The following is a 144,179-nucleotide window of genomic DNA, read 5'->3' on the forward strand; positions in this document are numbered from 1 at the left end:
AAGGTGCTGTGAAGCTTTCAGTCTACCTAGTCTTGTCAGTACTGTTTGAATACTGTATGTGCAGAGTATTTGAGAAACATGCATTTTCTCCATCCCACAGTTCCAGTAAATATCAAAATTTATGGCACTACCTTTTCATACGGAATGTATTTTATTTTGTACAATGAATTCTGCTGAATAATTTGAACTTCTTGGCATTAACATTGTGTAATGAAAAAGACAGTTGGCCTGGAAAATTGAAATAAAAAAGCTTCCTTCCTTCACCCTCCTTGCCATCTAGGTCATGGCCATTTATGTGTGAAAAACTGTAGCTATTATTTAAGGAGCAAATTTATTCTCTCAGCTTCTTATTTGTTTTTAACCTTTGGAAACCGAGCTGTAAATTAAAACAAAGAAATTACTCAGCATTTGTCAGCAGGTGGTTTTCAACAGGATTTTTTGGACATGGGTTTTATGTGGACATCATGCTGTTAAAGAAATCTCCACCAGGATGATAAAATCCACTTGATGGAAGTGCAGCAGGGACCTGTCTTTGTATAATTTACATTGGATTCTTTAATGTAATAACTTTATGGGACTCCCAGGAGTGTTACCCAGGCTAATGCAAGAACTTGTACAAGTGCTCACTTCCCAAAACACTGTCACTGCCGAACTCCAAAGCCCTTTCCAAAGTCCTTGGTCAGTCATCACCAGGGACAACTCACGAGCACTCTGTTTCCCTTGCACGGCATCACAGGAGACCTGCAGACACTCCAGCAGCAAAAGTACAGATATTGAAGCAGTAACACCAGCTTCAGTACCCAGACTGGTCCAGGGACCAGTGGAAAAATTGTGACGGGAAGAGCAGCCATGGGAGCTTTTCTTTCCATCTGTACTGTGTATACATGTATGTGCCACTCGAGGACAAGGGAAAGGAAAATCTATACTTCCACAAGGAATAAGAAGAACATAATTAATAAATACTGATGAAAGGACAATAAAAAACAAAAAAAAAAATCCACATCATAGAGAAAAATGGTTTCTTAATAATGGAATAAACCTAGACTTGCCCTCTGCCCCACCCTAAAATAACCTCCGCAGACTAATGTCTCAGTTTCCTAAGAAACAATGTCTTTGATTCAGTTACATCATTCTAATTATAAATATATCCTTAGGATATGAAACTTTCTTTCTCATTCAGATACAATGTTGAAGAATAATTTCTCACACTCAAAGGCTGTCTCCCAGGGTGCTGCTTCTAAGACCAACATTCTTCAGTGTTTAAAAAGAATAGACTGTAGGCAAATAAATACTGTGGCAATTACTGTATTCTTCAACAATACTCCCTTAATTAATGCTTTTGTTTTAAATTATTATAAACCATTTGATAACAACCTTCTCATATAATCCTGAATGGTACTTTGCATATTATAGGAAACAAGAGTTTTTCTATTGTGTGATATTTCACCTTTTTTGACCCACTTCAGAAATTTTATACATATATTGCACACATTCAGGGAAATTATTATTTACTATTGTTCACCTACACTGATAATCAAATTACTCAGAGAACAGTTTGGTTAGTGCTCCTTATCTCTGCACTATAAAATGGTGTCTGATACACACCCTTTGCTGTACACGTGTTTGCTGTTTAATGATGTTTTATAGCACCTTGTCATGTCTGCTAGTCACTGATCATAGGGACACTTGCCAAAACCACCCTATCTGCCTGAGCTTATTTGCAAAGTTTCAGGCTTGGTTCTATGAAAATACAGTGTGCACATTAGAATAAACTATTTTGTAATCAAGGGCCAAACAAACTTTCTTTTTCACAGTAAGGACTGTGTGAAGTAGGTTGCTTGATCACTATGAAAAGATCACTACAGTTTTTGCATTTTCAAGAAAAAAAATAGAAGTTGCAGAGTGAAGATAATGAAGAAATCTTGCTTTTAAAAGTTATTCTGGTGAACACGTACTTAATGATCAATTTTATAATTTATGCATGTTCTAGCTTTTTAATGTGATAAAAAATGTTCAAATTAATGCCAACCTTCTCAGAGAAATATACTGGTATCTCCATTTTTTGTCATTTGCAAGGGCTGACCAGAGCATCAGTTTCTGTGGTATTCAAATTTCAGCAGTTATCTGTTAATGTGTTTCAGGGAGGAAATCTTGGGAAAATGACCAATTTACACATAGAAAGCCAAGATGAATGGCTCCAGGTCACTCTTTGATTTGTCTGGAGATGCTAGAGGAAACGGCTACAAATATTAGTTATTGTTTTTAGCAGAAACATGGTGTCTATACTAGAAATGTTACTTTAAGAGCTCCACTGAAGGAAAAAGAACAAGCTACTAAAAAAACCCACAAATCTATAAAGGAAATGTTAAAATTAGCTGTGAGGATGTAGTTTAGACATTAGTAATAATTCAGTTTTGAAATAAAACTGGAAAAGGTCAAAAATACACTAATGGCATTTTAGGTATCACATAGGGAATAAGCAGAGGACAAACCAGCACTTTGCTATGCTAATGTGCAAACCACACATTTTTAATGCTTTTTGCAACTTTGGTTCAATCATTTCGAAGTGCTACACAGGAACTCTCCAGTCTTGGTCTTGATGCACAGCACCACTCTGGAATTCCTACTCTGGAATACCAGCATACACTTACCTGCCTCTTGCTGTATTGACTGAACTGTGTTCTACCCAGCACAGAATATATATGCATATAAAAAAATACATATTTTTACCAGTTCTTTTTTCAGGTAAGAAAAGCTTAAATCTGTCATGGGGAAATAATATGAATGGGAGGTAGTGAAGTCAGTGGAGAAGTGTTCCATTCACCTGTGGTGTCAAAAGTGAGGTCTTGCAGCACAGGCCACTAACACAACCTATGTAAATTCAGGGTCTCTGGAGCAGTTGATGTGCTACTCCAATTACCAAAGCATTTAACCTTGACACAGCACCAATAACCACATGAACTCTTAAAAATAGTGTTTATCTTTAAAATATATATAAGTCAGGATTTAAAAGTATCCAATGAAAAGACGCAAGCCTCTATTTCCTTAGAATATGCCTTTGTTTATGTTTCTGACCATTTTTGTTTTGTAAACTTCATAATTGTTTGGATTTTTTTGGAATTAAAAAAAAAATATTCCTTTTTATTTGTCTACCATCAAAAGTTGCTCAAGAATTTGGTAGATATCTTTTAGCAAACCCGACTCCCCTAACAATTTCCACTGAATCCCTCTGAATTTATAACTAATTATGTGGGAAATATTTTAGTCTTACTGCATTACTTTGTGATGGATTTGTTTTCCCTCTTTTTTCCTTCTAAGATTGTTTGCAATTTGGATGTGTGAAGCTAATGAAAAGAAATATTGAATATAAAAGAAATCTTTTAGTATATCTGTAACTGCTGAACTGGACCTATTCTTTCCTGGTTATTTGCTACATTTTGTAGGATTAGCTACAAACCTTGAGTAAAAGATGAAACATCTGAAAGGAGGTGGAAAAAATGTGGTAATTTGATCATGTGTTTTCTAATAGACTCTAAAAAAACATTCACATTATCACAGAATCAATTAAATTGGAAAAGAATTTGAGATGATCAAGCCTATTCCAATGTCTAACCATCCTTTCTGTGAAGAAATACCTCCTGATGTCCAATTTCAACCTCTCCTGGTGCAGCTTCAACTTATGTCCTCTCATCCTCTCGCTGCTTGAATGGCAGAAGAGATTGATGCCCATCCAGCCACAGTCTCCTAACAGGGAGTGATAAGGTCCCCCCTGAGCCTCCTTTTCTCCAGGATAAACACCCCCAGCTCCCTCAGCTGCTCCTCACAGCACTTGTGCCCCAGACCCTGCCCCAGCTCCATTGCCCTTCTCTGCACTCTCTCCAGCCCCTCAGTGCCTTTCCTGCAGTGAGGGCCCAGAGCTGGACCCAGCACTGGAGGTGTGGCCTCAGCAGGGCCCAGCACAGGGGGACAATCCCTGCCCTGGCCCTGCTGGCCACAGCATTGCTGATCCAGGCCAGGATGCCATTGGCCTTCTTGGCCACCTGGGCACAGCCTGGCTCATGTTCAGCTGCTCTCACCAGCACCCCCAGGTCCTTTCCAGCCACTCTGCCCCAGCCTGTGGCACTGCCTGGGGCTATTGTGACCCAAGGGCAGGACCTGGCACTTGGCCTTGTTGAACCTCACACCATTGGCCTCAGTCATGATCCAGCCTGTCCTGATCCCTCTGCAGAGACTTCCTGCCCTCCAGGAGATCAACACTTCTGCCCAACTTGGTATAGACTCTGGATTTAGTAAGGATATAGTCAATCTCCTCATCCAAATCTTTAAGATATTGATCAGGATAATAAACATATTGAACAGAACTGTGCCTAACAGTGAGACTTGTGGAAGCCCAAGAGTGACTGGCCCCAGCTGGATGCAGCACCATTCACCACCACTCTCTGGGCCCATCCAGCCAGTTCCTAACCCAGCAAAGAGTGCTCCTGTCCAAGCCATGGGCTGCCAGCTTTTCCAGGGGAATGCTGTGGGAGACAGTGTCAAAAGCTCTACTGAACTCCAGGTAGACAACATCAACAGCCTTTCCCTCATCCATCAGGTGTGTCACCAGGCCATCAAAGGAGATCAGGCAGGGTCTGCCTTTCCTAAACCTGTTATCCTTCTGATCCCTACAGGCTGTCCTGTAAATGCTGTGTGATCGCACTCAAGAATATCTGTTCCATAACCTTCCCTGGGACCAAGGTCAGGCTGACAAACCTGTAGTTTCACATATCTTCCTTCCAGCATGGAGGGAAGATATGTGAAACTATCTTCCTGTGCATGGGAATCACAATGGCCAACCTCCAGTCATCTGTGGACCTCCCCAGGTAGCTAGGACTGACAATCAGTGATGAAGAATCTCTTGGCAAACTCTTCTGACAGTTGCCTCAGTACCCTTGGGTGAATCCCATCTGGTCCCATTGTCTGAGGGGCACAGCAGGTCACTGACTACTTCCTCCTGGATTGCAAGGGTCTGTTCTGCTCCCCATCCCTGTCAAGCAGCTCAGGGGGCCGGTTGTCCTGATGATCACTGGTCTTACAGTTGAAGACTGAAGCAAAGAAGGCATTAAAGATATCAACCTTTTCCTCATCTTCCCCCATTGAGCTCAACAAAGAATGGAGTTTTTCCTTTGTCTTCCTTTTGTTATTAATGTTTTTATAATGCATTCCTTACCAGCTTGCAAAAATCTTATTCATTTTCAAAGAAAATTTGTCCTGGAAGAAACCAACAGGCCAGCCCTCAAAAACTGGAATAAAATCTGAAAGTTCTTTGCATGAAGGACTGGTGGGATGGTCATGAAAGACAGGCCATGTGCAAAGAGAGGACATGCCCCCTTTGAGGGTTGGTGGCACATGACTGAAATGATGCCATTAGGCCATGTGCAAAGGTGTGCATGTTCTGTAGATTTTATTTGGTCACTAGTGCTATTTCCCCAGGTCTCAGTACTGGGGCCAGTTCTGCTTGACCAATGACCTTGATAAGTGGTTGGGGGCACTCAGTCAGTTTGCAGGTGACACCAATTTGGGTGGGATTGCTGGAGGGCAGGAAGTCTCTGCAGAGGGATCTGGGCAGGCTGGATCATGGGCTGAGGCCAATGGTGTGAGGTTCAACAAGGCCAAGTGCCAGGTCCTGCCCTTGGGTCACAACAGCCCCAGGCAGTGCCACAGGCTGGGCCAGAGTGGCTGGAAAGGACCTGGGGGTGCTGGTGAGAGCAGCTGAACATGAGCCAGGCTGTGCCCAGGTGGCCAAGAAGGCCAATGGCATCCTGGCCTGGATCAGCAATGCTGTGGCCAGCAGGGCCAGGGCAGGGATTGTCCCCCTGTGCTGGGCCCTGCTGAGGCCACACCTCCAGTGCTGGGTCCAGCTCTGGGCCCTCACTGCAGGAAAGGCACTGAGGGGCTGGAGAGAGTCCAGAGAAGGGCAATGGAGCTGGGGCAGGGTCTGGGGCACAAGTGCTGTGAGGAGCAGCTGAGGGAGCTGGGGGTGTTTATCCTGGAGAAAAGGAGGCTCAGGGGAGACCTTATCACTCTCTACCACTGCCTGAAAGGAGGCTGTGGCCAGGTCGGGGTCAGCTTCTCCCAGGGAACCAGTGGGAGGATAAGAGGACATAAGTTCAAGCTTATCCAGGGGAGATTTAGCTTAGAAACCAGGGAGAATTTTTTCACAGAATAGATGGTTAAGCATTGGGATGGGCTACCCAGGGAGATGGTAGAATCACTATCCCTGGTGGTGCTCAAGAAATGACTGGACACGGCACTTTGTGCTGTGGCTTGCTTGATACCGTATTGTCAAAGGGTGAACTTGATAATTTGGAGGGCTTTTCCAAACTTAATGATTCTATGATTCCATGAACTATGTTGTAGCAGCATTTTATGAAGCATATGTTACTCTCTAATATTTGTTGGCTGGGTTCTATAGGCAATTTTCCAAATACTGGGAATTCATGACACATAGGAGCCAGGACACAGACTTAATTTTGGTACATGCTCCAAATTAACAGCAAAAAACAATTCAGTAGTTTCTGAGATTCCTAAGATTTTCAAAACCTTACTCACCAGAACTCTTTTTTTTCATGGCTAACAGGGTCATTGGAAATTTTACCTGAACCCTAAAGGTTTTGAGATGCAACAGCTTCTATTCTGGCACAGTGTAAAATGGCTGAGGCTGGAGTAGTAGTCTTCTGTCACTGGGATTTTATGAGCTGGCATCCAAAAACGTGACCTATTAATGGCTATTAGTTTGGACCATGAGAAAAGAAAAATGACAAAGATTTCTTGGTCTGTTCTCCAAAATGATAGAAAGAAATTTACATTTCTCAGACTATGTCTACTGACACAGAATTGCTGAATTTCAAACACTTTTAAGGGAAAACTGAGGATATCTGTCACAGACATCTTTTCACTAAAAATCCTTTCTTTAGGATTTTTCCTTCTGAGAAGCTGAGAGGCCCCAGAGACAGAATGTATACAATGCTGATCTGCTGCTGTGGAATACAACAGGTCCACCTGTGATTGGCCCATCTTGGCTGTTTATAATTAATGGCCAATCAAGGACCGAGCTATCTTGGACAGAGTCCGAGAGAGCTGCCTTTGTTATCACTCTTTTCTTTTCTATTCTTAGCTTACCTAGCTTCGGAGGAAATCTTTTCCTTTCCCATTTCTTTTTAGTATAGTTATAATGTAATATATATATATATCATAAAATAATAAATCAACCCTTCTGAACATGGAGTCAACATTCTCATATCTTCCCTCATCCAAGAACCCCTGTGAAAACGGTCACAGATATCCTCTGTTTTTCATCTTAATGATTCTGATCGAGTGAAAATATGTTGTAATGGAAAATAATGTGAAGAAACTTTCACTAGAGAAAGACATTCTATTCCTTTACCCCAGGAAGAATAACAATACCCTAAACATGAATAAATCTTAAGGACCATAGGTAATACTGAACTAGATAGGTGAAGCTTTGCAATAAATATTAACTTCCAATATCAAATCAAGCTGAACCATAACCAAGAAGTGTGATTTTACTACCACTGAAAGTGAAAGAGTAGGTGAAGGGGATGGACAAAGTGTGCCAAGACAACTGGCTTGCTAGATCTGTAAGTCAATCTACTTTGAATACTTCTGCTCCCTATCCCACGTCTTTGAAAATCCCCAGGAGATGCAACATTCACTGAGCCCTTGAGGAATGTCTCCCCTTTCTGAGAATGCTCAGAAACTGAGAAAAGAAGTGCAGAAGGGTAAGAGCAAGCAGGGAAAAGCAGTAAGTAGCTCTATTACCCCATTGTGCTAGAGTCAGAATCAAAATCTGTCTTTTAAGGTCTTTCACTCAATTTTTTTTAAACTGAATGAACAAAATCCAGTATCTCTGAAGTGTCAACCCTCAGTCTTTCTAACTAAAGCATGATTTCACTGATGATAGCTCATTTTATCTCCCACTTTTTAAAGCAGAATCCAATTGCGCTGTCTAAATTGTGGTATCAGCCATTTGTTACTAAAACTTCATCAGCACTTTAATCTGTATGACTCTTTATTGTTACAAGGCTCAAACCACACCCATTGCATGAAATTATATTATCTCTGAACTGTGAAGTGCTAAGTCCTGCTTCTGATAAACACAATGAATTATAATACAATTCTGTGAAAATCACACATCGCATTACAGTTCTTGCTGTGAGGAAGTGATTCTGGTTTTCATTAATTCCACTGAAAAGTAATTTAGACCAACCAACCAAAACTAGAAATGGATTTTTTTCCCCCCTGATTTTCATTGAAAAGCTCCCATGGCCAAGGTCCAGCAAACTCTTAATGATCAGATACATACAGAGTAGTAAATTTGGTAAGCACTCCCCCATGACTAGACAGGATGTTGCTGTTAAGAGAAACTGTGATTCAGCATCAAAGCAGTCCTCAATGAGAGAACAGTTATTACATATTTTGTAATGTTTTCTAAAAGTTAATGGTGATATAAAAGGTATAATCTTTGTCTTCTAGGAAGTTTTGATACAAACATTTACTAGGTCTAAGGACATTAATGAGACTCATGTATAATTATGCAAGACCATAAGCTATTTGGGTTACAGGAATAAATTGTACAGAGGAATCTCTGGACCGGAAGAATGGTTAGATGAACAAATAAATGTGTCTTTCAACTTTTATTTAGTGTCATGGAAACAACTCTGTGCCAGGAAGTCATATGATCTTCTAAAAAGCTTTCAAACATGGATATAAGCACAAAGTCCATGAAACTAATGACAATGTATTTCTGACAGCTTGACCACATCAAGCTTTCCTGGATGTTATGCTGTGCAAGAATGCTTGTTTCTACAATGCCTTTCTATTGACAGGCAGATGAATCTGGTTTTAGGTGCTGAGATGAGTTAATATTATTCTTATATCAATAACAAGTAAACAAACTACACAGGAGACTTGTTAGACTCTTAATTTCTTTTTTAATCAATAAAGCACATGGAATACTTTTACAGGAAAAAGAAAATGCTGTGCAGAATGTTGTGGTTTTCTTAAAAAGTATGTAAATCCCCGTTTATTCCTGTTAAGTGGTATAGTTAAGAGCAGTAGATTCTGATTATCCTATCTGCTTTTATTTTTGAATGGGTCATCATCTATACAACAGGCAATTGAAGAAATTAACCAATTAGGTTATGCAGAATTCATTAGATGAATATGACCCTAACTCCAGCCTTTTGGTGTCAGGTGAGATGAAAACCCTTGGATTCAGTTTAGGGTGGATTCCCCTGACTCAAGCTCTGAAGAAGAGGAACACTATGCTCAAAATGATTCAGCACAGGATATGTACTAAAGGGCTCAGGTAAGGGGTCAGGCTGTGTGGGTTGTGTCTGTAGTAATGGCTCATAGTAATGACTTAGAGTGAAACCAGACAAGCAAAGGAACTGCCCACAGAGCACAAGCAGCTGCTCAAGACTGCTCCAATGGAGATGCTGGTTCCTAAGGCTTCTAAAAGCATGTATGGGATCAGCAACCTCTAGAACAACCTGATATTGAGGCAGGAGTGCAGAGAATCCCTGCCCTATAGAAAAGCAAATTGTCCATTTCCATTAATTTACCTACTTCAGTGCTGAAGTTAGGAACTGAGCTGGGTGGGCCAGAATCCTTTAGTTGCCTAATTTCTATTTACACACCCAATTTATTATTAATTTTTACACAAATTTGCTTCAATAAAAAATATTTATCTTCACAGTTATTAGAATCACATTACAACCCTATTGTGTCTCTTTTTAGGAATAAAGCTGGTTACATGCTGTAAAATTAGGTTCTGGTACCTTTAGTGCCTGCCAAATTTAAGTGAGATGTTCCTGATGCTTGCAATATTGCTTTCAGTAGGTTTTTCTGTTGTATATCATGAAAAGCAGTAAAATACTGCTCTTCCAGTGCTGTGTGGAAAGGCTAGTATGGATAAAAATAACAAGTTTACTAATGGCTAAGAATCGTGTAAGAATAATGTGCTATAGTGCTATCCCCTTGACATACTTGTATGTATGTATGTATACTTATCTTTTAAATAGATATTATAATTTTAAGCATGATAACAGGACAAATGTGCAAAAAAGAGAAAGCATCATGAAAGAGGAAAGCAGTGTGGTTATACAAAGCTTATTACTGTTTTTACAGTGCAAGGAAAGTCTAAAATGAAACACTGATCTTAAACATACACTACATTGATAAATACTATTGATTTATTGTTGCATAGTCTTCTTCTAGGGAAATAGACTGTTCTTTTGACTTACATATTTTTCACTTAGGCTGATGCTTTAAAATAATATATGAAATGTCATGGGAAAAATGAAAAGCTCTGGTTAACAGCTTATCATAACTAAATAGTGAAAGACTTAAAAGTATGCTGCCTAAAAATTACGTGTGTCTTACACAACTTGTGAGTAATTTTATGAAGCCAGGAAAAATGACCTCATTGTTAACAAACTGAATGAATAATAATAAATACAAGTATTTCCTCATCTACCATAGATTTCCTACATGTGCATAGGTGAGTCACAATTCCTTGAAAATTCTGTTCCTTTACAAACTTATTAGAGATTAACAACACTGCTATGCCTTTTCAGAGATACTGTGAGAAAAAAAAAATTACAATTCCAACATGTTCAAATGCTGTGGTGACAAGTGCTATTTAATTCTTTCAAACAAATGGGCAAAATAATACATTTTTCTAAAGTAAAACCTACATCTTACATGGAACTGAAATCACTGCTGTATTAATTTATCTTCACAGTTCAACAAATAGATTTTTGGTTTCTTTCACAATGAATGAAGCAGGGTTTCTATCTAAAATTCCTCTATGTCACTTTTTTGCTTCCATTCATGTGTTCTGTGCTCAGAGCCCCTGCAGGCAGAGGGCCCTTCCAGCTGTCCAGATGAGCACAGCAGCCACGTCCCACTGCCTCAGCAGATCTCCCAGGCTCTGCAAAGCACAACCACCCACAGTGTTCCCACAGAGGGCTCTGCCCTCTCCTCTGACTCATTCTGCTACCTTCAGCAGACTGCTGCTCTGGAATAACCACCTTTCCCACAGACACCAGGAGAAACTGCCAACACTTTCAAACTCAATCCCACTTGTTGCATTCACATAAGCCAGCCTTTCTCAATAGCCACTTTCTCTAACTTAGGAACTAAATAAAAGGTACTGAAAAGGGACAGCACCTTCCAAGCAATGAAACACCTTCTGGCACACTTTGAGAGTTTTACTTGTCAGCATGTTCACCCCAATCTATATTCTCTTCTTGAAAAATAAGTGTTTATAAAAATTTTTACTCTTTTTTAAGCTATTACTATAAAGACAGTGATAAACAAAAACCTTTTGGAAAACTGATTTTTTTTTTCCTCAGTGCTATTTGTCCCAAGAGGAGGAACAAATTTTCCTGGCTTCCTTAGCAAGGCAAAGCTTTTCTGCCAACAAGTATGTCTTACAGATCTTAGAACACCTCCTCAGCACTTTCTGATCTACTGGCAATCAATACTGAGTCATGCTGAGGCAGCATTACACTTTGCCAGCATGCATCCTTTTTCTCCTGTAAATTTCATGTGGCTCCAAGAAACACAGGAAGCGCTCAAGGTCATGGCACAGCCATGAGCCTAAAGGAGAGATCCTCACGGGAGGAAGACAAGTGCATGAAAGAAAGGAAGAAACTGAATGATCTAAATAGAAAGAAAAAATTTCTTAAAGAAACCTTTTGCTATCTACATTTCAGTGTATTCTCATATAAACTTTTAATCTTTGACACAAAATAAACATAATTTTTTAAGTGCTTATTTAGTATGCAAATTCTTCATCACGTCTTAAATTCCTAAGTAATAAAGATGAGCTGTGACCTATAATACTAGAAGAAGCTTGCCAGTGCTGAATTTCCTGTCTGTGCTCTTTTGATAATTTTCATTTTGTACACTTTAAATTCATTGGATTAAATAGCTACACAAGAAATTTACAGTGACAGTTTATGAAGCACCCTGCTGGCTACTCCAAGATATACAGCAAGAGTCAAACTTTCAGGGTGCCGCTAAACATTTTCTGCATAAATATGGACATTTCAATTTGCAGATAAAATTATGCCCCTGCTTATTTGAGTACAGTGTGCAATCAGATGGGCTTGAATGATTTGCATGTTTTTAGGCCTGCCAAAAATATATTTCAAGTTTAAACAGTTATGTGGTTTAATGGATCAACCCTTTATGGTCCTTAACCATAAGAGTCTCTTTCTTGGAGTATCCTTCATTCAGCTGGACATGCTAAAATGAGCAGAAAGGGAAATCCATGGTATTTCAGTAATTTTCACCCAATATTCTGGAGGTGTTTCTGTCTTCTGAGCTGCCATTGCATCAGCAATCACAGAGTTTTTGGTGCAGTCTCAAAGTTTACATGTTCTGCCTTGTGAATTGAGAATCTGCTTCCACAGAACTGACATTAGGAGGGAATTTTGAAAATTATGCGTTTTCCTTTTGAAAATCATAAGGTGATAAAAAAGACTGGGATTGCTACATACAAGCTGACCTGTTGTGTAATTTGGAATGAAAAATGATTCAACATACATAGGTATATAAAAATATGATTACAAACTTTCCGTATTCAAAAATGTTAGAATCTTTGAATTCAGTTATTCTCCAGAAATGAGCAATGCTTAAAGGTATATTCTTGAAGATCACAAAATGCTGCAAGGTTGTTAATTCTTTTTTTTGCATAATTTCTTTGCATGTGTGCTTGATTTTCTTCTTGTTTTTCCGCTACTTGGGTTTTTTTTCATGCACCAGCATTTGGAAAGCATTGTAACCACTGCATATAAGTTCATAATTTTACAGTAATATTTTGATGGCAGACCTGAGCAAAATTTTCTCTTTTTTATTTTCTTTTTTTTATTTCTCCATTTTCTTCTTTAATGGCCTTTTGAAAAATCCAGCCTGCAAAAAAGAAAAAAAGTTACTAAGAACTTCTCAAACCATATAAACCATACTGGTTACATTCATGTGTGGTCTTACTACTATTTTAATATTTGCACTGCTATGCAAAGTTAATGAATATTTTATCATGTCACTGTTTTTCCTGGAATAGAAAAACTAAGTACCGTTAATATATAGTAGAGTGCTGAATCATTGCTTTGCTCACATATTGTCAAGGATTAAAGTGCTTAATCATAATCAGATAATCAGTTGAATAAATAATATTTTATTTTATAATGTAAAAATTTTCAAGAGATTATGCATGTTGAAATTTTTAAGCTGTAACCTTCTAACTTAGCTATGAGCAAAATATTTAGCCTGGAGAAGAGTGCCCACTTGTGGCAAGACTTACACCACAGGGCCTAGCATCTCTTGCACAACAGAAAAAAACCTAGTTGACAAAGGTCACAGCCAAAACTGATAGAAAAATTCCTTAATAAACCCTTACTCATACTAAAATATGTTCTTATTTTTCTTTCCCTAACATAATGGTAATATATGTTTCAATCAGGAAGCACTGCTCACTCCACATTAGAAAAATACAGTGTTATTTTGTAATTTTTTCAAGATTACACACTACTACTTTATCTACAGCTAGATTAGATTATTGTCTGTGAGGTTCTAGTTATGAGAAAGAAATGATGGAGAATTTGAGCATGTTTGTTCAGGCTCCTGAAGACAAGGAGGTGCAGCTTACCTTCCACAGAGCAAATATAAGCAGTGCAAGAATCAAGAGTCCGGCGAAGATACTCAGGAGGATAACCCATAAGGGGACTGTACCCGGTGGGTGTTCTTTGGAAATCTTGATCATGGTCTGCAAAGTGTTCAGAACATAAGTAATAAATAATGTGTCCTTCCAAAATATCAAAACAGCAGCGATTAATCCGTATGCAGTGATTTCCCAGGGCAGCACTTCATTTTACCAACAGGAATTAGTAGGAGGGAATTAAGAAAATAACTTCCAGCATGAAAGGCTGGAGATTATTTACACAATACTTTGCACTTTTATAAGTGCATTCATTTATGAGAGTGGCACTGCTACAAGTCAGTGATCATTGTCCTGAGAGACACAGGACTGAAATCATGAGGAGTGGAAAAATAAGCTAAGGAGTTTCTTCAGTACATTCTTCCTCACTCAGTGCCAGCCTCCCTGAAAGATGGAGGTAAGCATAAGTGTAAAAGTCTGTGTAGAAACTAACTTGATTTTAAACATGGCATATCTGGTGTAAACCCAACAGAAACAAGTAATATTCACTTTTTAATAAATGTGACCATGCAGGAGTTTGAATTGATTAAAGAATTTATTAGACACCAACTTTATAGTTAAAAAGAACATTGAAGAACTGAACACTAAGCATGAAATGATGTCCCTAAAAAAGTTAAATCTGAAATTCCTTGTCTCTCATTATCTGCAAGCCTCTCAGCTGTGTTTTTTCTCCTGGACTGAATTTTAATCTGTCACTTAAAAGAAATTTCTAGATACAAAACCAGCTAACAATGGACCACTGATTTTTGCATTTTCAAAAATATTTTGTGCAAGATGTATTTCATATTGAATATTACTTTTCTAAATTTTGGAGTATTAACAATAAAAAAATCATAATAGGATTTCTGCTTTAAAAAATGGACACTGTAGTAAATAAGCTCCTCCATATACAAGTTATCACAAAAGACCAATGTTTAAGCACTAAAAATGCTTGGAATTGAGAGTAGTAAAAGGATGAATACCTCCATCAAAACTTTAGACATTTCTCTTTATATCTGATGCCACTATTATCATGTTATATATTTCCTTATCTACGAAATTCATAACAAACTTCTGAAAAATAAAAGATCCTGTTTCAAATATATATCCTGGGTAACAAAGTAGAAGGAAAGAATAAATAAGGAAATAGTAAAGAAAATACCAAGTATGATCAGTTTGAATTGACTCAGAACAATTTTCAAATACTATTGATTCCTGAAAAGAATTTTAATTATATTTTTAATTTACATAGCTGCAGGAAGTATTTACATTAAAGCAAGCAGAAAAAATTCAGATAGTACTTATCCTTGCCTAACTACGTTGGAGAGTACTGGGCTTTTGTGTTATTTTCTGACTAATTCTGACATTTCTACTGTAATACAAAATCACTTCTGCTTACAGTAGGATAATGCATTACTAAAAGTAATGAACAGTTCATTAGTAATGGATGAAAATGAGTGATTCCACAAAAAGTTCTATGAAGAACAAAAACATCAATGATCACATTCTTACCTCCAGTTTTTGATGGTCATTTCTCAAAATCAGTGATGAGTTCTCACTCCTAAGTAATGCTTTCACAACAAGGGTTAAGCTGTGAATACTGGCCTGAAAGAAGAGAGTAGTTGCTATGGTTTACAGTTAGGTATTTTTAGTAGAGAGCTTTGTAGCAATGAGAGGGGTGAAGGAAAAAATGCTTTGGGGGATGCTGAAAAACATAAAAGTCAGTGAAACTGCTCATGTATGTCACCTGCAGCACACATTATTGCTTGCAAGACAGCAATACTGTTTTGAAAGGGTAGATAGCAGAGATTTCAAAAGAATATTAATTAATTCTGGAATACTAATGTCTCTCTTCTGATTTTTTTTAATCAAAAAAATTCTTTCTACAGTTGAGGAATCTTCACAGATTAAGACTTACTTAAAAAATGTGTGCTCCTTCTCATATCTGCTGGATTAGACTTTGTGGATGCATAAGTAGCTATTAGAAAAGGACCATCAATACAGAATAAGTAAGGGGTGCCCTCTCACCATGATTTTAAATTCCTGCTAAATTATAACTTCTTACTTTAGGGATAAGAAAGTGCATGTGACCCAGTTTTAAGGAAATTGTAAAATAGCAGAAGAAACTACTTCAAATACTAGAGGAGAAACTTAAGAAATTGAAAGACACAATTTTAATAGACATTAGAAACATTGGCTTAAGTTTCTCAAACCCAAAAGTTTTCTGAATACAAACAGGATTTACTTACTTTTATGATGGTAGGTTTCCATACTCTCAATGAAACATTCACTTGATATACATCAGATGGGACCAGGGCACAATTAATAGAGGCACAGCTGTATGTATCACAGTCCTGTTTAAAAGGGACCAGCATGAGGAAATAGGAAGTGACTTTTCACATCATTAAAATGAAACCATGTAAACTACTATATATACAGATCACTTGCTATGACACCAGTAATAAACTGGTATTAATTACTGTAGCTTTTTACGTAAAAATGACACTGCATTATATAAAACATGTTGAGATATTCGTGCTGTGCTAGAATAGACTCAGTTTTTGTAGGATGGCAAGCCCTGAGGAATCTCTGTTGCTGCAGCTATGGAGCAAAAGTCATCACAGAACTCCTAAGGGAGGCACAGCTTGTAAAAGCAAGTGTTTTTCTCTCAACACAGCTATGGCTCTTCTGAAGTGTTTTTCAAATCTTGGGACATCTGAATCTCTCAAGCAGGGAAATAGGTGTGTGTGAAAATTTGAGTAGCTTTACTTCCTAGCCGGAAGGAATTACAGCAGGATTATGTTGTAAAAAGTTGGAAACCGTCACTTAGCCTAGACTTTTTTCATCTCTGTGAAGGACAATGATGAGCATGGCAAGATACTCTTCCCATGGTTTCATTTGCACCAGAAATTCCACTTGCACCTCTGTGCTGAGGACACCTTTCCCCTGACCTGCTAACATAACTACAGCATCAAAATCCCTTTGTAGCCCTTTCATCTAAATGTGAAGGGCTAGTCCTTTCCAAATGGAATCATCAATTATAGCTGCATGGAAAATCTCCCAGGTCCACTGGATGTCTAAAGAAGCTGAAAGGGACATAAGAAGCATTTAAAATATTCCTATTTAATATTCCTATTTATTAATTACAATGGAAAAACAGACAGTAATGATTTATTCAGCTGTAAAATGTGCTACTGTTATTTACATATTTTTTAAATTAAACCCCAAATTATCTAAATTTAGTTCCACATTGAGTTTTGCTCTAGTCGACATAGAAAAGGTTTTCTAAGTTATTAAAACAAAGTCAGTTTCCAAATGATACCGTTTCAGAGCAGTTTTTACACATCTTTTCAGAAATACTCAGCTCCAAGATCTGGATTAATGTCTGCAGTGAATATATATATGAATAGGCTTACCATAATTGTATCCCTTGTAGGTTCTTTTATTTTTGACAGCACAAATGGTTTCCCAGTGCCAATCTTTAAGGGATCTACAGGGTAACTACTTTGGCAGATGGCATTCTGTAAGCAGAAATACAAATAATATTCCTATTGTCTGGATATGCAATCTATTACAAAAAATGATCTGGAAACAAGTCAACATTGATAATATTTAATATTTAATAACATTTATAATGTTTACTAGCCACTAAAATAAAATAGCATATTGCAAGAGTGCTGAATAGGAAATTCAGATGTCTATGTATTGAAGTATTATTATTCAAACAGCACATGAAATATTTATGAGATAATTTAACCTAAACTCTATGCAGCTACTTAAACATCTGTACAAGCAAACAAGAGCTTCCTGCAAGATGACCATTATGTGAACCAGCAAGAGTTGGCTATTAAATGAGCTAAACAGCTTTTGCATGGGAAACCACAGAGGTTCTGCCCTAGAAAGCAGACAGGCAGGTTAAGTGCAGGATGCAGAATCCTCACTGGCAATATCCAAGGAGGGGGAGTGGATGCTGGAGCACTGAGGGATCTCTGTGACTGCTTCACAGGTAGCTAGAAAGCCTTTGATGTCTTCAGTGTGGGGGAATTGTTTTTTTTTTCACTCAGGTCATTTTCTTTCACACTGCTAGCATGAAAAATATACAAATCCTCTGCAAATGCACTTTGTCACTCTACTATCAATAGGTGTAGCTAGTAGGACATGAAATTTGTCTTAGAAAAAACAAGATTTACTGAGTTTATGTGCAAATGTATCATATTGGGTGATTGACTAGGGATGACAATAATGGGGAAGGAAATCAAGAACAGACACAACTTCTTTTGTATTCCAAATAAATATGGGTTTTTTTCTCATTTGATATTTGTTTTGTTTTAAAGTGAATCTCATTGATATATTTTGGTTTATTTTTCAGTTGGGCAACACCAGAAAACTAAGTGAAATTATTAGCAGGGAGGTTCACGTATATATGTCTCTGAGTGGAAGAAAAAAAAAAGTATTAGGTCACTACTTAGTGAGGGCTGGGTTTTTCAACCATGTAGTTATTGATACAGCTCTAGCTGTAATATCTACAGCTCTAGCATAATGGAATTTGTTGGAATTGTGATCTCTGCCAGTTGCACTGGAGGACTGAAATGGAAAAACTCAAATGAGGGCTGCAGTGAAGAGCATTTGAAACATATGACCTACCATCCCCCTCAAGAAGTCTCAGTGCCCCAGAGAAGGAAGAAGCCAGAGGACTGCTAGTGCTGGAGAGCAGACATGCATGAAAGGTAATTTCAGTTCCCAAATGAAGAGAAGTGACAGAAGGTTGGGCTCTAGATGGACACAGCAGGATTCAAGCATTTGCAATAAGCACTTCTGACAGTGAAGAGAATATGAGGCCGACATCTGAGTCTGGACATCTCAGCACTTGCAATATAACAAACTAGCCTTGTAACAGTGCAGTTATTGTTCAACTCCATTTTAAATCTGCTTGTTTCCTTTTATGAACGTCTGTCCCTCTGTCTTATGCACCTCTGCACATACTTTCAAAACAACAGTATCTTGTTATTTAGACTAAAAGCAATGCGTAATCCCAAATGTCTGCAATTTGCAGTTTCTTAAACATAAATTTCAAATTTAAATTGATCATAAAAATAGAAGTTCCTATCTTACCTGGGAATGAGACAATGCAGTAAGGTAGAGAAGAGTGTTTTTGGCAGCTGTTACATTGGGAAATAAGATCTGCAGTGTGAGGTTTGGCATTGGAAATTGTTCACCTTTTTCAATCTATAAAAAAAGAAAAATGTTTTGACTAGTACTTTCCTCATTTTGTTGGAATTTGATTGTGAGTTTTTTCCTTTCTTGTGTTTTTATTTTCTTCTGTTCATTTTTACATTTCCACAGTTAGTTATGCAAAAAGTGCTTTATAGGTGAGAGAACTCACTGTATCAGTGCTGGCTCCTGCTGGTTCCTCCTCAGGTGTGCATAGGTAATTGCTCTTTTGCTCACCTGTTCCTCTCTCCTGTTCTCTCTGAGAGGATACATCTGTAAGCAGCAGCTCTTTCTGGAAAGACCTGCTATGGTTGAGGACTGGGTAACCACCTAGGTGGAATTGCTGGCAGGGGAATTGGTGATATCATCTCTGAAGTGGAAAAACTTAATAAATGCTCAAGAACCTTTTAAAATTTTTCCCTCCTGGCTACTTATTTGTGATTAGCTGCTTGCAAAGAGGAGTTTTACTTTACAAGATCATAAATGTTATGCTCTGCAATCCAGCAGCTTTTTGACTCAGAAAACATAGATTGGCAAATTAGATGAATAATGCCTTAGATGTCCACAGTAGACAAAGAGAAAAGGTAGCTGGGAAAAAACACTGTAGGGGCTTAAAAGAATAGGAAAAAACCCCTTTGTCATTGCTATTTAGTGAGAACAGGAATTTTATCATACCTCATTTTTTACAGACAGAAGTTGATTTAGAGACTTTTATGCTTCTATATGGGACCCTTGATCAGTTTGGGATTTGACAGTAGGAAACAGGATGCTTTCAAGATAACAAAATTCAGTTTTGCTGCAGCTTTAGGTCGGACTTTTTGTCACAGAATCATAGCATTGTGGACTGGTTTAGGTTGGAAGAGACCTTAAAGATCATCCAAAGTTCCAAGCTCCTGCCATGGGAAGGGACACCTTCCTTCCACTAGAAGATGTTGCTCAAATCCAGCCTTGAACACTTCTAGGGGTGGGGCATCCACAACTTCTCCAGTGCCTCACCCCATAATATCCAATCTAAACCTATCTCCCATTCAGTTAAAAGCCATTCCCTGTTGTCTTATAATTACCTGTCCTTGTCAAAACTGCTTCTCCTGCTCTCTTGAAGCCTCCCATTAGGTACTGGAAGGCCCCAGTGAGGTCTCCACAGAGGCTTCTCTTCTACAAGTTGAATAGCCCTGACTGTTCCAGACTGTCCTCACAGGAGTGGTGCTCCAGCCCCTGTGATCATCTTTAAGGGCCTCCTCTGGACCCACTTCAGAAGGTCCATGTCCTTCCTTACTTTGGGAGTTCTAGAGCTGGATGTAGTAGTCCATCAGGGATCTCACAAGAGTGGAATCCATTGGATATCTTTCCCATGTGATTTTACTTTGCAGTATCCATTCAACCAGGAAGACCACATTCTCGGAGCATGGCATTTACCTATTATAAACCTGACAGGATTTTGGAAATGGCTGCTCTAACTTGCAGCAGGGGTAGTCCAAGTTCTCATTTACCTGGGTATGCTCTCTTTTTCCAGCTGAGGATATAGGGTCTAAAACCCACCAGAACTACTCTGCAGGAGACAGACCATCTGAGACCTTCTAATTCACTGTTTTCCAAAGGAAGGGAGGGAAAAAAAGGGTTTTAAGCACAAAATATGCATGTAGAGGGTTTAATGTATTGTATACCTGCTATTTAAGTAATTCAAACCAAATGGAAAAAAAAATTAAGACAGTACCTATGTCATACATTTTTAATTGTTTCTTACCCTATAATGTAGAGTAACTTCATCGCCGATCTGCTCTGTTGTGTTAATAGCAGTAGGGACAGTATCATTTGCTGCAATTATAACATGGTGCTCTTTGAAAACACTGTGGGTTAAAAAAACACACAAAAAAGTAAGCATACAAACTTCATAAAAAGCCCTAGGGGTCAATAATATAGGTATTTTTATTATTTAATGAATTTTAGGACTGGTCTTGCAATTTAGAGTGCACTGCTGCATCCTCTGAAATTCAACTGCTCTGCCCCCTAATAGGTACCACTTTTTAGCATGTACATTTAGAATGCTTTGTTCAGATGTAACTACCAAAAAAGAAAATACTATTCCCAAAATTAATACATTAGGGTCTGATTTTGCTGTCCTTATTTTAGGTGTGCAGTCCCTTATCTTGGGCATTGACATGTGAAACAGGCAGGATCCTGTAAAAGACAGAATCAAGCAAAACGAGAACAAAGCCAGCATATTCTAAATTCAGCCTTATTCCCTATAGGACAAACAAAGTCTGGAAATACATGCAAAATAAATTTGGCTTAATTATTTACATCTGCACACCACAAAATGTCGCTACCCAATAATATACAGAATGCTATTCAGGGATGGAATCTAACTGAATTCTGTCTGTTTCTGAAAACAAAATGTACTACAAGACCTGCATTAAAGTACACATCTGAACTTAGAAAACCCAAACACTCAAGAATCTAAAATGAAGGCTAACTTTTGAAGATGGAAATCAAACACCACACCATGCAATATTATAGTGACACCAATCCATGGCCATCAGGAACCTGGAAGTATTTGCTTTCTTATGTCATGCTTTTTTATGTTTCCTTCATTCCTGAAATGCCTTAGAATGAATTTAGCAAAGTACAGGAACCAGCAAAACCTGCTGTTGTACTTGCAAACTGTGGACCAAATTTAAATGGATAAAATGGAATTTCATCAAATTAGGGACAGTAACTGCTCCACTATTTCATGACTTATCTTTTCAGAGAAGCCTGTGCTTCTGCTTTATGAACTTTGAAGCTGTTGCCTGTAGATACTGGGCACATCAAAATCAAAACAACATTATGTTCTTTGAATACCTGCAATTTACAATGCCAGGAAGTAAAGCTCAGAGAAGTGTCAATACCTTACAAATATTAATCCTACTTCATATTTTACTGGAATTGTAACATGTCCTCTGTTGTCACTCAGGGTCTCAGGTGGTTCTTCACTGTCACTGAAACAAAACAACATACATCACTCAGATCAGACTGCTGGGTGCAATAGGATCTTAGAAAATGAATTACCTACAGCTCTGGGTATGAAAGCATACTACTCATTTCCAGTTAAATACTGTCTTCAAAAAATAAATTAAAAATACCTTTTCCAAGTCCTGCACCAGCCCCAGTTCACAGACACATCTTTGTTAAAATTACAGATGGCAGGTGACTGAATGAAAACAGATCAATTGAAAGCCACACCATCCCTGGGTTTTGTAGGGACAGCAAACACTGAGGGCAAGTGCATTCCTTTACCCTATCAGGGATAACTTCTGCAATGCTCTTACTCTTTGAAGGCCAAGCTTTTTGTTAACTGTGATTCATGCTAAAGTGTGCAGTAATTCTCTAGGAGAATAAACCTTTGCTGAAGGTGAAATAACCGGAAATTATGACTCACTTATAACTCTAAGGCTGTCGAGAGTGTCAACTATTTATTTAGTCCACTTAATCCACTTCTGGACTGAATACATCCATAAGGGTGCCAGCTCTACAGAAAATTTAAATTTAACTGTACCTTTACAGAAAATTTAATTGTTTGTGAGTTCAGAAGCCACTCGTGTTCTACTATTGAACACAAAACTGTGGAGCTTTCAAAAAAAAAAAAAATCAGAAGGCAGAGACCACAACTGACCTTATTGCATATACATGAATAGTAGCATTTTCCAGGAGATAGGATGCGTTGAATTGGAAGGATATTTTGAAGGAGATCTGTGTAGAGAAATACATTACACATTTTGAAAGGAAAAAAAAAGCCCACCCTAACAGATGGTGATATAATGAAAAATGTACCAACTTTTGATTTTATTTAGGGAATCCTTATTAATATTTTAGCAGCTTTCTATGAATCTGAATGAATCTACTATTTGGAATTTGCCCCAGCCAAGAAGGAAATCCAATAGTTTTCACTTGTTAAACAGAAGCCTCAAATTTTCACAAGCCTCAAGAAAAAAAATTATGTAGTGTATTAGAAACACATGGTGAAATAATTCTTAACTGAAAGCAAGTGGACTTACAAGCAATTCATCAAAATCTCTTTTTTCCTTCTAATGAGAAGGAAAAAAAGCTTCAAAGCCTGGCTATTGCAGTGGAGATAAGCTGCCTGTAGAAGGCTGCTAGATTATCACTTAATATACAGTAGAACCCCTAGAATACCAAAATAAATGTTTACAATGTAAATAAAGGAGAGACCACTAGGTATCAAAAAAATCTCATTGTTATTATAATCAGGACAAATCTATCACAACTTGGAATTACAAAAAACTTAGGAACACTGTCCTAAATGTTCTTTCTCATATCTGACACTTAAGTGTAATTTTATAAGAAGCGAAAGTTTTCTTATTTGTTACTGTATGGAATTTTCAGCTCAAATTTTTATCTTTCCTTTTATGTGTACAAATCTTTATTTGTATTTACAAAGTGATCCACAGGAAGTTGTCCTATATATAATATTTAAAACAAAAAGCAGCTTTAGAAAAGAATATAAAAGGGGATGAAAGGAATATATTAGGGATGCATCAGTGAAATCAGTGAAACAGAGGTTAATTGATTTCTGAATGCAAAAAAAAAGTGTAAAATTTCTAAATTTAGGGCTTTACAGCTACAGACAAACAAGCAAAACATGAAAGGAAAATATGAAAAATCCAGTAAAGCTGTGAATGGAACACTCTGGGCAGAGGCATTGGACAATACAATTATTTAGCTTCAAGAAGGTAACAGCTGACTTTATCCCTACAAGTCCAAGTCCAAGCTGGAGTGTTTGTGTGGGAGGCAGTGTAAGACGACATCGGTACTCCTGGAGCATGACAGAGGGGCAAACAAGAAACTGCCAGGGAAGGTTGTCTTATTTGCATGAGAACTGATATTTCCCAATTCAAGATCAAGACCTAAGCATGGCTTTTTGAAGCCTTAGTTTAACTAAAGTTCCCTCTCCATCCCAACAAGAGATACAGATATCACTGGAACTGCTCAAGATGGAATTTGATTTTATGCTGACTACTTGCTGGAAAGGCCTCATTCTCCACTGAGCAGAGGTGAGGTCTTGATGCCTGATTTTGGCGGACCTGGGATGGCATCTGATTCTGTCTTCAATCAAGGGACTACATTTTATATACAAAATAACTAAACTTATAGGCTCCAGGCTGTGGAAAGCCTTGAGACAGACACTTCTCTCCAGGTGAGCCACTTGTGTGACACTTGCATTCTGACAGTGTCAAGGATGGCAACATGCATCCTTTACATCCTCTTGTACCACACTGCCCAGCTACTGAAAATCTGATGGTTTCCCATTTGCCTTTGTGCAGCTGATGTCAAGGATAGCTTGGGAAACATGCATGGAGAGTTTCTGGGATGAACACAAGAGAAAAGAACTTCAGAGGTGATATGCACTGCCCTGCCTTTAGAATAACATGGGGCAAGGAGAACTTGCATGCAGGGGACTTTTTACCTCTTCTTCAGGTTTTAGAAATGGATATCCCACTTTACAGGTGATGTTATGATTAGATTCACAGCTATCTTTCTGTATATCCTGAAGGAAAAAAGACAGTGAAAGCATGGCTTTGTACAAACTCCTTTAAAATTTTGACTGAGTATCACAGACCTGTTGAACATATATACCACTACCACTTTTTACTGTCATTATATTGTGAGAATCAAAGCCTTAGTCAAACTTGAGCAAAAATATGAAGCCACAAATTCTGCAAGACAATTTTCACCTATGGACACTTATACAAATTACTTGCCATTATGTCTTTCCAATGACAGTGTTTGGAACAGTCACAATTATATGCCTACTGGACATCATGTAAATTAGTCATTGGGTCTAGCAATCAACATATCTGTATTTACGCAGTTTTCAAATTTTGTAAATATGTTCTTAATGCAGTAATAAAAGTTACATTCATACTCCCATCAATTATTGCCATAGGATCAGCAACAGTGCTATGGATCCCTGACTTCTCCTAATGTGTAGTATCAGGACTGCTGATAGAAAAGAAACTGCCCTAAATGCTTCCATCTGAACTGAGGTATATTTGTACCATATCTGCTAAGGCAGGAAGGAAAACAGCCACTTTTGGAAATGCTGTCTGAGGTAGGGTAGACACAGGCACTGATATATCCTGTCCTACCATGACAGTGGTTTTTCTACACATGAGCAAAAGGAGAATTTTAGAGGCTCAGGAGTTCTACCGGTAAACAACAAGGCATTTCTGGCTCTACAGATCTACCTCTGATGTTTGTCTAAGAGGCAGGCACTTTTCCTAAGTGCCATTGTGAAATTTACATCTGTATTTTAGGAACAGGGCTAGGCAAGAGTCCACTCATGTTTTTTTGACTCATGTCAAAAAAAATACACTCCTTGGGAGGCATAAACAAGAAGAACAGCCCTGGGAAATCTCTTTCAAACAACTGAAATGATGCCAGAGCAGACAAATTAAGGTATAATAAAAAGGCTTCCTCATAACTCTCTAGCATTATATGTTATGATAACTGTGATAATGTAAAAAGAAATCCTACCTCAATGCCAGCAAAAATAATATTTGGAGAGTACTGAACCAAAACTCTGGTATTATAGGCGCTATCTTTTTTGTTCTTCACAGAGAGCTGGATGGTGAACTTATCATTGCGTGACTTTACAATGAATGGAGAAGAGCTGCAAAATAAAGTAAGAATGTTGAACATCTTAACCATTGAATCTGTTTTTAACATAAAGAGAAACTTCTTTCAGTCTCCAGACTATCTTGTTTCTTAATTAGAAAGGAAGCCCTGGGCAGAATTTATAATTCATATAGAAACTTTGTACAGATACCAAGAAATGCATTAAACCCAGTGCAGTTACCTGTCTCCAGCTATGCTTGCTTTTACAATCAGAACAAGATCTGAAATGCATCTATTTTTGGCTCCACAATCTTTTGTGAAAGGAATCTGCAAAAATAATATGTTTATTTTTAATTTTATTACATCTATTATCAAATACTTGTATTTTAGTGCACTATCTAACTTTATGTAAGACCTTCTGTTAAATGATCAAAGAAGTCTTCCCTTATATTAACCAGTTAAACATGCTAAAATCTTGTAAAATGCATGGGTGAAATATAAGCTTTCTCATCACTCCCTTCTAAATGATGCCCCTGGTTTCTGAAAGGAGGCATTAATAGAAATATGAATGATGGCAAGCACCACCAAAGTAAACAGATAACACTCTGCTCCACCTACCTAAAACCCGACAATAAAATTCTTGGTTAACTCTCTTCTATCTTCAGTCAGCTATGGACAGCTTTGAAACCCCAGCATGGTTCACAAGCACATAGAATCAAACTTTTCATTCCAAAATACTCATTTGGAGGGAACATTGCCTGGACAGGCTCAATGACCTCCCCCCTCCCCAGCCAATTTGTGGGCAATAGTTTCAGCTCTTGTGTGGGCTATGATTTTAACCTTAAATACATTGGTTATTGATACAGAATCTTTCTGACTTACATATTCTGCTATTGAATTTGGCAAGTTGCTGTCAAGAACAGGTCCACTCTCCGGATCAGAAAAATTGAATTCCAGCAAAACCTTTACAGAGTCCTGAAAATCAGGCTTATCCTAGAACATAAAGAAAACAAAACTGCTGTTATGGAAATTCACTTCAGTATCTAAGGAAGTTAAAAAGACCCAAAAATGCTGAGGTAAAAAATTTTCCTGTTACAATGCTGGCAGTCTTCTAGAGAAGCATCTGAATGCTTGCAGTTAATGATGAAACATTCAATGTGCCAGGCATTCCTTATAAATATTTACTAAGGTTTTCGTGTATCTTATCACAAATTTCAAATAGCCTGAGCATATCCCACAGACTCTCATTGAAGAATATCTCAACTATTGACTCACAGACTTTTCTCTTCTAGTTGTGCTCAAAGGATCAGTAAGATAAGCATCAGCAGCATCACCTTTTGTGAAGTCAAACTTAGGCCTGCTGTTTGGTGAAGAAAATTCTGAGTATCATTTACCATTAGTTTTGCAGTAAGACACAACTGTGAAGTCAAAACATTTTAAATGTGGTTACAGTATGCAGCTCCATTCACTCCACACACTGGCTACAATTTCAGCAGATTCATACTCACAGTTGCTAATTATGCTTCTGTTTTGCAGTGAATAAATATTCTCTATTCCAAATCTTAAAGTTTATTTACTGTATTTTATTAGGAGGAATTGCACCAAAATGCAAACTGAAATTCTCTCACATGCTCCTGCTGAGTTTTGAGTGCACCTGAACTGCTAACCATGACAGGTGCTTGGTTCCACCAAGAGAGGTATGCTCTTTCTTAAGACAGACACAGAGACATAGCTAAAGAGACTGCATATAAAAGTAAATTGTTAATACATGTATAAATAAATAGTTTTAAACAAATTTTATGTACACTTCTTAAGATAAATTCTGAGCACATATTTTGTTGTCCAATTTGCAATTAATGGAAGTCATACTTGGGTTGCACTACTGTCAACATGAGAAAAATACTTTAAATGATTTACTTGCCAACATGTAGAAGTTATGTTTTGTACATTCTGACCCTTTGATTGTTATATTTTTTTGCATTTTCCTCTCATGACTTTCTGTGAACAAGCTTCGAGATATCTGTCTTTGTGCATCAAGGGTAATCCAATACTGCAGACCTGCAAAGGAGTTTGAGATCAATATTATGAAGCACTTTACACATTCTTTTTTCCCCAAAATATCTTAGATGTGCTTCGAACACTGAATTTAGAAGAGCTGAATTCCATTTTTTAATTAATAAATGCATGCAAGAATAGAAGTTTTATAGCTTAAATCTTCCATAGATTAGTGCTTATCTACTTACTGGATTCAAATATATCTTCTTTTGACTTTAGTCTGGTCTTAAAACAAATTGTGGTGTCTATGCATATTGTTTTTCTTATATTTATCTGACAATTTTGTTGCTGAATATTGATGCTTTTAGGTATAAATTGCATGGAAACATTTACTTCAGCCACATCACGAGACCTTAGGAAAAAACACAAAGAAAGTGCTTGGAAATAAGAGCAGCAACTTTTTTAAACCTAAGAATGAACTCACAAAATATGCAGCATTCAACATTCAGATACAGACATAGAATCACATAGGAATCATTAAGGTTGGAAAAGACTTTAAGATCATTTGAGTCCAACTGTCAAAAATTTATAGCTAGAAAGAAAAAATTCCTTAATGTTCTTTGGAAAATAACAGAAGCATAAAATCCACAACTGAAGTGAGACTCCTGTGGCACATGTTGATGGCACCATGCTGCAGTACAGTAGCTGACACAGTGTTGGCCATGTTGTGACAATTAAGAGGCCATCTATTATTTCATGTTTTCTGTCTTGGCTGTGTGATGCTATAAAAACAACTGGCAGTTACAATTCACTTCTCCAGCACATTTTCAGTCTGCATTTGCCTTTCTCCATTTAGGCAGATTATTGCATGCCTGTTTACTGCTGTCACAGAGAGAACTCATCATACAGAAAACCAAAAAGTAAGCAACAAAAAGAGGAGGCAAAGGAATGTCCTCAGCAGCCAAAATCTATAAAGCACTAGAGCATTTTTTAAAGCTCAACTACCACTCAGGAGGGAAAGCCCCTGAAGAATTGGGCACAAGAACAACACGATGGTCTAGAAAAGTAATTAACTATATATCTTATACCTAAAACTAGTAAAAGAGGAATTATGGAGGAAACAGTTACATGATTTCTCCACAGCGCTGTACTTGTTTCAGAAAAGATACCAGGTGAAATATTTCCAGAAGCATTTAAGCAACTCTACAAAGCCAGATTCATTTTAAGAGAGATTGAACTCTCATCCTTGAGAGTATCACAAGATACTCTCAAGGGTAAGATACTTGTACAAGAACAAGACTTATCCTTGAGAGTATCACAGATGAAAATAATATTATACATAAGTTGGAGGACAGCAAACCATCTCTTACGTTGTGGGTAGACAAACAGGCTAATATTTGTCCCCAGTTTGTTTCACTTTAAATGCCCTTTGTTCTTGCAATGCATTCCTGTCTCATCCCTTGGTATGATTCAGCTCCCTTTTGGCCATGAGATGCAGCATTTCAGTGTACTAAACCATCAAAAAATTTAGTTGGCAAAGTAACTTTCTTCAGAATTTTGGTCTCAACAATGCAGTGAAAGACATCACACTATGTTTACACATGGAACATTTAGAAAGAAACTACAAGGTGAAGTTCAGAAGAAGCTGGGAACTTGAGGATGGTAGCAAGCCTTGGTAAACTTGATCACCTACCAGGTGAGTTAGGTGAAACAGCAGGACAGAGAAAGCAAGGAGCTCGGTTAGCAATTTCCTTACCAGAAACAGAAATAGTTTCAGTTATGGCTTAGAAATGAGGGATTTAATATCATACTGTTTGTTTGTCTTCTCCCTTAAAAATTATATTGCTCATTACTAGATCTGAATCATACTCATATAAAGGAAATGAATTTACTGTTAAGCAGAAGGCTTAGTTTAATTTTACAGATTTTCTGTAGGGACTCAAACCACTCACCTCTTTCCTACTAAGAAATAAAATCAGTTTTCTTAGTGACCCCTTTACATTTGAATCTGTTCTTGATATTGTTAATAAAATAATATGCAATATACTGTGAAAAAGAGAGAAATTCAGGTTTTTTCCTATTTTACCTAGTGCCACAAGTGGAATCAGTTTCTATTTTGAAGGTGGTCTAGTTCTTCCTAGTTCTTCTAGTTTTGAAGGAGGACAAGTTCTTCCTTCTAGGCTAGCAAGATTTCTATAGCATCCCTGTATTTATAACAGTATACATTAAGTTTAATGCTTATTCCTCTAGAGAGATGTGAAAAGATGAATATTTGAAGTCAGCGCCAAAATATGGGGTGAAACCAGTAACCTTAAAAAGTCCAAACAATCATGCATGCAAGTTACGCTGGTATCCAAGCAAAAGTTTTTTTCCCTGACAGTTGCTGTGACTCTCCGTACCAGAAGAGGGCAGCCCCACCAAGGCCTCCGATGGTAACATCAATCAGCCCGTCATCGTTTAAATCCATTTCTCCGTGCACGGACTGGCCAAAAAATTTCACTTTTTCCCCATCTCCACCTGATGCAATACGCTGTGAAATGCATAAAGAGGTTAATGCAGTGCACTTTGAAGGGTTTTGTAACAGTCAAGATGCATTTGACGGCAGTGAGATGGGGTTTAGGCTCTTTAAGGACGTTAAATTTTCATTACAATACCCCTAAAATAGTTACCATGGTGATGAACACACTATAAATTTTCAGATTGCAAAATATCTGCTTTTCTGGCTGTCCAGAGCATGTCAGAATGTTTCTAATAAAACCATGTGAGTATATTCTTTAACAATATTAACACAGATTCAGTTAAATCAGTATGAGTATAAAAGCATAGAGCAATTTAAAAAAAGCTGCTACAACTAGCCAAGTCACAGCCTCATTCTATGTTGGGAAGACAGGATTATAAACGCTATATACATTAGAGCAGCTGTTAACCTGCAGAGTTTTACTTCATACCTGTGAATATTTTTTACTGATTGCTTTGCCATGGCCATGGTAAATATAAACAGCGCCCCGATGGTCATCTTCCAAGGGAGAGCCTATCACAATGTCATTGTACCCGTCCAGGTTGAGGTCCTTCACTGCAGCAATCGCTGTCCCGAAGCGGGCCCCGCAAGGCTCGTTCTTAAGAACTTTGCAGGTATCCTGCTTTAATGGTGAGCAGCACGTTTGCTTTACGGGTTCAAGACTCATCTGATATTCAAACTTTGTCTGTGGAAGAACAGATTTAGAGTTTGTGAATTTGTGCCAACATCTCAGCCATGCAGACTTTTAAGAGCTCTTGTCCAAAGGACAAATGGATGAATTAAACAGAACAATTACAAACTATTCCTAGTCATTACGTGGACTGTAGAAACTGTGCTTCAACAACTATAATTCAAGTGTTCTTTCTGAGCAGAATGTGGCAATAACATTCTTGCTCCCTCTCTTTCTGCTTCTAGATGTTTATGCATATTTCTTGAAATTAGAGGTTCACAGGAAAGCACAGTATCATAACAATATTTGAATGCTATTGTAAGTAAACCACTTCATTCGTTAGGGACTGTAAAGAGTTTTTCTAAAAGCATTCTCTTAATCTGAGAAGTTAGCCAAGTTCTAATGAAACACAGATGGCAATACTGTTACTGCAGAACAAAAGATAGCATTTCTTTTACACAGACTGAATTTTGCCCCCAGTAGACACATACACTGTGGCCTAACACACATATTCTGATGAATCCAGTGTGTATACTGGAGCAAAAACACACAGACACTAGGGCACGTAAACAATCTTTCCCATGAATTCCATGTCAGAAGTAAGCAGTAGCAAGCAGTTACTGCATCTCCTTTATTTGGAAATGGGTAACAGTAAATACAGGAAAAACAAATTTCAAACCCCACATTATTGGAGGACATGGAATTACTGTTTTCTCATGAATACTATTCATCAGCACTTTGTTGTTGGCAACATGCATATTGAGACTGTAAGAATTCCTTGTCAAAAATATCCAGTCTCCTGAGGTCCTTTTCTTGAAATAGGATTTTAGGAAATCATCATTGCTAAGACATATTTTGATAATATGATGGGAGAGGAGAGGAGAGGAGAGGAGAGGAGAGGAGAGGAGAGGAGAGGAGAGGAGAGGAGAGGAGAGGAGAGGAGAGGAGAGGAGAGGAGAGGAGAGGAGAGGAGAGGAGAGGAGAGGAGAGGAGAGGAGAGGAGAGGAGAGGAGAGGAGAGGAGAGGAGAGGAGAGGAGAGGATGCACAGACAGTGAAAGAAAAGACTTAGCAAATTAATAAAGTGAAGAGTGTGTGGTATAATCCTCAATCTAGTCAGACATTTAAAAGCTGTTGGATGTATGGGGTTTAGCTCCTGGCTGCTCAGCAATTCAAAAGGATACTGGAGATCATGCTTTTAGGATGAATGAGCCTTCCCTAATCCATGAAAGTAAAAAAAAAGTGCTGGAAAAGTAGTCCTATAAATTTATATCATTACCAAACTTCATCTTATAAGATAAGTACTTATCTACATAATATACTCCATTCTCAAACTATTGTTTGAGAATGGAGTTTAAAATTAAGTTGCATTATAATCTCATTTGTCAAAACTATTTTCCCCTATTTTCAACAGGCCATCTTCCCCAGTTCAAATTACTGTGTTTCTTTAAAATAAGGATAAGAAGGCAATAAAGAGCATGCTCTATTCCTTTTCAATAAAAATCATCACCTTACCTTGTTCAGACTGTAAACATACACTTTCCCTTGCTCCTCTTTCTCAGATCCCATATACATAGGAGCTCCAACAAGAAGAAGGTCTGTAAATGAGTCCCTATCAATGTCAACTGTGGTAATTACACCCCCAAAGTATGATCCAATCTGTAGGAAAACACAAAGTATACATCAGAGACTGAGCCAACAACATTATGCTGCTTTTCCTTTTCAGAGACCTACTTCTTGCTTGCAACATATTAACCACTACACATAAATTTTCTTTACTAGCTAGATTTTTTTGGTCTCTCTTTGAAGCTTGTTTTCAGCTTTAGCATTTGTTCTCTGATTTTTTTTTTTATTAACAAGTAGGCCATTCAACTTTCAACTCTTCTGAGTTTGAAAGGATAAAAGGGTGCTTTCTACCTGTTATGGGGAGTATGACCTCTTAAGACAGCACTGGAATAAGAGTATCTTGGGGCTGCTAGTTTTCTCTTCAAAAAACAAGTAAAAAAGCTTGGACAAAAGTTCTGAGATAGCTCAGTGTAGACAGTCACTCAGGTTATTCTTTTCAGAGGAAAAAAATTACATGAAGAGATAGATACATTCACAGATCAGGAAAAAGCCATAGGATTTATTTTATTATATTCACAGATAAGCAAAATACTCTGCAGTTCCTTTACACTTAACAGGAGAAACAGCCTCTTCTAGTCCAAGATACATCTCCTCTCATAGAGGTGCTTCAAGTAGTCCAGATGTCTCAAACCTTAAAAATCGCAGAATCACTGAATGGGTCAGGCTGGAAGGGACCACAGTGAGACATCTGGTCCAACCTCCCTGCTGAAGTAGAGTCATCCCAGAGCACACAGCACAGGATTGTGTCCAGATGGTTCTTGAATATCTCCAGTGAGGGAGACTCAAAATCTCTCTGGACAATCCATTCCAGTGGTTACCCACAAAGTAAAGCATTTCTTCTTTATGCTCAGGTGGAGCTTCCTGTGCAGCACTCATTCCCCTGTCGTCTCTTGTCCTTTTGCCCGGCAGCACCGAGCAGAGCCCGGTCCTGCTCTGACCCCTCCCTGCAGACACTGACAGACATTGATGGGGTCCCCTCTCAGTTGTCTCTTCTCAAGGCTGAACAGGCCCATAACTACTTTAGTTCATTAACTCTAAAATGTTTGTTCAATTGAGTGATTGATTGGCTGATTGATTAGCTGAGTTGCAGATACCAGCTATAGATGAAAATTAGGTAACCTCAATGCTCCTGAGAGAAGGTGATTCTGCAGCCTGGGGAGATGAGAATAGGCAGGTCTCTCAATTCTCATAAGCATAATATTATCCTAATAGTACCATCCTTTATTATGCAATTATGTGGGGATTTTTCTTCATACAGCAACAGCTCTCAGCGAGCTGCTACCCAGTGTAACAAGCAGCTATTCAATACTTCAGTCTATCCAAGAAGATACCCTTGCACAGAACCCTGCTTGTCAAAACTCTTTCCTGCCAGTGACATGCTCGTCCATTTAGCAGACAGAAAAAATTGCACGTACCGAGATGGCAACAACTACTTTGACACTAGTGAAGATTTAACCCTCAAAGACAAAATTCCCAAGTATCTACTGTACAATCCAATTTGCACTGCTAATTATGCCAGAGGATCTCCCTAACTTTTCCTTCTGATCTTGCTTACAATTCCCAGTTTCATGTGCTCTTCTAATGAGTTTTCATTTGAAATACTTATTATTTCTTCTGCTATATTCCTTTTGTATGTTATTGAACTTACTTGTTCTCCATTTAATCTCTGAATCACTTGCACCTCTTTTCCTTCCATCTTATAAATGATAACTTGACCAGTGTGATTGTATCGTGGCTGTCCTGCTATGTACAGCACACCTCCAGGTGTCAGTGCTGAATTCACAGTATATCCTAGGGAGCAGAAAGAAATCAAGATACAATACACACAGAATGCATCAGAAATACTGCTGTGATTCAGAGCCTTTGTAAGGTTTATTCCACAACTAGATATTTAGCTCTATTCATGGTAGAGAGCAATAGCAGTTAATGAAAAGGCCTTTTTTTTCATTTACAGTCTCAGAGTTAGGAGCACCCCTGGGTTATTAAACCTGTTCCCAGGCTGGTGAGCCATGTTCGCTTTGCCATTCTCACACAGTGTAAGAAATAAGTCATGAATAGCTGGTTGAAAAGCTACTTTCAAAGAACAGCTGTCACTGGCCCGCTGTCAAACTCATGGAGTCTTCAAAAAGTGATTCTGGGGGCATTTTGAACCTACCTGTGTTCTGTTTAATCTTAACAACAGTTTAACAACTTTGGTGAAGGAAGACTTGAAAAATTTGCAGTGAAATTAAAACTGTGAAAGAGTTGCAAGTATTATGGGAGTTTACAATCTTAATTTGAAAACTACATTACCATATTGGAGTTGTAATAAAAGGCAACAGCTAAAGACATTTGGCAATGAAGAAAGTGTACTTTGGGAAAAACATTAAAATATTCTAGCATTGATTCTTTGTCAATGGAAGTATGACTTAAATGAGAGCAAACAGAAGCATGAGGTATAGAGGTACAGAAAGCAAGACCTAGAGGAGAGAGCACTGAAGCTTTTTGGTAGAAAAATAACCTGCCAATATGCAAAACATTATTATAAAAAAATATATGTTGGTCTTGCTGGTTTTGTCCATTGAGTGACAGAAAACAGCCTAATTTTAAGTAAATATTTGGACTTAATATTGTATAAGACTTTTTAACTATCAAGGCATATAAAAACTTGATGACAATACTAGAGGAATCTGTGAAATCTTCTTTGAACAGATTAAACATCTCTGTTGGGAAAGTCTAAATATACTTAGGTCTATGTTTGGACTTGTTTTCTAGTTGTAGGAGTTGTTACTTATGTTTTTTAAAGAACGTGAAAATCAGAGTAAATGTGCTCCCAGGCTCCTGGCATATAAAATATTCTGTAACATACTCCTTTTGAATGAGCTTTGAGAGACGTCTTGTAGCCTTTGTTGAAAAGTGTTGCAAGGTGGGCTATTTCGCTTACCTAGGTAGGCTGCGAGAGGTTCGTTTCTCTCGGAACGCCTGTCACGGAAGGTGTCATTAGTTGGCATGGAAATACCAGTGTCTTTCACCATCAGCACTGTGCCATTCCAGTCATATGCTCCAACTGCTCCAAGCATGACCCAATCCTTAAGGAGAGTAAAACAAAAAGCCTGTTCTCTACATGAATCATCTTTTCTCTATGTGAATCATCTTTAGACGTTCATGGTTCAGGATGCTCACATTTGGGTAATGCTTCCTGCATACTTACATAGTCAGTCTTGCTTTTCCTATTATGGTATGGATCCTACAATTATAGGGTCATAGAAAGGCTTGGGTAGAAATGTCCTGAAAGATCATCCAGTTCCATCCATCCATTGCCATGGCAGGGATGCCACCAACTAGACCAGTTTGTTCAGAGCCCATTCAACCTGTCTTTGAACACCTCTGGGGTGGGGCATCCACAGCTGCTCTGCACAATCTGTTCCAGTGACTTTGCTCCAAGTAAAGAATTCCTTTCTAACATCTAATCTAAACCTCTGCTCCTTTAGTTTAAAACTGTCCCCCCTTGTCCTATTGCCAGCTACCCATGTAATAAGTCATTCTCCCTCCTTTTTATAAGCACCTTTCAAATACTAGAATGCTGCTCTAAGGTGTCCCTGGAGCTTTCTCTTCTCCAAGCTAAATAACCCTCACTCTCTCAGCCTGTCTTCACAGGACAGGTGCATCAGCCCTCTGGTCATCTTTGTGGCCCTACTCTGGAACTGTCTTTCAAGTTAAAACATTGCTCCTTGTTCTGTCACTAAGGGCTCTAGTAAAAAGTTTTTACCCATACTTCTTAACATATTTTTAGGCTATTTTCCTGATAGAAAGTGCCATGGGAACACTAAGTTTAGAGTTCATATTAAGTATATATGTACTTTCTCATGCTTTTGCTGTTCATAAATGTTCTTTGCGTACATTTTACAAAGAAGGTAATCACAGGACACTCCAAAACTTCCAACAGCAAACAGGACTATACAAAGAAATCCAAAACACTTATTCCAAATTCACAGAACAACCAGCAAAAATCTACTTTGTAAAATAACTTCTATTTTCAAATAGTCAGTTTACCTGAGAATAATGAGCACTGAAACCAGCTTGAGACATTTCCATTTCAAAAGAGGAGGCCTGCTGGTCTGTTGTTGCTATTAAACAGAAAAAAATAAGTTTAAAAAATAAATTTGTTCCAATCTGAAAAAGTAACTGTTTACTGAAAAAGTTTACTGAAGAGTGTTATGAAAATAATAAAAGTAACTGAAGAGTGTTATGAAAATAATCATATGATTGTAAGGGATAGCATAATTAATGAATCTATTCAGTGACTATAGTTTACCATACAGTTTTATAATAAACACAGAAATAAAGACCCATGTTGAATGCTACTATTAAGTACGGGAATTTCCATTTTAAGATCATGTCTCAGAACTTGTCCAACAAAGTTTCTGGGCTAAAACTGACCAGATTTGAACTCAGACTGATGGCAAGTATGTTTGGAATGTTTGATTAATATGGTTAAGCCATTTTCCACTTGAGCTAAGTGAACAATAAAACATCAGCCATGTAACCCTGGCCTTGTATTCAAGCAACTCAAGTTTTGCAGGCAGCTGGAGGAACTTTAAATGAAAAACACTTGATGTTTGTATGAACCTTTGCAAAAACAACATAGGAAAATCTCTTCTGTCCAAGATTTATAAGCCTTAGTGAAGTGCTTGGGAATGATAACCCTGCGCAGACAATTACATAAAGATCTGATTCTCTTAAATGACTTTGAATAAAAAAGTTATCAGGTGATTTTGTACTAGATTCAATATCTTGACAAGTAGTCATATGCTAGTTATTAAACTTTGATGGGATGTTTTTCTTCGAGGTAAACTTGAAATATTATCAGAGAAGAAAAAGTTCTGCCTTTTCCTCTACTTAAAAGAAAGATAAGCAGCCCTTAATAGTCAAGGACTATTTTGCCACTCTAAGTGTCCAAGTAAGGGAACTATATTCTGCATGTTGATTCTTCCTTGAGAGCAAGACATGCTAACAAGCAGTAGAGGCAAGCTATGAAATCTGCTCTGATACTGCTCCAGGAAAAGTTCACAGTTTGCTACCAGCTGAGTGTTGCAGCAAGCCTTCAACTGTGGGAATGAAACAGAGCCATAGCAAGCCATGGTTGCATGAATTTCAGGCATCTGGACTATTAAATAATACTGAACTTTTCATACTCAGCAACTAAACCCCAGCAGTTGCTCTCAGTGACATGATGGCTTTCCTAATTGTTGCAATTTACAGCCAGTTGTAGGAAGGAGACATGATCTCAAGTATAAAGTGTTTGACATACAAACGAAGACTATCATGTCTCACAAGATGCAGATGCTTTGCTAAGTCTGAACAAGTCATTTTTAGGCAAAAAACTCTTAAGCTGCACATCTGCTGATAAACAATATTTTCATGCAGTAAAGGATGCTCCTTAATGAGCTGAGAAAGACAGGATTCTCACAGCCTGAGGCAGAGGACAAAGCTGGGACTGTTGGAGTGTGCAGCTCAAAATACTACTTAGATAATGGCCCTTAGCCTAACTTTCCATTCAGTTTTAAACTGCCAAGCATCTTAGAAAGGATATTTTGTGAAAAAACATTTGTGCCTGCCTATGGGTTGGATAAAACATAAAATTGCTGTTAAAAGCAATGTCCATGCCATGAGACACAGAGGGATATGAAAAAGATCATGTGTAAAAATTCACTGGCTGTCAAGCAGGGGTTTTTGTTGGGTTTGATTTTTCAAATCTCTCTCAATTTTTCTTTGAATTTTTTAAAGGACCAAAATGAAGTTTAGAAATCCAAGAAAAAAAAATCAAATGTACTACTACACTAGCAAGAAGCAATTTAGATTGAGAATTTAAACAGATTCAGATATCAAATTTCAACAACCAAGGTTCTTGTGATGCACTATGCATAGAAGCTACTATGTACAGAGCTGAATTATCTCCAATTAAACACACACAATAAAATGGCTTGTCAAAAGCTGCAGGGCACAGAATTAACCTGCTTGCTTCCACCACCAGAAAAAATGCATGCATGGACACGGTTGTGAATCCAGAAAACTGAAAGGTTTTGGGATAGGACAGGAAACTATGCCTCAAGAATCAGCATAAATTGATTTAGTCAGTATTATCTAACTCAGTATTAACCAACTGCTGGAGCAGCTTGACCTTGCTATGCTCTGACAAAAAGCTAAAATCCTATTTTCATTTGTATTCTGATTTTCCTGCAGACAGATTACATTACTTCTGGGACTTAGGTTGAGGAGGAGACATTTCATGTCTTATATTGCAGGTGTCTTGTGTACCAATCTTAGCACATCTCTGAGTTCCTAGAGAAAATCTGCAAACCAAGATGCCTTTTGGCAGTAATGAAATTAATTAGATTTTCAAAATCTCAGTCATGCTAGGTCTTACATCCTTCATCTGTTACAACATTATTTAACTTCATATTCTATATTCAATATAGCTAATAGATGTAAATAACATTTTATTCTGACAATGAAACACAAATATTTTTCTCACTTTTTTAAAAGTACAAAGGACAACTTGAAGATCAAGTTTTCAATTTCTGTTTGAACAACTATATTCTCACTAAAGTGTATAATTCTTAGTACACAGTGACTTACGAAAAGAGCACCCTATTTAATTAACTTTGAAGTACTCATTGGCCCTAAGTAGGCTAAACTTTGAGCTTTAGCGAATTAGATTCTCCTCAAATTAATTTGTTGCAAAGCTGAGGAAACCAAATTGTCCAGAAGGTAAAAAAGAACATATAAATAATATTCTAATAAACTTTTTATTGCTGAAAACATCTAGTTATAGCTGAAATCATTAATATTTGACCAAACTAAATAATACACCAGAAAAATCTAAATATGTCTGAGAAATACAACTCCAATGTAAAAAAATTGAAAATACTGTCCCAATTTTGTACATTCAAGTCAATATTTTCTTTTATTCCAGCTATAAACTACACTATTCTAGCTACTTGGAAAGTTGAAGTGTTGAAAAAAATAGTCCAAATAGATGGATGTTTTCTTTGTACTACATGAATCCCTTCAGAGTTGGCCAGTATAATTTATAACTAATAAACTCTGTCTCCTGTTACCAGTAGTACTTGAAACAAACAGTGGTTTGGGCAGTGTTGTCTCATTTGGATGGAGAATGTAAGCAGACATTGTGAGAGAATGACTTTTCTGTGCCACAATCTAAATACTGTGAACCTTCCCAAAGGAAAATCATATTTGTTAACTCTATACAGCAAGTCCATGCTAATTTGTGTAGCAAACTAATATACTATAATTAATAATTAACCAAAAAGAGACCCTAAACATTTAGGCAGAAAACCAGATGACCATGGGGTAATTGGGATATGATCTGGCAATGTTTTTTACCTAAAAGAGGACAACTTTCTAATTATTGCATTAAAACAGTTCTGGTTACTTACCTTTTTAGGCTATTGTCACCACAGGCTCTAACTCCTATGCATATAGTCACATCTGTATCTACTATTTTGATGCCTATTATAAAATATTTTTATAACCAGCACGGAAGAAATAATTGCATAATAAATTTCACACAGCAGAATGCATTTCAAAGGAAGGTAAAAACAGGTGTTCTATTTGTTTCAGTTGTAATGCAGGCATAAAGTAAAATGTTAAATAATGTCATACCTTCCAGGGCAAATATTCTCTCTCCAAGTGCTTCAACAATGGTTAAAAGAGCTAATTCATCTGAGACATTGAAAAAATGCTTTTCAGTAGGCTTACTGGCAATTGATTTTATTTCCTCTACAAATTTCTCAGTGCTTAAATTTCCTCTGCTGTAGCTGCCAAGAATCTAAAGAAAATAAAAAACCCAAAGAAACACAAAAAAAGGTCAAACATACATTTTATAACCTGTTTAAAAAGATATCATTGAGGTAAGTTGTCAGAGAATGGTGGAAAATCATATCTAACCTTAATTTGTTTTGTTAAAACCTCTCTCAAATTGATTTGAAGCCATTCTTTCTCAAGGAGAAGAGAACTCTATGATGGCTCAGTTGGTTTTTTGAAAATATCATTTGACAGGAAACAAAGCAACAATATGGTGTGATGTCTGCTATCCTCAACTGTACTTTTCACCCCTTCTTCACAAAATTGTAATAATTCATTCTCTGATTTGTTGAAGCAGGTCATAATTTAGGGAAAAGCCAACAAAACACTTCCCAGCCCAGAGTACAATTACACTGGTTTCTGCATAACCACCAGTTCTTATGATAACATGCTATACATGCAATTTATGACAAGTGGATTAGGCATAGAATAGTTCTTTATTCTGTGAGGATTTGCCCTACAAATACATATAAGAACAACACTTCTATTCAGTGCTAACAACTTCAACACAATGCAAGACTTTAGATTTGGTTTGCAGTCTTAAAAACACTGCTGTAACAATTCAGGATACCTCAGAAAAAAAGACCTCGCTTCTCTTAATTCCTAGACAAACAGACATTTTTCATATGAAAAAGGGCTCTATAGACTAAACTTGATTTGAGAGGGAGACATAAACCAAATTCCTATGGTCTAGCATCTCAGCCCACTGGAGAAATTCATATTTGGTTCTAGACAGGAATTTTATTGCTAAAACTGTTGCGGTGTCAAGGATAACTTTTTCTTTAGTTGTCTCTAATTTTATGAAGAAAACCACTGAAAATCTGTGTGCTGCTGGACTCAGCTTTGTTTTAGATCTTTCTTTTAATTAAGTATAACATCTTTCTTTGAGTTCCATGGTTTCATACCACCTTATTTTACCAAAAAATAAGATAGCAAAACAAAGAAAGATAGCAATGGAGAGGCAACAACCCAATGTCCCTTCAAAATTAACACCAGAAAATAGATTTGTGTTTAAAATACACAAACATAGTGCAGTATTAATACCAAATCCATAACTAATACTTTCATATTTCTTGATATGGGTTAACTTCTATTCTCATTCAGCTACTGTTTAGTATGCTTGGCATGAAAATGACAGCTTTAGAGTGCAAGCATACAACACAGACATAATGAACAAGTATTTTTTGATGGCTTACATTTGCTTTTTTTTAAAAATAGATATTTTTTCCGTAGAAGTTGCTTAGAATTGTATTAGTCCCTTTGCTGAGTGTTGCTTTTAACAAAAAGGATTTGATTTAAAACTGTCCCTCAAACTCTTCCTCCTTTTTCCTCACACAGACACACACATCATCACAAGGAAGACAGCCAAATTGCTTTTCTTATATGCTATAAAATCAGAAAGCAAATTTTCAATGTTTTTTTAGCTTTTTCCTCTCTGAAATAATTATATTTCTATAAAGATTCTGTGAAATGAACTTCTAAAACTGAAATTACATTTAGAAGATGAAACATGCTTTTAACATTCTGAATTTTCCCATTAAATTTCACTTACAGCAATAGCAAATCTCTGAATGTTTTCATCTTCACAATCATCAATCACTTTTTGTAATCTGTAGTTGTCATGTGATTCCCCATCAGTCACAATAACCATTACTTTTTGTACTCCTCTTCGTGCACCGTGAGCCTCAGTAAAAGCTTCTTCCCTAAAGGGACCGTAAAGTGTTTTGGAGAAAGGCAATGTCAGCATTTAGCACATGCATCGTATTTGCATAGCCAACCATAAACTACAAGATTTTATATTAACTAGGAAGCAGGAAATGGAGATTAATGCTAACCATGAACAAATACAAACAACTGCAATTGGAACTTACATGACAGTTCACAGCCAAAGTTTCACAAGCATTCATTCATCATCCACTCACTTGAGAGCAATAGCAGAAAATACAAATCTGGATAGTGAAAAATTCTTCCCCTCTACAAATAAACTTCTGGCACTTCAAAACAGCTTTTGGCATCTTAAAAAAAGACTCAGCCAACACCCTACCTTTCCAAAAACCCATGCAGAAAACCCTCACCTAATTCCACCCTATAGCAGCACTTCAAGTGGTCAAACTATTTACTCAGCTATCAGCACACCTCTGCACAGCTATGTTAATTAACCCTGTGTGTTGGGGATGTGGCAGAAATAGGTTGCAGGTAAATGGAGGCAGATTGGGGCCCAATCTGGTTGCAGATGGGCAAACAGGCTCTGAGGTTTTGGGCAGCTGTTTGCCCAGACTCTGGACCTAACAAGGCAAGGCTGGATTAGGGCTTGGGAGGAGAAGGAAGGAAGCAGGGCTTCCTCTTTTCAGAAAAATACCACAGAATTCTACAACTGGCCACATGAGTGAAAGCTGAAATTTACCACTGAAAATGGCCAAGGGGGTATGACTGTGAGAACAGAGGAAGCTTTTGATGACAGTTTCTGTATATACAAGCCTGCTGTAGTTTGTGGTACACAGGGGCTTTCTGAACTAGATGTGGTTTCTGAAAACTTGGCAATTCTCAACTGGCTTTGCTTTCATGAACTTGTTTGGACTCCTCAAGCTTCTACTCATATCTCAGGAAAGCCTTAATGTATAAGAATTCAACTGTACACCAAATCAACAAAACTTTGGTCAGATAATCCAATTGTTCATTAGAAGGATGCTGCATATTTCATTAAATGGTTGTTTGTAAAGAGTGAATGCAATCTTTTGTAGAATAAAAGCAGGCTGTTGTGATGGAAGAAACAAACCCAGAAAAGAAAAAAGATACCAGGACAATGTTGTACAGTTTGGAATTTTCTGAGAGATTTATATTTACTGTCTGTTCTATGAAAGTCAGATTTCATTTTTCTCATAAAAGAAGCATTTCTAAATATTACTATTGCTACAACAGGTCTTTAATCTCCCAATAATTGAGAAACTTTAAAGACTTAGGATAGAAAATTTTTAGGCTTTCTGACAAGTGTGGGCCCAAACATTGTAATATTCAACTTCAGAATGAAAACAAATTAACATTAAAAATTCTATTTTTTTTTTCCTCTGAAAAACTTGATTTTCTTCATCCTTTACATACACAGTTCCTATCTGCTCTATGTGGACATCAGATATTGTCAGCCCTTTGCTTAGGCCTACAATCTTGCTCCATATCTATTATATTTTCCTAATTCCCTTTGACATTCAATTGCTTTAGGTGCTGGATAGAGTGCTTATTCCTTATTGCTTATTGCTTATTGCTTTAGGTGCTTATTCACCTTCCTCACAAATGACACTTGCTTAGCCAAAATGAAGTTGGACATTAGCCACGCCACGTTTTTAACACATAAGATCAGAACCACTACCCTGCCCTGTTTGTTTCTCCCACGTGCAGGACAGCATCCTGTGTGCATACCTGGCTGTGTCTATTCCCAAGGCTGTCATGGTTTGCGTGCCGCCCCGCTGGCGTATTCTCAAGGCTGCAGCCATCACATCTTCTGTTGTTGAGTATGTATTTAGGTAAAATTCATGGACTACTGTCTGTCCATACTGAACAATTCCAACCTGAAACACAGAGTTCATGTTTGAAATCAACGGCCCTTAAAGAAAATATCCCTGCCTCTTGCAGTAGGGTAAATGTCTGTACTAACAGCCAGGAGAAGAACTGAACTCTGTGTTTCCCTCAGGATGAAACACCAATATGAGTTTGAGGACGACTAGCTAGATGACAGACTCATGAAACATTTTGAAGTTTCTAAATTGCTTTTATTTAAAACTGGAATAAAGCCAAAAGCTGTCTCTAGTCCTTGGTTTTCCTGGCTTGAGGCAATCTGGATGGGAGCTCTGCTCTCCTCTAGGCCAAGCAGACCAATGCCCAACCATCAGTCACAACTCCTCAAAAATGTTTTCCTTATGGCATACAAAGTCATGGCTCACTCACAACTCTCTTCATTCCACTCAAATATAATGTTTCTATATCCAATAGTTTATTTACTCTAAATTTAGCCTAGAAACAGGAAGACCCAATTATTCTTATCTTGATGAAGACAGCAGGGACATCCATGACATGCATGTTCTCCCAGCAGGAGGTAGCTCCAATTACCACCTGACAAGTCCCAGAGGGTAAAACATGAAGGAAATGGTGGCTTTGGGATGGGGGAGGGTAATGTAAAGCCTGTAAATGACCTCAGCAGAACAAGTCTTTGTCTGGAAGATTAACACATGGGATTGTGCAATAACCACAAAATGTTTGAGGAAACCTGCTGCAAAACCAAGAATGGAATAAAAAGATGAGCTATATTCTTAAATATTAATTAATTTCTCCCATTCATCTCTGTCAGTTTTAATATTTTGGCAGGTTCCTGACAGCTTTTACTGGGAAGAAGCCACACAATGTTCCATTAGCATATTTCAATTTTACGTTACACATGGCAATTTATAGGTGTTATTTAGGATAATGCAGTATTGCATGGCATTTATATCTCACTCATCTATTATTAAGAGCACTCTAGCATTAAGTTATTGAAGATCAATAAGACCTCTGGGATGTTTCTGGCATCATTACTTTAGAAGTGGCATAGTATGTATTTTACAATTGCTTTACAGGGTTTTTTTTTAAGGTATTTTCATAGCCTCTCAGATTCTGCAAAGCATTTGTTTGCTTGTAGCAGAAGGTTTAGAATTGGATAAATATTTCACAGTAAACATCAGTAACATGATCATTATAAAATGCTAGTTACAAATGATTATAGGACTATAATTATATTGGCATGTGATAGCAAAATCTATTCCACTGACTTTCCGTATCTTTTTGAAAACACAGTCAAATCTGTAAGAACTAATGTAGGTTCAAACTTTTTACACGTTGCTGCCTTTGAGATATTTGTCTCTTGGAGGTATGCCCTCTTCCATTTGCAGCAGAGAGAATGCAGAGGCTGCAATGTTCCTGTGAGCAGAGGGCTATTAACCCTGCCCAGTGTTTACAGAACCAGCCAGGGCACACTCTGTCTCATCACTCAGAACACTCACGTGGCACTGAATAAACTACAACCTGAAGATCAAATTTTTAACCTGTTCCCTCCAACGTAACTCTTTTGTGGCATGCATCTAAAGTGATACACCACATTATCTGAACAGGATATTGTTAGTCTTTCAAAAAGACAACTGTGAAATGGTGATGAACAAGAGATTTGCATCATGCTTGATTTTCTGGAGGAGGAGCAATGGCTTAAAAATTCCAGTGTCATGCACCAATTGTAGCCAGAGACCATAGTATGCTGGGAAGCTGATTGGTGTGGACTCATGGCTCCTTCTCTGTAGCTTTTGAGGTACCAATAATGAAATAATCTACTGATAACTGGCAGTGTGAAAAGCATCTGCCAGTCCTTCATGATTCTAGAGGCCCATGTTGGTGTTGTCATTTTCCTAAAATAAGATTACAGGCTGACATTGAGTTGTATCATTTCCTGTTTGAAAGGAAACGTCCATGATCACAGCAAGTACACATTTTGAGCATTTCCCTCTCAGGAAGTGAATGGGAAGAACATCTGAGTCTGAAAACTGCACTGTGCAGCATAGCTTGTAAATCAGGAAGGAAGGGGGGCATGTGGTTATCTTATGGGATACAACTGCCATGTGCGACCCTTCCTTAGCACTAGCTTTGAAAACAATGATCACCATCTTCTACATATTCCATGGTATCAAAGATGAACCATTCCTCATGGTAACAAAGAAGAACCATTCCTCAATAAAAGGTAACAAAAAGCCTCTGAGAAAATGCTACTAGGTTTCATGTTCCAGTCTCCTACAGGATCATAGGATGATCACCTTGCAAAATTAGAGTTATATTCTATTAGACACCAATGAAGGTCTGAACTTATGTAGCTTTTTCATCTTATGAAAAACTAAAAGTGACACATCTACATGATGCATATGTGCCTTTATGGGACTTCAGCAAGCCCCTAAGATTGATGCTTACAGGCATCATATGTTTTGATTTGCTTGTTTAATTTACATTTGGAAAATGCAATAGTGCTACACAGAAGGACATAATTCTACTCTACTCCAAAGAACCTATTATTTTTCCCACCATTACTGACCATAATCTATTGAACATTCCTGTAATTCTTAAGTTTATGTTCCCTTCCCCAGCATTCCATGGCTTTTACATTACACAAGGGAATAATTCTTTAATTGTCCCCAGTTCCTGTGAAAAGTGCTGTACAAGAGAACAGGCAAGGGATGGACTGTTCTACTTTGGAAAAAAGCAGTTCTCAGGGCTATGATTTACTGTTGTCCTATAAATGAATACAGACCCTTATTTGGAAAGCACATTCTGGCTTTCCCAATAAATTATTAAGCTAATCAATTTGGCAAAAACCAACAACTAAAAATAAAAAAATGAAAGGAAAACCATTGGTACATGAAATCACATGTCAGAGTTTTCAGCATTGGGATGTGGAGAGAAATCAGGAATATTTTTGGATGTACTGACACTTAAGATAAGAGAAAAGCAGAGATGTCTTGGGAAGCATTAATGGATAATATCTTTTTTCATAAGGAGATCTTTTTAAAGGCATCTGAACAACAAAAATAAATTAATTCTCCCACATTTTGTTTACTTCAAGACACAAGTTACTTGTAAACTCTCGTAAGACCTTTCTTCATCCTTAAGCTTTGTAATATCTCTTAAATACACTTCTTTTCTTCTGAAGACAAAACTAATCATAAGATATGACTTATTAGTGTACTGATACAGTCCCTTTGGAGACACAGTAGGGCACAGGCCAAAGATCCATAACTGCCTATGCTAAATAATATTGTTAAAATAGAAACGGTCTAAAGATTTTTGAAGGCCTTTCCAGCATAGCTTTAAAGCTAGAAGTGAACTTATTCAAGTATTCTGCTTTCTTTTTTGAGAGAAATCCACAGAAAATTACTCATATGCAAATGGTTAAAAAACCTACCCCTCCATAGTAAAAAGATAATTATCTCCAAAACAGTTAAAAATATAGCAAAAAAAGGCCAAGAGAAATATCTTGATTTTGTTCCTACTTCTACTATTTCTACATAATTCCTTCTTTTTCCACTTTTTTATCATCACTTTCCATTTACTTTTTTTATCCCAAAACTCAAGATATGCATTTTAATCATCAGAATGGAGCTATAGATTATCTGGAGAAGAGAAAGAGGAAGGGAAGGAAAAAATACCATAAACTTTGACTTTCTGCATCTGAAAATTCAGACTTTAATTTTTGAATCTGCCAAACATGGGACACTGAGCAATTTCTCTCAACTTGCTACAAGTCTAATGACCATTGTTCATTAAGGAGGTACGTGGGGAAAAAAAATCTCAAAAGCCTCTAATCAAAACACAGTTTTGAACAAGTCACACCCAATCTGCTAAGGAGGTATTCTGTAATCACCTCATTCCTTTCCTGTGCAAAACAATCTTAAGTCAGTGAAAGTCCACTGATTTCTACATACAAAGTAATAAAAAATTAAATTGGAAAAATCAATTTAAACAGATAAAAAGCAAAGTATTGTTCCTATGCTTGTCTTCTGGGCTCCCAGAGGAGAGGGAATAAATAAGTCTGCTCTGTTGTTTCTCCTGTTCCCTATTGTATAGTTATTTAAACATTTTTTCTGAGAAAGCAGACAGGGTGGGTGGGGGACAGAGTATAAACTCATTACTACCTTCAGATGCAGCAGGGTCCCTAAGCAGGGGGCTCAGAGGAGAGGAGAGAGATGAGATGTGTTCTGGGGAAGGAGGAAGATAAGAGGGACTGAGAAAATTCCACTGAGCTTTTGTCGTCCATTCCCAGTTTTTCAGCTTCTCTCCTCCTTATCCCATTCTTATCTCCCTCTCAAATGTTTCTGCTCTGTAGCAGCAAGATGCCAAAGCTGACGTCCTCAAGTGAATATGTGTACGTGTGAGAAGAGGGGTAGCTATGCCAAGCTGTGGGCACAAGGGATTTTGTAGGTGGAGATGGGAGGCTGCTGGAGTGCAGGCCAGAGAGGGACCTATTGTGCACCAGCTGAGCCACACAGATGAGGCAGAATTCCAAAACTGAACATAACAGAGGTGTGGCATTGTAAAAATTTAGGAGTTGCTGGGTAAGGAAGAGGAGTGAGGGTGCAGTGGAGTTGATAGCCCTGCTTACCACTCCCATGAAGACCTTAGGGCAGGAGACAGTGATGATTTCCATGCAGCCAATGCCCCATACAGGGAAGTTCAGATTTAAGTATTTCAAAATGATACATGTTTGAGTAATCATCTGTTTAAGGGAACAGAAAGAATTTTTTCCTTTCTGCTGAATTTGACAAAGTGTTTTTCCTTCTTCCTCACAATATCTGAAGAAGAGTGTGTTTAAACTAACAGGATATGATTGCAACATTGAGAGTTTATAAGTTATTTTATTGGCCAGTGTTCAGTATAGACAACAGAGAACCTGGGTGGTAACTTGAAAACCTCAATTAACAGGGAAAATTATGCATAACTCTCTGCAGACAGAGATATCCTTTACATCTTCTCACAGTCTCCTTTGTGAAGGCAGGACCTCAATGTTAGGAGCTAACCCAAAGTTGCAAAACTGCCTGTAGCATATAATTTATTACAGGAGGCCCTGGAAAACCCTTGATTTTGGGAGGCAGAAAATAGAGAAAGGAAAGGAAGAAACAGTTTCTTCTGTTGCTGTCAATAAAGCTTTTTGTGTTAATATGCATCCCAGACTCAACTGTTTTCCCCTTCCCAGATTTCTTTTAGAACTGATATTTACATAATCTGTTAAGCAGCGTATGGGACATATGCCAGATCCTCAGGGGGTAATTGGTCATAGCTCCATTAATTCTGATGGAACCGCATTGATTTATAGCAGCTGGGAATTTGGCCCTCTCCACTTATTATATAAATGCAGCTTCTGCCATTAATAACATGCAGCTAAACAGCCACTCGTTAATTAGGATCTCAAGGTTTAAAAGCTGCATGCCCAATGTTCCACAGTACTAAGAATGCTGCTCCAAAAAGCTTACAATCAAAAGCTGTCCAAACCACGCATGTGTGCTTCAGAAGAGCAGAAATGACCTTTGTGCAATGAAGTACAAAGGAAGACAAGAGGGGGCTGTGGAGAGGAAGGAAGTGGGAAAGGACAGTGTTCAAGCAGTCTCACTTAATGCACTTAACTTTTGTCTCTAGGTTAGAAAGTTGGTTTCTCCAGACTGCCTGAGCACTCTGGGGGGAGGGATAGTCTTTCTGACATTGCTGCTTGATGGCTGAGTACTGACTTAGTTGTGGTTTCAGCTATTTTGCTTTAGTATCCTGCTGGTCTAAGTTCTTGGAATTGAAGAGGTCCATAGATGACACTATTATACCATTTCCTGTAAATTGTTTTTTCTTCTCAAATTAACCATAAAATATCTACCATATTACCTGTGTTTGCTGAGGACCTATATCCATGTTTCTCAGGAGGCTGTTCAGAAAGCCTGTGACACTCTCCCATGGATAAATGCTGTTGGACCCATCAAGGACTATGACAATGTCCAACTGGGTTTTACACTCTGCAATACAAATTGCCACATAAGAATTGACAGTAACAAGGATCAGACTTATCTCACAGCTCCAGCTGTGACTTCTGTCATTAGTAACAAATGTATATCGTTCTGCAGTGTGGCTGAACTGACATGTTTGATGACAACTATCATTCTGCAACTTCTGCATTGTATTTCACATGGCTTGTGTTCCCTCTGTAAGGAAGGAGTTTTCTCGGAAGCAAAAATTTAAGAAAGGAAGATCACATAACTGGAGCATTTACCAGTGACCCCCTACTTTAGTCAATGTCAATCTATTCCTCTACAATTTTTTCAAAGGACCAGGTCTTTAAGATTTTTATGTATATTACTAAATTGGGTTTGTATTAGGTCTCAGTATGCCGTCATTATTTAAAAGGAGTCTTTTGCCATAAGTTAAAAACATAAGCAACTATTTTTAGCAATTGTGTTTGGATGTTACATAGCAGTGTAATGATTGTTTATACTGAGACAAATTCCAAAAGTGGGAAGAATTTAGGTTATATACAGACAATGAAAACATTTACTTAACTTGGTAATGCTGGTAGCTAAGTTAAGCAGTTCATTTTTTTCAGTATGCCTATGTGTATACATTTGTCTTGTTTGGCACTCTTTATTTTTGGACACACGGGAAAATTCCTGCAGCATGCATACCTTGCACAGACGGAGCAATGGCCCCAACGGTTTCAAAAGTGGAGCTGACATTAGAACAAACTCCAGTTGTGTAATGCAAACGTCCACATTTGTAAGCATAAAGTGGTCCACATGCCTTTAAAAAATGAAAAAGGGTGAAATGTTTTTGTTATGATATCCGAGAAAAAAACAGACTTTTAAAATTAGCAAAAAGTCCTTTCTTACCAGAAACCCTCCTTTTGGGTTAGTCACTAAGGTTGTTCCAAGAGTCATGTTTTCTTTTACTTCCACGACATTAGGAACTGAAGTAGAAGCTATAAATAGATTAAAATGTTAAGTATTTGGGAACATGAAAACAAAATGCTAAATTATATATCCCCTAGTAAGGAGCTTCCAGCTTCTAAAATAAAACCCAGACTGACACTGGTTTCATCAAATATTTTAGCACCCTTCCCCCTCCTTCTTCAACTGCAACAATCAAGAAAAATTTCTGAGACTGGCTTTTATCCCAGAAAATTTGTCTGGGTTGCTGTCTCAAATAGTTTTCTTGAACCGCAAGAAAAGGAAAAAAAGTAAAAATAACAGCACAATGAAAACAAGATACTACTATGCACAGAGTTTTGTTAAATAGGAAAAAAAAAATAATTTTTACTATGCATCGCTATGAGTAAATAGCTTTTCAACTTGTTACTGTTATGTAACTATTTGTTACTATTATGTTGCATTACTGACATTTAAATTTTCAAGGAACACAAGGAGATGAAAAGTATCACAACATGTATATTTAGTGAAGTTCATATTAGACAGGAATTTTCTTCCAGTCTACATCAGGTATCTCTTGCCTTGACCATGAAAATTATTAATATTCACCTTTGGCATATTAAGATACATCAGACTAGTTACATCTTCATCAAAAGCTTACTGATGACATTATGAAGGCTCTTGGCTTCAGAGAGCTTTGGAAAGGGTAATCCATGAAATTATGATCCAAGACCTTCCTGGCTCAATGGCCAGGCCTGCCAACCGCAGTCAATTAATGTCAGTCATAATAAAGTTTTGGTAACACAACCACATACCCATTCTAAAAGTATGAGCATGTTTTCCACAGTATAGTGAGAAGCCTTAAAATAGAATTATTTTTAATGCTACAAACACAACTTCCTTCACATTTAGCTCTGGAGCCCCAAGTGAATTTTCACTAGGAAGGCTGTGACACAGCTTTATTTCCTTTCATACCTGGTAAGTTCAGTTTTGTGCAGGGTGATGGGCTGTCCCTTCCTACAGGGCATTTGTAGACATCGCCTGTTCTTTTCTCAGGTTGGCCAACTAGTGGTGAACCAATAAGTACCCTGCAAATTAAATAAGTTACCTGAAATGTCTTCTTTCTAACAAGGCACAAAAGTGAGCAAATAAAACCTACAGAGAGAGGACAGCTGCAGCAAGCTCTACACTAGCAGTATAGGATGGAGAAAAAGAAAAGTATCTATTATACCAGTCCAGATGCAAGAGAAATAAAAAGGATATGAAAAGGAAATGTGCCTATAAACCAAATTACAGCATAGAATAACACTTTTAAAAATTCCAGAGAAAATAAAAGCAATATAGGTGGCTAGACAACAAGTCTTAGAAGTAATACAGAAGGAAAGATATGCTTTATTTAATATGTTCTAGATCTTCACAAGATCTTTGATGAAAACCTATTTTCCATGCTCGGAGACCAAATGCCAAAGGAGAGTCTCACAAGCACACAGAGGAAGAATTTAGTCTTATGTAATGTGGAGCAGCATTGTAAAAGAGATGTTCTTCCCTATCATTAATAAAGCAAAGGGTTATTAAAAGAAATTTCAAAACTGTAAAATGCAGAGAAGCTGAAGGCGCCTGACATCCCCTGGCAGATGATCAATGGTCATCAAGTTCATGCCCGTGTGTGTTCCTTTCTCAGAAAGAAAGAGCCCCATGAAGAGTGTTATGTGGTCTGAAAGGCTATTTCATTTTGTCTTTTGGGATGAGGGATTCCACAAATTATTGAGAAAAAGCTGCAGTCAGGTTCAGAGACTCTTTGCTGCTGGAAAGCTCTATCGGTGCCCTATAGGTTGCAGCAGAAAAATCCTCAAGGCTGTTTTATTTTCTGCTCTAAATACTGATATGCTGAAAGCTTGACAATTTACAGGAGCTCTGAATTTCAATTTCAGAGATTTCCAGATCTAGCACACTACTTTAAATCGCTGTCTGGCTACTGGTAGATCCCATATTTCCAGCTCATATTATTGTTTGCTTTTGAAAGGTTTCAGGACTGCTTACAACAATACAGCTTACTTAGCAAAATCCCAGCTCCTCAAATGGATTCCATTTCCTGAAGGGCTAAATTAGCTCACAGAGGTCATTATTCTTATTCTCTCATGACCCTCATACAAAAGTGTATTTAAACATCCTACAATTGCAGTCAAAAACTAGCACATTCAAAAGCAGGCTCTGTGGTTTTATTTCTCTGAGCCCTGTGTTGCAGTGGTGATCAGACTTTCAGAGTCTGGCAGACCCAGCACTTGCAGTGGTGATTGCTCACCACAGAACAGTCTGGCCTGTCTGTCACACAGCCTCACGCTGCCTGTCATTCCTGCACGCCTTCAGGAGTCCCTGCATTTACCAAGAATTGTCAAAAAAGCTCTGGGAAAACCAGAGCCAGCTGCAAAGAATAGAGAAGAGATAGAGATCTCTTCCCCAAACCTTTTACCATGTAATTGTTATTTCAGTCCTCCTGCCCAGTCGTCAGCCTCTGGGGTTTAACAAGGGAAAAGCATAGGCAGGTGTTTATCCAATGACCAAGAAGCAATGATATGAGTGAGCATGCCAAAATACAGCTTCTACTTAGAACAACAGGAAGGAAAAGAGAGGTTAAGATAAAGGCTCCAGGTCCCCAGTGCAAATATATTACCAGTTGCAAGACATAGCCCTCCAAAAGGGAAGGCAGAGGGAGTACTGTACTAATTAATATTTTGACAGGTAAATCTTCCAACCAACAGAGTTAAAAAATTCAGTTTAGACAACCCCTGACAGAAAACTTCAGAAAAAAAAACTTAATGCAGAAGTAATTTCATTTTAAATACATTAACAGAAGGAAAAGGTAAAGATTTCATTTGGTGAATGGAAAAAACAGAGCTCAGGCAAAACACAGTGCTTTCTCAGTTCCATCAATGAGGGAATCTACCCATTTTGTGAAGTAATTTATGTCTCTGAGGAGATAATTTGAGGTATACATGTGGATCTTTTTGTCCCCCAATCTTTCCAGATTTCCTAAGGGCTCTGCATAAGTTTAAGAAATATGTCTGACAGAATCTGACCCTAACTTGAAAATAAAAGTACAGCACCTGAGTCACTGAATACCTGATAATTTCAAGTGTTTGGGTAAAAAAAAAAAGAAAAGAAAAAGAGCTTACCATTTCCCTTCCTCATTTTCATACTGTTGGACTGTGTACCCAAACATGTCTTCCAGAGGCCCACTGAAGGTCAGTGCATTTTTCACATCAACATTTGAAGTGCAAACAAGGTGAAAGAAAGCTTTAAAAACAAAGTATTTAAAAAAATTAGTATATAGCAGTACAAATAAACCCAAATACTTCTAAGAAACCAACATTCAATTATGACTTAATGAAAGGTACAAGACGTTGAAAGTGGCATTTGGGGCACACGTATCTCAGCTTGTAAGAGATTTAAAACATATTTCTTCATACATAGGTACATAACTAAATTCAGAGTTGTTAGCAACTGGACTTCTGTACTCCAAACATATCTTTCAAACTCCCATCACCCATTTTAAAATCAATTCCAACTGCAGGAAGTAAAACATTACCACCTTTAAGAATAAATAACTTTTTAGTTATTGATTTAGTTTAGCTTAGTTATTCTTTTAGCTCCATTCATTTCTAAAGCAAGAATTTAATAGAAAATGTTCCCTCATTCAATTAGGGATTAATAATTAGTTCTAAAGGTTACTTAAATTGAGAAATAACTAATTTTTAACAGAAAATTTTTGAAGAAAAACCACATAGGAAAAGATTTTCAGATGTGGAAAAATTTTCAGATGTATTTAATTTTAATCTATATTAGAGAAAAAGAAGTATATGGTTTTCTCTTAATTCCTGTAAACCATTTATATTTCGAAAGGAATAAAATTAATTTTCTATGCAATCTTTTGCTGATCTCCATAGTACCTATACATGATTATTTGTACAACTCTGATAATTGTGCATTTAGGAAAAGTTGCTATACAATGGTGATCTTGGACTATGAAGAGATCAATCAAAAGAGTGAATGTTTCTTCTGACTTATTTCCCATACCCTAAGGTTCAGTGATCAACACCAAGGAATATACTGCAAAAGTTTGACTGCATAGCAAGTTTCAGAAAAATTTGAGATATAGGGTAAAAATCCAGCTTGAAGTGATACCTATAATTGCAAGGCCCATTAAGAAGCGAAACCCACTATTTGTATATAAAAATAAGGCTATTTATCTCTTCTGTATTCACTATTTCTTATAGTGCTCTCTTCCATCTTTGTCCTGTAAATCAGTTTCAAAAGTAACTACTGACTCTGCTGCTGCAGAGCTGTATATTTAATTCACAAGAGTCAAAAATTAGGTGAATTTGTAGAACATTAAAATTGCTTAAAACCACAAATATACACAAATTTAATTTAACTTTCAAGAAGCATTTCATGAGCATTTGCTGATACTTAACAGCTACATAAAAACACCCAAATACCCAATACTTGCTGCAAATTAAAACATCTAAATAATTTCCAGTTGCTAAACCACATCTGTGTTATTCACTATTGAGCTGACAAAATTCTCATGGAAGGCTTGTTACTATAAGTAAGCTCCCAAGTGGTCAATGCTAATCTGTCTCTCTCAGCATCTTATTTCCTGCTTAATGCAGTAAAATTATCACAGAAGACCATTTGTCATTTAGTAAGTATTTCCAGTTTCACTGGACAGCAAAAAAAGGAAAAGTTTAATTTGTGTTATTTTAGTTTTTCTTCCTCCAGTCAGAGTCAGGAAATATAAAGAAGTGAAAAAAAAACCTAAAACAGAGATTTGCTCTTCTGAAAATATTCACTGCAAATGATAAGATAAGAAAAAATTAATCATTGACAGCCTGATGGGAAATAATTAATTGGAAAATAATTTTGTTTCCCTTAAACATCTACGTTTAAAGAAATTCTGCTGTGCCTGTTCACATGCAATAGGCACTTTCCTTCCCTATTCTCAATCATTCCAGTATAATTAAAATGAACAAACCAAATTTTTAGGAATTCAATCAAGTTATCATTAATTCAAGTCTTCTTTTGTTAAGTTTCAGTAAAAACTGAAATTTACTACCAAAAGAGTAATACCAATTCCTATTATTACTTTTCAAACCATATAAGGGATTGCAACTGTGTCATTTACACTCACAATCTACCTCCTAGACAATGAAACAGTACTAATGAGTCACCTGCTAAAGCAACTACGTTCATTATTTAGTTCAAGAAGAAATGTAGAAGCAAAATATACCCATGTCAGCTTCTCTCTTAATGATCTCCAGAGGTCCGTTCACTTTAAGAAGGACAGAACACCCTTCTAGAGGTCTTTAGAGGTATGCTCTTCCCCTTTCTCACCTTATGATGGTGTTCAACACATATCATGATATGAAATAACAAAGGCCACAAATTCCAGGCCTTTAGAATTTGATGTCTCCTGAAGCAGCCAAAGGTTACATGGGCACCCTGTACTCTGTTCACTTCACCATGATATCCTCCACCATCATTTTATCATCTGCTGATAGATGAGGAGTTTCATCACAGTGATGTAGTATTGACAACTATGGATTTTTACTCTGTAGTCATTACAGGAATTTTTGGTCTTGAATTTTCCTGAATTGGTTCTGTAAAATTGACAAATCTCTTAATTTTAATGCATGTGTTTCTAATCCTCATAACAGCTGAAAATATGAAATGCTAGTAAGTAGACGAGTAAAAAATGCCAGCTATTTACTACCAACCACCCTAATCCTCATGCTTATGAGTAAGGTCAAATTAGAATCAACAATAATAAAGCTTTGTTTTAAAAAAATAAAGCTAGATGAACCAAAAGAAGCTAGATGGGCCAGACTGGTCAGAAATAAAACTGAGGTGGTGGCTCCACACAAACTGAGGTGGTGGCTCCAAACTGAGGTGGTGGCTCCAAACCTGTAGACCTTGTTGGCAGCCTTGTTTAGCCTTGGAGGCTAAATGTAATGAGCTTAATGGGAATCTGAATAACTCAATGGAAGACAAAACCACTGCAGCTTACAACCCACACAGAATGAACATCTGGTTCAGGAAATCCCTTTAGCTGGAGATACTTGGAAACTGGAAGAGGGACATAACATATGACTGCGTGGTTACTTTTTGTCTGTAGCTATCTGCTTACATGTACTCCTGCGGACATGATACTGGACAAAACGTGATCTTGATGGCTGTGCTCTTACTCTCTCATCTTTGCCTTCTATCTTAGCCAGAAACCAGATGCTTTGAAGTTGGCATATTTTAATATGCAAATGTATTGCATGGCCTTCTTTGTACTCTATGTGCTTTGAAACATTACAAGCATAATGTTTTTGCATTAAAGTAAGGGTCATGATAAACAGTGTAAAATTAACTTACAAATAATTAATGTATTTAAAGGTAGCTTGCTGCATTTTCCACAGATCCTGCAAAAGAAATCTTACAAGCCAAAGAGATGTTCAAATCTGCAGATGGTAAATAGAGAAGTGGAGTTTACGGTGACCTACATTACACATCTAGCTAACAATAATCTACTGATTTATGGCAACTTGGCTTTCATGCTTTACTTGATTTTTTAGTAGAGAAAACACTGTACAGAGTAGCTAATGATTCAGAACATATAAAAACATTACTGATTGTGCCCGTGAAAATTATATTATTAATAATATCTAGCTTGAACTCTTTCAAACTTCCAGTTTCTGTCTAAGATGGCATGCATTCTTTACTGTTTCTAGCTAACTTGTGTATGTATTAAGAAGAGTATTGGCAGAAGCACTGGAAAAAGGAGAACTACAGGGAAGTTGGAGAGGATTCTCATCAGAACTGTGGGAATTAAGGTGTAAAAAAAATTCATAAGGTACATAATATTTGACTTAATCACAAATAATGTAGGTAAATTGAGATTTTGAACTATTTAAAGTTGTGTTATCAGAATGACTGGGAACAGACCAAAACTGACTGACACAGCTCAGAAATGCAAAGTATAAAAGTTTCTCAAAGGTTAAAACTGAAGTTCCAGTTTCATCTTCATGTTCTGCAAGAAATGAGGCACTGCAGGAAAACCTGGGACAATGTCCCTCTCACTACTGACTTACACTGAGCGGAACATGAGCTGATACGTGTGCCATTCTTTGCTTAGCACAGCTTGTACCTATACATGAAAAGTTAACACTCAGTCACCAAGACGACAACACAAATATTATTTCTATTACAAACCTGGAGTAGTAGCTCATACTTGTCCAGTAGCCACTAATAAATTCTTTTCTGTTTTATTTAATGAGTTCTTTTAACTAAACGTTTGTGCTGTCCGGATAGTTACTCTGCCTCCAAACCATGCAAAACCAGATTTTTCTGGGACTTGTTCACAAGCATATTGCCTGGCTGGCCGCTCTAACCTTACAAACACAGAATTGGCACCCTTATTTTCCTAAAAAGATGGATATAAACATAAGCCAAACTGTAGAACAAAGCCTAACACCTGGTTCTTTACTGATGAAAAATAGATCACCACAAATCACCCCCAATAAATGGCACCATGAAGACCAACTTAGACAAGAGAAGAGAATAAATTGAATTAGGATATTTTAACTGTATGGCTTGTAGCAAATAACAACTGCATCCTCTATAAATAGAGACAACACCAAGAAATACAAATGTTTTCTTTCAAAAACAGGAAAGGATGAATTTACACTTAGCATTGGACAAGGCTAACACATTGGCTGTGCACTACTTCTCCCTGCCAGCATGTGGTTAAAAAGTTTTTTTTTTGCTTCACTTCACACTTACTGCTATAGCACTTGTTTTTATTCTTTCATCTGCATTTTGCAGGAGACTGAAACAAAGCAGCTCTAGGTGCACCAAGGAGCACACCAAAATAAGTATTAATGTTTTTCATAAGCATGCTCACTTGGAAAACATTGGGAAATTATAAAAAAAAAAGTTAAGAAAACAAGACTTTCTCCATCTTGGAATATAAGAGAGAATGCAGAAATTTAAGCTGAAGAATAAAATAAGATTAAAGTGTTTTATGGAGTTCTCATATCGTTAGATATCTTGGAAAATAAATGAAAAGAAAAATTGTCTTAATGCTTGTTCAGCATGTACTACAATCAGTGGTGTTGTAAAGATATTTTAAGAACTTGCAAATAGAACAAGTGCACAATACAGCAACAGTGAAGTGTGCATCTGATCACAGTGTACTGAAAGCTAGGTGTTAATAGGAAAGATGTCCTAATTGTAAGACAGTAACTGACTGTCTTCAAAAATGTTTTACATTGATGTTGCAAAGACTACCTGCCTCATCATCTTAGAAAACCTTTGAAACAAATCAGCATAAAAGGATGCAGGTGGGGTGCTGGTAAGTGTGACTCACTGAGGGAAGCATAACTGTGGCCTCCCACAAAAGCTTATTTTCAAAATGGTGACAGACAGTATCATGCTCTGCAATTTGAAAACTCTTACACTTGAGGAAATTGATACCACTGTGTGTGGCACCTGCAAGGCTGAGCTGCAGCTCTCAGCTAGCTGCAATCAAGCCAGCTGCAGAGAACAAACTGTGTCCTCCAGTACACACTGAGCACTGAGCCTCAGGAAATAAAACCTCCTCAAATTTGGATCCCTTAGCTGCACCAACACAACCCTGTGCACTTGGGTCAGGGCTGGGCTGCACCTGGCTGGTAGCAAGGTAGATTAAACATGTTTCTACTTGCAAAGTGATAACTACAGAAATGCTGTTTTTAAAATCATTACTCAAACATGTGAAAGTGGATTATTTGCTGGACCAGGAAATCTACACACTTTATTTTTTGCTTCACTTGTGATAATGTCACTGCAGAATTACACAGCCTTTTCCTATGAAAAAGAGATTTAGCCACTGACATGACAAGTGGAAGAAAATACGTCAGCATTGTACAATTGCTGTCTGTGAGTTCAGGGGCCACAGTGCTCTGGTCTTACTGTGGATGGCCAAGAAGGCTGAGGCAGGAGCTCTTGTTGCATTCAGTTCTGCCTGGCTAAATATCAACATGTTTCAAATAAAGCTGTATATATATAAAAAAAGAATCAACTTCAGACACTTTTTCAGTAGTACTTAAATTGAGCCTTTTATTTTTCAGGGCTACAAAAGACCTTTTGTATGGTTTTGCCTCTGGCATTTTTTCTTTAATCTTTAACCTTTGAAGAGCAAAAGACTGACTTTCTGGAAAGAGACTGAATAATTAATAAAACACTTCTTATTAAAAGTAGATAAATACCACAGAAGACCAAGAAATATATATTTGAAAGTAATTCCAGATGCAGTAGCCAAATGCTTTTCAAAACCAATTAAATGCTTTGTACAACCCATTAAATAAAGCTCTCTTTACTGGTTTTGTACTAAGTATTTTGTGCTGGAAAATAGCTTTATAATGGAGTATCAAGTCTGAAAATATACTGAATCAATGCTTTGTAATGCAGTACCAAATGAATAACACAATGCAACAGGCAAAACTTTTGGAAATATAATGGGAGAGATCAAGAATATGTCTGCTACTCAATTAGCAGTAATCACAATAAAACTATTTTGTGCAAAATTTGGAAAGTGGCCCTCTCATCATCACAATCCTTAGCACTCTGCAGTTTCTCACAAAAGAAAGAAAAAAGCCTTAGAAATATGCAGTCGCATACAAAGGACTTTATGAGGTCTGCTTCTCAATTTGTGCAGATCTACAAAGTCTTTGCAAATTTAGCAGCTTGATGGAAGTGAAACAACTCCTACAAAATGTTTTATCTTGTTTCCAATCATTTCCAGTCCATCTTTTGGATGTAGTTTTTCCATCAACACTTAACTCCACACAAGTCCCTACAATTTTTGTATTCCCACAATGTCCGTATGTCCATCCTCCTTTGCTATCAAAGACCATTCCTCATGAGCCCCCCACAGGAACTTTCAACTCCTACCATACAGCTTTATGTGCAAGCCCCATATTCCAGGCAGAAACCATAGCTAAAATGAACACGTATGTTGTTTTCTGAAATAAAACCCATCAGTAAGAATAGGACACTTAATTTGGCTTTCTACGACCCCTTGTTGAGTTACGATGAATCCCAGCTTTTCTAGTTCTGTAAGCTTTCCATTATGTAGCCTTCTTGAAACCAGCATGGTAGGTCAAGTATGCCTTGTGCTGCAGGAAACACAAGATACCAAGTCTCAAAGTCACTTCTTCCACAATCATTTTTCATTTGACTTCACACTGCCAGTTAGGCTGTTTTTCCACACAAGCATACTTTATGTATTACAGGTCAATTTTGTTGCTCTTAGCCTAAAAAAACCCCACCTAAGTAGATCCAATATGAACCTTACTGTTTCTTTTAAACAAGTATGATGGTAATTGAGTATCAAGTGTGCTATTTTTCATATCATGTGAAATAGTTAATGAATATTTCTAAGTTTTCATTTAATGTTTCCTACAAAATTAAATTCTGTGACACTTGCTTAATGAGAGGAAGAAAAACTAATTTTTTTTTTCATTCTTAAGCAAATAGCTGCCATACCTTTTCCATCTTACCAAATCATATATATAACGTCACTTTGAACAATAGTTCCTCTAACTTTCTGCCTATGATTCAATCCACAGATGTACTGGCTTGTGCAATAGGTAGCACAAACGATTGAGAAGGTAAACCGATCACTGTCTGGTTAAAAAAATGATATGACCATCCTTACATAGTGCCAATTTATTATGGCAGCAATTGGTTGTAATTGTTGTAAATGTATCTTTGAATCACAGGTGCATTTTTTAATACAGAGTTTTTGAAACTGAATTTACTTCAGATATGACAAAAACACATGCAAGGCTGTAGAATTATTTCAAGAAATTTCAAGGCAGAAAGTGAAATATGTGTTCAACAGTACGCGTCATTTGTGATTCAACGGAGGTTTATTTTGAGAAGATGGAGACTGGTGACTTTCACCATCATGCAACATGGCCTACATCTTTCACAATTTTAGTATGCTAATATAGGGACTAAGGAAAAAGAAAGTCCTGAATACTCATGACACTGGTGAATCCTTTGATTTGAGGAAATCACTACTTGTCAGTGTTCAAATGTGAATTGAAAATGACATTGTCTACATATTTTTAAGTTTCTTTTGAATGCATGCCTTACTCGTTTTTTTTTTTCCCTAGCACCTTGCAAGTTATCTTTGAAAAAAAACCGTCAAAACTGAAAAAAAATTGCTAAACTCTGCAGGCAAATCAATGCACTTCTGAAGGTAGATATATTGCCACCATGCTGTTACTTACATATAAAAAAAGCTAAATAGACTTAAAGAGAATGTGAACCATTGCACCAGAAAGGGCTCCCAAACAAGTTACTCTGTTTGATAAACCTATGCTTCACCAGTCTACTCCATCAAATTTAAAACCAGCTATCTATAAAATGGCCCAGGACAGAAATTCCTTTCAAACTTTGTGGGAAATATGATAATCTGAGAACTGATGCAAGAAATAATGTCTAACTGAAAACTCATGTAACTATCTCCCTGCCAGGACTGCTCCTTTCTCTCCCTGATAAGGGACCTCTCAAGATTACTCCTTGAGGAATTGAAAGACTCCTTGCAGAAGCACATTCTCAGTAAGTGATTAACAGCATGCTAAACTCTGATATCCCAGCTAAGTGCTACAGAGGATTGATTGTGCACGTACAATCCTTTGGACATAAGCATTGACAAGTCTAGAACCAGGAGAGGATCTAGCTGGACCTGGATTGATTCCTCTCTGAGAGGAGTTTAGAAAGCAAGGGAGTCTTTTCTGAACCTGATGACAGAACAGCAAAGTCTCCCTGACAGATTTATCTGTCTCTGCCCTCTACGCTGTTAGTCAAGTGTACTTTGCCATCAAACCTTGTTAAATCACCATCACATTTAACACTGAAGTTTGTCAACCCACTGTTTTATATCAATAACATATCTTGGAGCTTCATTCCTATGAGTGAACTATATCACTCCATTTGTGACATGGATGAAGAAAAATTATTTTTTTACCTACCTGACTTGATTCCTTTACCCTTTCATTTCCTCCCTCAGTTGTTTTCAGAGATTTTCAGGTAATTTTTCTCAAAGTCTTAAGCTAGTAAAACTTTTTCCATTCCTTTACTTCACAATGACTACTAACTCCTGTCTTTCATTGCCTTAGGCTCAGCATAATCATGGGCTTGCTCCCAGTCAAATCACTCAAAGCTTCAGGAGGAGAAGAAATCCTCCAAAAGGAAGTGCAAATACTGTGATATGACCCTTTCACATTCAGCTGCTGGAGCATCAAATCTAAGCCAGTTTTTACATAGTACAACAAAAACATAGATTATCTCTAGAAAATGCATCAATATCAATTTCACAGTGATCCAATTTCTTTTGGAGTACAATGGAAGGGAAAAGATGGAAGCTTATAAATACCTAGTTTTTCCTTTAGTCTTAAAAAATTTTGCTATGCAGTGATTTGGGGGGAAAAAATTCAAGAAGAAAGCTCGACCAAGCAAAAATGACAGAGACAAATGGGTCAAAGACAAACTTCAAAATTAAATCTCCAACATGTATATTAGAAGAAAAAATCAACTTGCAAAGTATAGTCAAGATGTCTAGAGACAACTTACCTATTCTTTTCCATAATGAAACAGCTCTCATAATTTTCATTACACAACAGTTCATTTTTAGCTGAACCATGTACAGAGAGATACCTGAAAACTCTGAAAGTTTAAAGTACTTCCTAGCACTATGACTTTATTTTTCAGACAAACATTACATAAAGCTAACAGGTTCCAAAAAAACCATAAATCAAAACAATATTCACTGAACTGAATTCCATTTAAAAGACACAGGGAAATACTACAACAGTCTAACACAGAAAACACCTTTACTTATGTTAAAGTAAATATATAAAGTATTATATAAAGTAAATTATATAAATTATAAATTTATAATTTATAATAAATTATAAATTTTATAATTATAAATTATACAAAGTATTATATAAAGTAATATATATAAAGTATTTATATTTAATTATTTTTATAATTCTTTCAACTTTACCACAAGTAAAGTTGAAAGAATTAAAAAAAGAATTAAATAATTGTATGTGCAGCTTTTTGAGAGAAGAACTGGAAAATAAGGGATAAACCTACTGCTGCTAAAGGAAAATTTTGAAGTTTAAAAATTCTTGACATAAAGCTTGGACTGAAAATATGAACCATCATCTGAATAATTCCTTTTTTCTATTGCCTATGTTAATTTTTTGTGATGCATCAAATGCACTGTCAATAATATCGTTCAAAATTTATTTTGTTTAAGACTTTTTCTCCTGTTGGTAACCAAAAAATTGGTACAGTGAGAATATAGTTGATAAGAGATTGCTACAGGCAATAATGGAAAATAAGTCACATATTTGTTGAAATGCTGGAATTTCTCCATGAATGGTCCCCAGATGCCAGTGCTGTCACACTAGGTCAGATGGAAATGACTCTCCAACTGCACAGAACTGAAATGCCCGCAGGGAGAACCAGCCTGTCCTGCATAAGCATGAGGGAGCAGGCACTGTCTGTTTGCACAGATCAGGTCTGACCTGGTCATTGCAAAATCCTGAGCCTGTTCCAAGCATGTGCCAGCACAAGTGATCACAGTAGTGACTTTCTATTACAACATACAGAGCACTCCTTGTTTGAAATCTATGACTTTTCACTGCTAAAAGAGAAGATAATCCTCAGCCAGTTTGTTTCCTTAGTCGTCCCTACCTATGAATTAACTGTGACAAGAAATCTTTTACTGTACTGGACAATTTAAAGAACATTGCTCTGTGATAACATAAAGTTTACACTTGGAATCAAGAAATCCAAGCAGATAAGAATGTGGAACTGCAAATTACCACAGTGATCATTAAATCAAATTTTCCATGGACTTAACCATAAAAATAGCTGCCTTATCTAGTGAAGGCTACACAAAACCACACACATATCATGAAAAACACTGCACCCTAAGAAAAAAAAGTTTACTCATTTGGTCAAAGAAGACCAAAAGAACACCTGGTATTGCATTAGTCAATTCATATGTCTGCTGCAGAAGGTATTTTGCAGCTTAGCTGATCTTATGGTCCAAGATAATCACAAGGACTTTCACATCTTGATGTGTCATATGATAGTAGCTCATCTTCAGTCTACCTGTTGAGGTAAGCATAATTTACAGGCAACAGATAAAACTGAACTTTCTGTAAATGGATTCCTATACCAGTAAGCCAGAATTGGCATACAGTGTTCATCTATGACCATGAGAAAAAAAGACAAAACCAAAACGCCAACTTTCCATCAGTATCACTCTTGAAATAAGAACAGAAGATGCACCTCTAGCAAGAAACTTATTCCCTGAAATAATTATGAGGGATATCTGTGGAAGAGAATATGGTCAAGATTGGTGACTATTTCATTGTCATTTCACAGTGCAGTTGGAAAACAAAGCAATTTTAAAAACTGCAGCAAAATTTTATGGGCTTTTAATATTCTTCTTTTATGTGGTATATTTTTATGGTCAAGGTAATATTTCTTTATGTGAAAAGCTAATGAGTTCTCCAAAAGTCACTTCATCATATATTATCGATACTGACTGGCAATGTACTGAAAACTTTAGCATAATATGCATCACAAACAATATCTACTAATTTTTAAAGACTCTGGCAACTCAAGTATCAGTAACGGCATGAACATCTCTTTTGTTGTATCATTGCTGTAGGGATAAACCAGTTGAAAGCACTGCAAAATTAATCTTAGGTCTTTTTACTGCAAATGTTCATTTTTTATTCGCCAATAAACAATTCAGGGAAATTTGGAACCAGCCATGAAGAGACTATAAAAGGAAGGTTTGTTTCCCCCAAAAAATTAGAGTTGGATTCTAGAGGTAGAAAAACATCCTGTTTTTTAGATGCAGTTTAAGATAGAGTTTTCTACATGAATTACTGGCACTAATAACTTTCATTTCCCACCCACAGGACTGAAGTACACCCATGATTTTAAAGATATCTATCTGGACCAGGCCTATTCTGAAAGTATCCTCGTGATACCAGGAGTTCCACAAAGGACCTGCAACTCTTTCTTTCAAACATCTCCATCACCCTCACAGAACTACCATACAAGTTTAATAGTGAAGAAATCGTCCAAGCTGAATCGAAGTTTACAAAACTAAGATCAGTTTTGGGGTCATTTAAAAGTGACTCAGTCTTCTAAAGGGAATGGGATCTGCAAGTCTTACAAAAAGGACCTCCTAAAAAGGTACAAATGAACCTTGTGCCACCAACTTATATCCCACAACACTACTGTTGCATGTATGTGCCACCTTACCACAGATTTAACATCAGTCTAACGCAAGTAGCACCTCAACTATAGTTTCAGCAGCAGAGTCTGGCAGATCACTTCCAGCTTTTCCTTCCTGCCCAGCTATGAGGCAGCACAGCAGTTCTGATGCTGAGGTCTTTTTGTTCTTTTTGGTCTACAGCCCTTTGGATACCACAGTTACTTTTTTATGGGATACCACAGTTGCTTTTGTAAGAAACAGACTTTACCAAGCTGTGCTGATAGATACAGAGGACCAACTCATAGCTGCTCACTTAAGAATTACTGGAGAAAACATGTTTTCTAAAGGAAACATGCTTAATGATCGCTGACTTCAGTCTAATGCCTGTTTAAAAATAAAACACCCAAAAAATATTTTCTTATAGCCTTTACAGCTCCTGGCAGACATCTAACTGGCAGAGATGGAAAGGAAAGTACTCATTAAGCCCTCCTCAGGTACGTAATCTAAGCATTTTTGCATCATTAGCTCAAACAGCTAATGCCTGTCTCACAGGAGGTCAGTGCTGTAGTGAAATCTGGTGCGATTACTGAGATGCAGTGCGAACATATGTGCTAAGAATTGAACAGATATAAACAGGGCAACACAACGCTCTGATGAAATAAAACCAGCAGGTGCTCTGCTTCTGTTCCAAGCATGGGTACAGGACAGATTAACTGATTCCTATCTGTTACTGTTAACTATATCACATTTCTCAGGGTAAACAAATTCCATAAAAAAGTGACCTTTTGCTCTGATTTTTTCCTGACTGGAAGACTGTTCCAACTTCTCATTTTTTCAGTAGTAGGAACGTTCTGCTCTCTAACATACATTTATTTCTTGCCAGTCCTTATGTCAAAATAAAAGTGCTTAAAGTAGGGAAACAAAATAGTTTTAAAAATGTTCTAGAAATAAGCAAAAAAGCTCAAATTCAAATTACGACTGCCTAAAGCCCTAAGCATTTTTTCAGTGACAATTTTCACACTCTTTCCAAAAAACCCCACATCACTTATAAATTTCTATTACCTATTTAGAAAAGAAAGACCAGTCTTCAAAATTATGAAAGGCTGGACTCACAGTTGTCAGCATTAATTTTGTTTTTTCTAAACACTCATCTTTGTTCATAACAAAATACTTTATCTCATAAGAGCAATAAACAGGACCATGCAAATCTACACTTGGATAAAACAAATGCAGACAGCTTGAAACAATTTAGGCGGTCATAATTTACCAAGAACACAATGCTTGAATGTGTACTAATAGAGTTTTAACAACTGATTTCTGGGGTTTTCTTGAGAAAAGGTTTAAAAGCCTGTCATTTGACTGATTTGACTTGCCAGATTTTTTATCTCAGCTGAAGTGACCTGAAAACTGTTAAAAACCACCAAAAAACCTTGTTACATATGGTTTCACCTGTCTTTCTCTTTTTCTTCTCACAAGGTGCCCTCTCAGAAAGCCTGTAAGGTTTATTTCAATCACCTCCTCTTGGTGTGAGTTTTTTTTAATGTCTGACTAGAAATTTTTCCTTTGCTTATCACACAGACTGCCAACACAACACAGTGAGGTGTTTGTTTCACAAAGCAGTATTTTTGAAAAAGAAGGTGGTTTTCAGACAGGTATGAAAGGAAAACAAAGACAGTCTTTCACGAACCTCAGATACAGCAGTAGCAGGGTGGCCAGAAATTACTCCACAGTGAGAGGATTAGCAAGGTCTCAGTATCTCTAGAGTCTGTCTCAGGCTCAAAGCTCCTCTCCCTCAGACACACACACAGAGCTTAATCATCAGCTGGCATCTTACCCTCAGCCTAGCATGAGTTGTTAGAACTGAGTTCAGACATTTCAAACATTCACTGTGTCTCCCTTTGGGGAAGAAGTCACATACCCAAAACAGCATCCCATGTTTTCCATTAAACCACAGCTTTTCATCTTTCCTCACAGCTCTGGAACTTGGAACAGCTCTCTCAGGAGACAGCTGCTCTTTTTCTGCCTCTCACTGCTGCTGTCCCAGTAGCTCCTACATACAGCTTTGCAGTGAGGGCAGCCAGTGTCCCAGGAGACTTGACTGTCCTGGCAGAGCCCCAGTGTTCACCCAGCACTGTTTCTGCAAAGTCCATTTCAGCTTCTCTTAGACAACAGAAATTTCCACACAGGGGAGGAATAAATTATATGGGATACATCAGTTCTCTTTACCAAATGTGAGTGGTCTTATGGTACCTGTTTGGGCAAGATAAACAAAGGCAATGAATTAACTTCTCTCACACCTTAACTAAACTATTTATCTAAAACACTTGAACAATGCAGGTCAAAGTAAAGGCAATTTTCTTCAGCAAAACCTGCTGTAGCTTTCAGGGCTTCAGAAACCATTAAAGGAAATGAGCATGAGCATTTAAAAACTCTCAGACTTCCTGAATTTATCACTTGCTACCAAGTTCCTGCTACAGTAAACAAATCTTCCAGTCTTGAAGATAATGATCAACAGTGCATCCTGAGCCAATCCTGCAGCTATCAAAGCAACAAGTTGAGAGTCAAGTTAGCTGTTTCTCTTACTGAACACACACACATCTTCACATACAAACCCTTTCAGTAAAACCTGTGCTAGAAGTATTTGTTCTAATCAAACAAAAAGTACTGTGTGGGAAAGAATCTGCCCATCTTCAAAAGCAGATTTGCTGGTAGACATCAGGTCCAAAAATTTTTCAAAATCTTTTTTTGAAAAGATTCGGGGCTTTTTTTCTGAAAAACTACAGATAGAAATGTTTTTGGTAAGAACAGTTATAGTTTTCAATTATTTTCCTTTCACATTCAGACCAGAAATCTGAAAATTGCCTCCCTCATCCCTTCAGACATCGTGCTTGAGCCAGCCGTGATTTAGGTATCTCAGACAAGATATAAGAATATCTATTTGCTCAATGTGGAAGTTGTACTTATTAATGACAGCAAAGTGACCACCTTTAGCTAGTGTTAGCTAGCACCTTCGCCTTGTGTTTACTGTGAAAGAGAAAATGGCTTTAAGCTTTGTATCTTCTGTTCCATTTGACTTCTTAAACCCCTTACACTCTTTCTTTGCTATTCCAGGCTTGGCTTTGACTAGAAATTCCGTTTTGGACCAGAGAAAACACTTCCCATCATGTCTGGTATGTACATTCCTAAAAAGGAGGACTGGTTTCAACTAATTAACATTCTTTAATGGAATAGCTGCTTTGCCAGAGGATTCATGATCAGCTCTGATATGACTTCTAGGTAATTATTAGAGTAGCATGACAGCAATTACATTAGCTGTAAATGTGGCATTTCCCAAAAAGAGGGCAATAAATTAAAGACTGATACAGCAAAAAACTGACAAGACCTGGCAGGGCTTGAAAGTTGCTGCCTTATGTTGCATTTCCCAGAAGACACTGACTTGGAAAGAAGGGCTGCTCTGATACCACTCCCCTCTCTGTTTCTTATACAGCTCTCAAGTGGGACAAAAGGAAGAATTATTTTCAGACAGCAGAAAAAACAACCATGATTTCAGAAACCTTTTCCTCACACTTTATTGCAGGTTAAGACACCTTAGGAGTAATTTGTTTTCCACAGGAAAGCTACAGAGCATATCTAAAACAGTCAAGTTTACAAGTTGACAGGGGATATGCAGTTTGGTTGTTAGACTGAAGACAGAATCTCTCCTTTAGATTCTGTATCATGCAAGCAGTTACCCTCAAATCCAAGTCAATGCCCTATTTGAGTCAAGCACGAAATATGTGGCAGGACTAAACATTACACTTATTCAGCAAGTCTTTGGGCAACTGTCACACAAGAGGCTTCACAGCCTGTGTTTACTCTTTCCACTGCTGAAAAAGCCCAGGCTCAATCCCTGTTGGAGCCTGAATTAAGAATCATAATTATCACAAGACCAAATGGTTAGGCATTTTCTCAACCCTAAATTTGCAGAATAATGAAACATCAAAATACTTTTCCACACAAAATCTGAATGAACCCTAAAACCAATTTGCGGCCATTACAGGAGAAAGACAGATACTGGAAAATTATCTACCACCACACTCTCCCCACTATCTGCTATATCAAGTCAGAACTGAGAAATCTTCAGATTAAAGCAATCGATGCAAGGAAAAAAAAACGAGTCTTAAATTCTGTCTATCTAAAAAGTACTTATCTGAAGTAATTCTTTTTTTTTTTTGTTTTTATTATGTCTCCTGTAGGGATTCTGATTTTAGGTTATAAACAAGGATTCCTAATTGCAGACTTTCTAAATGCTGCTTCATATTTTAAAAATTGCTTTCTTAGGTCTTTTGTAGAATCAAGAGACTACACACTGTAGAAATATGGCTTCAAGTAACACATTCTGACAATATGGGGGTTTTTCCTGCAAAACTCAGTGTCTATTTCTTTATGAAACAGGCTTCTTTTCTTTAAAAAGAGAGCTATGAAAGTCTCAGAGAAAAGTGAATGGACTGGGTGATCTAAAATATGCATGCATATGAGTACAGTTTTCTAGAACTATAATCCAGCTTCCAAAAAGAAATTTGAGAGGCTCAAGTGATCTATCAGTCCAATAAGAACTGAGCTATAATATACCTTCACTGAACAAGGCAAACCAAGGTCAGCAGCTCAGAAGTTGTAAGAAATTTTCAGAGGGTAAGTTAGTTTTAAAATTCAGCACTACTTAACCTGTGAGAGAACAGCTGCAAATGAAAATTTAGACATTTACACAGCTTTAAAAACATCATGTCTAGTCTCATCACAAATTAAACTGAAGAGCTATGGGCTCTTGTTACATTGGTTGTCCAAGATCATTTATTACTAGCATTTTACTAATATAAGGGTAAAGACAGGAGGAGGGAGATGAGGAATTCCCTAGTCAAATATTGTTAAATGCTTTATAATTTTACTGAAGGATTTATCTTTTATTTTGACTTGTAATTAGTAGGATTATTTTGGTCTCTAGCTGGTGGTGACCTTGCATTTTGCACCAAGCTTTGGCTGATTAACAACCACAAAAAGCATATATGATAAGTGGATTTAAATGCCAAAGGTGACAAAACTAACAGACTGGGGCCTGTTCCAAAATACAAATTTGCAAGAGAGGCAAAAGAGTAACTGAATAAATTTTTTTGAATCACTGTCTAGCACAGCAGGGTTCATGATCAATCTAATTTCATGCTTTTTAAAGCTTTCTTCCTACCAAATGTAACAAGCTTCAGGAAATCCTACTATGTGCCTTCATTCATTTTGAACACAGGAAAACTGGAAGCTAAACCACAGAATTGTGCCAGAATATAATCCTAAACTGGAGACAGTTCAAAACAGAGACACTTAAAAATACAGTTTTTAGTTTAGTTCCAAACAATAGACACAAAAAATATTTTCCAATGGCTCTAGCACTCACTCATTTGATATGCTGATAGCATGCCTCTTCTGCAAATCTTATCGATACCCACAAACTTAGGTCTGCATTGAGCAAGCAACTTTGTCCATATGGACTTTTCAACTACTCAAAATTCCTTGACACATGGAAGATACTAGCAACCTTGGAAATTGGCCAGGTCAAGCACTGAACACAGCCCACTTTCAATACCAGCCCTTAAGCTGTTTCCTGAAACAGGATGCATTTGTATACATTGTGATTGTATATTTATTTTACAACAAAAATGCTTAGAAAAAAAAAAAAATCCCACCCTTCCATACTTCTTTGGGCAATTCCATGAGTATTTCTTTCAGAGACATAACAACATGATAGCAATTGTTAAAAAAAAAGAAAACTACACAAAATATAGTCAAGGCAGAATTTTAATTCTGAGTGTAAATAATAATTCTGAGTAAATAATAATTCAAAGAATCACTATCATCACATTTGCTTACCAGATGAAAGAAAAATGCAACAAAATGGCCACTTCTTTTCCTTGATGGTTAACTACAGGCAGAAAACACAAAACCGCCATTGTAATCATACAGTACTCAGCAAAAACTCTTCACAACTTCTGGTTTACAATGGAATAATTGGAACCAATCTGGTCTGATAAAATAGCAATCCATCCCACAACCAAAGAACAGTGATATGTCTCTCAGAGAGTTTGTTGAGAAAAACTAAGAATTTCTGATGCACTACAAATTAGAATATGTCATTTGTGTACAGCTGCAACAAACTGGCATTACTTAGAAAAAGGGCATATACTACTATACCATCCTAGGCTATAAAAGCTTGTAGAAATGAATGACTTGTTTTGATATGAGGTTATTTAAGGCCTAAATTGGCTGCCTATAATTCATATTTCCTGGTCAATTTCTTCTGCTTCCTGTTTTTAACATCAAACCAGATATAACAGGAATCAAGGTGCTTTCTTGCTAAAAAGTGTACAATAAACTTAGGCAAATTTAAAAAAAAAAAATTTAAACAGTCACCACTGCCAAACAAAGCCTACCTGAGCATCCTATGACTGGTGGTACCCAACACCATTCAAGACAAAAATGTAAAGCTCAAATAACATAATTAATGTGCAAGCTGACTTTAAACAAGTGTCTCAATGGGCTTGTTCGTCTTCAACAAAAGAAGAATTGAGGTGTTACAGCTCTTATACAAGTTCTTTTCAAGAATTTCTTAGACTGGGTGGATGATGTAGAAGAGGGAGATGGCTTTAATTCAAAAGTACTTCTCTATCAAGAAGTTTAGAATGGTGCTTCAGCTACCAATAGATAGTATTAAATTCAGAGGATTGGCACCCTTGAACATAGGGGACTATCCTTAAAAATTATTTTCCTAAAACTATTCTACCCAGACTAGAGTTTTGGTGGTTTTATTTTTTAATGTTCCACTCTTACAACACTTTCCAGATCAAAGAATTCTTCTGTGGTTCCTGTTCTCATCTTCCATGACATTTAAATAAGGAATGTCTATTTACACGCACAAGCCACATCATCAAACCTGGGTTTGAAACAATACAACCACAGGTTATGTCTGAATCTGAAAGAAGTTTTTGCTTCCTCAACATAAGATTTACGGCCTAGTGAAGAAAGAAAACTCCTTCTGGCTCTCAGTACTTTGAGCTGATCAAATAATTGAAAAGGTAATTTTCACTTTTACAGTTTCCACTATCTTAAACTGAAGTTTGATTTATACTTTTGTCATCTTTATTTCTGTATCAGCGTTTATGTAAGTTTTTAAAGAGATATGCAAATAGAATACCAGACTATGAAGTCACCTAAACTATTTGCTATCAAAAGATTCCTTGTGGAAACTGAAGTCCTGATTTTCTAAGTTTTTTCCTATCCTTTCTCAGAACTGGATGCTAAATAATGCCAATTTAGCAGAATACAGTCAATGACATTTTATTAGTCTTCAGGACAATTTCTCAAGATAACAGTATTCAAAAAGATAACTAAATGGGTGCACTGAGTCACCATTTGTCCTGCATATACTATTGTGTTAGCAAAGAAATGGTTAACTTAAAGCGTCTCATTGCTGAAAGACTGCTTCAAGTGTTTCGCAGAAAAATTTAAGTGGTTAGACTTACATCACCCCACAAAGCCCTAAGAGCTGATATTGACCCAATTCCTTTGACACACCTTAGGAAGAACAGGGAGCTCCTGTGAAGATCAAGCACAGTTTTGACAGCTTTTCCAAGAAGTTTACATTTGTTTCATAATACTCTTTTCAAGCATTTGAACAGAAATAGTCTAACGTGAAATCTTCTCTGTTAGTTTACTATTTTTCACATATTTCACTAAGTTGGCAGTCTGCCTTAACATGCAGACTAAGCAGCACTGGGGAGCCAAATTAGTTACTTGTACTGCTGGTGGTCCGGAACTGCAAAAACAGTCAGCTCAGCACAACGCACCAATAATTATTACCATACATCGGATATGTATGGCAGCGTGCATCAGTAGTGTGCTGAGTAAAGGTATATATATATGTATGTATATGTTCACTATTAAAATTTTTTAATTACATGTCATTGTACATCTGCACGCAGTATTCAGGTCAGGAGGACCTTTAATGTCATTTCAATGTGATGCAGAAAAGAAACTGTGGAATGAAGTCACTGTTATCAATCCTCTTCAGAGCTGGACTCATCTTCCTGGTCAGAGAGCTCAGCCACAGGAAAGCGCAGGATAGCTGCCACCCCTGTCAGCTGGCCCAGCTGCTCTCCAGACACATGGAGGCTGGAGAAAATGCGTACTGTGCCCATGTTCTCCCGTACGCTATCTACCAACTTAACATAACGGGCACGGGTAGCCACATCCTGATGCCGAAAAAGCTCATCACTGATCAGCAGGGTGTCAATGGCCATGGCTTCGTTGGCCTTCTCCACATGCTTCAGGCCATAAAAAGCCCGGTCAGGCTCATGCTGCAGCATTTTATAGAAGTCATCTAAGGCCTTGACCTCACCAGCTGCCTTAGTGTCAGAAAGACGGCTAGCTACAGCTGGGTCGCAGAGCGCTTCCTTCAGTGCGTACTTATGTCCTGAGGAAGAGTGGACCTAGAGTGAAAACAAAGTCAAAGGTTTGCTGTTTTTGAAGAAAAAGGACCATCTTCTTAATTAACCAATCACAAACACCCTCTGTGATATGTAGTATTAATCTTGATGATAATGTGGGGAACTTATCTCCTTCTTGAAACGTACATGATTTTTTTTCTGAATCTCTCCTGCAACCCAAAGCCTATACCAAATCCCTTAAACTGCCTTTCAAGCAACACAAGAAAACTGCCTCTCTTATTCAAACGCTGGATTAAATACATGAGCTCCTAGGATAAGGCTACTTAAAACTACCAAGAAACTAAAATCTAAGCCTAAGCCTCTTTTTTAAAGCATTTAAGCTAAGGAAGGACCCTCAACGCTGCAGGCATATGGTGTAAAAGCATCAAATCTGTGCAATTATTATCTGTTATCACTTTGCTACACATGGAAAAAGAGAGTTCTTGGTGCACTGGGTCTCCCAAGTACTGGGACCATTAAGCACTGGGACTCACTTCACTATCCCTGCCCCCAGATCACCCCAGGCCTACTCCAACCCAAAAATAATACAAGCATCCTTATGAAAACCTATTTTAGCCTTTGAATTTGACTATTCCAGTATAAGACTAAAGCCCCACCCACTCAACCAGACATGACTAAGAAACAAGCAAAAAACCACAGCCTTTAACTATGTAGTACAAAACTAACAACAAAATTTTAGTTAATTTTGGTAATATAAAATTAACTAACCTATACCGCATCCAAGTACTTTTAAAAAAACATCTTTAGAAAGCTGTTATTAAACATGCATGCTATACAGTCTGACAAAGTAACAGTGCAAAGTATTTTCCAATTTGCACTTCACACTTAATTGAAGAGTAAACATGCCTTTACAGGGAGTTTGAAATTTCTCTACTCCACATTAAGGTATGCTAGGTGGGAACCATCCCTGTACTATGTGTAACTCCTTTATGCTTTGGGAGGCACGAGAACAATTTCCTCATGATGCTCAGTCAGAAATTTATTTTTTAATGACTTATTTCCCATGTAACTACCTTTTATTAACACACACAACTCTCAAGCCTCTTTTTACCCACTCTGGAAACTGCATAGATCCTTACCTGTAGGAACTTGGACCTGTTCTCCAGCAGAAGCTTGTTGTCAGTCTTGACTGCCTGCTGGAACATGTAGTCACAAAACTGCTCCCGCACGAAGCCTGGGCTAGCCACCAGTACGCACTTCACCACCTCAAAGTTGATATGCCTCTGGATGGCCTGCACCACCTGCTCGTAAAACCTCTCCAGCGCCCGGTCATGCTGACTGCAGTTCCCTTTCCGCTTGCGGGGGATGTTCACCTCCACCTTGGCACGAGTTAGCGTCATGCTCGGGGTGACCAGGCAGACGTGGGCCAAGCCCTCCTGCATGACCACGGCCGCCACATCGGCGCTCCAGGCCGGGTCGCAGGCCTGCTCGATGCGCTCCAGCACCACGCTGTCCCACTGCTTCTTGGCCAGCGTGAACTGCCGGTTGGGCTCCAGCTCGATGGTGTGGTAGGCACCCATCTTCACGTACTCGTTCTCTTGGATGTTCGTGCCCTTGACCCGCAGCTGGCAGGCCTGTGAATCGAAGTCTATGGTCTCCACGCAAAGGGTGAGCGTGGTGCGGATGCGGTTGCTGCCCACGCTGCCCGTGGACGACTCGGTCTGAACCTTGCGGATGGTGGAGGCGCGCAGGCTGTCACCCACCTGCAGCAGGTTGTAGGTGTGCCACATGTCCTCAGGCTCCTCGGGGATCAGCGTCACCTGCCCCGCATTATCCTTCTCCAGGTCCTTCCTCACCAGCTTCATCCTGGCGGCTCCTCGCGTCCCTTCCCCTGTGCCGCAGCGGCAGCGGGCGGCAGGCGTGCCCCGGGAGGAGAGGCTGAGGGCCGGAGCCGGCGGGACGGCGCACTCCCGGACGGACTGACGGACACACGAGAGGCCTTCCCGGAGCCCCCGCTACCCGCGCTCCTCCGCGCTCCCGCCGCCGGCCCCAACGCGCAGGCGCACCGTCCCCAGCCGCCCCACGGCGCACGCGCACAGAGCCCACTCCCTCCCGAGGCGCCGCCGGGGCGCGCCCCGTCCCGCCCCGCTCCGTCGCCGCAGGCACGGCGCATGCGCGGGGCGCCGCGCGCGGGCAACCTGGCGGCGCGTCCCGAGGCTCCCGCATCCTGCGGAAGGAAAAGTGCCGGGGCGGTGTGAGGAGGGAGGGGGAATGGGGAGCAGCCGCGCTGCTGCGAGCGCTGGAGCTCGGCTACTGCCTCGCCGGGAGGGGGGCGCCCCCGCGTTCGTCATTCCCCTCCAGCGCTTCACAGCGGTGGTCCAAACTCCTGAAGTCTCCTCACACCGTGCCGCACGTTTCAAAACACGAGAGGAAAAAGCCAAACCACAACCGAGTGGCCAAAGCCAAGCGGTTGTGGAAACTTACAGGCAAGGATGGCAAAAGAGGCGAGAGGTGCAGCCCCGTGGTTCAGCGAGCGCCAAGGGGCCAGGGGACCGCGGTGCCGCCCCCAGCCGCCGCCGCCTGCCTGAGGCGGGGCGAGGCGGCCCTCATCCATGGAAATGGAAACCTGACCTGTTGCTTGCACGCTGCTCTTAAACTGAATTCCGGTTTAAAAGGTTTTGGTTAAATTTGCAAGTTACACTTCAGCCAGTGCTGAGCCTTGACCGGCTTCCTTCCAGTTGTGACATGCTAGGGAGGCAGATAAGCACGTTTCAAACGAAGCTGGATGTTCACATGGAGAAATAAGATGCCTTGCTACAATACATGATATTGCAAAGAAAATGGACCTGAACCATCACTACACAGCTGAATTTGCAGCCCAAACGAATTTAGCAAGCCAGAAATAATGAAAAATTGTATCACTATACAAGAAAGGAGGAATACTGGAGACTATGAGAAGGTTATGTGAGACCTTCTCATAGCAACCTTCCAGTATCTGACGGGGAAGAGAGAAGCTGGAGAGGGATTCTTCATCAGGAATTGTAGTGACAGGACAATAAGTAATGGGTACAAACTGAAAGAGGGGAAATTTAAGTTACATAACAGGAAGAAATTTTTCTTTGAGGGTGGTTACATACTAGAATAGTGCCTAACCCCTGGTTGCCCAGCGAGGTTGTGGTTTCCCCAATGCTGGTACTCATTGGACAAGGCCTTGAGAAAGCTGGGAATTGTCTAGTGGGAATTGTCCCTGCCCATGTCAGGGTGGGTTGGGACTAGATGATCTTTAATATCCATTCCAACCACTTAAAAATCTATAATTCTATGATTCTGAGTTCTGTAGCTTATTTTTGAAACAGCGTACAACACTAAAAGCTCCATTTAAGAATGAATGTTGCAAATTTAGAACAAGGGAAAGAATGAAGAGTAGAAAAAAAATGCTTGCATGAGAAATGATTAAATAAAAATAGGTTGAGAAGGCGGGCACACTAATGTGCCATGCTAAGTGTGGCAGGGCAATTGCGACAGATAAGTTTGGAATGATTACACACTCGATCTAGTAACAGAAAAGTGTGAAGGCATCTTCTTACAGATGAGAAGGTGGTCACAAGAAAGTTTCTGGTTTCTATTAGCCATTTTTTAAAATAAAAAAACAACTCACTATGATTGTGGTATTTGCTGACTTGGAAAGGCTTTGGAGTCAAGAATTTGATGAGATACAAAGCTACTGTGAGCAAAAATAATCCCATATCTCCCATTATGGTGTACCTATAAATTTCTCTGAAGTATCTGGCTGTAGTCAGTTGTGACAGGACAGTGAACTCCGATCTGGCCAGTAATGTGCGTTCCTTTTGCCTAAGCTTGATACTGGTGTAAAAACAACTTTATCAGATATTACATAATAGGATTTATTTTTCAGACCTCAGACTCTCTTCCTGTGAGTACACATGCTTAACTTTCCTAGCATGAAAAGTTTAACAGGATCAAGCAGGACCACCCAAGGGAATATAACATAAGCACATGTGTAAGTAACTATTTGTTTAACTTGTACATACTAATAATTTGCATTACTATTTTAATGCAAAAGCAGAGGCAGAGAACTTCTGCATTCAGGTTTTCTTTAGGAGAGAGTGTGCATTCAACTTTACTTTCAGAGTTCCTTTCACTTATCTATATAAATGGTGAATGGTGAATTTATGGCAAATTTTCTTCTTTTTGTTCTTTGCAACTATAAAATTCCAAAGGTTGACCTCATGCTATTCTTTCAAGAACAAATAGCTGTGGTGCATATTTAACTTCCACATTTAAATGTATTTTACTTTTTATTCTTTTACAGTGGTGTATTTACAAACTTTTCTGTGCTTATTCATTCCTGTCAACTTTTTACAAGCAGCGTCACATCTCTGGTATTCTAGATAAAGGTTGCAAGTTGGCATCCAGTATCATCCAGTAGAAAAGAAACATTCAATTCAAGAAAATAACTTACTGCATTAAAAAAACCCCACAATAATGCACATGTGGGCATACACACACCCCACCTAACACACCCCAAAAGCAAAACTCACAACAAACAAACAAACCTACAACCAAAGAAGAAAGACCAACTTTGAAACAAAGTTGCCACTCAAAATATTCAATTGACTGTTGTAGAAAAAGACATTTTGATATGGACCTTTTCTCAAACAGCAAGGTGTAAGATTTATAGAGTTGTGAACAGTGATCCACAAATATTTAGTGGCAAATGTAAACTTCAATGGATTTGCCCACTGTCATCAGGACCATTGTCAACTTACAAAGGAAAGTACCTACTAGAAATGATGTTTTGTCTACTCTGGTAAAAAAGTAAATATAGGATATTATTATTTGTTTATGTCAAAGTATGAGCAGTAGAAGAAAAACATCTCAAAAAAATTAAGAACCATAGAAGTTTCTAAGTTCATTCTAATTTCGCTAATGACAGGGAGAGAGATGACTTTGATCATGGTAGAGCCAAAACAAGTGTGTACTTTTAAGTCTTCATACAGTTTTAAAATAAGAGTTCAAAATTGCATAGCCTGTTCCTGCCTTGGTAAAAGATTGAGACTATGTGTAAGACCTAAGAGTTCTTGCAATAAATCACTCTGTAAATACAATTCTATTGGTATTAATAATTGCAGCAATTTGACATTCATTTTTGGACCTTTTTAAGTACAATGCAAGATATAAAAGAAAAATGGTGATAGCATATATTCTTAGGGATTTTAGAGCTGTGCTGGTTATCTAAGGTTATTATTCTGAAAATGTTTGAGACACACTTCCTTATATCTTCAGTTCTTGGTCAGCTACTTTATGAAGGTGGGTTATGTAAAGTACAGATTGTAGACAAGAAGAGGTCGTTTTCATAGGAAATCCCATCCTCTCCATATTATAGCCACTTCAGCTAGAATTCATGCAAACATGCTTACATTCTGGATAAGAAAAACTAATGGGAAAGAATCTCTGATGCAGCGGGGAAAGTCTGCTAAGAAATGTTGAGTGTTATTGTTGCAAGAGCAGAGGAAGATAAAAGAGACAGATGGAGAGGGAAACTTGGGAAAACATCTCTTTTCATGCTTTGCCTTTGTCCTGTGGCTGTCCTGCCTTTACAGACTCTGAACAAACACCACTTCATTTTCTGCATACAGTTCTCTCTTTATCTATTTACCTTTATCTTTTCTGTTATAAAGATGAGTACAGCAAGACCGTCATCAATAAAGACACAAGTCCAGGAGGGAACAGGCTTTGCATAACCCTTTTAAGTGAAGAAGCTTTTAAAGGTAATGGAAGCCTTTAAACTGACTTCTTCATTGCTTCCTGTTGAAATGTAGGGCTGAAGAAAACTTCAGCAGATCCCTAGTCAAACCACTTCCATAGAGGCCAGCTGAATTAAACTCAACCATCCCTTATAGCTGTTCATCCAACTTCATCAAAAGTCCTGGTGAAAGAGAAAGGGGTGGGCTTTTTTTGGTAGCCTAGCAATTCTTTACCTAAAGAGTAAGAATATTCTTCTGAATATTCCCTAAGATTTATGCAGAGTCAGTTACATTTATTTTCTTTTGTCCTTTGTTGGATTTGGAGAACCAAGTATTAATCAATATCTTTGGAAACCAACATATGTGATCTGAAAAGTCATGACTGAGTGCTCTCACAAAACAAAGAAACATTGAAATCTGGAATAATATCCTCAGCAATAGTATTTGGATAAACAGATATATCTGAAATGTTCAACATTTTGCCCTTAGTTATTTTTCTACTAGATAGACAATCCTAACTAATTCAGTGTTTTGCCATAGATCATTTTACTCAGACCCTTATCAGGCTTCTCAATTCTCTATGCACTTCAGTCTGTTTGCATGTCAGACTTTCTGTGGTCAAGATTCTCAGAGGTCTCATCAAAACAAGCCAAAACTTCCCTTATTTACCAGAGACAACTTGAATCCTTTACCTGGTAATGCCTTCTCTTATTTCTAAGTCTTTCTCTTTCCCACCAATCTTTTAAAAAAGAAACCCCCAATACACCACCACCAAAAAATTATCACCTGGAAAATCCAGATGAGACTTGAAATGTTTTCCTATCTGACGGTAAACCTTTTTTTTTCATTACTGATAAGTTCATTATCTGTCAGCATTACCAGTGGTAACTCTGCAGCTCTGAAGGGAAGTTTTGGCACGCTAAACTTTTGCTGTTTTACAAAGTGTCCTTCTTTGAAGGAACACAGAAGCATGTTTTGGAGTATATCACTAATAATAATGAACAACAACTAAATATGGCATGCCAAAATACTATATTCAGATTTTCACAGCTTCCAGTATCTGTTCTGTCTTGCTCAATAAGCACAGAGGGAAGACGGGAAAACTCTAGTTTTACCTTTTCCCCACTTGCTGCTGCCTGCATTTTGACAATTCTTATGAAATTGATTTCTTCCCCTGTTTCATGGGGGAACTGCTTCAGGTTCATTGTGTGCTACTTGCCTGCGCAAGGGCTGCTGTGCAGTTCAATGTCCAAATTTCCAAGCACACGAATCCCAGCATTGCCTTAGCTTCTTTCCCACTTCTAGGAATCCCCTGATTTCAGATCCAAAATGTGACTACAGATTGACTAGCTAGGGACATTGTTACTTGCTTCATTCTATTTTCTAGGAAAGCAAGTAAGTCACTAACAATCAATGAACCCCTAAAAGGAAATATTACATATTCCATCTCCGCATGAACTCATCTTTATGAAGTGAATGAGTGGCTTCCTCACTTCCCTTTTACCAGTCAGAAGTCTGGAAGCCAAACAGAGGAAAGCAAAAAATCTACCCTAATTAGAAAAGCCTCCAAAACCAACCAAAAACCAAACCAACAAAATCAAATAAATTTGTTTCTTCCAAGCCAGATTCAATTACCGTATGTCTTCTCAGCCATTCATCCTCATCTAGCAACCACCCCTTCCTTGCCCGCCGATTCTAAAATTGGTTTAGGAATTAAGGTTCCCAGAAACAAGCAAACCGAGGAGGTTCCTCACCGCCTGCGGCTGGAGGGCAGCTCCGGGAAGGGCACTCCCGGGGCAGGGATCTGGACGGGACGGCGCCGTCCCTTGGGTGCCAGACCCTTCCAGCTTCACCCTTTTCCCACCGAGAGCAGGGCTGCTTTAGGGACCCGAGTCTTCAAAGCAAGGCAGAAACAAGGCTTTACTCACCTGTCAGCATCCAGTAGGAGGCAGCCATGCTTGGGCTTCTGCGAGCCGGGGGCCGGGAGCCCGGGCGGAGGGCAGCGGTGGCGGGAGCGGTCCTGCCGCCGGCGCGCCCGGCTGAGCTGCGCTGCCGGTGGAGCTCAGCGCTCTGCACCGCCCGTCCGCCTCGCAGCCGAGTTAGGCATTTCCTGTTTGTTATCCAGTCTTTACGTTGCTTCTTCGCGTTTAAGAAGAGTTTAGCTTCCTCCCACCGCACACAGTTTCCCCCCCACCCACCCCCTAAAGGTCTCTGAGTTTTGGAAACCTCCCCGTTGAATTAGCCCAGCGTTAGGATGTACAAATAAAGCCAAATCTCCCCCACTAAACAGTCTCGGAGAGCGCAGCAGACCTTAAAGGGACATCTCCCGGTTCATAATTAATAAGTGTCTGCCGCCGGCCAGCCCCTGTCCCAGTAGGGCAGGAGTGAGCTGGGTGTGCTACACAGCCAACTCTTTCGCCTTAAGAACAGAAGAAACACGTCGTTGAGGTAGGGGGGTGTGTTTGACTGCTGGAGTTTAATTTCTCTGACATCACCCCTTAAAAACGCACTCTTACGGCCGGTCATTTGCCCGCAAGAGGAAGCCAGCCACCCCCTCCCCATTCTCGGCGGCTTTGGAGACACAGTAACTCTTCAGATAGTGGGCGATTATCTCGAGTCTTTGCGTCCTCCTGTGCTTCGCTGCATAAATACCAGACAGCTGCCTTTGCCCTCTATCGAACGTTTGCATGGCATGCCTTCCCACTTTCCCTGCCCCCAAAACGACTTCACTAGTAAATAACTGAATAAATATCAAAGGTAATAATCAGCCAGATTCAGGCCCTTGAGCGGAGATTTTCAGGGTTTGTTGCACACTCAGGAAAGAAGTAATTTTGCAGGACTTTTGAGTTTACCAGATTGATGCTCAAGTGGAGTGGCACCCCTTCAGTGGTGTATGAGATCGCACACTGGACCTGGTGAAAAATCATTTTATTGTTTCTAAAACAAGGGAATCCATAGTCCTTCAAGAAAGAAAAAGAAAAACCAAAATACAAGGATTTGGAAATGTTGGTGCTTCTAGAAAAATCCTTTATAATTTCCTTGACTTGGAGCAAAGGATTTGGTGAGTAAGTGGAAGTTAGTGGAATTTTGGCAAGTTCCTTTGAGACTAATAAACTGCAGCTTTTAATAAGCACTATAATAGCTTATTCCATCTTCCAGCTTCTGTCTTAATTTCATGAGAACACTTAGGGTGCACCTTATAGATCTGTGGAAATTTTAGAAAACTGCACAATTTTAAAGCTGGTTTAAGAGCAAAGATACTCAGTGGGACTACTCAAAGTTGAGGAAATTAAGTACATGTGTAACTTCTGCTGAATGAGAATTTTAGCTTGGTTGGTGCCAGTTTAAAAGACAAGACACATTTTTTCCAGTCAAAGGTTTTATGCATAAAATTAAAGGAAATGAAAATGGCATCCAAACTAAAAGAAGACTGAGTTTATGGAAAAACTGTCATTTCATTTTTGCCAGTCAGTTGTGTTACTACTACTGTTATTCCAAAACAGAGTTCGTAACCCAGTGTACTGGAGCCAACAGCACACAGAGTTGATGTTGCGGTTTATTACAGAATTACAAGTCTGGGTGCTGGGTGGTAATCCACAGAAGTCAGCACCCTCTGGGTTATAAAACTGGGAGTTTTTTTTATACCCTTTTTTAGTCTATATTCCACCTACCAAATTCAGATGGACTTCTGTATTTTCTTAAAAAAAAATCTAAACCAAACAACCAGACCAAACAACCAAACTTTTTTATTCCCTGTGTCACTATACTTCAGCTAAATGAAGGAATTGAGCTTGCCTTCAAATCATAGTGAAGGATTATTTATTTATTTATTTATTCAGATTAAATGTATTACATCAGAGGAAGAAGCAGGGAAGCTAAGGACCTTCTCTTCGACTAAAATTATTTCAAGCCTATATGAAATTTATTAACATTTGGTAAATATGTGGAGACTGTATATTCTCATGTTGGAGAATAGCACTTTTTGAGAATGAAAATGATGAAGAATTATTCCTAATATTTACCAAATTATTCTTAATATTATGATTCATTAATTTGTTTTTGTGGTGGTGTCATATGTCTTGCATAGGCAATGTCAAAAGGAAAACATTAGAAAAGATTAATTGCTGGACTGAGCTAGCATTTCTTATTTATTTGAACACATTCAAGCAAGTAAAATACACTACAGACTTACAGACAACTATCTGTTTTGGAGCGTCAAACCAGAAAAAACCTCAAACCCTCCGTTTCACAATTCCTGTTGCTCTATGTACAGTAGTTCAAGCTATGTTAGTAACATGTTGCCAAATTCTCAGAGTTCAAAGCTTCATACATTAGTAGTAAAGAGCAAATCCATTTTAAGCAGGAATCTCTAGATGAAGCTAACTGAGGCCCAGAAGTAGATAAGATACTAGGTTATTTTAATGTGAGAAAAACAAGTATTATTAGTTTCAGTGGATTGTAATAGTATACAAAATCATTACCTGTAGTTATGGATAAAAGAAAAAGGTCAATTTAGTTAAAAGAATATGGTTGGCTTGCATAATTTATGTGTTTCTTAGATGTCACCAAATGTTGAGGAAGGATTTTTTCCTTAGTGCTATAAATTAAACATAATTGGTAACTTTGAACTGTGCCTCCTAACTCAGTTTCAGCAATTGTTGTTGTTTTTAGAATATGAGATCTAGAATAAGTACACCAGTAGTTCCATAGAATCTGATGAAGTATTTGTGATTAAAATTAAAGACTTTGACAAACTGGACTTTGAAAAAGTAGCAAAAATTAAAAATATCAGAAAGAAACAAATTTTCTCCCCTCTAGGAGGTGTTATTCCTGCAAAAAAACCAGAACCAGTGGAAATGCTTTTTGTCCCAAAGGTCGGGGCTGAAGAAAGAGGAACCAAAATTTTTCAAATAGTTTCAAAGTCAGTCAGTCTTACATAGTGTGACTGTAATTTACGTAGAACTCATTTTTTCATGGATTTTTTTATTCCTCTCTTAAAGAAGGTATGAGCAATTTTAATTTATTTTACTTGTTGGGAGAGAAAGATCTCTAATCTGTATCACAAGAGAGGAATGCATAATGCAAGACTGACTTCAAATAGCCAGAAGTGTGTCTAATTTTCTTCTATTAAAGGAATAGTATGACAGCACCGATATTGTAAGAGAGATGTTACATGCTTCTGCAGTGTTCACTGTTATTACACTTTGCTATGGACTGCATGGAAAATACTACAGAATGTGTTCATATAGATTCTAAGTGAATATTTATCATTGACATCACATATTATAATCTTGGATAGTTTACACTGCACTGTGGATTAGTGGTAATTTACATTTATGTTTTTTTCTTACACTTGCTTATCCTCAGTCTCCAGCATGTCTTTCACCTTGATGACTTTGTTGTTCATTTTCATAATCTCCATTTTTTCCTATCTGATTCTAGGACCCTACTAGAATTCACCACGCATAACTTGTGGGTCTGTAGTCTGATTTTTATTATGTCTGAAATACTTGAGGGCTTCTTCTTCAAGTACCAGAACTAAGACCTTGCAAGATTTGGCATGAAGTACTCTATGCATAAATCTTTTCGTGTTTTACAGCTCAGCTTTTAACTGATACTTGATATTCTTGGAGAATGCCCATGCTTCAGCTCCATCTGTATTAACCAGTGGTACATATGTGCCAAAAATCCTTTTTGCTGTACAATAGGATCTTTATAAAATTTTTGTTTTGCGGATTGTGTTAGTTTAAATAATGTTGGTAGGAAATGTTATGGAAAATACCCTTGTGTTCTGTGTTACATCTGTTCCCTACAATATGTTTTATTTCTTGTTGTTATTTTTTGGATTATGTATCAAATATCATAGTGTAACTGTGAATCAAATAATATACAAATTAATATAATCAAATTAATATACAAATTAATATATGTGTTCTTACTGAAATTTCTGATTTTCCTCCTTAACAGTTCTCCAGTGTCTCACATCATCAGTCATGCTGCTTTTCTTTATGCATTTTCTCTAGGTGCAAGTTTTTAAATATTCATTTTAAATTTGTAGAGATCAAAATTAGGTGTACCAGAAAAATACAGGAAGACCAGAAAGAGATGAGTTTGTACAGTATCATTTACTGCTATACACCTTCCACCAATCTCTTTAATTTTGGGGAGATTTCTGCTTGCTTATTTACTTACTTATGTACCTGTTTGTAAGTTATCTTTGAGCTCCATAATACACTGCCAAACTTTACCATGAATATTTAGTTCTTCAAACTATACACTACAGAACACAGTCTATTCCATGTGAATGAGGTACTGACTTCTCTGGCCTGTCAATTTTGTTTGTGTTGGAGCACTGTTTCTGCAGCACTGAAGTCACTGCAGCTATGGCATTGAGTCAGAGGGGAATGGAACTGGTATTTTCAAGTGTGGGGGGTTGAAAAACCGAAATTAATATTGTGTTATACAAAACCAAGAACCTAGAAATTGCAATGTGTTTATAGGATTTTGGCCTAAAGGTAGGTATAATAACTCAGTTATTAACATCAGTGCACTAATTCTACTGCAATATACAAAGAAGATTTACAATGAGGCCAGAATTTAGGTGTAGAGGGTTAATTATTTTCATTAATTTCTTGGGCTTTCTGCAGTTCTGCACACAAATTTCTTTTTCTCTTTATTACTGCTTCTTAAAAATTAAGTTTGTTTTGTTTTGTTTTTAACATGCGCTTGTGGTATGTTGTATAACCAATATTATTTATTGTTCAGATAGATTTCATTTATGAAGCTGTATAAAAGAATAAGTTACTGAGAGCATGCTGTGAAGGGAGGCTAATTGATGTCACTAATTTCTCAAAATAATTACATAGTCTGCAGAATCTTACATTGTATTGCATTGCACTGTATTCATTACCTTCACAGCTGGTCTGCATAATATAATTACTTATTACTGTTTGGTTACAGAAAAAAAGTAGCTATTATTATAATAACACTGTGAAAACTAATTATATTAATTTTTTCCTTTCCTAATAGATAGGAACATTGTCTCTCTCCTTTTTCCTTGATGCACACATTCTTCTTCCAAGTCTATTGTATTGCTTTTATTGCAAAAGCAATATTTAAATTTAGATCACTGCCCAAGCTTTCCTTTAATCTTCTTAATCATGAAGAAAAAAATCTTGTTTTTTTTTAAGGAACAAAAACGTGGTCATGATGACAGCCTATGTTTTATGGCCTGCATTAAAATAGCAAAATAAAACAACAAAAATCTATCAACCAACTAAAATGCCCCAAAAACCAACAAACAAAACAAATCCACAAAAAACTCATAAGAAAACTCAGCACAAACACACAAAACCCACGCTAAAATGAAACAAACAATTCACCCCAGAAAGAAAGCACACACACAACAAAGAAAAAGATCCCTGTAGTGCAGAAACTTCAGCTTTTTGCAAGGATTACCTCTTTATTTTTTAATGATATGATTTATGAGAAATTAGAAGTTTGCAACAATCTTTCTACAACAAGCAGCACATTGCTGCCTTTTTTTAGTGAAGTTGCAAACCAGGCTCCAGCTCGGGTTTGAACTCCTGAGGATTGCAGTAACTCTGTTTCAGGGGTGCTACAATAATTTTTACCTGCAGAGACTCATAATTCACAACCCATTGCTCCATCTACCTCTCTATATAAGTAATTTGTTTTGTGGGCTGGAAGTCTGGATCTTTCTGAATGTGGATCATATTGAAATAGTGGACAGCTGATAGAGAATGTAATATGCATAATTTTGTTGGAAGATTAAAAAAACACTTAGCTTCAAAGTCAGAATTATAAATTGCCCTTCTTCACATTGAAAGACTCTTTGAAAAGCATCTTCAGTTTCCCAGAATCATGTCAAAATCAGCAGCCTTTTGCCTAACTAGTTGCAGTGTTCTGTTGAAACTAGTAATCTGTACTGGAGAGCTAAGGTTTCTTCAGGCCAGAAGCAATCTGCTGAACTGGAACTGTGGAAACTGCTGCAATGAACTTTTTTCCTCGATGCGCACTATTTACTATGGGTTCTATTGTGGAATAGCATTTATTCAGATGCTAGTGATTCATTAATAGTGGAAGATTCAGAGTGACCTGAGAGTGGATTTGTACCCAGATAGGGGAAAAAAAAATAAAATTCATAAACATCTTATATCACAGCATCTAAAGAAAGAAATTTTCTTCATCTTCAAGATATTTTTCAGTGTAATAAGCATGAACAATTTAATGTGTTTCTGTGGTCTATCTAACTTTTATGTTTTCTCTCTAAAGAAATTGTGTTTCCTTCATCAGAGTTGTTTTATTGCAGTATATCAGTGTCCAAGTACCCAGTGACCACATTGGAATTATTAAAATAAACAACATATAAGCCAGAGGCAGAGCTAATTTTATTAATAGTCTGCTTATTGATGAAGCAGTGGATGTGAATGTTATGCCTGGATTAATTTGTATTCACTGCCTGTGGAAATCTTATTTCTACAATAGGACCTGGCTCAGAGGCAAGACCTTGGTTCAAGTCAGCACATTTTGCAGAGTCTTTAATGTTAGCTCAGCAATCCTAATAACTTCCTGTGGAGCAATTCAGGACAATATTTTTCCCAAATTCTGCAGCCAAACTAGCCTTTTTGACCTTTTCCAGAACCCATAGGTTGCACCTTCTCAATTAAGTCATTCTGGCACCATTATCAAATACCTGTCAAAATACCTATCAAATACCTGTGCACCTAACGTACGTTTAGCTGCCCGACATCTTGAACCCCTTTAGAAGTTGTCCAGGCTCTGCTGGAAGGTCTTGTGTCACCAGAAGAGAACTGAGTTTTGACTGCTTAAAGAACCAGATTTTTTGCTTTCAAGAGTACTCTTCGAGTGCTCTTTTTAAAATAAAATGAATGGTCATATCACTGACCATGTTTGTTCTCAGAACTATTTCATCTGATTTTAGAGTCTTTTCTGATAAGTCTTTTCTTATGAGCTTTTCTAAAAGTATCTTACTCAGCCAAGGAGGAATACATATCTCAGATATCAAAATGTAGTAATGTCTTCTAGTAATCTCTTTCTTCAGTACTCAGCTAAGTCATTATCACTGCTTTAAAGCTGCTAAAAAAATAGAATGTTTTCCTCAAAAATATTTTTGAGGGTTTTTTTTCTGAGATTTTGAAGTATTCTTCAGACGACTTTTGCTCAGGAATCATCTGAAGTTGGTATCTCACCAGCTGGTCCATTTGACATTTGTTGCCCATTCTATAAGCTGATTTGGGGACAGTAATCACAAACCTCCAGGAACAGCATTTTGTAGATTAGCAGCACATTATTGAATGTGTTTCCTAGGCCCCTGAATTGAGGGTCTGGCAGGGAGCTAATTATTTCAATCTCAGTTTCCATGTTTAAAACTACTTGGATGACATGAATGCTGGTGTTTGAGGCTGCTAGATACACTGTAACAATTAGGAAAACAAGGCCTGTAGTGGTGTGATGAAATATTCCTCTTGCTTTGGAGAGACATCTGTGAAATGTTATCAAAGAAGCTAAAAAGAAAGATTGGACAATGCTTCAGGAACCAAATATGAGAGATGACAGCATTGAGTTATAGAAACTGGATGTAAGTTTTGTGAAGGAGAACCAAACATTCATGGTGGCTGTGGCTGTGTGACATGAGTATCCTGACACAGCTTTAGAAGCGATTGTGATGGAAAAAGTGAAAAAATACCAACATCTTCACAAACTCATTCAGGAACTAACAAATGTGGTAGGCCTTGAATTTATGGGATTTCCCCTTGAAACATGGGGAAAGAGTTACCATAGGAATTATGAACTTTTGAGGACCTTGAGTCTCTGCAGATCAAGGCAAGGGAAGACAGCCTGAGCGTCCAGAAAGCTCCTTGCTTCTGTAGATGTTTTCCATATGTTTGCAAGTAAAGAATGTACTGTTGTATCACCTTAATTCAAAAAAATTGCCAGTGAATGCTGTGAATGCAGGGCAGCCAAAATCCAGCTAACACCAGGCCTGGATAATATGTGGGGAACCAATGGACTCATATCATGATGTGTCACATACCACCAATCTGACACAAAATTCTGTTGGTTGTAACAAGGGTGGATGGGCCATCTGTACTTAACCCAGAAAAGGAACATGTATCAATTATATGTGTTAGATAAATAGCTATTCCAATAACTCATGTAAAAACATTTGGAATTATTTTATAGCTAGTTTTATACTTGCATTTTTACTAGTTCTAATTGTGTGTTTGGGTCATGTAGCCAGCTGGTGGTATATAGAGCAGCATGAAGACCTTTCTAACTAGCAAGATAAAGAAAGGGGTACAGAAATAGGGAAGTTTAGACCACACTCATAAGTGTCTAATAGTCATAATATCTAATTTAAGATGAGCAGCAATCTTGGCTACAGCTCTGACAGCAAGATTTCCAGTAGTGATTACAATGCTGAATCAGAATTGAGCATTTCACATGGGAAATAGCAAGACTGGGGAGAAGTAAGATTTGAAAAGGCGCAGGATTTCTGCATTGCAAAACAGTCACCCAAGCTAACAGAGAAAGAAACTGTGAGACCAAATTTTTAACTGTTTTTAGTCATGTGTAGAATGCAAAACGAATTTATGCAGGAAATTATGTAGCAGTGTAGGTACACATTATGATTTTCTACAAAGCATGAGCATTCAAGACAGTGAAACGCAATTTACTATTTGAGATTTTGCACATGACATCAGTATGTGATATTTTGTAAACAAAGGAAATCTATGAATGTATGTCAAGAATCTCTGAACTTGATCTTTTGTTAGTTACTGTCTTTTCCGAAATTTGTCTGCACAGACACTTTGATTGACAGATTTGCAAGGGATTGTTTTGTGAATGAGATTGCTAGTAAATAAAAATAGAGTAATTAGAATACTGATGTAAGAAATATAATGATACAAGCATTGTGATGAATATCTTACAGAACTGACTTCTTATAATTTAATTTAACTCTTCTTGATAAATTATATTAGAATAATTGTTTTACATTGTTTTAGCATCATTTGGACTATTTTGGAGGTGCAAAGAAACTTATAAATTCAGATAATTACTCAGCTTTGTATTTTCTTTAATCAATTCACAACAAAAAATAATACCATTTTAAAATAGCCCAAGCTGTTAAATCAATCAGTTTGATTAAATACTTTGCATATAATGTTGTTCTTGGTCCTGACATTTTATATTAAAAAAGGTAAGTTTCTGTATGTGTTTCAAGATCTATTTTACTGACTTTCTCCAAATCTTTAGGCCTGCAAAATATAGAAGATGGCCTGCCAGAGCAAAGGAATTTCCTGTGCTATGGCCATAAATTTGTTTTAGAATGAACAGACATTAAGGTCAAGGGAATTATGATGGTTATTATGTTTGTTTAGTCCAACATACTGTAGCATGCAAAGTTCTCATTTAACTTCTCGAAGTTCTCTTTAGGTCAGATAAAAACATATACATTTATATAATATTCAAAATATACCATTCCACCAGTTTTAGAAACAAATTTAAATTCTGTTAATCTATCTAAGCTACCAATTATTGTTTTTTTTAACAGTATTTAGAATCTTCAGATGGGTGTTCAAGTCAGTAAGGTTGAGGGAGAAGTTAAAAAAAACAAAGAAAAGGAATGGCATTAGAACTGATACCCTTTTATGGTAAATCAAAGATTTTCCTTACTTTGGACAGTGGCAATAACTTTTGTGTAAGCAGACAGTAGCTAACCTTAACTTAGGTCTGTTTTTCAACTCTTTAAAGGATTTCATTAGACAAGCATCAGCTACTTTATGAGAGAGAATATGTGCTTAAAAGTATAAAAAACCATAGTATGTCATTAATGAAATGCAGATTCATGCATGAAAATATTACAACCAGACCTTAAACTAGTTCAGCATGATTCATGCTATTAAAAACTGAGTCCAGTCATGGATGTATTTTGACTAAGTTTAGGAGATGTGATGCAAAACCAGATTTTATATATATTTATTTATATTTACATTTATAGTTGTACTTATATTTATAGTCATGTTTATATTTATATTTATATTTATGTTTATATTCACACACACAAATAGAATGCCAACATTATATTTTGGTTTAAAAGTGAAAATTGATTTGATTTGAGTAGATCTTGGGAATTTCAAGGGGGAAAGTGAGAGGGGTTTAGAAGATAAGTTTTACAATCTCTTCCAAAGATGAGGAATGTTGTGAATAAAAGGAGAAAGGAGTGAGTGTAACCTTGCATAGCAGGAGGTAAAGTATTAAGCTATAAGTCTGTCTGTTAAGCTATAAGTCTGTCTATTATGAACTCAAACTAGTTTCCTGTTAACAAACTGTTTTCTACTCTCCAGTATATTAAAAAAAACCCCAAAAACAAAAGAAAACAAAACCACCTACTATATCTATAATCATTAACTTAAGCTCTGTTACTGTTTGTCAGAATTCCACATGTAAATGAGTCCTATTAAAGCAGTTGAGGCCATAGTGTAGCAGACATACATAGGACAGTATATAATTTTTACATATTTTCCTGTCATGACCACACAAAATGGGTTCCTAAAAATTGGAATCTGAGCCTTTACATAGTCATAGTAACCAACAGAAAGGATTCTTCTCAATACCTGTGAATTAGAATTCTATTTATTTATTGGTTTATAGGTTTGTTTGCATGATGAATTTTTCTTGGGAAGGACAGTTAAAATTTCAAGCAGAAAACTGACCATCTTTTCTGAATAAGGGAAAGCCATAGTATACACTTAACATTGAAAGATGCTACTTGTAATTCACAAGGAACTGAGTACTGGCTGTCTTTACCTTCAGCTGTACTAAGTTTGGGTAGTAAAATTTATTGAAATAATTAGTGATATCTTTACCTGAGTTGGTTAGTATGGGCTTTTCTAATAACCAGTGAAGAGAATCAGGCTTTTCCAGTGTCTTAAAGACATCATATCGTAAGAGGTCTGAAAAAGTATAGATAACTCATGACCTGAAGTAGTCCTTTCTTCTCTATTGTCTATAAGGCATTCTGGTGGATAGCTGAGAGGTAGAAGTCTAAACTGTAGATGTATAAATGTAAGGGTTGAATCCATACTGGAAATGAAATCCGTAATTGGGAAAAACCCATGACTCATCTTTTCATAGCTTCATCAGGGACAAAATGTCAACACATGTTCTGGAGGGAATGTACACATTATATAGGAGGTAATTAGGATTGCAAAGACTGATTTTCCAATTTTCCACCTGTATGATTGATAATATCCGTTACTGGTAATTACGGATCCATTGGTAGGGAGGACTTCTTATATTGCATCGTGGCCCATAGAAAAATAAAAAATGGAGATTCCCTTGTTCAGAGAATCATGAAGAGAGAAAACTGCTTCTGACCTGATACATTCAAAGACTGTCACTGGGCATTTTCAGGGAGATAATTGTGCTCAATGTGTCTCTATAGAAGTCACCAATCTCCTCTGCATCTGTTGACAAAGGAAGGTTTATTGGCATAGTTAGGAAGGGAGAAAAACCTTCACTTTCTCTTAGGCAAACTAAAAAACCCACTGTTTTCTCATATATTTGTGATGACTGATAGTATCAGAGTTCATTGTTTGGATTACATGGGTATTGCTCAAACATTATTTTTAAGTGAGATCTCCTGTCACAGAAAGAGAAGAAGGAAAAGAATGAATAATGAAGAGGAATAAAGGATGTCATGATATGGAAAAGGTGCTGGAAATCCACTAAATAGATTTTCCTTTCAAATTTTCTTACATGCTTATTTGTCTATATTGATAGGCTGGAACACATGACACATGGAGAATTCACAGTCAAGTGTTGACTCTTTTGCTATATTCCTTAAAGGAAGTATTTTTCTATTTTCTTCTTTTGTCTTTGTAAGGGCCTTGCTAAAATGCAAGAGAAAAATTTTGAGTAACTGTGGTGACCCCATTTGGTCAAGGAAATAGTGTTTTCAAAAGATAACAAACATATTCCCTATTCAGCTTCTAATTTGCTGATTTAAATCACCCTTCTGGAGTTGAAGATTATGCAATTATGCTGTCACCTTATCAGTTCTATCACATATGTGCCATTTTCCCAAGTAATCTTTGAACCTAGCAGTCAGTTTCAGATGATTCCATTTGAGGGAGAAGCAGAGGGCTGGGTATGGTCTCACAAGTCTCGGGAAGAGTGGTCAAATTGTGTTAAATTAGATACTCATCTTTTCCACCAGTTCCCTTGTGGGATGATCTTAGAGTCTCAACGAAGCAGCATACATAATACAAGACAGATAATTATCATGGTTAGAAGTTCAGCATAGCAACAGAATTGTTGTCATGGCATGGGGGGAAGGTTTTTGATAAAAGATGTGGGTGAAAGAAGAAAAGTCATAGTAGGTGAGGAGCTGTCTTTGTTCTCAGAAAAATAGCCATTTTCCCCTTTCCTTTCCTTTCCTTTCCTTTCCTTTCCTTTCCTTTCCTTTCCTTTCCTTTCCTTTCCTTTCCTTTCCTTTCCTTTCCTTTCCTTTCCTTTCCTTTCCTTTCCTTTCCTTTCCTTTCCTTTCCTTTCCTTTCCTTTCCTTTCCTTTCCTTTCCTTTCCTTCCCTTCCCTTCCCTTCCCTTCCCTTCCCTTCCCTTCCCTTCCCTTCCCTTCCCTTCCCTTCCCTTCCCTTCCCTTCCCTTCCCTTCCCTTCCCTTCCCTTCCCTTCCCTTCCCTTCCCTTCCCTTCCCTTCCCTTCCCTTCCCTTCCCTTCCCTTCCCTTCCCTTCCCTTCCCTTCCCTTCCCTTCCCTTCCCTTCCCTTCCCTTCCCTTCCCTTCCCTTCCCTTCCCTTCCCTTCCCTTCCCTTCCCTTCCCTTCCCTTCCCTTCCCTTCCCTTCCCTTCCCTTCCCTTCCCTTCCCTTCCCTTCCCTTCCCTTCCCTTCCCTTCCCTTCCCTTCCCTTCCCTTCCCTCCCCTCCCCTCCCCTCCCCTCCCCTCCCCTCCCCTCCCCTCCCCTCCCCTCCCCTCCCCTCCCCTCCCCTCCCCTCCGCATCAGTTTAAGGTTACCAAACAATTTGGTAGATTAATGAAAAAATAGTAATGTAACTTTCTAGCCACTGTTGTGGAAAACAATTATAAATACTACAATTTTCAAAGAGATACATGTCCATTTAGACATACCATATTGAAAAAAAATCAGAAACTTAGAATACTTGATTATATCAAAAAAGATTTTTAAGACATAATTTTAAAATTACAGTCATTAATTGATGAATAATACTTGATTTTGTCTCTGTTGATTTTTTTTCACCTTGAGATAGGGAGTGAAATGCTGTCACTCAAGTAACACAAGAGAGTATCTATGATAACTTGAACAGTATGATTATGGTATGATTTTTTTTTAAAGTAGATGAGCGATTTAAATTCACAATACTTTTACTATTGAAATACAACACTTATAATTAGGGTTATAAGCCTAATATGTATTTTCAATGACTCAAATACATAGTTACATATGCTAAGAAGAATTCCATTTTATTTCTATACAATATGTAGTATTGTGTACTATTTGCTTATAAGAATAAGCTGGTGAAGTAGTTTTTAAAGCTAGTTTTTATATGCAGCTTAGCAGATTCCTTTTCCAGCAACTTGCCTGAAACCACACAGTTTTTCTCCAATGTCTTTCCACAGCATGATGTTGTGAGTTATATTGTGATACAGGACGTCCAGAAATGCAGAATAGCCAGCACAATAGCAAGAAGGCAAGATGTTATTTATATTTTTTATCACCAGTTTATTGGGTCATTTCTGCTCTATTTCCTGTTACAGAGGTCAGTGTAAAAGCAGATGCTATAATAATTAATGGATTGTATTTTCCCATCTATGAAAAGCCATGGAAATTTTCATACCAGCTTAACTTTTATCTAGAACAGAAATACTTGAGGGAAAACCATATACCATATTTTGCTGTAGGAATTAAAAATATTGTGAGATGTATATTCTCAACAGAACAGTGTTTAGTATGAGGTGGAAAGGCTTTAAACGCTTTACAACAAAGCAAATTCCTTGTAAACATAGTTTTCAGGAAATTTCGTATGCAAGCTATCCACGCCTTTTCCTGACAATGCATTGTATGATATCTCTGAAACCACAGTTCTTTATCCCAGGTCTAACACTCACAAGGATTATAGTTATCTTAGACAAATGGAGGGTCAAGGTTTAGTCTTTTTTGTTTAAATAAAAATGACTGAGGATTATTACTTAAAAGATGGTTGGATTTAAAACAATGTGTAGAAGTCAGCTCAAAGTGTAGGAGTTGGCTTAGAGCGTGCCTTGAAGTGTGATGGAATTTGCTTTCTCAAACAGACCACTGAGCACTCACATTTGCATCTCATGCTCCGTATATACTGAACTGTGCACATTTTTTGAATTTCTTGGAATATAAAAATGATTTTCCTGAACTAAGTTAATAGAATACCTCCTGTAAGAGATAAAATCAGTTCAATGAAATTTCCCTGGCTTTGTTTTTTATTGTGACAGATAATTTTTTTCTTATTTCCCCATACGACAAAACATATTAAGGTTTTTAAAGCCCTTGATCTATTAAATAGTTTAGGTAATTCCTTACCTTTTAAGAAACAATAGGTCTAAAATGTGCATTATTTGATTGCTATAAAATACCATTGAGATTAATTTTTAACTGACATCATAAAATTATCTGACAACAGGTTTCTGATATGCATTGCATAGTAGACACAGAATTTTTAATCTTCATTTCTCTCACATTTCTATACAGTCCAGACCCCCAAATTCAGTAGTGGAGAGGATTCCTTAATAAGTCATGAAATTGCATTTTTTGCTAAAATAAGTCTTCTGTATTTAAATGTGTCTCTCTAATCTAAGCCATTTGTCAAGCCTCATTGGACAGGCAGTGAAATGAAGCTCGCCCATAGCTATATCCAATCTATTTTTCTTAGATCACCTACAGCAGCTCTCTTGCACCTTCTTTTTTTTCCAGCAAGGGGGAAGCCCAATGCGACTTAAAGCTATGAGTACAACACTTAAATGGTTAAAAGTAGGAGCAGTGAAGTTTACCTTCTGTTATCTTTCTATGTTTATGAACTATGTGGAAGTATTACCATTGTTATTGTTAAGAAGATATCATTTAGTATCAGCTAGATCATAATTTGATATAGACGGGCATTTTTCTTTATTGCTTATTTCCTTCATCTCTAGTTCCACAGATTTTGAGCACCTTTTTTTCCCTCATCAAATCTTTTTTAGTATCAAAATTTACCAAAGCTTTATTGGAATTTTTTCAATGGTTTGGGTGTGTTTCTTTTTGTTCAAGTTAATTAACTTGGAAGTGAAAGTAGCTAAACAATACCAGACCTTGAATAAACCAACATTATTTTAACACAATGTGAGTGAAATTCTGATCCAAAATAAACAATGTGGCAAGTTCTTGAAATGCTACAACATATTCTGTTAACCATTAAAAAAAGCTCTGTATGATTAACTCCATATTTGCACTCAGGATAAAAATAATTTGCATCTTTCCCCAGGTGCTTCATCTCTCAGAGACAGAAAAACACATTTCAATCTTTGTCCTCCAGTAGGAGACCTGCAATGATTTATTAAATAAAAACCGGTCTCACCTGATGTTATTTTTCTAGCTGGGCAAATATATGGAAGATGAAATGAGATAAAAAGTTTACCTACTGAGGTTTTGCCTGGAACTATTATTTAATCTGTGGGTAGTTAGAATCTGGGCTGTCCTAGAATGATGTGCTATAGGACAGCTTGAGAAGTTTTCAAGCTTAGCAGGAAATCTGAAATAAAATTGCAGGAATTTTTTCATTCAAGATGAAGAATTTGCAATATTGGCTTTTCTGTTTCAATGCTTGCATAGATCTGAAGAATATTTTCTGACATTGATTTAGTGAAACACTACATTCTTTAATCCTCAGGTTTGTTTGTCCTCAAACTGGGTCAATGTTTTATGTTATATCAGGGGCATGGTTTAAGTGGTGCACTTGACAGTGCTAGGTTAATGGTTACACTCAATGACCTAAGAAATGTTTTTCAACTGAAATGATTCTGTGATTCTATGATTCTATGTATATCTGCCAAACATGGGCTTGACTGCATCCAGCTTTTGACATCTGAGAATGTGGTGAAAGCTGTTTTTAAGGTTTCCTTTATTGCTAAAACAGAGAGAGTTTCTTTAGGAACTGATTCTTCCCACCTTACAGCAGTAGTTAGGAGAACCTACATTGTCAAGTAGTTGTCTCTTGGAAGTGAATGCAGGAGCTAAAATAGTGGATTTTAGAAGTCACCTGGCATATAAATGGCTGCACATGGTAAGATTACTTGTACCTGAAAGTTTGAGGTGCTAATAACTTCACAGAGACAATCTTCCTCTTGCCTTCAGAAACAAGTCTGTTTCACATGTTAATGGTGTCCCCAGATTAATTTAGTCCCTTTAGAGGAATTGTACTCAGAGCTGCTGGACTCTTATTGGAGACAGCCATGTCCTTTCTGTTCCTTGAAAACTGTCAATAGCTTTGGTATACAATATAATTTTTAGATTGGTAAATCCTTTCTTATATGTCTATAGAGAACTTAATGGTAAAAATCTCCTGTTCATGTGTGTATTACATCACTCTGGCTGGAGTACAGTGATCATTGGCAGGTCATGCATTGTTAGAGTCTCTGAAAAATCGCTAGTAATTTTTGTGAATATTCAAAGAGAAAATGTACATTTCATAGATGAAATACCCATCTGTGAGGACTCTCACCCAACAGGGCAGAGAAGTATTCTCCCTGAAGACTGGTTTCAGGGAAACCTCTGTCTCCTTCTTAATATGAGTAGGGATTCATAACTGGTGTCATAGACAGTACTTCTTTCAGAAAATCATTTTTGCTTTCACTGTGAAAACCAAGTGTGGTCTGCACCCAGCTTCAGAAGCTGTGTCAGTTTCTGTTGTAATACTGCTGCAAATTCATGCTTTAGGTTTTATTGCCATAACTTGCATTGGCTGCTACAGTTTTAGACTTCTCTAAAAATCAAATGTATCTGTTACAACTTGGCTGATAATTCCTAAATCAACCTGACAATTTCCTCTGGTACTTGATAGAAAATTCTAGTGGTTTTTAGCACAACTAAAATGCAAAATTATAGGGATTTTTCTACCTTTTCAATTCCCTTTTTTTGTGTGCATTTTTTAATTTTTGACTGAAAAAAAACCTAAACCCATACAACTCCCCAAACGTATCAAGAATTAGTCCTGTTATTTTTGTCAATTGCTAGAACTTCAAACATTAAACCATGGAACCACCAGCCTTCACTCCTCCTGTTAAGTCACAGCCCTAGAAACATGGGTTTGCTAATAAGAGATTTTGTTTCAGCCCTAAATGGACTTTTATTCTAGAGAATTGTAATGGTAATTCAATATTGTCTTTTGACATAGCTGAAAATACTGACATTCTTAAAAAAACAATATAGTTTGAAATAGCTTATGAACTTTAAAAGCAACAAGACAATTTTAGCTGATTGCTGACTGCAGCATGGGAATTGCTGAGTCAAGTAATGACCTCTAGTTTCCTTTTACAAGAAAGTTCATTAGAGATGAAACTAATTCTGCAATGTTACTGTGGAAAAGCCATTTGACCTTCAAGCTTGCAACAGAAATATACTTCCTTGTCTTTTCTGTTGTGTAATTAATAAATATTTGTTTTCACAGCATTTATATTTGGAAGAATTATTTCTTGCTTATGCAAGTAGTCTTTTCAGACCAGTTGAATTTACTCACTAAAATAAATACTATTTTAGTAATCAAATACTGCATGACTGAGCTCCAAATATCAAATGTTTTTCTTAGTTTGGATCTATATATGATATAAATAAATTATTACTTTATGATAATTGAAACGACCCAACATTTTAAAGTTTCCAGATTTTAAACCAGATTTTCTCAGATTTCGGCACTGATTTTTGTGTTTGCTACAAAGAATTTTATATGTCATTGTTTTCATTCAAAAGAAACAAAACAATTTACAATGTGACTTGCTTCCTATTAATTTCAATCCAAAAGATTATATCCCTACTTAAGGCAGAGAGTAAAATTATAGGTGATGGGATATGTCTTAAATATTTTTTTTAGGTGGCTTTAAAGATTATGAAATTCTCTCATGATCAGTGAAAATTAAATTTTTGTGGTGGCTAGGCATAAGCACAAAATTAATTTTGCTGTCTCTAAATTCCATTTTGGAGCTTATGAAGGATGACAGAGCAAAGTTGTAGGCCAGTACTCTAATAAATCTCTTTTTAGGGTGTCACACTTTCACATATGGCTTAGATTAATTTCTTGTTTCATGGTTTGAGTATATATGAATTTTCCTTGCTCCAGGATAATTTTTGTGATCTGTTACCACAAAGCACTGCTTCTGTTCCAAGTACTTTTCCCTACATCTTCACTAGGGCATGCATGTGGAATAGCCATTCATTCATTTAATTCTGGCTGTTCTCTGTCCCACTAACTAACAGCTGTTAACATGTAAGGTCCCAAAAACCTTGCTTAAAAGGGCTCATGGTTCTTCATGTAGTCCCATGAGTTAGACACACGGGAGAAACACCAACAAGATATCCTGAAGAGGTCAAACAACAACAACAAAAATATACTGGCAACTTTAGAGAATCAAAGAACTATGGCAAAAGATTTAGAGCAAAGAGAAAGACAGATGAGATATAGAAAAGAAAAAAAAAACTTCCATTCCTGGTTCCAGCAGTGTTCAGCTGACAGAAATTCCAAGAGGAAGTAGGGTCAAGACACATGCTTGCCTTGTGTTTCATGTTAAATACCCTTTGGTTTTCCTAGGTCCTTTCCCGAGGTGGGATTTCTGGTCTGGTGGCCACTTAGGAGCTGGATGAGAGGTTTCAGAAGTGGCCTATGGAGTATTGTCTTCAAGTGTGCCAGTGGCTGGTGGGGCTGGATATACTCCCGGGCTGGGGTGGGGTGTTTGGAGCAGTTCACTACCTTACCAGAGCAAGGCCTGACCTGCCCCTGCCTGCACACCTGAAATATCTCAAGCCAGCAACTCTTCCAGTCTCACACTGGAACACTTGGATTCAATGATGCTGGCAAAAACGATTGCTGCTTATTTGGAGCTGAAGTCTGACACTACAAAATCATAAGCTGCATTTCCCAAGGGTTTTAAGTCTGACACTGCAAAATCATAAGTTGCATTTCCCATCCCAGCTGGAGACTATAGATATATTTCAATACAGACATAAATCTCTAGACGGAAAATTATTTTTATGAACATGTGACATTTTGTGGTCTGAGTGAAAAAATGTCTTTTGGAGTTATTAGTTATCCAATTCATTTCAGGCCTTATGCTGAGAGGAAAATTGAGGGCTACAATAAACAGTCAGAAGTCAAAAGAGAGCCCATCTGCTGCAACAGGCAGCTGCATCTGTGAGTGGAGTACACCAGTGCTTGTGGGAGGGAGATTGTTGGATGATCTCTGAGATCAGTGTTCCTCTCCTGGAAGTACTGAGGAAAACTAGAATAAAAAGTATCTCTAGTAGATGAGTCAAAAGGAATGAAAACCAGGGAAGAGGCATGAGATGAATTCCTGGGAGCCAGGACTCTTAAAACAGATATCAGATGTCTAGAACACAATCTCTAACAGCATATTCTCCTCTCTCTCTCTTTTTTTTTTTTTTTTTTGTCTTTATGGGTTGGTTTGTCTTCATGGTAGATTTTTTGTTTGTTTGTTTTTAATTTTGTTTTTATTTTTATTTATTTTTATTATTTAAATTGTGTGTGTACTTTTAGCCTTGGAAAAGATTGGAAGCTGAACTTTGTCAGTCATTGTTTGCATTATGCTTCCTGGAACCCCCTAGCCACCTCTGCTATAATGTCAAGGTCACAGAATAGCAAGCTGAAAGGAGCAAGTGGAACCAGAAATGATTTTGGATGACAAAAGGCAGAATTTCTCTGTCAGGGAAGCACCATCAGCCATAGTTGTCCTGAATTGAAAACTATCCAAATAGCAGAGGTTATTTTTTAACTGTGAATCTCACTGTTAATTATTTGACCCTCAAATTAGCTTGTAATGAAGCTTGGGATGAATATGGGTTGCCAGATCCTGAGTGATAAATCAGCTTTTGAATGCCCATTGATATCTTGGTTTCATGCCACTCCAAGTAGAGAGTGTTTAGGGATGCATCTCCTCTACCTCAGTTTTTCCTACTCTGGTGGTCTCAGCACTTTTGTAGCCTTTGCTCTTCTGATTGCTTAAGATTAGAATTGATAGCTAATGGCAGAAAAATAGCATACTAACATACACAGGATCTTGAGATCTATCTTGAGATCTTGAGGATCTTGAGAGCTATCAAGACTAATTACTTTCTTTCCAGAGACTTTATGTACAGATGCTCCCAAAATATGACTTCTCCTTCTGTCAGCCTAAAACCTGAAAGAACCAAGGAGTGCCAGAGCCTGTCATGTGGAGAACCCTTTGTCAGACATATGGAAAGGAGGGGGAGCTTGTGGACATGGAGGGAGACTGGGCCTTCCACAGTAACAGACTGCTCCAAATCCACTAAGACCCTGCCAGGTACAATACTTAAGCAAGGCAATACTACTCCTGATGCAGGTGCACTGACAAGGTAGAGAGTGAGGAAAAAGAAAATGGAAGTGGAATTTTCATTTGGGATGTCTTCAATCCTGAACTTCCAGCTCCACTTCTTGCTGTAGGCACTGCCAATAGAGTACTAGGAGAAATGGCAACTCCTCCAAGGATCAGAACTGATTGCTTTTGCTATCTGTTAAATTCTGACTAAATTTGATTGATATGTATTGGTATGTGATCTAGTAAGGGACAGAACTGATACAACAATTCCCTGAGTGTTTCCTGAACCAATAGTCACTGTGAGCTGACTGGGAGAAATGTAGCACAAATTTCCCATTTGCATTTAAAAATTGGTTGCTGGAAGAAGAACAGAGAAAGTAAGCTTGCTGGAGTTCTCTGTATGCAATAACCTTGTAGCGCAGGATTCTGATTTTCTATTTATATTTGCCTCTGTAGTTTGTGGAGTAACTTGAAATAAGGAAGCAATCTCTGTTTTTGCAACCTTCTCATAACATTGTTAAACTTTTCAGTCCTTGATACATAGCTCTACATATTGCTGATAAAAACCAGAGGGCAGTTTTAATGAGAAGAAATCATAAATCTAGGATTTAGCTACCAAGAAAACAGATCAGAAGCTAGAGGACAGCCAGGCTGTTTCTAGTTTAGCTAGATTTAAAAGAAAATAAAACCACAAAGCACTCTGTCCTTTGCCAGACCTCTTTGTCATGAAAATACCATTCTGAATAAAGGAGAATTTTGAATAAAGGAGACAGTGTTTTAACTCCCATGAGAAATTGTGCAGGTACCAAGCCTGAGGACAGACATTGTGACAATAATTTTTGTGCCAAGTTCCATTCCTTTGGATTGAGTCTGTTGCAAAATTTTTGCTGCATTTCTGGGTATGGGTGTTATGTGCCCTCTCTTTGTCTCTCCCCCAGCTCAGAGATGAATAGTGGTTCCATCCTTTTCCTTTAACTTAAAGTAACCTGTTATAGGTCAAGAACTCTGTCAGGAGTTTCTAATTGATGTTATGACGGAAATATTACAAAGTGCTTCAATGTCCAAATCTACTATGAACTGACAAGACTGTTATTTGTGCCTACAAATATGAATCATAAAGCTATATAATCAGAAAAAGATGGGAATGTTATATGATGTAACAGTGCAGAAGTTCCTCCACTGACAGATGGAGACTTAAGGAATAACAGACTGGGGAGTGTGTGGGGTGTGGGAGGAGTCAGGAGAGAGGCAGAGAGAAAGACAGGGAAAGAGAGGAGAGACACAGCATTTTGGGGAGATGAAATGGGCCACCACAAACCACTCCTCTGGGATTTTTTATGCTTACTTCCCCTCCCCACACACCCCCACCAGTATTTCTTTTTAGTATGGTAGAGAAAAAACGCAGAGAAATGGGTTACCATGAGCGTTTTTTAAAATGTAAATACAAATTAATGGGAAATTAAATTTGTTTTAGAAGCCTAAATGTAGCATGCTATATAGCTACCTTATGGACCTGTTTATTAAATTCTTAGTGCAAACTGCTGGTATTGTGGACTGTATGAAAAAGGGTATGTTCCAGGAGGAGGCAGTCACTGAGGGGGGTGGAGTACTCTTGTCCCCATTCTGTGAAGGCAGACGTGCGAATCTGCTGGGAGAAACAGCAATACTTTCTTTCTGGGCCCTAGGAATCTTCACAGCCCATATGCCCTGTAAACCACAAAAACCCCAACCAAATAAACAAGACCAACCAATCAGAAAATGCCCAGGATGAGGAGTGCACAGGATTCAACAGCAGTGTTTTCATCTGTCAGAAGGACAACATCTTTTAACCTGAGCAGGAACATATTTGCTAATAAAAGTAATGACAGGTCATGTGGGCTGGATTGCAAGACTTAGTAGTGAATGCTGGTCAGCTGTTTTTTGGTTTTACTTTTTAAAATGGTAGTAGAATTTATTTTTAGCTGTTTCAAAAAATAGGTATAGTACTTGAAGTACAATAACACATAATGGGATTTCAAATATAGATGCCAATGAAGCTGAGAATTAGGGGACAGCAATCCACTAAATAAATTGAGGAGAATTACTGTTATCATTCGTATTAGAATGCAAGTACTGTCTTTAATAAGTTGAAATTTTTTGTCACTTCTGGGTGGTCTCAGGCCAGTTTCTTAGACAACTTTAATAATCAGTGATGTTGTTGGGAACTATATTGATTGATGAATTCCATGGATTTGTTTCTTTGAAGCTCTGCTATGAAAATCTGAATACCTCTCCAGTTAAATCAACAGAGTAACAAAACTTTTTTTTCATTATTTCTTCTTCACTCTCTGCTGACAGTGAATTCTGAGAAAAATAACAAAATATAGCAGGCCTGAAACCAATGTTGTTAGCATCTAGGGAATCTGTTCCATTCCTTTCCCATTGGCAAAACCTGTCTATTGGATCAAGCTTGTAACTTAGAGGAATATAATGTAACTGTGAACGCCTGCTGAGTTGTACTAACTCTTGTTTTGGTTGCTAGCGGGAGGTTGGCCTTTATAAACAAAGATATTTTTCATTACTTCATTGCCTTCATTTTTGCATACGGATTCATTTTCCTTCAGCCTCAGTTATAAAATCTAGGAGCTTCTATGCTCACTTGCCAGATGATGTTCACTTCCGTTATGAACAACAAATACATTAGGAAAACAAATTTGGAAATGTCTTAAACACCAACATTAGTTTTCTGCATTATTGCTCATGCTTATGTATTACCTAATTTCTTTAACTCAAGGAATAGCTAGAGACAGGCTTAGGCACAGGAGAGTGATGCTGAACACTGAGTGATGTGTGTAGTGTTCTCTGACACCCCTAACAAAGCCCACTTCTTTCTGAAATTCTAATGCAATCATTTCTGTTCTTCCCCATTCTCCTAGGAAGACATTCTGATATTGTGTTTTCTCTTATCCCCATCCTGAGCCCTCAGAGGGTCCCTCAAGCTTTCCCAGCTCTTTTCTTTACCTTAACTTCCACTGAACTGTTCCAACCTGCTAAAACTCTCACCAACATTTCCCAGACCCCCACTCACCTCCAGGACTTCCTGGACAGCTCTCAGATACTTTTACAAAAATACTGTGCTGCTGAGCAGGAGAGTAGTTCTGTTCAGGTATCAAAGTTTAAAGAGTAATTTAATTTACTGGAATGTATAAACTTGGATCAAATAACAGTTTGAAGATGGGAGGAAATGCTAATATTTTTACAAGTGCTTCCTGGCTTTTATTAATTGGAAAGCATAAGACAAGGGAATTCTACTTGAATTTACAATAGCCATTGCCATACCAAAAAACTAGAAAATAGAATTTGTTTTAGTGTTCAATAGAACATATATATATATTTGTCTGCATCAGAAGAGACTCCTACTTACAAACTTGTAGCCAGAATCACTCTGAGGAACAGAAGTCAATACCCAGCTAATTTTCAAATGGTCTTGTGATGTGATAAGACCAATTATTTTCACTGTGCTGAGGCCTCACAATGCTAAACAAGAGAAACATATAAAGTATTTCTCTGGTATATTGTACATTTGTTTTATGCAATGATCTGTCCACACTTTCATGTTCTTGGTAACTCTTTAAACCTGTATTAAAGTAACTGGTAATTTGTGGGATTTTTAGACATTTTTCTCAGTGCACCCATATGAAAATTTGTCCCATTCAGGAACGAGTTAAATTGTAACATAAAAATGGAGACCTATATTCTAAACAGCAAAGCCCCATTATTACTTTTCATTTGAATTCCTCTGCAAATTACATCAGAAAAGAGAGTTCAGAAGAATGCCTACTTTTAAAGTGGCTTTCTTCCATGATTTACATAAGAGAAGCTGTAGTTACAATATTTTTTCCTTACTCTATACCTGTTGTAAGAAAATTTCTGAGTTGTAGACTTTAAACCCAAACCAAACAAAGAGGCAGAATGGCACTTCAATAGCACTATATTACCCTGGATTGACAGTGAAGGCACTGATGTGTCTACATAAAACTGCAGTTGAGTGTGTCTCAGAAAGTATGTGTTTTTTACTCAATATTCTGCCCTTTTTTTTATAACCCTGCAGTACACCAGGTGTAGCCACATCTTGCAGGAAAGTCCTTGGATATGAATTTGAGTTTCGTTTCTGGGGAATGCAAAGATACTACCAGTATGAAACTACTCAAAGGAATAGTATGATGTACTCATCTTTTGCGTTTTAATATCTTTATATTCATAAGGATTTCCTCAGTGTCTGTGAGGGGACAGTCTTGGCTTTTGAAGAAAATATAGCTTAGATAACTCCCTCCTAAACCTATTGTTATACACCAAGCTGCTGATGCAAACCATGGGCAGCAGCAGACTTTTCTGTGGAAAAGTCCAGGAGTCAAATTATTGTAAGATTTTCAGATACTGTTTTTAACCATTGGTAAGATTTTATTTGATCTTAATTTGTGCTTTGTTCACAGAAAGAATATGTTCAGGAATTCTGTTAATCATTCCATGAAAGTGTCAACACAGGAGATGAGAGACAGGACGCAAATATCTATTGGTCTTTGAATCAACTTTGCTTGATTGACTAGTTACTTGCAGCTTTGAATATGGACTAGAATAAAGAACACCTGGAATAGGAGTGCTTTGAGTAACCATGTGACACATCTAGGTTTCATACTGATATGCATGGTATATTTAAAAGACTTAATATAATGGAAGTATTATTACTGACTCTACAATACTCAAATTGACATCAATTTCAGTGGGGATCTTTAACAAAAAATGACTCTTGCTACTTCAGTGCCCCTGTTAGACCATTGCTATTACTCTATTGATTTTTATATTTTTTTCTTTGTTTTAGTTTTGGATTTTTGGGTTTTTTTGTTCTTTTTTAAAGGAAGCTTATCTCTTTTACTCTGCACAGGAACTCTATTTTGTAAGAAAAAAAATACTCTAAAGCAATTATTTTTGAAGTGTTAGAAGGGGCCCTGATTTTTCATGTCATGCATAATTTTGTTTGTTTTTATACAGATCCACAGGAACTATTACAATTTTTATTCTCAGTGTTTCAGTAAGCCAGAAAAATGAATGTGGGAACCATCACACTAAATCAGACCAGTGCTCCACTGAGTCCATGTCACTGTCCAATCTCTAATTAAAACCAACTGGTTCAAACTGGGACACATAAAACTACAGAAGATTGTGTTTAATGTCCACATCTTCTTGACTATTAGTCTCTGATCACATCTTAAAATCATAGTTAATGTTAGTCTCTGCTTTACAGCTGACAGCTGTAATTTAAACACTCTCTATGTGGCATTGTTTTCTTTTTTTAGCTTTTCCAATAAAAATAGTGTGAGAATGGATGTGGCAAAGAATCAAAATGGTATTAAGCTTATTGTGTTTTTCCTAGACTTAGGAAATTATTAGTGACCACATTCAGGTGGTCCCAGAGCACTAAAATATTCTAGACCTGCTGTCAGACCAGCAAACATTAAAACACTGCTGAGTTTCTGATTAGACATGTTTGTCTAATCTGATTAGACTCTTACAGAGCTAGATATGTAATTGATATCATTCAGGTTTTAGTCAGTTGATATGGCACACAGAAATTCCAAAAATGTGCACAAGATTGTGAGTGGGACTTCTAGAGTTCATTAGAGCCTGTCCAAATGGCAGTGGAACAGCTCTAATATCTGTGCATGGTGTGCCTGGTTCTATACACCACTGCAGTACAAAACAGATTGTCCAGGAGAATGGAAAATGACATTTCTCATCACCCTGAAGTGCCATGCCAGCTCCTCCTACACCAGAAGGCAATTCATCTATCTCCAAGGAATTAAGAGGAAAATTAAATGAAGATTGCTTGTATCTTCAGATACAAGGGTCCATGTAATATCTTTACATACTGATACCACAGATGCCTATTTTGTCATCTACTGGTCCTCCTTTTACTTATAAAGAACAACATTTTTTTCTCTGTAGATATTCTGTGTAGTTACTTGCAGAAGTTGTAAGTAGAAAAACAGTTATAATTTTCATTATATATCTAATTTATAGCTGTAAATTATGTTTAATCCAGGATAATAAGATTCTGCAACATTTTATTTTTAGTCATGCCATTATTGGTAACTATAATGGTGCGCTGATAAGTGATCAAATATTAACATCAGCCTTTCATATTTATACACTGCCTGTACTTCCTAGATATCTTTATAAGATTGTGAGTTTGAAAAGTTTGCTATACTCTCTCTCAATAGAAAAAGGATCAACAATTTCCTTATATGATGTAGTAGCTAACCTGCTTTCTGACCTGGCTGAAAAGATAATTTATGCAGTCTTCTGACTGTCTCAGTAGGCCTGAAAAGAGAGGATAAAAAAAGGAGAAGGAGGGAAAGAGAATCCAAAGCCTGTTTCAAACATCAAATGCTAATTGCAGCTAAAGAAAAGCACCTGAATTTCTGCCACAAAGGGAGAAGAGTGTTGCTAGGAGCATTGCACTGACCATTTGACATTTCAGCTGTCGGCCCTGCAGCATATAATCATAGGGTGTATTTAAGTTCTCCAGCAATTGCAAGCCTGCTAAAAATGTAGTATTCTGACAGCCATCAAGCTGAAGGAATGACAGGTAAAAAATACATAAGACTATAAATTGCATGGTGCTTTTTGTTATAAAAAGTGATTGAGCTTGCATTTGAGTAAGTTTTTTTTCATTCTTCTTCTTTGAAAACCTTGAAGCCACTTGGTAGCAATAACACAGTGTAATTGTTTTATGAAGCTATTATGAGTATTTAGCTTCATAATGACTACCTGTGCACTGAGAGAAATTTTTTCACTGTTGCAGGATGAGAGTCTTTGTGCCTTTGAAAAGCACATGTCTTTTCCCTCATGTCACACAGTTTCAGGGGTGGTTGTGAGAGATTTGGAAATCCATAGGCATCTTTCTTGCCTACTCCACTGGAAGCTATCTCTGCTAACAGCAATAACCTCAGCTTCTTCACATGATAACAATCCCAGAAGAAATGTCTTTTACACAATGGCTTCCACATCAAAATCACTGAGTGATCTGTGAGGCAAAGCCTAAAGGAATGGAATAAAATCCCAGCTTGGTGCCAGAGGGTAGAATCCCATGTCACAGGCAAATAGCAGCTGCTTACCTCTATGCTTGAGAAGTTCTGTTTGAAAGCTTATGTTCAAGTGCTAGGGTGCTTAGGTGGGTCCCTACCCAACACAACATTGATACATAGGTATAACATGAGGTATAATTTTGCTAAGACAACAATAGTCTTAACCTTAAAATTCTTGTATAATGTGACAAGTCTCAAGTAGACAATGCTATCCAGGCAGAATCTTGGAAAATTGACTGGAAAACATTTTTAAGCCACTAAATCAGGAACAACATTTCCATTGTAGTCTGAATCATAAATTTTCTTTCTCTTCAGTAAATACCTTGCTTGAACAAGTTTTCTTCAGCTTCATCTCACCAACGGCAAAGGGATGAGTTTGAACATCAGACATTAAGAAGATCCTTTATTTCAATACTTGCAAAGATATAGCATAAAACAAAGCTGTGATGCAAGCCAGTCTCAAATTTGGAGTACTGTGGACACAGCTAAATGGGATTACTGAATGCAGCCTAAAATAATGGGTGTATTTATTCTTTCCAACTGAATATGCATTGATTACCTTGTATAATAGCCTGATTTTTGCTTTGGGGCACTTTACTGGGTCTTGGAGGTATAGTTTACATGGCAAAATCTTAATTTCTGATTCATTTTGTTGGAAGCTGTGTCTAAATAATGACACTGAAGTTAAAGTTCTGTGTGTGGATTTGTATCCATTTGGAAAAGCACAAAAACCCTTTCTTGCAAACCTGGTTTTGTATTAGACATATGTACCTGAGTTGACATCGAAATACTATATAGTTTACAGCTAAAATAGTGTCTCCATAACAAATTACTACTGCAAGATTTATGAGAATATCAGCCTCAAGGCATGCCAAAATGATGACTCAGGACTACCTACTGCAGCATTTTTCTTGAATTGTAAGAGGGTAATGAAACTCACCCACCCTTCAAGACATGCCTAATGCCAGGAGCACTGAAAGGCTCAAGAAATTATAGAATTAAGTATGATATGAATGTAAGACACATCTTGTGTTCTGATGTGAATAGGATCTTGAGAACATTCACAGCAACCACAGACCCAGACTGAGGGCAGATTCTGGGCTTGACTGTGGTATGAGATGTGTTCATTCTGTGTCATGGCCACAAAGCTTCTACAAACAGGGCTGAAATGGAGATATCAAAGGAATTTAAAATTGCTTTTCTGATTTAAAAAAAAAAAAAAAAGCAGAAAGATGATATTAAATGCAGGGCAAGAGGCCACATACAATCCCATAGCTGAATATTCCTGAGGGGAAAAAGAGAAAGAAAAACAGGCTGACATGAAGAGGTTTCCCTATATTAATCTTAAAGCAAAAATCTGTGGTGACTACTGATCTGAGATGGTTTATTCCCCATCTCTGGCTGTTAAGTTTACAGATCTCAGCTGGGCCCGTTTGGTATTTATCCTTTCTCTAGGGAGAGAAGGGAAAAAACAGAGTACAGACTTCCCAGTCTTTGAAAGCCCAAAATAATAGCTGTTACACTTCACATTGGCTGACCTTTGTGAGTGAGGACATGCCTCCAACTGGCTCAGATATTTTCTCAGTAGAGATGTCAGTGCACAGCACATACTCCACGTTACTGAAGGCAGCTTTAGGCACTTCTTAGTAATCAGGAAGCAGCTTCCATTTTCCTGAGAAGATTCCCTCTAAACTGCACCTGGTGAATTCACTGTGTTTAAATTGTGTGACACTGCTAACCTAACAAATTGTATTACTTCATAAACTAAACACATGCTTTATTGGAGTACTGCATCAGGAAACGATGCCTTAAGACAGTTCTTAAGATGACTCTTTAAACGCTATAAAATGATTACTTCAAAATATGAAAGCACAAGACTGTTCCTCATGGCCTCTGCTATACACTTTATGACCAAGACTTTAACTGGATCTGGTCCAGCCATTTTCTTTCAACTTCAGAATTATGACAATGAATGTGGCTTAAAAACTAAGATTGATGTTTATCATGAGAGTATGTCTGCCTAAAAACACTTTTCTCCATAACAGTGCATCAGCCACTATTTTAAGGGCTGGGATCAAGTTTAATAAGGCTGTATCACAGGCAGAAGAAGGGAAAAAGCATGACAAAGACTAAATCAGGTTCAAAATAAAATTAAATTGCTTCATACTCCAGAATGTTCTACTTATTGGGCCATATAAATACATCAAGGAAAAATGAGGGCAAATATTGAAGAAAGGAATATTATTTATAGTCCCTCTTTGAATGATACTGAAGATTTACTTTTTAGGTAGCAACAAGAAAACAATGTTCTATGGCTATGTAAAGCACCTAAATTAGTATATGGATTGCAAAGTGTGGAAAGTAGTGGAAAACATATTTCTAAAATATAGCCTACCACCATTCGCATAGTGGTAGGCTATATTTTAGATCCCAGTCCACAAGAAGTGAAGAGAGGCTTGGAAGATCCATTTACATTTGCCTGGGATGGTATGGGTGAACTTTAGAGAAAAGTGCTGGGAGTTAAATGAACTGGAATCTCTTGAGGATGGTGTGTGGAATATCTTCTTTTTACAGTTACTGGTCAGATGAATATGTTCTATTTTGCAGCTGCTATATGGCCACCTTGTATCCATTTCCAAGTTCTGACAGCCAAGGGTGTGTGGTTCAAAATTATTTTTGTTCAAGACCTCTTCTACTGCAGTATTGATTTTAGTGAGCAGAGTAAAAGGGTGCAGAATTCTTTCATCTCCAACCAAACACAGCAGAAGTTGAAAGCATGCAGACTGGCCTTTTGAAGACACCAATACCAGCTGAACATCTTGTGGGAAAAATCTTTGTGCTTACATGATCATGCTGCTCTGTGTTACGTATCTTGGAAACATAAGATTAAAGTTGTGCAGGAAATACTGTAACAGGCCAGAAAACTAAACAAACAGCAGTCATTCCCCACTCTCAGCTATTTCATCAGCTTTTTGCTATTGTTACAGATGGCTCAACTAAAACCAGAAAGAAGCGAGTCTGAGGACCCCTCCTACAGGAAAACCTGCAGAGCAGCATAATGAGTAAGGAAATCTCTGCGAAGTCTATTAGAGAGTCCTCACCGATTCCAGATAGGGAGAAGAGGAGGCAATATTCCCTTTTCTGTACAGAGACACAGCAAATTCCTGTGCATATCAGCTACAGATTGATCCCAGGCAATCAGCTGCAGAGCAAACCATTCAGACATCGAGATATCTAACAAACTTGCACAAAAAATTATCTCTTGGGAGAAGCGTCAGGATTAATCACACACATTCCTATTATGAAAGAAGTTTGTTGCAGGTTTTTAAGGTTAAATAACATCAAGGCCCTCCCAAAATAAAAACAAAACAGATCATCATGGAAATTGTTTCTGATTGTTAGAATATCAGAAAAGTGTTGCCAGTTCAAACACTCTAAGGGAGATTTGTCTGAGAAACCATGTCATACAATTTATTGGACATTGATCTGTGCACACAACAAGCTGCCATCTAGTTGCTAATACTGGGGTCAGGAGAAGGGGAAGAAAAAAATTGCTATGATAGAGTGACCATAGTATTGCAAGCAGAAAGTTCAGCAAATGAACTTAAATTTCATGAAAATGTCATTCACAAAAAGAAATTTTCTTTTCTTAATTACAGACCAGGAGAGATATGTACTCCTAAAACTTCTTAGAGTTTCAGGTACGTATAAATTCTCTGTATGGAGAGTACTTCACAGATTACTCAGCATGAAGAATAGTGATGATAATCCTAAGCAGTCACGGTTTGGTGTACATATTGGATTTGTGTGGCAAGGATTTGATAGCAGGAAGGCCACGGGTGTGGCTTCTGTGAGAAGCTGCTAGAAACTTCCCCTATGTCTGATAAAGCCAAGGCCAGCTGGTTCCAAGACCAGGCCGCAGGTCAAGGTTCCGCTATCAGCAATGGTGTATCACCTCTGGGATAATTAAGAAGGGGGAAGGACCCTAGTCCAATACCAGCAGGAGCAGTCAGAAGTGACGAATGGGAATAAGTGGAACAACTCCGCAGATAAGGTCAGTGCAGAGGGAGGGAGAGGAAGTACTGTAGGTGATTCAGGAGCAGAGATTCCCCTGCAGCCCATGGTGAAGGCCCTGGTGAGGCAGCCCAAGGAAGTTCATAATGGAGAACAGACCCACTTGCAGCCCATGAAGTGGGAAGGCCATGCTAGGGCAGGCTCCTGGAAGTACCTGTGCACCCTTGGAGAGAGTAATTTTGTGAAGCAGGTTTTTTAGCATTACTGATTACCCCACAGGGGACTCACACCTCTTCCTGACAGACTGTTGAAGGGCACCATGCTGGAGTGGTTCATGAAGCGTTGCAGACCATGGGAAGGATTCACATTACAGGAATTAATAGAGAGCTCCTGTGGGAGGAGCCCCAAGCTGGAGCAGAGTGAGTGTGAGGAGCGGTCCCTCTGAGGAGGAAGGAGCAGCAGAGATGATATGTCTGCAACTGACTGCAGCCCCCACTCCCCATAGCCCTGCACTGCTGTGGAGGGAGGAGTTAGGAAAATCAGAGCAAAGCTGAACCCTGGAAGAGGGAAGGGAAGATGTTTTAGTTTTCTCCATATCCTGCTCTGAGTTTATTGTTAGTAAATTAAATTAATTTTCCCCAAGTGGAATGTGTTTTCTCTCTTTTGGTAGTTGTTGAGTTTCTCCCTGTTCTTATCTTGACCCATGCACTTCAGTTATATTTTCTCCTCTCTAGCTTGCTGAGGAGTGAAGCAATACAGTGGCTGTAGAGGGCACCTGGTATCCAAGCAATGTCAACCCACCACAGGGTGTTTTAAGCAGGGTGAAATTGTATGTCTTTGTTTAAATTGAAATAAAAAAATGTTACAGTGTGATAGGCAATAAATGAAGAAAGAAGAAACAAAAGATGCTTACTGGAAAAGGGTGGACAAGAGAAACATGTAAATATTGTGTGAAACACATGAGAGCAAATCCATTCTGAAAGTAAACACTGGCTGCAGTGTGAAGACTTGTCTTTTCCTGACATGCAGCACTGGGATGTGATGAACCCAGTGTTAATTGTTAGTGTTATTTCTGCCTTTATTATGTATATATTAAATTTATGTACAATTGATTTCTTCAAGAACTGATAAGCCACAACTGCATGTGAAGTATCAATAGTACATCTAATTATTACCTTGCTTTTAAAACTAGCACTTACAACCTCTAGAAGAAAAGAAGAATGATATAAGTTTTTCATCAGGAATTTGAGTTTTGGTGGCTAGAATGGCAGACTAGTACACCTGCATTCCCATACATCAGTTTATCTGTTATCTCCTCTAGAGTTGAGGCATTTCTCCCCACATTTACATGCTCCATTGGCTGCCATTTTCCCATTGCTGGCTTTTCAAACACTGTTAGATCTTTTCCCATCCTGTTTCTTGCATATGGAAGGAGATCCCCAAGGTTGCAATGTTTCTCTCTCCAGCTAAATGCATTTATTTTTTTCATCAGTGATGCTTCCAAAAATCTTCTGCACTAGTTATGTTACTGATGTGCAGAGTATCAAGATGATAAGACAGTATCTTTGTTGCCTGCACTGCTTCATCTGGCTTTTTCCATCTGTTGGTTCCTGTAGACTGCAAGACATTTCCAGACAGGATTCTAATTTTCTTTTGTGTTTGTAAACAACATAGATCTGGGATTCCAGCAGGGCTCTTAAGAGCTGGTAAACAGAACCAGCACCAAGCAACAACAAAATAATGCATGCTCTAGACATAGTTGTTGGTGACTCTAACGGAGAAGATAGCAAATATTTTTCCTAATTTTTTTTGTGCCTTTTTTTTTAATAATTAAGTGAATAGTATCAGCATGAATAAGTTAAAAGTTCTGGACTGAAGGGATCTGTGGCTAACATGTGGTTTAGAAGTTGCTTGAATTATTTTGAGGGAAATAGATAAATGAAAATAATGGGGATTTGAGAGAAATTAAATGGTAGCTGTAATCTGTACAGGTAGTCTTTAATGAATGGGAAAGCAAGTGAAGATACAAGCGGGTAATATATACAGTGAGAGAACACAGGAAAGAAGCATTGTCTAAAGTAAAAAGATGGTTGTCAGAAAATTATATTAAGTAGTGAAACAGATCTAAGACACAATAAAAACTAGAAAGAAGGGTTTTGAGGGAAGTAGAATTGCAAAGTGGAAATGGGTATGGGGCAGTTAAGACCATAAGTATTTGAAACCATTTAAGATACCTGTCTTTCTGAAGAAAATGTGGGAAATTAAATAAATCAAGTATGGACTACTTCAGCAGTCAATTAAAAGACAGAATAAACAAATTAATAAAAGATTGTTTGTTTTTTATAAATAAAACAAAGGAGTCTACAAAGAAAAAATTAAAAGAACCAAAATTTTAAATCATTATTAGTGTAGTTTGATATTAAATATAAAGGAAACAAATGAATCATGTTTTACATCATTGTAATCTAGAAAACCACCTTCCACATCTAAATGTAAAAGGTGAAAAGATGATAAACTATTGGTGAGAGCTGAAGCCCACTACTCAGGTATTAACTTTGTTATACAGATTACTGTTTTTGCCTGATTTGGATCACACTTATGTTAACAAGCAGATATTCTCACATACTGCTTTGGATGCATTTTTTCAGTACATGTTTCAGAATTTCTGTGAGGGATCTTAGTATGTAAGAGGACAGTAATAACAGAGAGATAATCTGCATCAGGCACATGGTCTATCTAAGGCATATAGGTCAAGAATATTAGAACTAAAGGAAGCACTTTTATATATCATTACAGTATTAATTTATTCATTAACATACCTTCACATTAAATTTATTTTCTAACTTTGCATTTATTTGTTTTCATTTTATGACCAATCTTTTTTTTTTTTTAAAGCACTTTATGTGTCAGCTAATCATGGAATAGGCTTTTTTTCAGATAATTTGGATTAATAATTTTTTTTCAGACCAGTAAAAGCTGACTCAAAGTTGGCAAATTGTGTAAAGAAACAATTGCTCATATGCATCTCACCGGTCAGAAAAAGATCACCAGGCATTACAGCACAGAAGCTTTGTGTGACCACCAATGACCACTGAAGCCTCCTCAGATAAGCCTCCATGTGTACCTGGAACCTGACTGTAGGATAAGCCCCCACAGTGGGAACCTGAGGTAATACAAAGGAGGTACTATTGTGTGCCTGCTATCTCAGAGGTACTATTGTCTGCCTGCTATGGGGAGGCTAGCAGAGCTGGGGAGGACAAATATATCACTGGTAATGGACACAAAGAACACAGAATTCATGGGCTACCAACTCACAACCCACAGCCCCAAAGAAGTGAAAGACTAAGCATATGCACTAATTAGGATTAGGGGAGAGGAAATAATTTATCTGGTAGAATAAGAGAACTCTATAGCCAATGATCATTAATTCCTTTGTTTGCTAAAACATATTGTGAAAAGTTTTGGACAGTCTCAAGATTCCCCACCACTGATAGGGCCTGAGTAAAGAAGGATCAATAGGACACTGCTGAATCCACAACCGTATGGAACTGTGTCTCTCTCACTCTCTCTCCCCCTGTCTCATCTCTATTTCTCTCTATTTCTCTACCTCTCATTTTATTGTTAAACAAAATCTGTGCTTTTGAATTTGGCATATGGTCTCCTTTACACCTTAATTCAGGCAGAGGCAGCTGTCTCTAATTGGATCTTAATAATCACCATGGTGAGACTATGGCAAGGAATATGTAGTTTGTGAACTCTCCCTGTGATCTACCATTTAGTACCTATCCTTGCTTTCTTGGTGAAAAAGAATTTGGGGTTGATATTTCAAAAGGATTTCTCCCTTACCTTTAGTTTTGCAACTATAAAAGTCAACTGAAACATCACCTAAACCTTTCCTCTCTTTGTTTGAAGCCATTCACCCTTGTTCTGTCACTACCAGACCCTTGTAAAACTTCAATCTCCAGCTCTCTTGTAGGTCCCCTTTAGGTGCTGAGAGGCACTATAAAGTCTCTCCAGAGCCTCCTCCAGGCTGAACAGCCCCCATTCTCTCAGCCTCCCTTCGCAGGGCACTTGCTCCAGCCCTGTGATCATATTCATGGCCTCCTCTGGATTTGTACTAATAGGCCTGCTTCTTTGTTGTATCCAGTCCCAGACTGATGCAGCACTCCAGGTGGGATCTCACCAGGGCAGAGCAGAGGGACAGAATTGGCTCCCTCGCCCTGCTGGCCATGCTGCTTTGACTGCAGCCCAGGATGTGTTTGTCTTTCTGGGCTATGAGTACACATTCCTGGGTCATGTTGAAGTTCTTGTCCACCAACACCCCCAAGTTCTTCTCGGGACTGCTCACAGTCCATTCTCCACCCAGCCTCTATTTGTGCTCGGGATTGCCCTGAACCAGGTGTAGGATCTTTCACTTCACCTTGTTGAAATTCCAGAGGTTTGCATGTGTGAACCTCACATATACATAAATCTCAGAGTAATTTGTACGTTTGCAAAGGGGCGTGTTCTGCTCTCAGAGCAGAGACAGAACTTTCTTCTCTGAAATAACATTGCCAAAGGCCTTAGTCTGGGGTGACCCCTTTTTTTTTTTTTTTAACAACCCATATTTTGAGTGATAGCAGTAAGCTTGTCTTAAAGCAGAGGTTAATAATCTAATTGTGTCTTTATTTTTCAGGCTAATAAAACTAGAGACTCTGAGTGTGATGAAAGATTGAAAAAACCAGAAAATACTGCGTGAAGTATTTAAGGACAGATAGTAAAGACAAAGATTTTGCAATTAGTAAGTAATACTGAGGTGACACATGGTAGCTTATGATTATTTTTCTGAAGAGCAAATGGAAATACTACAGTCAATAAGAAAGAAAAAGAATGACATAAAAAAGAGCATGCTGGCTATAAGCACATACAATAGTGAATATAAATTGTAAGATGCTTTATAAAAAATTGCTTTGGTAGATTTAAGGATCAGAGGTGTGACAGAGAACCCTTACAATTCATATTGGAATTCAAGGTTTCTGGATAGAACTCATAATTTCTGCTAACAAATGGAGGGTTTACTTCTATTTAAATAAGAAATAGGAGCATTGTGGAATGTGTGCTGCTGGTTCAGTGGCTTCACATTAATTGTTTTTACAGGAACGGGTTTAAAAATAGCACAATACAATAATGTAATAAGCAAACTGAAATTCTTCCCCAAGACATCAGAGAATACTATCTATATATCTGAATAATTAAGAATAGAGTAATATTTTGTAATAGAAATGATATTAAAAAGTGAAATGGAAATTATAGAGATAACTCAGCTGTTTTTTTCATTGGCTTTAGTGGGTTTGGAATAGATCAAGACAAAAATCTCCATGTGAAGGCAGCTATGAGCAAATGAAAAGTAGCATAAGCAATTGATAGAAATACAAAAGGTTTTTAATGACAATAATCCTGTCTTAGAATTTAGATATTTCCAAGACTATGAAAATTTTCTGCTTCTGTCTGTGGGGAGAATTTGGTCAGATTTCAGCATCAGAGATATTCTTCTCATCACGAAGTCCATATTTAGGCACAAATTCAAAAGCCAATGATTTACTTGACAGAAAAATTTATCTCTCTGCAGCTGACGCAATTTGAGTTTCCCATTGGCTCCAAACAGGAGCTGGAAGAAGCTATGTGTGAGAAGGTAGCTGTTGATCTCTCTAGCAGACTAATTCATCTTTGCTGCTTTTTAAATTAATTTTCCATCACTGCCAGATCAAGCAGTTTCAGTTGCTTACCACGCTATCAGACCAAGAGATTTTTTAGCTAGATGTGCTAGAGGAAGGCACTTTGTTTAGATAGCATAGGCAAAATCTATGGATTTTTAAAATGGAAACAAACCATACAAAGTAAAATAAGCCAAAAATAAAATTAGCCCCAAATTCAGTCCTGGTATTATTGAAATTATTGCTTTGCCAAGTACTAGTCAAAGTAAATTTCTGTTTGCATAGGTAAGCAATTTTAACATGGTCAGACGGGAAAGAGCATTTTACTCTCACAGTGTGGCAAGCTATTTCCTTCTGTGCTTTCTCCATCCCCACTTCCTTCACTGCTTGTGTATAATGCTATCCTTTCCCCACTTACACTGTTAATGTTTTTTTCTGGAATAGAAAATGTCTCCCTGTTTTTTTGGCCTGAAAAATATTGGAGAATTTGCAGACATTAGGAAAATTGTATGCTAAACAAACATATTTTGGATCTGAAATGTCCTCAGAACATTTATTTCCTATGCAAAAATGATGTAAAAATCTTGATGCAAATACAAACATTAAGTTTGGGGGAAACAAACCAAATGATCATAGGTTTTTGGCTGAAGTATCAGCTCAAAGAATGAAGCATTTGTCTTAGTGTCTCACTGTTGGCAGGATCCAACTTTGTCAGTGTTTATCAGGCTCTGTAATTTTGGTTTTGGAGATTTTCCCACTTTATCATACAAATTAATTTCTCTCAAGCTTCTATTTAATACTTTGCTATTCCTATAAATTATTAAGGTAGAGGAGTAAGGTCATCATTCACTGAATTGCTACACTTTTGCAGAATGAATTCTCATATAGTACTTTCATTTATATTTCTGTTGAAATAAGTGAAGAGGAGTCAGAAGTTTTCCTGACAAGGTATATATTCCATTTAATTTTTACAGCTATTACAAAATGGTATATAATAATATATTATGAAGCAGCCAGTTTTAGGGGTAGTTAGAATGTTCAGATTGTACACTGGCTAAGTATTAAGTTATCTTGATTTCTACCTCCAAAAGATGAGAGCAATCAGTCCTTTAGAACTGATGTAAAATAAGATGTTGTGCTGCATAGATCTTATGTATTGTTAATTCAGTTTTGATAATGCTATAGACTGTAGATGGTGATGATGATGTAGATAAAACTGTAGGATATAGGGTGGGCAGTGGAAGGAGAGAGAGAAAATAAATGGAAACCAATTGGACTCAGTTTCAAACAAGTTAAAGAGAGAATTCTTCATGCAATTTCTGATGAGAGCAAATCCCTGCCAAAGGATATTGTAAATAATAAAAAATCTACATGGATTCAAGAGAAAAATGGAAAACTTGATGGAATGGAAATTCATTGAAGATTACAAACTATGTAGAAACCACTTCTGTCTCATGAAGAGCTGAAAGACTCTCATGTTTTAAGGAGGGACATGCTCTTACTTGTTGTGCTTTTACCTGTACTTAGGTATTTGCCTGTCAGCCAGCCCTACTGGAGACCAGACTGTGGGCTCAACAGGCTTTTGCATCTACTAATACAATAAATAATTTTCATGTACCATATGTGTGTATATATATATATATATATATATATATATATATACACATATATATATATATATAACGTTCCATAGCTGAAAAATAAATATATACCACAAATATGTATAGTTCCTCATTTTTTAAAAATTTAATATTCCATTTAAAAATATTGATGTCATTGTATCACTGTGTGTCTCCACATGAACAATAATTGAACTAGGACTAGGAAAGTTTAAGCTGAAGGTGCTAGGAAGATTTTCATATAGGAATCTCTATGCTTTGTAGTGGCTTCACTTGTCCAGCGTGAGCAATCAGACTTCTCTGAATACCAGATATCTGCACTGGGACATTTAAAATAGAAGCATTAGAGAATTTTGGTGGCATTACAAATACTTATTTTAAAGAAAAACATTTTTCCAGCCAAAACAGAAATGCACATGGATAAGTTACTTTACAGTGAAAATCAGTGCAGACAGAAGGATACACCCATACAGATTAAATTGTGGGACTGCATTCCAAATATATTCGGGAGTAAGAGATCTATCATCCTTCAATCATCCGTCTATCATCCATCTATCTATCTATCATCTATCTATGTATCCATCTATCTATCTATCTATCTATCTATCTATCTATCTATCTATCTATCTATCTATCTATCATCTATCTCTCTATCTCTATATCTCTCTATCTCATCTCTCTATTCATCTACCTATGTTCTGTCTCTCTAAATGTACTCCAAATATTCCCTGCCAGCTCCATGAACAACACACTGAAGGTTTTGCAAACAGAAAACATGTGGCCAGTGATATATCATTTTGAATGCCTTTCTGATAGCATCCCATAAACCCTTTAGCAACTTTTCTGTCTTGGTCTGAAAAACAGTGCCATGCATTATGGAGTGAGAACTTAGTGATTTATGAGCATTTCAAGGGGCCAATTAATTTGGTTCATCTGGTATATGCAAGAACAAATTCTAGAAAAGCTCATGTGTCTTTTACACTTTTTTTTCCTGAAACTTTGAAAAATTGAGTTTTAATATTTGAAACTTACAAGAAAATTTATGTTGACTTTATTGTTTCCTGAAACCTGATCCAATCATCTTGAAATCAATAAGAACTCTGATTTGATCTTGGTTGGTCCTGGATCAGCCTTTTAGTAATCATAAAGTAAATATAGACTCTATTCCAATCAGGCCATGTTACCTCAAAACTTTATATTTAACTTTATACTTTATACTTTAGTATTAAGTTGATCTCTTTTAATATAAATTTTATTTTAATGCTTATCTACATTCTGCATGTTAAAATTGATTTCTTTTATTCTCTTTTCAATTATTAATGTCTAATGTCTATCAGAGTTCTGCTGTTTCATGACCTTAATTCCTCTATTTGTGATTTATTCTCTTCTTATAAATAGGCAACTCTGTTTTGTCCTTGTAATACCCTGTTTATGTGTAGAAACATTTGTGGAACACTGAAGTAATTTCACTGTAGTATTTATGAGTGTGGAATCACGTGGCAGTAAAGTAAATAATGAATGAGTGGAGGCCATGTCTTTACTCTTTTCTTTTGTAAAGCAGTATTCAGTGGGTATGATTAGCTGTGACATTTGTTCAGCATCTGCATTTAATCAGCAGTTATTTCCCTGTTTCCTAGACTGGTTAGTATAATCCTTCACCACTTTATCTCTCTTCTCTGCCAACCAGTCAATAAAAGGAGGTTTTCTAACTTTCTCCTCTATTTTTCTCCTCTAACTTTCTCCTCCTTGATAAAATGAAAGTGTCTGATTTTCTGTAAAGAAATGACAACTTAAGTAAAGTACATGACTAAACAAAACTTTTCAATTCTTTTTGTAAGTTTTGTGAAGCATGGCACAGTAGTGACTCACCGACATAGAGTGGGCTGAAAACATTTTAAAAATACTTAAATTTAAGTTCAGGTATTAATTTAAGTTAACTCTAATTGAAAAACAGCCATGTTTTCATGGGTTTTGGCATATTAATGACATAAACGTGTATCAAGATTTTTGAATTTGTCCTAAGGGATTCCCAGCCCTGAATGTCCCCCTCCCTACCTGAGACAAAAGTGCTTAATCTCATCGTCCTTGTAAGCAGTGGATCAAAACTGATACATATATCCATGGGAAATCACATGAAGAAACAGAAATATATCTTTTTAAATTATCTCCAGATTAATTCGACAATTAATAAATAATTAAAATTTAATTCCCTTTTAGCTTTCCTCAGAGTTAATCTTATGTGAGTTTTTTAATTATATCCTGTTGCACATTTGCTCCCCATGCTCTCTGCTTGCCTTCATGCCCAAATAATATGGAAGGATTTTTATCCTATGTTTAATACATATAAAATGTTATCACCACAAGGATCAGGTTGGATTGGCCCATTTGGCTATGCCCAAAGACTGCACATGAGAAATAATCAGTAAAAAAAAATCTCAGCAATTTTTCCTTCCTGTAGGTGAGAGGTTCATGGGACTCCATGGAGATTGATAACACAATAAAACTAATGGCCTGTTCACTCCAGGTCATGGGAACTGGGGAAGATGCCAAGAAATTAGTAAAATATGGAAGAAATGTTTAACAAGTTTATAAGTTAATAGTTTGGAATCCTGTATCAAATGTCACGATTTTAATATGTTGAGGAACTGTCCTCTGTCCATGAAAGTGAAGGATTTTAAAATGTTCTCTATAGGGGCTGAAATCTGTCTCTAAATACTAAAGATCTGAATTGCCTCAGAGTTTAAATCCTTGAGGAAGCCTACTCTTCAAGTGCAGTGGCAACATAAGGTAAACCATAATCTAAAATGGAGAAGAAATCATTTGAATGAAAGTATTTTTTCACTCTGCAATGTATTGCACAAGCACAGACAGTAACTTAGCTGTCATCCCTTAGACCTCTGCAACAAAATTGCTTGATAGTGATATTCAACTCCAAAATCTTTGTTTCTCTCAGAAGAGTTTAAAGTGAGAAGAACTGTAGTTCCTGGGTTGTTAAATAAATTTTAAGTCTTTATCTTTAATGAGATTGTGTTACACATTACACCAATTTTCCTTTCACTGAACTTCAAGGCACAGCTGAATGTTATCATTAAGGAATGTCTGGGGGCTGTTTTTTAACAGTGGGAGGAGAGGGCTATGTGTGCTCGTTTCTTTTTTTTTTAATATATGCTTTTCTTATCTGTTTGGACAACCATTACATCATAAAAGTGGCTCAAATTAAAGTTATTCTGCTACCTTGTGGTTGTAGCTTGAAATATCATGTGTTCAGTGGTTTGATTTATAAAATTCTCCATGATAATGATATAATTTGCTAAACTCCATCTGGAATACTGTACTTGATTTTAGACTTCTCCCCAGAACAGAGGATATGTCTCTTCTGCTAATGACTGAGTGTCAGACATGGTAAATTCTTCCTGTTCCTTACCCTTCTTCAATCTACATAGTGTAGAAACAGAGCATGGAGGGGAAATTTGCACTGCAGCAGCTCTTTTGGCTGCACATATTTCAAAATTGGTAAGAGCAGTCCAAGTTCAATGGAATATGTCATACACAATCCTGGAGAACTTAGATCTGTGACAGCTGTAATATTTAAATAAGAAAGAACTCTATTATTTCAGGATCAGAACTTTATGCACCTGAGTGTTGCAGAGATCCTGCCTTAGATAACCTTTTTAATCTCTTCACACCTATCCTACTTTTGAATATTTTTTATTCTTCTTGAAATAAAAAAACCCATTTATTTCAGAGGAATAATCTACTAGGCACTTGCAGTGACCATGTGTGTCATATTTCTTTATCAGTTGAGGACAATACACAGTAGAAAGCATTTTTCCAGTCTATGTGAATAATTGATTCATAGGGCTCTTCAAGACACTTCTGGAAAGTTTTTTATGTGCTGCTTTAGACAAGAGGAAAATGTGATTTTTGGAAAGCTGAATTCATCCATTGGTCTGTTATCTCTTTTCCTGAGGGCTTTTTAGTGTGATGTCCATCCTATGCCCAGATAAATATTTTTCTGGTAGTAAATAGGGAATGTATAACTCATTTTAACGGAACACTTTCCTATTCTGATTTAATTAAAATGAGTTTAAATTGCTTATCATAAAAATTGCAATGTCAAGATTTTGAATCTCTAGACATTTCTAATTACCTAATTCTGAACAGATTACGCAGATTCCTAGGCGTTCAGAGTACCCCATTTGTGGTGTCTGACTGTAGCTGTGCTAGCATTGAAGCACTGCTGGCCTAATGCTTATAAAGTGTACAAAGAGTGAGACGAGCCTCATAACCATAACAATTACACTAAGATTATTCCAACATCCAGGGTCCCATTCTGCTCTAAGTATTTTGAAAAATACCTTATATATCTCTAATGGTCACTCTATCTTCGAATGACCTCCAAACATCTACTCTCATTGAAACCAGTTTTAGATCTGTGCTGGTATTTGTAGCTATTCATAGCAGGAACTGTTTTAGGAGCTTCATTAGTTTGTAAAATAGTGTAAAGTAGTGACTGAATAGCATCCTAGTTGCCTTATCTTTCAAGCCACTTTCTACAGCAAGAATTTATTTGTGATAATATTGGTGATGATAAATTACTGCAATGAATCATTGTTGCTTATAATATTACATATGTGAAAACAGTCTTTCCATCATAATCTTCAAATTATGTTCCATTGAATCAGATTCATCTTGTATTTTATGTAGAAATCCATTAGCAAAACTTCTCAACATTGCTCTCCTGTGAGAGTTTTTAATTATATTTAGAGATATCTAGTGAACTGCTGGATAGAGTCCATTACAGAGAGAGCTGTTTAACATAAGAGAAGAAAAAACCACGATTTTGAGTTATTGATTCAAAATTCCATTAGAGGCCCTAAATACTAATTTTAGTACTATTTTGTATTTTAAACATTTAAAAAAGCTTTTGCTTTTGAAACTGAAGGGCAAAGTCTCATTCTCTATCAGCAAAAGAGCATCTAAGGGATGTAAGTATAGATCAGTGTCATACACCGAGAAAATAAATAAACATTGTGCAGCAGAAATTGTTTCAGAAAGCATTTTCATCTGTGGAAGCTTCTGATAAAAGAGGAAGAAAGTTCCATTCATGTTACAAATAAGGCATTTTGGTATAGAGTGACACCGCCATGTAAAACAGAAGACACACAATTGTAGATTTGTATGGGGAGATACTAAACACCATATTTGTGCAAGAATATATTTGTAAACATTTTTTAATATCATTATACATATGAGATATTTGACTGGCATACAAATTATAGTTTCATCTTATTGTTGGAAACTCACAGTATAGATTTTACCTTACTGTGGAACCTCATTCACAATATATCTTGCTGCTTACTTTTGGTGCAAGATAGTTCTGTAATGTAGAAAAGAAATTTTAGAAATGAGGGACATGTACATTATTTAGTATGACTGTATCCATAATGTCAGGGTAACAGAAATAATCTGGAATGATACCAAAGCAAATCCATGAATCCCAAACTGCTTTTTCCAAACTTTTAAAACAAATGTTTTTCTTACAACATGTCTGCTGTGCAGCTTTGATTTAAAAGTGTTAAGTATGTTAATGTATGTTAATCCTATTCAGATTGATATGTTAGTACAGATATTTATGAGTCTCACTGATTTTTGATAGCATATTAAATTTTCTTTGTCCAATCTAGAGCAAGAGTTCCTTAGCAGGAAGACAGAATATTACTTTTGTGTGGATAGCATTGGATAAGAAATATGATGAAGTTTAAGTGTGCAAATTAGATATGAAAATTATGTATTCCAAAAGAGCAAAATAAATGGCTTTTCCTTGCATGCATATTTAAGACTAAAATTTTGCCATCATGAAAGAAAGAACTAGAGAATGCTCTCATCCAGACTTTCCCATATATCATGTTTTAAGCAGATGAACAGCAATTTCATTCAGCTGTTTCTTCATGCACAGAATCATCTTTACATGGCTAAGTGAAAACTATTTTCTTTCTATGTCCCATTATTTTAATTACTCATGCAGTCTGCCATGAAAACTGTTTTCATTTATTATAACATCTTTGTGACTGACTTGTGAGTGGAGAATTCTCTTTGTTTTTTTTTTTTTTAATATTCATCAGTGTAAGCTAAAGTCAATTTAGATCAGAAGTTTTCCACATGGAGAGGTTTTGGTTGTAATTATAGTTTGATGCAAAGGGTGTATTCATTTCAGACTTCTTACTCTATAGGCCATACACCTTAGGGTTTGAAATTACTATCCAATTTCAACCACATTTAGAAGCTGAAGAAAGCCTTAACAAGAAGAATGTTTCTATGGATTTTATGTGTACAGCAGCTGAGAGAGGGAGTGGAACGCAAGTATTTTGTTTCCAGAGCAAAGTGGAAGCAGAACTCAATTTCTACACATTTTATCTGGCAGCAGATGGCTCCTTGCCAGTCCTAAAGGCTGCCACAACACTGCTGTTTCTTTTCCTGGTGAGGATAGGAAAGACGTATTTTGAATTATACAAGTGAAAAAATAAATACAAATTTTTCTGAAGCAAAGCTTTGCTGACTCTGTTTACCATAAACCCACTTTAATTGTTAAGGTTTCATTCTTAACCTGTAGTCAGTGAGTAAATGATTAACTGCTAATCATCAATCATTGCTAATTAGTCCAATGTGATAGATTAGTCCAATCTATCACATTGGACTAATCATGTTGGGTTGTGATACAGTTGGTATTATTTCTGCTGATCTTACATATGACTAGAGCAGGCTGGCAGCTGTGCAAATTGCATTTGAGGATGCTGTACCTATACTGCAGCCCAATTTCCCTGGTATGACTTAAACTCTCTCCTGTTTCCAACATTTCTCACCACACTTTGCCTCAGCTCTTAAAATACGCAGTTGTAGAAAAATTTAGGTGAAAGGGACCTCTGTGGGTCTTCTACTTCAGCCTCTTAGGGCACAACTCACATCAAACCTCAGTGTATGATTCAATGTCCAACTGAGTTTCACAATCCCTAAGAAAGGAAATTCCACACTGTCTGCAAGAAATCTCTTCCAGTCCTTTAGCATTACCATGGAGAACCATTTAAAAATATTTAATTACAATTTCCTCTGTTGAACCTTCTGACCCTTATCTTTTCCCCTTATGCATCTGTCTGATGAGAAAGGTAGAATGCACCTTCCAGTAGGGGAATCTACAATCAGGTCCCCTCTTCTTCAGGCATGCATGCACAGAGTCCCCTCAGATATTCTTTTCAGCAGGTTCTCCAGTCCTTGATCACCTTAGTGGCTTGTCCTCTTCTAGATTCTATCACTTTTTAAAAATCATAGTCCTAAAATGGTTTGGGTTGGAAGGGTCCTTGAAGAGCATCTAGTTCCAGCATCCTTGTTGCGAGCCTGGTGCATAGACTTGGTTGCTCAGAGCCCCATCCCACCCGGCCTTAAACCCTTCCAGGGATGGGGCAGACAGAACTTCTCTGTTCCAATGCATCAGGAACAGGAAACTTTTTTTTTCAAATATCTTATATAAACCAACTCCCTTTCAGTCTGAAGCTGTTAAATGTTAGCTGTATAAAACCAAACCCACTATTCCACGTGCAGCATTACAAGTTTGTAGTACTACAGTGTCATCATTTGCATCAGTTTTTTGGTCACAATGTTGTTAATACAGCCCAAAATATTGCAGAGGTACACTCCTCATTCACTTTTGACCACGGTGAACATCCCTCATTCACAGTCTAATTGTTATGAGGCACATTTTAGTCATTTTAGTAAGCACTGAACTGCTTCTTCCTCTTGGAGAGGAATGGAGAATCCTCTTTATTTTTTCTCCTCAAACTAAAGCAAAAAAACCAAATCGAAGCACTAACCTAAGCTGCTAATCACTTCCAGGTATTTTGACCTATGCAATTACAGGTGTAGAGTGGAAGATGTTGCTGCTCTTCTTGTGTCTTGTCTCCAATTTTAGTGTGTAGCATTTATTCACCTGAGGCTGACAGGCCCTGACTTCAGTCTTGTGCTCCCTCATAGTTTAACCCTGCTTTGGAGGTCTGGTTTATGAGCAGACTTGCAGAGAACTGCATTCACCTGAGGGGTAGCAATTCCCGTGTTAGGAACCTCAGGTGAGAACTTCTCTTGAGACATTTTACCAGCAGGCTTGTTAGTGAGCAGAGTCCTTCTGACTGGTTGTCTTTGAAATGCTCTTTGTTCCTCTTCTGCTTTGAAATGTTATGTCTGTTAATCAATCTGCTTGCTCTCAAGGCCAATTTCACCTGCTGTAAAACATTGATGACCTGTGGGAGAGTTCACTATGTTTTTTCCTTTCTACTTTGGTAAGACATAGCCCCTTGCTACGTGCATGGATAAAGTAATTCCTAGAAATCCCATTTCTAGTTCAGTTCTAGTTCTAGGCTGGGCCTTGGTCTCATTTCAGTGACATGGATCTAAAAGGTGAGAAAAACCCACAGTTTTTATGAGTCTGAGCCTTAACATCCCTTAAATCTTAGTCTATATATTTAGGTTCTTTATGTGAATATTTAAAAGGTGTTCCAACTTCTTGGGAAAGCTTTTTCTTGCATTTTTGATTCTTATTAAGGTGATATCTAATTCATAATCTCTGTAACTGTCATCTTTTGCAACTTTACAATCCCGTTTCCAGATGAGTTTCTGCTGAGAACTTTATTTTCTGAAACTGGATGTTTGGTGTTTTTCAGGAATTGTTTTTGGCCAAATATTAAAGCTGATGGCTCAGTGTCAGTGTCAGAAGTATTCTCATGTTGTTTTTGGCATTAGCACACATAATAAATTAAGTTTACTCTGAGATTCTAATCAAGGATCAGGATGCATACTATCTTAGAATTTGTATGGATGCAGGGAAATGATAGAGGAAACAAGTTTATTCAGCAATGATTTGTGTAAGGAAGCAGGTACTTAACACAAGAACCAACCTCTAATGAGGCATATCAGTCACATGATCTTCATTTCAGCTTTATGTAGGTAACTAATAAATCAAGAAGAAAAATCTTTTGGAAGACCCAGGAAAAGTGAGACTTGCCCCTTCTTCTGAGGTTCATAGAGTTACAGAGAGTAGAGTTTTATCTATTGCATCCAGATGTTGTGAATTAACTGTTTGTTACTCCTCCATCATGTATCCTTAAATTCTAGCACTACCACTAGCCTGTGGACTTCAATCACATCTCTCCCTTCATTCAGGATATTTTGAATCCAGATATCACAAAAGTGGATTTCATGCTTTTAACTTCCTGGATTTAGGAATTTGCTACAGTTATTGACTTGTTGCAGCTGAATGAAAATATTTCCACATCCTTCCTTCTCTGAATATAATGCTGGTAATTTTAAGATACAAATTTGATTAAAACATACAAGAAAATGTCTTTTCAAGTAAATTAATATTTATAAACCATCTACATGGAACTATTTTTCCATTTTTACTTGGACATATGCATTTTCTTCAGCTGCCACAAGATGGGAGTGTTGACACTCAAAGCTCTCATTTTGTTCTTTGCTTTTTCTTTACTCTTGTGCTGTGCCAGGCAGAGACTTGGAGAATATATTTTGTTCCTTCCTGAATAAATTCTCTGCAATGAACTAAACTGGAGAGAATTTCTGGGATGTTTAGGGAATTTTAGTCTGCCTTATTCACAATATTAACCCAGGAGGTAAAGATCACACTTACATTAAAAGAATTTCTTGCAACTAAACATCACCTTTCTCTGATACAAATTTCAGAGTGGTTCTTTGTCAGTTCTGCACTGATCTGCCACCTTTGCAGATGATGGGTTCCCTTTAGTACTCCCACAAGGCTGTAAGAATAAGTGGAGCAACAGATCAAAGTGCTTCTTGCCACATTTACAGGTCACCATCTGCAAGTTGGAAAGAACACAGCTTATGTGATAAAATTAGTGACTGAATAATTTTGGGAAAGAGGGCTTAAGAAAGCATTAAGGTCAAGAAAATCCCAGTTAAATGTTAGTATATGAGTAAATGGACAACTATGTGTTCTGCCTTTAAGCTTATTTCTGAAGGGTTTGAGCATGCAGAGATGTCGTCCTATTTGTCCTATTGTGGCCCTATATAGCACCTGTGAAGGCACTAAAAGAAAATGGACCAATTCAAAAGTTTCTGAGCTTTGAGGAACATTCAGATATGAATGTTCTTGGCCTGTGCTTAAAGCATTCAAAATTTTACCTGCACATAATGTGACCCATATCCCTCTTATATCTGAAACACAGAATCATTCAAGATGTCTTTTATTGGTTTTTCAATTTTTCATTGTCAGACCAGTCCTCCCCTTCTCTTTTAGTTAAAGAGTGAAGTATTTTATAAAGGAGTGTGTAGGAGGCACCTGGATACCTTGTTACCTGTTAGAGGAGTTTTTACATGTATTCAGAAATCTTTGAACAGCCTTGAAAAAATGTCCTTATGGTTCATCCAACTGGTACAAAGAAGAGAGAAAATGACTTAACTATTACATGCTGTGTGTGGGTATTAAAACAAATGTAATCAGACAAAATATAATTTCCAGTTTTGTTAATTAGATGTGCGCTATAAATGAGAAATATTCTAACATATTTTCCAAAAAAGTTGACTCCTATTGAAATAATTCAAAGAAAAATCAGGTTTTTTTCAGAAGCCTTTGCAAAATTTTAAATATGCTGTAGGGTGTGGTGTTTGTTTATTTGTTTGGGTTTTTTAAAGTAATTTGCTGAAGTTTCTGTTTTGTTTTTTTCATTAAAAACTCTTTGAATTTATGCTAGGGTTTAAACTAGGGTTTAAACCCTAGGGTTTAAACTAGTTCATTATGAATTTATGCTAGGGTTTAAACTAGTTCATTAATATTAAGAAAGAAGACACTTTGTTAATTTGCTTGGGTTTTTTTCTTTGTATAGATGATCTGAGTAAAAAACAGTTTAGCCATTACACTTTGCCATGGTAAGTGCCATCTTTTCAGTGTTTGACGTCCGTATCTACATACAAATAATTAACCAGTTTTGGTCTGCATTTTAACAAGATGAAAACTTGAATCTTCTTGCTCCTATACTGTGGACACACTGAGAACTTTAGTCCTAATGGTCCTTCTGTGTACACAAGAACGAAAACAGCTGACTTGTGGCAAGCAGTGACAAAATTGCAGCAGATATATTCGTGCTCTCCCCACATGTCTGGGCCTCCTGCTAAATCTGAAGCCTTGTCTTCCCTCACTGTGATCCTTCTAGAAACTTGATATTTTTGCCTCTACAAGGATAAAAGAAACTGGTCTTACACATGTAACAAAAATAGCTGAAGAAATATACCTTAGACTTAGGCCCACATTTAAGGAATCAAAAAAAGAAATCTCACTAAGAGAGGAGGAAAGGACATGCAGCATTTTCATGGTAAATAGCATGATGTCTGTTTGGCAGAAGTGACCTTGGAACAGTGCGCTTTCCGCTCTCCTTTGCTCATTGCCTGTTTTTTCCCTGCATGTGTAGTACTATGATAAATGGCTGACAGTAGGTTTCACAAAAGACTACTTCAGTGCCTCCTGAGTGTGACACTACAGCTCTTCTGTAGAGTGCCCTTTCAGGCCTTCCCAAGGCCCTCCTCAGCCATCTGGTGCATCTTTATGGAGGACAGGGATTAATTCCCAGGTGAGAAGCAGATGTAGCTCAAGGAGTACAGAAAATTTTAAAACTCAGTGTTAGTTTGGTTACAGATTGGGAATGCCTCTGGAAAAAATAGAGCTGTTTTTTCTTTCTTTATGAGTACATTTTAATTAAGATTTTAAGATCCTGGCTGTTAAACTCCTTGGTAGGAATATTCATATATATGAATACTTTTGCTTAAATGAGAACTCTTTGGATGTGCATGTAGAAAGAGTGAATCAGAAAACATAACACTGGAGATGCTTTATTTAAAAATGTTACCTGATTAAAGGAACCCCTTATAGTACCAGGCTGTGTTATCTCTGTAGCAGCTTCAAGTGGGGTCAATGGTTTATTCATACAGTAAACGTGAAGGCAGTCATGAAAATCATGTGTCCCCAGGCCTGGAAGGCTGAATTCAAGTCTGTTTCCACACTCTGTGATAAGATCGGGTCCAAAGGAGAATCACAATTTGGTGAGACAGGAGGTGCAAGCTGATAGGCAGTGTCACTTGTGGGGCAGCTAACAGCCATGAGAGGCTTCAATGTGCACCTCATTTCTGGGGGAATTCAATAAGGTGTTTCTAACTGCCTCACATAAGGGATTTTCTGCTGGTTTTTTGTGGATTTTATTATAAGCAAAACAATTCCATGCCTGCCTCAGAGCTGATGAGACAATTCAGTAAGGTATTAAATTACTTCCATCTTATACCTCATTTACTGATTCAGTAATTTCAAATGGTCTGGCAGTCCTAAAGAAACCAATGGTCCTTGTTAGATATTGAGTCTAAAAGGGTACTCTGTATTCCTGTGATGTCACCCAAAAGTAAGATATCATGTTATTGTAAGGACATTATTGATGAGATCTACAACTCCTTACTGTAGTTGGATTTATCTGATTTTGTTTAGTTATCTTACCATAATGAACTTTGAGTAGTGTTTGGTCATGGTTTTTTTTCAGTATGGTGAAGAATATATTAGCAAAGCAGCATCACAGAAGTATGAAAGAGAGAGGCATAACATCGTGAAAAACTTGAGAGTAATTCAGTTTTTCATCACCAGTAGTGACTAAAATGTAGCAAAAAAGAATTTTCTCTAAAGGTCTAAAGGCAAGTGCATTAAAATGCTGAAGACATTTTGAATTCTTCACTGAAGGCTGTAGACAAACAAAAATATTTCCCATACTTTGTACATGTTCAGAAAGTGTTGTGGAAGAAATCTATAATACAAACTCTGTAGAGGTGGAACAGCAACATAAAGCATTTCTGATCTCTCTACTTATTTTTTCTGTCATCGGGTTGCAATCTAATGTAGCTGTACTGCACAAGGAGCCTGTCTGATGAATAGAGATCATATGGGCCATGTACAGCATGGCCTGTTGTCTTTCCACACTCCTTGGAACAGCCAAGGCAGAACAAGGAAGGGACAAGGCAGGTTGGGGCTCCAGTGGAACTGAAATTCAATTACATGCCTCCTGTAGACTTAACCTCACTGTAAAAATTGGCCTGACAATTTTACTTTTAATCGTGCCTATGTGAACTCTCTTTGATGTTAAAGATGGGCTACCCTCATCCACCTTTCTTGTCATACTGTGAGCAAGCCTCACTAAATTGGTTAGCAAGATGCAGACCTTTCAGGAAACCCAGACATGAACAGCTTTCTCCAGCCCTTGAAAGTACATGGGATTGATCTGTTTGCTGTACAATCCCCAAGCCCCAGGCTATGGATAAAATTTCTTAGAAGAGAGGCAAAGTAAATCAATTCTATTCTGTTGCTGGGGTAAAGTTGGTCAATAGATGATATTTTAAAGCACCTCCATCAACAATTTATGAGATTTATTCAGTTTATGCGAAAGAGCACTCCATAATCATCACTACACAGTGATGGCCCAACAGGGTGTTGCTAACTGGATATCATTTAATAAAAGTTTTTCAAGTGCTCAGCATGCTTTCATCAGAGGGTGATTTTTGTTTTTATCCTTGTTTTGTATGAACGTTAGGAGGTAATCAAGAAGTTATAAAAGTTGATGATTTATGAAGCTTTTGAAGTGTGGATGAAATTGTAGGCTAGATATAATGCTTATATTGATCACACTGTTGGTAAAAGCATGATAAGACTGTTGACTAAAAGTACTATTAAAATAAATTTCATGACAGGCTGTTAAATAGAGATCTAGTATTATTTAAATAACTTGATTTTGGTTAATAGTGGTCATGGTCAACACTGGGCAGTATTGTGTTGATAGGCATGTAAACCTCACAAATATTACCATATTGACACTGTATTTTCAGAATTGGAAAATTAGTTACATAGTTACCAGTCTCTCCCATACCAGCCCTTTATTTTCTTATATTTCCAGCAGTATTCTTGTCTCTTACACTAACAAACATTCGAAATTTCTGTGCCGTGCCTATGGCTTCATCCTAGTCTGCTTTTTCAGTAACTTTGTTGATAAGTTCGTTTGGTTTTTTTAATACAATTCTACTTTTACTTCCTTTTGCTTTTCTCATATTCTGAAATAACTTTGATTATGGTCTTGCTTGTTCCAGTTTCAAAAGCCCAAGTGAGAACAAAGTCATAATTTTTCCTTTTGCACATGTAATCATGTATCTGTTAGTTCCTATTACATATTATCCAAAATTTAAAATAATTTCAAGAGCTTATTTTTAATTTTTTTTCAATAACTGTAGTCAAGTAATTTTAACCTTTTTTCTGTGACTGTGCTTTTACTTCCATTTCTAGCTATTTGCATTCTGAAGAGAGTGTCAGAATTTACAATTCTCTTCATGAAAAACCACCAATCCCCACAAAGAAATAAAGAAACAAACAAATATTCCCCTCCCCCCCCAAAAAAACCCCAAAAAACAACAAACAAAAATAAACACAGCAGAAAATTTTGACCAATTTTTTTTGGTTCTCATTTTGATTTTACTTTTACATGTCCCTCCTTTAATTTATTTGCACTTTGTTTCACTGCATCTAGTTGAAGAGCTGGTATGTTCATAGAATGCCTTTTCAATTTACTAGTTATTATTTAAGTTAATATATGCAAAGAACCCCAAAGTTTGGAAAACAATCCAGTGTTATCCATTAGGGCTGTTCAGCTTCCTTCTCTGTCTTTTTAATGTGCAGAATTTGACTTCTTTATTTTTCTCATATTGGTGCTGGTTGACATTTTTCAGATAAAAATACTGGTTTGTATCCTTTTGGAATGAGATCTTTGTTTTTTTCTGCTTTATTTCTCACGCATCTGATGTACACATCACAACCTAGTCATGATATGAGAAAGTCCAATCTTATTAAGAAAAAACTGCAAAATCTGTTTTAGACTGTGGAATCATTTTTCAAAGTAAGCAAATGTGTGTAATGAAAAACACTTTTCAAGGACCTCACCTGGGAGTCTGGCTGCCCTGGTCTCTATTTGTGGATGATCATCTGAGGCATGATACAGATTTCCACAGGTTATGTTTTGCTTGTCTTGAACAGCAATTCCCCTTCAATCTAATCTACACAAGCTATTTCTGTTTATATTGTCACCTTTTCTTTTCATATATATATATATATAAGTAAATCAAGTTAAATCACTAGAATAAAATTATCAGTATCATAAAACCAACATGAAAAGTATTCATTTACTCTTTTAATGTTAGACTTGGTATTTTGCTATTCTTCTACAATCTTCTTTTGACAATGATTTTAGATTTTTTTTTTTCAGAAGCTCACTCACTGATATGAATAAAGCAATGTTCACTGGTGTTAGTTATTGCCCTCATTATATAACTGAACAAATGTCTTAAGACATTTGAAATTTATGAAAAGGCACAGTGAGTCTGCTGGAAGTTTTTTCCAAATGAATTTAGAAAATGTTGCTGCCAAGAGCATTTTCTTCATTATTCATACAACCACGGATATCAAGATTAATATGGCAAAATCATATCATGCCAAGAAATGCTGTCAAATCTCTGTGTACCTTTCAAATGTCCTGAAAACATGATGGGTTATCTCTGGAGTACTTCTGAAGTTGGGAAAACTTAGGTCATATTGGGAGGATTTTTCAAAGCAAGTGTTAGTATGTCTCTATTGAAATGTTTGATTCCAAAAACCATAGGAAACCAGACTGGAGCTCTATGTTACATATACAGAAATTATATCATATACTGTAACTATAACTAAATTTGTGACTAAAGAGTAAGAATAACTTTTATGTCTGCTGCTGATATGCTTTAAATATAGTTTTTCCTGTAGTACACAGAGTAGTATACAGAGTATACTACTTTTACATATAGTATGTAGTATATATGTAGTATACAGAGTAGTATACAGAACATAAAAAAATAAACAATATCAATAAAGAGGGCTAGATTTCCCAGAAAACTTAGTAAATATCACTCCAATAATAAAAAAGCCCTTACTTTTTCAATAATTTATGCTCTTTTAAAATTCTTATTATACCTATGCTTGCTGAAATTTGATACAGCAATATAGGCATTCCTCTTTTGATAGTGAAGAAGTAATAGTGAAGAGGAATTAAGTTTATAAAGACAGTAGGTATTCTAGGGCTTGTTAGGCATACGTATGCAATGTCAATTTGAGAATATGAGAGTTGGGACTTTAAAAAGGAAAAAATGTTTAAATTCTTTAGTTTCCATAAGACATGCAATGAAAGATTAACAACAGTGAGAAAAAAAATTGTTGTAGCCATTAAACATTAGGAAAAAAATTGTGAAACAGAACACAAAGGAGTGGGGATTGGCTAACATAAGAATGACCTTACATCATATTCACTTATGTGAACTTGAAATGTATGTCTGTATTTATGGAAATTAGATCAGCATGTAATCATTTGAAAACTCATTTGGGCAGTGTGACAGTTCTCCATTCATGTTTTCATTCATGATGACATAAATGATAACAACATTAATAAGTCTAAATAAAAAAAAAAAGAAGAGAGGGAAGATTATATCATAGTTGACTTTTTTCCCCCCTTGCTATAACATTTAACTGAACTGTCCTGTGTAAATAAGCTACTGGATCATTTGGCTTGAACTTTACAGGTTCAAGCTAGGGAATTGCACCATTTTCTCTTCATGAAGGTCCTTATTCTCACCTGAACAAATGTGAAAATAATCTTTTGAGTGTGTTAGAAAATTGGCAATAACTTTTGTATATTTTTGCACTGGACAGTGATCTTTTTTAGCATGGATTCCCCCATGATATAAACCAGAACAGCTCTGCTGAAGTCACTGGAGCAAATCAATCAATACTGGCTAAGAATTTTGTCCCCAGTCAGTGTTTTGATGGGAAGGCAGAAAAGAGACTCTTCACTGTCATGTACTGAGAAAAAATCATGTGTCTTACTGGGTTAGGCTAAAGACTGCCCTTTGGAAAAAAATATAAAAAAAAAATCACTGCCTCTTGGCTAAGCAAAAGAATTGTGCAATTTTGAGTACAAACAATAGAGCCTTTGAACTAAGGATATGCAAGCATGAAACTGTTTATTTACAAGGAAAAATGACCCACTTCTCTAGGAACATGACCCAATTTAATCTGCTAGGAAAAAAAATTGAAATGCTATTTGACCTAAATTTTCTGAAGCAAAAGTTGTGTGGAAAACAGAGAAGTGTCTCTATAGTTTGTGAGGCAGCTTCATTTACAGGTCATTTGCTCCATGTGTCAGGCAGGATTGTGTTTCTTATAATAGGCTGTGATTAGGATTACCTAGAAACTTCCACAGAGCTTTGATCTGTCCTATCACTCTTTAGCAGCTGTCTTAGGGATGCAAGTACACTGTAAACACTGTATCACTTAAGTACACTCAGAGTCTCAGGATGGGCTAAGATAACATTTGGTGAGAATGAAGTACCTTTCTCAGACAGATGTGCAGAGGCAGGAAGACCTTATTCTTGAACTGTTAGGTCTGAGATAATATGGTATGATTTTCCTAGGAGATCAGCCTACAATGCTGCTGCTTTTAGAAATAGGCAGAAAAATTACCTTTTGATTAGCTTGAGTGGTCAGGATGGTGGAAATCTCATATGCCTGCCTGGTCTGAGGAAATTCATGCTCCCTTGTCCATGCAGGAGTCTTTCCTGGGAACAAACCTCCTCTGACTTTGACCTATTTATTTTTCTCTACATATCCACGAATGTACTGAATCATCAGAGACAGTCAGAACTGGGTCACTGCAGAAATACTTATTCACTATATTTCAGTGGCAAGTCTTTCTGTTTACTCTTCTCAATGTGAATACCAATCCTGAAATTTTAGACAACAATATAAGTGACCTGTGGTATTCAAATCAGGTTGTTGTTTAATTGAAAGATCAGATACATGCATTTCTCTTCTCATATAAATCAAAATCTGAATGCTTGTGAATGCTTGATGGTCACTTCTCCCCTGCCTCAAAAAAACTACAAATGCAAAATGACTAATAGACGCTTCATAAATTTTGCTTGCAGAATTACGAAGAGATTCAATAATTTGGAACAAAGAATAATATGAGCACTGTATCATCCAAGTTTTTGGTAAAACTGACTGTCGGATAGCAGTAGCAAAAAATGGTTTGAGACTGTGACCTTTGGTCACAATTGTGATCAGTAAAATTATTTGAGGTATGAGACAGTCTTCATCATGTAAATTTCAGTATTTACTGTGTAATTATTTCTTCTTGTATGTGTGTAGGCCATGTGCAACATATAGGAGAATGGATTTTTTTTTAATAAATACTTTTGCTTATTTGTTATTCTGTAGGCATTACATCTGTATGACGTTTTTGTATTGCCTCTGGATGGACAGCAAAAACTCCCATGGGAACTTAGAAAGAAACTGAAAGATGCTTGGAAGTAAAGGAAGATTGAAGAATATCCTCAAAGTACATGGTGACCAGAGGTAGGTGGACATTAAAGAATTTTATTAGAGCTCAGTAATCCTGCCTTTCTTGGTGATCTATCTTACTATAGGTAATTCTTTTGGTGTCATAAAATTTCAGCTTTAACTCTGTGATTCAGTGGCTATTACTGCTAGAATTTTTTTCTGCTATTATGATAAACAAAATTATAACCTTTTTTTTTTTGTTGAAGGTGTATAGTAAAACATAGCAGAGAGAAACAGATTTTCATTCTGCAGAAATCTCAACTTTCTCTACTTCCTTTAGCAGAGGATACACTGTGTAGTTCATCCAGCCACTGAAAATTATTTTATGTAAGTGTATAGATGCAACTATGTGAAATGTACAAGGCCTGAGCTGGCCTTTCTTGTTACCCCTACTCAGATCTATCTATATTGCAAAAACTCTAATAAAAGTCAAAAGAGTCCAATAAGAATGGCAGAAGTAGATAGCGGTTATCTCAAGCACAAAAGTGGACCACACAGCAAAATTATCCCAGACCAGTTGTGCATATACCATAAATAAAAAGATTTTAGGAATGTAATCATATCAAATTTATTCCTTTAATTTGAAAAAATTTTCAGACACAAAATAACTTTCAGTGTCTGTCCAATCTGTGCAACTGAAATCCTTGCTTTTTCTGAAGATATAATTATCTAGTAGTACCAATTTTGACAGTGATTGTCAACAGACAAATAATTTATCACAGATTTTTTTAGTATCTTCTGTGGATTGATGTTGATAATTTTAAGATACAGGGTTCAACATCTCTAAACTAAACAGATCTCTCTAAATAGTGTTTGGAATTATTTGATTATTTTCTTCATAATACTGATCTACAAGTTTTCCACTTTCATATTTGCCCTTGTAATAAATGTGGAGCTAAGCATTTCTTGTATGTCACAAAGACAGATTTACAGCCTTGATTACTCATGGTTGTTGTAGTCATCAACAACAGGCATTTGCATATGAACTTTTCACAACAGACTCATCTTATTTACAGATAGTATGTGGCTAGCCATGTTGTTTTTATCTTAAACTGGAATTTAACATTAGAAATTGAAGCTAATTAAGTAAAGATAAGAGTACTGCCACTTGTTATACAGTTGAAAATTAATAATTGAGATTAGAGGCAGAAAATAGTGGAGTATTGGATTGTTGAGGCTTAGAAAGTTTTTAATTTTTTTAAGGAATATCTTAGAATTATTAATATAGCCAATCTAACTACTAAAAAACATATGCTCAGAATTTCCTCTGACAAACACATAGCAAAAATGAACATTGCTTTTAGAAGTGTTTCATATTGAAAAAGGATTGTGGCAGTGCACGGCTGACAAAAACCTCCACCTCCAAGGTCACCTGCAGTTCCATCTTTCCCCGTCTGCCCCCTGCCTGCACTTCTGCTCAAAGTGGTGCTTGCATTGCGATACAACTCCTAGAAAATGTGAATAAAGAAAACTTCTTAGGGGCATTTTTGATATCTATTATAATTGTACAGCTACTGCTTTTCTATTATTTAAATCTAAGTTATATCTTTACATTTAAGAGACGTTTTTTGCCTACTACTCACATCCAGTATCTACACTCTAAAAATCTGCATTCTGCATTATTTTAGGTATATTTATTCAAAAATTATTATTTAAGAATAAATTTTTGAAGAGTGTCTATGATTTATACAGTATTAGTCAATGGAATATACTTTTCATTACTGTTTATTTAAAAATACTTGTGTTTATTAGCAGATGAATCGTTCTTCAAATTCTTCCTTGAAGAATTTATTTAAATGTAATTCCTGTAGGTGAAGCATGGACAGTTACTTTTAAGAGAAAAAATTGGTTTATGCACTTACTAAGTGCTTCTGGAATGGAGTTTGCTGATTCAATCTTACAGTGCTGCACAATTTCTTACAGAGATGTGACTGAGCCACTGGCTTAAGAATAAAAAAAGGAGACCCTTCTCCCCCCTATACACAAACCATATAAAGTAAATTAACATTTAGTGTGTTCTCTAAATCATCTTCTAGAATCTAATAACAATTTTAATAGACATAACAGCATGACTGCTTAATAGCTTTTATTTTCCATTGTGGCTTTAGTGTCATACTTTTTGCCAAATCTCATTCCAGGAGTGCACAAATATCACTGCTGAGAGTGGAAGTGTGGTTTATTCCCATAATTTGCTATTTGCAAAGACAAGTGAAGTAGAAGCTGCAGTAGTCTTATGGTCTTCATCTTGCTCTATTTGTTTCAAGCACTCTGCCCTTCCTCCTGCTGAATGAAACCATGGCTTGCTTCACTCCACTTGAAATAATCACCTGTCTTCTGGTGATTAATTTAGTAATGCAGATTTTGTTCTGCTTGTTTTTGGAGCCTCCCTGAGCTTTTAATCATCAAATCCATTGCTCATAAATCTTATTCCTTGCAGGCGTTTGCTGCCTCCAACATGGGTGGTATATTCTGAGCAGTGCACCCCTCACTCAACACTCAAGAGGTCACACCCACATCGGAGTCCTCACAGTCAGTTTTGATGTAGCTGTTCACCCCAAACTGAGCTCATTCCTGTTCATTTTCTGAAAGTATTCCTTCCACTATCTTTGTTCCAGACCCTTATCCAAAGCTTTTCCTCTCTGAAGCTGTTTTTTGCCAAATCTTGGTTCCGGGACAGAGCACAGAAAATCAACAGTTCTGACCATTGTTTACTTGGGAGGAAATGGGATCTTTTTCCCAATTTCCACCTGGTAGGAGAGGTGCTTTAGTCCTAAGAAATTTCCTTCATCATTTGATGACCCTACCAGCAGGTTGTGCTCTGCAGTTTCCCCTCTCAGAGTAAAAAACCTAAACATTTTATTTTAATAAAATATCTTCCTCCTTTCCAGTCAGCCTCACTAGCATCCTACAGTTCTTTTTGCTTTTGGCAGCTCTCCCAGAACTCTGGGCTGAAGGCAGAAAGAAACCATACTGATTCTGTGGTTTCTAGAAGGGACCAAGGCTCCTCTACATATTTCATGCAGCTGTGCTTTCTTGGCCATCTCTCTCACTTCCCCAGTTAAATCCCAGTCTTTTTTTTCTCCATTAGCACATATGGTTTTCTAAGATGATCAGGTCAATGACTCATTGTACACACTTGTTAAAATGGGATAATTTTGAGGGTGTTCTACAGTGAAGTGGTCTGGTTCAGTTTGGGTGTGTTGCAATACAGAATTGCTAGTCTTGATATTTGAAAGAATAGTTGCTTTTATCTTATGCCTCTTTGAATATTGGTAGGTAGCTTTTCATGCTAAAATCACTAATTTTTCAATATCCAAATTGTATTAATCCCCATTAAACATCTTTAAATATGTTTACTTCTGTCAGGTTTCTGTTAAGGAGGTTATGGAAATATAGATTTCATCTCTGTGACTGTATATGTGTGTGAATCTATATATTTCCATATATATGTATACAGAGAAAACACTTATGCTTGAACTTATATTTCTTTCAAGATACATAATGACAATAGCTCACAGTCAATGATTGCAGTATAAATTCCAAGAAAGAACTTAAATTGCTATTAGAATATGTATCAGATAGACAAATAATACACACACACATATAAAATGCATTTTTAAAATGGGCAATCCAAATTTTATTTGTATTGTAAGGGAAAAAAACCAGACGTGTTAAATCTGTCTGTTTACATTGCAGCAATTCCATACATCAAAGTAGATTTTTGAAGAAAATGAAACATTTTACAAATATAAGTGTTTAACTTCAGAAACATTTTGGAAAAAAATAGTTGGACAATATAAGGCCATGTTTGAGTTAGAAAAAAATGTTTATAGTGTTGAAGGTTAACGAAAGTAGTTTTAGATTTACATTTTCCTGTGATAGTCTCTGTATTTTTATTTCATAATCATCACGTTCCTACAAAAGACACAAGTGTTTACTCTGCATTTGGAGGTGCTCAGAGAGCAATAGAAATGTGTTACAGGAACCTGTTGCCCTGTGAATTCTCAGAGCTGTTTCCTGGTACAGTTCTGCAGATTCTATAGAAGTGAAATGCTTTCTTTGTAGTAATTATAAACATGTGTTTTAGGAAGGAGAAGTCACCAGACTTCATGAATTGAGGAATTTTTATTATGACTTACTGTCACAGGCTTTTATACAAAGATAGAAATGGCTCTCCCTGTCCAGATGGCTGCTCCCATCTCATCCCTACTTTCCAGTCCCTTTTGTGTGCAGGTGTCAGTCCAATTACATTTCCTGAC

The 144,179-nt window shown here is 37.2% G+C and overlaps 2 protein-coding genes across 2 annotated transcripts; both read right to left on the reverse strand.

The window, feature by feature from the left end:
• Positions 1-8,976: 8,976 nt before the first annotated feature.
• On the reverse strand, positions 8,977-59,788 carry ITGA1 (integrin subunit alpha 1). The gene is made up of 30 exons (XM_066569767.1): positions 59,719-59,788; positions 53,898-54,018; positions 51,700-51,812; positions 50,689-50,777; positions 50,485-50,599; positions 49,694-49,821; positions 43,682-43,830; positions 41,820-41,970; positions 40,067-40,232; positions 36,434-36,507; positions 35,325-35,469; positions 34,050-34,192; positions 32,291-32,434; positions 30,538-30,792; positions 29,989-30,119; positions 27,838-28,001; positions 27,516-27,652; positions 26,477-26,587; positions 25,836-25,921; positions 25,514-25,649; positions 24,444-24,524; positions 22,632-22,708; positions 21,868-21,957; positions 20,724-20,826; positions 18,881-18,994; positions 17,185-17,289; positions 16,018-16,122; positions 15,281-15,373; positions 13,721-13,837; positions 8,977-12,984 (listed from the first exon to the last, which is right to left on the reverse strand). The coding sequence occupies exons 1-30, from the start codon at positions 59,786-59,788 to the stop codon at positions 12,940-12,942; spliced, it is 3,558 nt and encodes a 1,185-aa protein (XP_066425864.1). The 3' UTR covers positions 8,977-12,939.
• A 12,087-nt stretch (positions 59,789-71,875) lies between these two features.
• Positions 71,876-76,573, reverse strand: PELO (pelota mRNA surveillance and ribosome rescue factor). Its single transcript, XM_066569639.1, has 2 exons — positions 75,678-76,573; positions 71,876-74,580 (listed from the first exon to the last, which is right to left on the reverse strand). Exons 1-2 carry the CDS (start codon positions 76,401-76,403, stop codon positions 74,149-74,151), a joined length of 1,158 nt encoding a protein of 385 aa, XP_066425736.1. The 5' UTR covers positions 76,404-76,573; the 3' UTR covers positions 71,876-74,148.
• Between the last annotated feature and the right edge of the window lie 67,606 nt (positions 76,574-144,179).

This window comes from Molothrus aeneus, chromosome Z (assembly GCF_037042795.1).
Source record: "Molothrus aeneus isolate 106 chromosome Z, BPBGC_Maene_1.0, whole genome shotgun sequence".
Taxonomy (NCBI): Eukaryota; Metazoa; Chordata; class Aves; order Passeriformes; family Icteridae; genus Molothrus; species Molothrus aeneus.

Bases quoted from the DNA above. Each gene is read 5' to 3' on its own strand.
- PELO (XM_066569639.1), bottom strand. From the start codon at position 76,403: ATGAAGCTGGTGAGGAAGGACCTGGAGAAGGATAATGCGGGGCAGGTG. The intron at 74,581-75,677 runs GTAAGGATCTAT...TTTTCACTCTAG, and splicing joins ACAGGTCCAAGTTCCTACAG to GTCCACTCTTCCTCAGGACA.
- ITGA1 (XM_066569767.1), bottom strand. From the start codon at position 59,788: ATGTTGATATTTAGCCAGGCAGAACTGAATGCAACAAGAGCTCCTGCC. The intron at 43,831-49,693 runs GTAATATGGTAG...TCTGTGTTTCAG, and splicing joins TAGGTCCTCAGCAAACACAG to GTTGGAATTGTTCAGTATGG. The intron at 18,995-20,723 runs GTAAGAAACAAT...CTTTTTTTATAG, and splicing joins AAGTTACTCTACATTATAGG to ATTGAAAAAGGTGAACAATT.